We start from the raw sequence: 144,179 nt of genomic DNA, 5'->3' as shown, positions 1-144,179 counted from the left end.
GTGTATATGCTGTTTTGTTACATCATTCAATTGCATTGATTCGTTAAATGATACAATGTGCTGCAGTTTTTAAAAACATACTTTATGTGTAAAGAAATGACCCCCTTTTTAGATCTTAGCAACATTTTAATTATTTCCAAAAATATATGAGGTCAAATATACTGTTTAACCCCTGTGGGATTCTGGATTTCAAACGGAAAATCCAAAAGACCTCCCTTTTTCTCAATAGATCTTCTATACTACCTCCTATTGGGTGTATATTAACCCTTTCTATAATATTCCATGAAAAGGAACTGGTATTTCTGTTTTGACTCTCTATGAAGTGTTTGGCCAGAGGACTTTGTTTATTTAGTCTTATTTCTCGAATTTGTTGTGTGTCATCCTGTGCTGTGGCGATATTAGAGAGGTGTTCCATATTCCTCATCCTGGTTTGTCTTGTTGTTTTACCAACATACTCCAGATGACACTCTTCACATGTTATATGGTAAATGACATTTTTAGTTCTGCAGTTTACACATGAGTTTATCTCTATGTTTTCACCTGTCATTTTTGCTACATAATGTTTGCCTGTCTTAACCTGCTTGCAGTTTTACATTGGCTATAACTGCATTTATATGTGCTCCTAGATTCTAGCCAGGATGATTGTAACAGTTTCTGTGGCTTTAAAGTGGGTGAAACAATAATGCCTATTGTTCTTCCTCTCCGATATGAGAAATGGCACCCTTTTGGGATCAGGTGTCTTAATTTGTCATCCGCTGAGAGCATAGGAATATTTCTGCGAATTATGTTGTAGATTTCTTTGTAATCCGGGGAGTACTGAGTCGTAAACTGTTTTATTTTTTTTTACCCACTTGTGTATCTTTTATAAGGCTATCTCTTTCAATTCTAGCAACCTGTTTCTTTGCTGTTATAATGTTGCTTTTGGAATATCCTCTGGTTTTTAGCTGTTTTTCTGGTGCTGATGCTTCATGCAAATAGCAGTGCTCCTCTGAACAGTTTCTCATTCTCATGAACTGTCCCTTAGCTATAGCTCCAAATGTTTGTTTAGGATGGCTGCAATTCGCATAAAGCAGGGCATTCCTTATGATAGGTTTTCTGTATATTCTAGTGTATACTTTTCCCTTATTTTCATTATTTTCATTATCCACATACATTTGGAGGTCCATATAGTTAATGATTGTATTGTCTGTCTCAAAGGTGAATTTAAGATTAAGTTCATCGCAGTTTGGATACAAAATTATATTATTAAGAGTTTCTCTATCTCCTGTCCATACAAATATAAGGTCATCTATGAATCGCTTATAATGTGTAATATGTCTTTGATATATGTTTCCATCTCCAAAGATGTAGGACAGCTCCCACCACCCCATGTAGAGGTTAGCATAAGAGGGGGCAAATTTTCCCCCCATAGCTGTCCCACATCTTTGGAGATAGAAAATTCCATTGTAACTAAAAAAGTTGTGTGTCAAAAGATATTGGATGACTTCAAGTACAAAATTCAGAAAAGCATAACTCATATTGTTCTCTCGACACACTAAAAATATCTCACTGCTTTTAGACCTTTATCATGGGGTATGGTACTATATAGTGAAACTACATCCACTGTAAGCCAACTTGATACATCTGATCATGTAACGGTTTCCAAAATTTGAATTAGATGTTTTAAATCGTTCAAATAACTTGAGAGATTCAGCACCAATGATTGTAAGATCAAATAAATCCATTCAGACACCGGCTCCATGAGGGAGCCTATGCCTAAAATAATTAGTCTGCCCTTAACATTTACTGTGCTCTTGTGCACTATAGGGAACATGTTAAAAATTGGTGTCTTAGGATGTGGGTTCAATAGAAATTAAGTAAGTAGATCTATCTAAATACCCCTAACTTAGTCCTTCTTGTTAAAGGTTTTGCAATTGTATTTGGAAAGCTTTAACTGGGTTAGTACTCAATATTTCGTAACTGGTAGTGTCTGTCAATTGTCTTAATGCTTCTCTGTTATAATCCTCAATATCCCTTATTGATTCGCCTTAGTTATAAAGCCCTACAGCCCGGCAAAAGTAGAATTTAGTGACGTAACATACAATCCGCTGGTCTTAGTCTGACACAGATCGATGGTTACGTCACTACAGATGTTCCGAACGCAAGTTCGGCACAATCTGACTACTTTTGGTAGTTATCAAATACCTACCAGGTACGCTCGCCACTATTCCTGGAGGCGGCGGATTCCTATAGGAATCAATGGGAGTCTGAAAGCAGAGAAAGCTCATGTTTGCTGCTGCCCGATATCCCATTGATTTCTATGGGAACGTCTGCACCTAACACCCTAACATGTACCCCGAGTCTAAACACCCCTAATCTGCCCCCCCCTACACTGCCGCCAACTACATAATACCTATTAACCCCTAATCTGCCACCCCCTATACCGCCGCCACCTATATTAAATGTATTAACCCCTATCCTGCCCCCCCTACACTGCCGCCACTATATTAAACTTATTAACCCCTAAACCTAAGTCTAACCCTAACCCTAACACCCCCCTAACTTAAATATTATTTAAATAAATCTAAATAAAAATTACTATCATTAACTAAATTATTCCTATTTAAAACTAAATACTTATCTGTAAAATAAACCCTAAGATAGCTACAATATAACTAATAGTTATATTGTAGCTATTTTAGGATTTAATTTTATTTTACAGGCAACTTTGTATTTATTTTAACCAGATACAATAGTTATTAAATAGGTATTAACTATTTAATAACTACCTAGCTAAAAAACTTACAAAATTACCTGTAAAATAAATCCTAACCTAAGTTACAATTAAACCTGACACTACACTATCATTAAATTAATTCAATAAATTAACTACAATTACCTAAAATTAAATTCAATTAAATAAACTAAACTATAGTACCAAAAAACCCCCCACTAAATTACAAAAAAATAAAAAAAGAATTACAAGAAGTTTAAACTAATTACACCTAATCTAAGCCCCCTAATAAAATAATAAAGCCCCCCAAAATATAAAAATGCGCTACCCTATTATAAATTACAAAAGTAATCAGGTCTTTTACCAGCCCTTAAAAGGGCTTTTTGCGGGGCATTGCCCCAAAGTAATCAGCTCTTTTACCTGTAAAAAAAAATACAACCCCCCCAACATTAAAACTCACTACCCACATACCCCTACTCTAACCCACCCAAACCCCCCTTAAAAAAACTAACACTAACCCCCTGAAGATCACCCTACCTTGAGCCGTGTTCACCCAGCCGGGCCGAATTCTTCATCCAAGTGGGGCAAGAAGAGGTCCTCCATCCGGCCGAAGTCTTCATCCAAGCGGGGCAAGAAGAGGTCCTCCATCCGGCCGAAGTCTGCTGGCCCGATGACTACCCGACGAATGAAGGTTCCTTTAAGGGACGTCATCCAAGATGGCGTCCCTCAAATTCCGATTGGCTGATAGGATTCTATCAGCCAATCGGAATTAAGGTAGGGAAAATCAGATTTTTCCTACCTTAATTCCAATTGGCTGATAGAATCCTATCAGCCAATCGGAATTCGAGGGACGCCATCTTTGATGTCGTCTCTTAAAGGAACCTTCATTCGTCGGGTTGTCGTCGGGCCAGCAGGATGTTCCGTGACGGAGGTCTGCAAGATGGGGCCGCAGTTGTATGAAGATAGAAGACACCGCTTGGATGAAGACTTCTACCGGATGGAGGACCTCTTCTTGCCCCGCTTGGATGAAGACTACAACCGGATGGAGGACCTCTTCTTGCCCTGCTTGGATGAAGAATTCGGCCCCGCTGGGTGAACACGGTTCAAGGTGGGGTGATCTTCAAGGGGTTAGTGTTAGGTTTTTTTAAGGGGGCTTTGGGTGGATTAGAGTAGGGGTATGTGGGTGGTGGGTTTTAATGTTGGGGGCGGCATTGTATTTTTTTTTACAGGTAAAAGAGCTGATTACTTTGGGGCAATGCCCCGCAAAAAGCAAAAAGTGTATATGCTGTTTTGTTACATCATTCAATTGCATTGATTCGTTAAATGATACAATGTGCTGCAGTTTTTAAAAACATACTTTATGTGTAAAGAAATGACCCCCTTTTTAGATCTTAGCAACATTTTAATTATTTCCAAAAATATATGAGGTCAAATATACTGTTTAACCCCTGTGGGATTCTGGATTTCAAACGGAAAATCCAAAAGACCTCCCTTTTTCTCAATAGATCTTCTATACTACCTCCTATTGGGTGTATATTAACCCTTTCTATAATATTCCATGAAAAGGAACTGGTATTTCTGTTTTGACTCTCTATGAAGTGTTTGGCCAGAGGACTTTGTTTATTTAGTCTTATTTCTCGAATTTGTTGTGTGTCATCCTGTGCTGTGGCGATATTAGAGAGGTGTTCCATATTCCTCATCCTGGTTTGTCTTGTTGTTTTACCAACATACTCCAGATGACACTCTTCACATGTTATATGGTAAATGACATTTTTAGTTCTGCAGTTTACACATGAGTTTATCTCTATGTTTTCACCTGTCATTTTTGCTACATAATGTTTGCCTGTCTTAACCTGCTTGCAGTTTTACATTGGCTATAACTGCATTTATATGTGCTCCTAGATTCTAGCCAGGATGATTGTAACAGTTTCTGTGGCTTTAAAGTGGGTGAAACAATAATGCCTATTGTTCTTCCTCTCCGATATGAGAAATGGCACCCTTTTGGGATCAGGTGTCTTAATTTGTCATCCGCTGAGAGCATAGGAATATTTCTGCGAATTATGTTGTAGATTTCTTTGTAATCCGGGGAGTACTGAGTCGTAAACTGTTTTATTTTTTTTTACCCACTTGTGTATCTTTTATAAGGCTATCTCTTTCAATTCTAGCAACCTGTTTCTTTGCAACATTAAAACCCACCACCATGTGGGTGGTGGGTTTTAATGTTGGGGGCGGCATTGTATTTTTTTTTACAGGTAAAAGAGCTGATTACTTTGGGGCAATGCCCCGCAAAAAGCCCTTTTAAGGGCTGGTAAAAGAGCTGATTACTTTGTAATTTAGAATAGGGTAGGGCATTTTTTTATTTTGGGGGCTTTATTATTTTATTAGGGGGCTTAGATTAGGTGTAATTAGATTAAACTTCTTGTAATTCTTTTTTTATTTTTTGTAATTTAGTGTTTGTTTGTTTTTGTACTATAGTTTAGTTTACTTAATTGAATTTAATTTTAGGTAATTGTAGTTAATTAATTTAATTAATTTAATGATAGTGTAGTGTTAGGTTTAATTGTAACTTAGGTTAGGATTTATTTTACAGGTAATTTTGTAAGTATTTTAGCTAGGTAGTTATTAAATAGTTAATAACTATTTAATAACTATTGTATCTAGTTAAAATAAATACAAACTTGCCTGTAAAATAAAATAAAATAATAAAATAGCTACAATATAACTATTAGTTATATTGTAGCTAGCTTAGGGTTTATTTTACAGGTAAGTATTTAATTTTTAAATAGGAATAATTTAGTTAATAATAGTAATTTTTATTTAGATTTATTTAAATAATATTTAAGTTAGGGGGGTGTTAGGGTTAGGGTTAGACTTAGGTTTAGGGGTTAATAAGTTTAATATAGTGGTGGCGGTGTAGGGGGGGCAGGATAGGGGTTAATAAGGTTAATATAGATGGCGGTGGTATAGGGGGGCAGGATAGGGGTTAATAACTTTAAGATAGGTGGTGGCGGGGTCCGGGAGTGGCGGTTTAGGGGTTAAACAATTTATTTAGTTGCGGCGGGGTCCGGGATCCGCAGGATATGGGTTAATAACTTTATGTAGGTGGCGGCGGTATAGGGGGCGGCAGATTAGGGGTTAATAAGTATAATGTAGGTGGCGGCGGGGTCCGAGAGTGGCCGTTTAGGGGTTCATATATTTATTATAGTTGTGGCAGGGTCCAGGAGCGGCGGTTTAGGGGTTAATAACTTTATTCAGTTGCAGGGGGCTCCGGGAGCAGCGGTTTAGGGGGTAATAAGTTTATTTAGGTGCGGGGGGCTCCGGGAGCGGTGGTTTAGTGGGTAAAACTGTTTAGTTTAGTGTGGGTGCTTAGTGACAGGCTAGCAAGAAAGCTGTGAAGATGCCGATGAGCAGCGAGATCAATGAATGTCAGTTAACAACAGTCCGCTGCCTGTAAAATAAAATTAAATCCTAAAATAGCTACAATATAATTATTAGTTATATTGTAGCTAGATTAGGGTTTATTTTACAGGTATTTAGTTTTAAATAGGAATAATTTACGGCTAGATTTAGAGTTTTGTCGGTAAAGACCCGCGTATCTAACGCAGGCTTTTTTTTCCCCGCACCTTTTAAATACCGCTGGTATTTAGAGTTCACAGAAGGACTGCGTTAGGCTCCAAAAAGGGAGCATAGAGCACAATTTAATGCCACTGCAACTCTCAATACCAGCGGTGTTTACGGACGCGGCCAGCTTCAAAAACGTGCTCGTGCACGATTCCCCCATAGAAAACAATGGGGAATTTTGAGCTGAAAAAAAAATTAACACCTGCAAAAAAGCAGCGTTCAGTTCCTAACGCAGCCCCATTGTTTCCTATGGGGAAACACTTCCTATGTCTGCACCTAACACCCTAACATGTACCCCGAGTCTAAACATCCCTAACTTTACACTTATTAACCCCTAATCTGCCACCCCGCTATCGCTGACTCCTGTATATTTTTTTTAACCCCGCAACCTACATTATACCTATGTACCCCTAATCTGCCACTCCGTACACCGCCGCAACCTACATTATACCTATGTACCCCTAATCTGCTGCCCCTAACACCGCCGACCCCTATATTATATTTATTAACCCCTAATCTGCCCCCCACAACGTCGCCGCCAGCTACTATAATAAATGTATTAACTCCTAATCCGCCTCACTAACCCTATAATAAATAGTATTAACCCCTAATCTGCCCTCCCTAACATCGCTGACACCTAACTTCAAGTATTAACCCCTAATCTGCCGACTGGACCTCACCGCTACTCTAATAAATGTATTAACCCCTAAAGCTAAGTCTAACCCTAACACTAACACCCCCCTAAATTAAATATAATTTAAATCTAATGAAATAAATTAACTCTTATTAAATAAATTATTCCTATTTAAAGCTAAATACTTACCTGTAAAATAAACCCTAATATAGCTACAATATAAATTATAATTATATTGTAGCTATTTTAGGACTAATATTTATTTTACAGGCAACTTTGTAATTATTTTAACCAGGTACAATAGCTATTACATAGTTAATAACTATTTAATAGCTACCTAGATAAAATAATTACAAAATTACCTGTAAAATAAATCCTAACCTAAGTTACAATTAAACCTAACACTACACTATCAATAAATTAATTAAATAAAATACCTACAATTATCTACAATTAAATCTAACACTATACTATCAATAAATTAATGAAATAAAATACCTACAAATAAATACAAATAAATAAACTAACTAAAGTACAAAAAATAAAAAAGCTAAGTTACAAAAAATAAAAAAATAAATTACAAACATAATAAAAATATTACAACAATTTTAAGCTAATTACACCTACTCTAAGCCCCCTAATAAAATAACAAAGCCCCCAAAATAAAAAAAATGCCCTACCATATTCTAAAATTAAAATTGTAAAGCTATTTTACCTTTTACAGGCAAAAGAATTCTGCTCTTTTGCCTGTAAAAAAAAACATACAATACCCCCCCCAACATTACAACCCACCACCCACATACCCCTAATCTAACCCAAACCCCCTTAAATAAACCTAACACTAAGCCCCTGAAGATCTTCCTACCTTATCTTCACCACACCGGGTAGTATCACCGATCCGTCCAGCCTCCGAAATCTTCATCCAAGCCCAAGCGGGGGCTGAAGAGATCCATCATCCGGCTGAAGTCTTCTATCAAGCGGCAAGAAGAAGTCCAGAAAAGGCTCCAAAGTCTTCATCCTATCCGGGCAGACGAGGAGATCCGGACCGGCAACCATCTTCATCCAAGAGGCATCTTCTATCTTCATTCATCCGATGACGAGCGGCTCCATCTTCAAGACGTCCGGCGCGGATCCATCCTCTTCTTCCGACGTCCTAACACAGAATGAAGGTTCCTTTAAGGGACATCATCCAAGATGGCGTCCCTCGAATTCCGATTGGCTGATGGGATTCTATCAGCCAATCGGAATTAAGGTAGGAAAATTCTGATTGGCTGATGGAATCAGCCAATCAGATTCAAGTTCAATCCGATTGGCTGATCCAATCAGCCAATCAGATTGAGCTCGCATTCTATTGGCTGATCCTATCAGCCAATCGGAATTCAAGGGACACCATCTTGGATGACGTCCCTTAAAGGAACCTTCATTCTGTGTTAGGACGTCGGAAGAAGAGGATGGATCCGCGCCGGAGGTCTTGATGATGGAGCCGCTCGTCGATGGATGGAAGAAGATAGAAGATGCCGCTTGGATGAAGATGTCTACCGGTCCGGATCTCCTCTTCTGCCTGGATAGGATGAAGACTTCTGCCCGATGATGGACTTCTTCAGCCGCCGCTTGGATCAAGACTTCAGCTGGAGGAAGGACGTCTTCAGCCCCCGCTTGGGCTTGGATCAAGACATCGGAGCCTGGACGGATCGGTGATACCTGGTGTGGTGAAGACAAGGTAGGAAGATCTTCAGGGGCTTAGTGTTAGGTTTATTTAAGGGGGGTTTTGGTTAGATTAGGGGTATATGGGTGGTGGGTTGTAATGTTGGGGGGGTATTGTATGTTTTTTTACAGGCAAAAGAGCTGAATTCTTTGGGGCATGCCCCGCAAAAGGGCTGGTAAGGTAAAAGAGCTTTTCTATTTGTATTTTAGAATAGGGTAGGGCATTTTTTTATTTTGGGGGGATTTGTTATTTTATTAGGGGGCTTAGAGTAGGTGTAATTAGCTTAAAATTGTTATAATATTTTTCTAATTTCTGTAAATATTTTTTTTATTTTTTGTAACTTAGTTCTTTTTTATTTTTTGTACTTTAGTTAGTTTATTTAATTGTATTTATTTGTAGGTATTGTATTTAATTAATTTATTGATAGTGTAGTGTTAGGTTTAATTGTAACTTAGGTTAGGAATTATTTTACAGGTAATTTTGTAATTATTTTAACTAGGTAACTATTAAATAGTTATGAACTATTTAATATCTATTGTACCTGGTTAAAATAAATACAAAGTTGCCTGTAAATAAATCCTAAAATAGCTACAATATAATCCCATTGAAAAGATAGGATACGCAATTGGCATAGGGGGATCTGCGGTATGGAAAAGTCGCAGCTGCAAAGTGAGTGTTAGACCCTTACCTACATGACTCTAAATACCAGCGGTAGCCCAAAACCAGCGTTAAGAGCCTCTAACGCTGGTTTTGACGGCTAACGCCAAACTCTACATCTAGCCGTTAGTTAATAATAGTAATTTTTATTTAGATTTATTTAAAAAATATTTAAGTTAGGGGGGGTGTTAGGGTTAGGGTTAGACTTAGGTTTAGGGGTTAATAAGTTTAATATAGTGGCGGCGGTGTAAGGGGGGGCAGGATAGGGGTTAATAACTTTAAGATAGGTGGCGGCAGGGTCCGGGAGCGGCGGTTTAGGGGTTAAACATTTAATTTAGTTGCGGCGGGGTCCGGGTGCGGCGGTTTAGGGGTTAAACAATTTATTTAGTTGCAGCGGGTTCAGGGATCCGCAGGATAGGGGTTTATAACTTTATGTAGGTGGAGGCGGTATAGGAGGAGGCAGATTAGGGGTTAATAAGTATAATGTAGGTGGCGGCGGGGTCCGGGAGTGGCGGTTTAGGGGTTCATATATTTATTACAGTTGCGGCGGGGTCCAGGAGCAACGGTTTAAGGGTTAATAACTTTATTCAGTTGCAAGGGGCTCCGGGAGCGGTGGTTTAGGGGGTATTAAGTTTATTTAGGTGCGGGGGGCTCCGGGAGCGGCGGTTTAGGGGGTAAAACAGTTTAGTGTGGGTGCTTAGTGACAGGCTAGCAAGAAAGCTGCGAAGAAGCTGATGAGCAGAGAGATCAATGACTGTCAGTTAACAACAGTCCACTGCTCATTGCTCCGTACTTCGTGCGCGGCTTCTTGACAGATTTTTTAATAACTTTGGCGAACATATTATGGTCCGCGGCGGCGATGGTAGGCGAGGGTATTGGGCCGGCGAATGCACGAAAGTAGACAGCTTGATAACTAGAGGCCACAGTCTAAAAATGTGTGTTAATATGTATATACATGTGTATTTATGTGTTTATATGTGTAAAAATTTATATACATCCATATATATATTTATATATATATAGAATAAAATATTTTAAAATAAAAAGGACTTTTTCTTCTATGTAATGAACATTGGAATACTAAATATTCATAAGTCACTTCGGCTTTAGTGATATAGGGTTTTTTTAAAGTTGAAGAAGGTTGCGATGTCCATAGTCCTTAATTTAGCACGCATTGGGTTTTGCTCATGCACAAACTTTATACTTTCAACTTTTAAAATGTGTGCAAACCCATAGCATTAGACAATTTCTTCTAGCACAGTTTGTGCTACAGTGGAAAACATATTAGCACACCATTTGTAATCTAGCCCATAATCGGAGATTCATATATAATTTAGGATATGATCAGACTCATAACTTTTAAAAATATAAAATTTATTGTGAGATGCCTATATTAACCAATCACAGTGTGATGTGTTCATTCAACAAGATATATGACTTCACCTGAAGAATTATAGTGATCAGATATATTAGTCATAAAACCATAAAAATACAGTATAAAGTAAAAAATATATAATTTTTTTTTATAAAAAAAATATTCTTTTGAAGCAGATAAAAAAATAATAAAGGGACAGTTCATTCAAAAATAAACTTTCATGATTCAGATAGGGCATGTAATTTTAAACAACTTTCCAAATTACTTTTATCATCAATTTTTCTTTGTTCTCTTGGTATTCTTAGTTGAAAGCTAAACCTAGGTCAGCTCATATGCTAATTTCTTAGCCCTTGAAAGCAGCCTCTTATCTGAATGCATTTTGACAGTTTTTTTCATAACTAGAGGGTGTTAGTTCATGTGTGTCTAATAGATAACATTGTGCTTACGCACGAGGAGTTACCAAGGAGTCAGCACTGATTGGCTAAAATTCAAGTCTGTCAAAAGAACTGTAAAAGGGGGCAGTCTGTCGAGGCTTAGATACAAGCTAATCAGAGGTGGAAAAAGTGTATTAATATAACTGTGTTGGTTATGAAAATCTGGGGAATGGGTAATAAAGGGATTATCTATCTTTTAAAACAATAAAAAATCTGGTGTAGACTGTCCCTTTAAACATGACTTGAAAAAAAACTATTATAACAGTGACTGTGCCAATATATTATGAAAAGCAAATAAACATGTATGATAGCCAACACATAACCTATATGTGAGTACTTATTTTATTATATTTATAGTTTTATCAACCTAACAAAATCTACCTATAGCTAAGGATAACATAGACATAGTTATTAAACCTATAAGAGATGTGGTAATTACCTTACGCCTAGATTTAGAGTTTGGCGGTAGCCATCAAATCCAGCGTTAGAGGCTCCTAACGCTGGTTTTTACCGCCCGCTGGTATTTGGAGTCAGTCAGGAAAGGGTCTAACGCTCACTTTCCAGCCGCAACTTTTCCATACCGCAGATCCCCTTATGTCAATTGCGTATCCTATCTTTTCAATGGGATCTTTCTAACGCCGGTATTTAGAGTCTTGGCTGAAGTGAGCGTTAGAAATCTAACAACAAAACTCCAGCCGCAGCAAAAAGTCAGGAGTTAAGAGCTTTCTGGGCTAACGCCGGTTCATAAAGCTCTTAACTACTGTGCTCTAAAGTACACTAACACCCATAAACTACCTATGTACCCCTAAACCGAGGCCCCCCCCACATTGCCGCCACTCTATTAAAATTTTTTAACCCCTAATCTGCCGACCGCACACCGCCGCCACCTACGTTATCCCTATGTACCCCTAATCTGCTGCCCCTAATACCGCCGACACCTACATAATATTTATTAACCCTTAATCTGCCGCCCCCAACGTCGCCGCCACCTACCTACACTTATTAACCCCTAATCTGCCGACCGGACCTCACCGCTACTATAATAAATGTATTAACCCCTAATCGGCCTCACTCCTGCCTCAATAACCCTATAATAAATAGTATTAACCCCTAATCTTCCCTCCCTAACATCGCCGACACCTAACTTCAAACATTAACCCCTAATCTGCCGACCGGATTTCACCGCTACTATAATACATTTTTTAACCCCTAAAGCTAATTCTAACCCTAACCCTAACACCCCCCTAAGTTAAATATAATTTAAATCTAACAAAATAAATTAACTCTTATTAAATAAATTATTCCTATTTAAAGCTAAATACTTACCTGTAAAATAAACACTAATATAGCTACAATATAAATTATAATTATATTGTAGCTATTTAGGATTAATATTTATTTTACAGGCAACTTTGTAATTATTTTAACCAGGTACAATAGCTATTAAATAGTTAATAACTATTTAATAGCTACCTAGTTAAAATAATTACAAAATTACCTGTAAAATAAATCCTAACCTTAGTTACAATTAAACCTAACACTACACTATCAATAAATAAATTAAATAAAATACCTACAAGTATCTACAATTAAACTTAACACTACACTATCAATAAATTAATTAAAAACAATACCTACAAATAAATACAATGAAATAAACTAACTAAAGTACAAAAAAAAAGAACTAAGTTACAAAAAATAAAAAAATATTTACAAACATTAGAAAAATATTACAACAATTTTAAACTAATTACACCTACTCTAAGCCCCCTAATAAAATAACAAAGACACCCAAAATAAAAAAATGCCCTACCCTATTCTAAAATTAAAATAGAAAAGCTCTTTTACCTTACCAGCCCTGAAAAGAGCCCTTTGCGGGGCATGCCCCAAAGAATTCAGCTCTTTTGCCTGTAAAAAAAAACCATACAATACCCCCCCCCAAACATTACAACCCACCACCCACATACCCCTAATCTAACCCAAACCCCCCCTTAAATAAACCTAACACTAAGCCCATGAAGATCTCCCTACCTTGTCTTCACCACACTGGGTCCCGATCGGTCCAGAAGAGCCTCCGATGTCTTGATCCAAGCCCAAGCGGGGGCTGAAGATGTCCATGATCCGGCTGAAGTCTTCATCCAAGCGGGAGCTGAAGAGGTCCATGATCCGACTGAAGTCAAGCGGCATCTTCAATCTTCTTTTTTCCGGATCCATGTTCATCCCGCCGACGCGGAACATCCATCTTCACAGACGACTTCCCGACGAATGACGGTTCCTTTAAGGGACGTCATCCAAGATGGCGTCCCTCGAATTCCGATTGGCTGATAGGATTCTATCAGCCAATTGGAATTAAGGTAGGAAAATTCTGATTGGCTGATGGAATCAGCCAATCAGATTCAAGTTCAATCCGATTGGCTGATAGGAATCATAAAGCTCTTTTACCTTACCTTCTTTTTTCCGGATCCATGTTCATCCCGCCGACGCGGAACATCCATCTTCACAGACGACTTCCCGACGAATGACGGTTCCTTTAAGGGACGTCATCCAAGATGGCGTCCCTCGAATTCCGATTGGCTGATAGGATTCTATCAGCCAATTGGAATTAAGGTAGGAAAATTCTGATTGGCTGATGGAATCAGCCAATCAGATTCAAGTTCAATCAGATTGGCTGATCCAATCAGCCAATCAGATTGAGCTCGCATTCTATTGGCTGTTCCGATCAGCCAATAGAATGCAAGCTCAATCTGATTGGCTGATTGGATCAGCCAATCGGATTGAACTTGAATCTGATTGGCTGATTCCATCAGCCAATCAGAATTTTCCTACCTTAATTCCGATTGGCTGATAGAATCCTATCAGCCAATCGGAATTCAAGGGACGCCATCTTGGATGACGTCCCTTAAAGGAACCTTCATTCTGTGTTAGGACGTCGGAAGAAGAGGATGGATCCGCGCCGGACATCTTGAAGATGGAGCCGCTCGTCATTGGATGAATGAAGATAGAAGATGCCTCTTGGATGAAGATGGTTGCCGGTCCGGATCTCCTCTTCTGCCCGGATAGGATGAAGACTTTGGAGCCTTTTCTGGACTTCTTCTTGCCGCTTGATAGAAGACTTCAGCCGGATGATGGATCTCTTCAGCCCCCGCTTGGGCTTGGATGAAGATTTCGGAGCCTGGACGGATTGGTGATACTACCCGGTGTGGTGAAGATAAGGTAGGAAGATCTTCAGGGGCTTAGTGTTAGGTTTATTTAAGGGGGTTTGGGTTAGATTAGGGGTATGTGGGTGGTGGGTTGTAATGTTGGGGGGGGTATTGTATGTTTTTTTTTACAGGCAAAAGAGCAGAATTCTTTGGGGCATAACCTGCAAAAGGCCCTTTTAAGGGCTGGTAAGGTAAAAGAGCTTTATGATTCCTATCAGCTAATCGGAATTCGAGGGACTCCATCTTGGATGACGTCCCTTAAAGGAACTGTCATTCGTCGGGAAGTCGTCAGTGAAGATGGATGTTCCGCGTCGGCGGGATGAACATGGATCCGGAAGAAAGAAGATTGAAGATGCCGCTTGATAGAAGACTTCAGTCGGATCATGGACCTCTTCAGCTCCCGCTTGGATGAAGACTTCATCCGGATCATGGACATCTTCAGCCCCCCGCTTGGGCTTGGATCAAGACATCGGAGGCTCTTCTGGACCGATCGGGACCCGGTGTGGTGAAGACAAGGTAGGGAGATCTTCATGGGCTTAGTGTTAGGTTTATTTAAGGGGGGTTTGGGTTAGATTAGGGGTATGTGGGTGGTGGGTTGTAATGTTGGGGTGGTATTGTATGTTTTTTTTACAGGCAAAAGAGCTGAATTCTTTGGGGCATGCCCCGCAAAGGGCCCTTTTCAGGGCTGGTAAGGTAAAAGAGCTTTTCTATTTTAATTTTAGAATAGGGTAGGGCATTTTTTTATTTTGGGGGTCTTTGACATTTTATTAGGGGGCTTAGAGCAGGTGTAATTAGTTTAAAATTGTTGTAATATTTTTCTAATGTTTGTAAATATTTTTTTTATTTTTTGTAACTTAGTTCTTTTTTATTTTTTGTACTTTAGTTAGTTTATTTCATTGTATTTATTTGTAGGTATTGTATTTAATTAATTTATTGATAGTGTAGTGTTAGGTTTAATTGTTGATAATTGTAGGTATTTTATTTAATTTATTTATTGATAGTTTAGTGTTAGGTTTAATTGTAACTTAGGTTAGGATTTATTTTACAGGTAATTTTGTCATTATTTTAACTAGGATAACTATTAAATAGTTATTAACTATTTAATAGCTATTGTACCTGGTTAAAATAAATACAAAGTTACCTGTAAAATAAATATTAATCCTAAAATAGCTACAATATAATTATAATTTATATTGTAGCTATATTAGGGTTTATTTTACAGGTAAGTATTTAGCTTTAAATAGGAATAATTTATTTAATAAGAGTTCATTTATTTTGTTAGATTTAAATTATATTTAACTTAGGGGGTTGTTAGGGTTCGGGTTAGAGTTAGCTTTAGGGGTTAATACATTTATTATAGTAGCGGTGAGGTCCGGTCGGCAGATAAGGGGTTAATTATTGTATGTAGGTGGAGGCGACGTTGGGGGCGGCATATTAGGGGTTAATAAATATAATATAGGGCTCGGCGGTGTTAGGGGCAGCAGATTAGGGGTACATAGGTATAATGTAGGTTGCGGTGGTGTACGGAGCGGCAGATTAGGGGTTAAAAAAAATATGCAGGTGTCAGCGATAGCGGGGGCGGCAGATTAGGGGTTAATAAGTGTAATGCTAGGGGTGTTTAGACTCAGGGTACATGTTAGAGTGTTAGGTGCAGACTTAGGAAGTGTTTCCCTATAGGAAACAAAGGGGCTGCGTTAGGAGCTTAACGCTGCTTTTTTGCAGGTGTTAGGTTTTTTTTCAGCTCAAACTGCCCCATTGTTTCCTATGGGGGAATCGTGCACGAGCACGTTTTTGAAGCTGGCCGCGTCCGTAAGCACCGCTGGTATTGAGAGTTGCAGTGGCGGTAAATTATGCTCTACACTCCCTTTTTGGAGCCTAACTCACTGAAAACGCAGCCATTCTGTGAACTCTAAATACCAGCGGTATTTAAAAGGTGCGGGGAAAAAAAAGCATGCGTTAGCTACGCGGGTCGTTACCGACAAAACTCTAAATCTAGCCGTTTGATTTTTATCATTAATTCCTTATGTTGTTACAGTTTGCTGATACAAATTAATGTAACAAATGATTATGCTCATTTAACATCTTTGGATTTATTGACTCTAAGAGGTAAATCCATTGTGTAGATTGTTTACTGGATTCATTATATTGTCCATGACTGGCAGAATATTTGAGCATTAAATGCATAATAAGATCTTCATATGGGTAAACAAACATCAAAAGTGGTGAGACATTTTAAAAAAAGATGTCAATATGGTGAAATGTTTCAGTTTGCAAAGATATCTCTAGGTATTAGAAATTAAAAATGGAGGAAGCATAAAAAAAGAATGAAAAGGTATTTACTTTTTAGATACAGTAAATTCAAAATGGTTAAACAAACATAATAGACAACATTTAAGAAGCCCTGGGTGGACAAGGCTCACTCCCACGAACCTGTGGCCCGCTTATCGCTGGTGCAATGCTGCCCCTTGCTAGCAGGCAGCCAATCGTGCACCAGCAAAGGCTGTTAATCACCCTGGTCGGACGTGTCCAGAGTGATTTTGATCTGCAAAATCAGATTTGGCGAGTAGGTTAGGAAGCACCGTTCTAATGACTGCTGCTTCTTAACTATCGGTTGCAGGCTCACTTATGCAAGCCTGCACCGAAGATTCAAAAAGCTGCATCTCGCAGCTTTATGAATTTTCCCCAATATAGTTTCTTTATTTCTACCTGCAGAATGGAACAACATAGGATTAGACATCACTTACTTTTAAAACTTGCTCATCTAAATTTAATATCCTTACTTATAAGTATTTTATACAGATATTTGTTATTTTGATCAGCCTATCAATTGGTAAATATGATACAAAGAAGGCAAAGCACTCTATATTCATGTATACTTTATAGAATACTAGCTGTTGGCTGTGGCTTCGCTTGCGTGGATTTTGTGGTTTGTAAAAAATAGTGAAAAACCCGACCACTCACTCGCAATGACATGTGCCCTCACGTGTGTGCCATTTCAGGTAGCACACCCGCAGACATGAACTTCTTTAGTTTTCGTTAATCATCTGTGTTTTTAATAATCTATGTACCAATTTTCATGTCTGTAACATCTTTGGTTTTTGAGATATAGGTATCCTCATAAATTACCCCCCCCCCCTTTTGACCCACCTTAATTGGATTTCGGGAAATGGTAAAACATGTGTTTCTTTATTTTTTAAAGGAGAATAAAAATACCAATTTTCACGTCTGTAACATTGTCGGTTTTTGAGATATATGTATTTTCATAAATCAGCCCCCCCCTTTTGACCCCCCTTAAGTGAATTTTTGGGAAATGCTAAAACACATGCTTTTTTTATTTTTCAAGAAGAATCTAAATACCAATTTTAACATCTGTAACATCATAGGTTTTTGAGATATAGGTATCCTCATAAATCAGCACCCCCTTAAAAGAATTTTGAGGACATGGTAAAAGATGTGTTTCTTTGTTTTTCATGGACAATCTAAATACATTTTTTAACATTTGTAACATTGTTGTATTTTGATATATAGGTATCCTAATAAATCACCCCCCTTAGGTGGATTTTGGGGAAATGGTAAATCACATGTTTTTTTATTTTTAAAGAAGAATTTAAATACCAATTTCCACGTCTGTAACACTGTCAGTTTTTGAGATATAGGTATCCTCATAAATTAGCCCCCCCCTTTTGACCACCTGTAAGTGGATTTTGGGGAAATGGTAACACACATGTTTCTTTATTTTTCAAGGGGAATTTAAATACCAATTTTCACGTCTGTAACATCGTAGTGTTTTGAGCTAAATGGATCCTCATAAAAAAGTTCACCCCCTTTTTTAACCCCCTTAGGGACATCATTTTCAAAAATCCTTCCTTAGTAGGTGCCTACATCATAAAAATAACGTACCTTCCAATTTTCACGTTCCTAGGTTAAACAGTTTGAGCTGGGTGTTGGTCAGTCAGTCATTCAGTCAGTCAGGACTTCTTCTTTTATATATATATATATATATATATATATATATATATATATATATATATATATATATACAGGTGGCCCTCGTTTTACAACGGTTCAATTTACACCGTTTCAGAATAACAACCTTTTTTCCAGTCATGTGACTGCTATTGAAAAGCATTGAGAAGCAGTGCATTTATTAAAATAGCCAGTAGGTGGAGCTGTCCGCTTGTGTTGCAGGAAAGCCAAGCAAGCTGAAATTAATCAATTTAACCAGACCTGAGCTATTGAGCAGATTTCAAAGGTGCAAGATCTTCCTGTCTATAAATCAGTCCAGATTGGAATGCATAGAAAAACTGTTTGCAGAAAAATGCAAGTGAAGTCTGTGTTCTGTGATTATTTTATTAGGTTTATAATGCTGTTTAGCAAAAAAATTCCCATTTAACTTAGTTTAATTATATATTCTATGTTGTGGGATTATTTTATTAGGTTTATAATCCTGTTTAGCATTTAAAGTCTTCATTTCAAAGCTTTAAAAATAATGTATTTGGTGTTACTTATGACAAATTTGAGAGGGGCCTGGAACCTATCTCCCTCACCTCTGAGGGCTACCTGTATATATATATATATATATATATATATATATATATATTATCACCCAGTGTACAGTGTTACCCTCCTTCAGTCATCCGCCTGGGTGCAAGAATGCAATAGATATGCCATGGAAACAAATGCACTCTCAGGTCTTTTTGAAGTGGAGAAAAAAATCTCTGTTTAATGAAACGTTTTCAAGGAACTCATCCCCGTCATCAGCACAATTACAGTGTCAAACATGCAACCTTATATACAAATATGTGAAATAACAAAATAGCAAATACCTGTGTTCACTCAGTGAAAATAGCGCCAAATATTCGTTCTGGGACGCACTGCTTGCGTTCCAGAGGGTGCTAACCGGAAGTATTACACTCTACAGTACTTCCGGTGTGTTGGATCAAAGTAAAATAAAGTAAAATAAATATGCTTTTACAATCCGTTACTGCAAAATATTTAAGCCTCTCTATAATAGCTTATCCTGTGCCAAATGTGTTTCACATGAAAAATTTAGCCATCATTTGGAGGGCATCTTATTATTTAACACTACGGTGATCGTGTGAGCTGTGAATTAGAACACTCTTGTTCTACTAACATGTGTTACCTCCACGCATATCAGCTTGTCATCTACAAGCGTGCCTCTATCACACCTTTATTCTTTAATGCCACACTCAACTTTATAAATTGTTATGCTGGTTGTCATGGTGACCGTCACGGGCCGGAACTACTTAGTGGATTAATATGTGTACATAGATGTGGCTGATCATCTGGACTGCACTGTGCTCCGCTGCTATTGTACATTGCCCACAGATAAAATCCCACATGTCAACTATCATGACCAGATTTTTAGTGCAATCATTGGCTATTTGCCCAGTTAGATGACATTATATAACACAATTGCTTCCTATCACACATTAAAAGCAATAAAACATATACATTTACAGGGGGCGGAGCGAGCAGCCGACCATAATGGCCACACTTTGTTGAAGCTCTGAGTGCGGGCCGGGTATTATTGCTCCTAAGAATGGCAAAACGTATCTATAATAAGCCTTAAATAATCGTAAACTGCATCTGACATCCAAGCAGTCACTTCTGAGACTCAGTGGCTCATTTCCTTGCCGTGTGTACAACCGGAGCGGTCTCTCAGGCTTGTGGCCCTCACCGCAACAAGCGCTACTGTAATCACAGCCCTGAAGCACATAGCCTTGGATAAAACAAGACTCAAGACAAAAGCCGGGGCCGTACACGAGGGACATAAGAAAGTAATTATTGCAACTTACGACACCCGGAGCTGTCAATTTTGCTGATCAAGGAATCTTCTGGGACCAGACCATGCTCCACAATGTCCGGTAAGATACAGGCACTAAATACATCGCCTCCTACCTAGTCTTACCCCGACCGTTACCACAGGATAACAATTGAGAGACAAACTTTTAAATAAATATCCCAATACCACCACAACTCGCCCACTTTGCATCTATACATGTTTTTGCAATTGCATATAAAGCAATCTAAAAGGTGCACTTTTGAGGTAATCAGTTGCTAAAAGCAATTTGCCGCTGTGATGCTTTATGCCCTACCATGCTGAAAGACTATCCATAGACAAGGATTTTATCTAAGCTACATCTGACGAAAATATCTATGCCAAATTAAAAGACACTTCGGGCGATACACTTTCACTCACATAAACGACTTATCCTAATTTGTAACGCTGTGGATACTATTGTATGTACATCTCTTGGTGCAGTACTGTTGACAAAATTCCCTCAGATACCAACATAGTCCCATTTGTGCTGCCTTACCCTTGCAAGCAGCCGCAGCACAGTGAAAGTTTTTTGGATGCCCACATGACTGGGAATACTGCATGACTTGGTATACTGATATCTGTTTCAGTGGTGCAGCCTGGGCCTGATCTTTACTGATTTTTTAATTCTGGGCCTCATCTACAAGAACAAAAGTACAACGCCCCCAGTATTAGGAGTGCACATCATTCTGCAGGGGCTACAGGGTGGAAGATATATAATTCGGGTGCATCTGTTCCCACCTCAGTAATAGTTATGAAAAATGGGAAAAAGACGGAGTGCTCTTCACCATCTGACATCCACAGATTCTGCAACATTTTAAATATCTCCCTGCCAGATATAACCAGTCTTCAATCTTCAATCTTCCCAAAGACAGCAAAGTGGACTAAACAGCCCCAAGTCTCAGCGGAGACCAGGTCCAGATACCAACTCTAGACAGAATAAAAGAAGACAAATATCATCCACCACCATAGAAACCATGGACTCAGACTCTATCAGATGAGTAATTTTTCTTTCTCATCCTTTTTGCTCTTCTTACTTATCTAATGATGTTGGCCTCAAGCTCAACAGAAGGGCTTCCCAACATCCTTTCTATGAATGTTTCAAACCATACAAATAGGGTTAACCAACTGTTTTTTCTTCATGTGTTTTTTCTGCTAGGTTTTGTATCTCTCACCTAAGATGTTCACCATATATTATTTAATGTGCTAAAATTACATGTACTAGAGTTCAGCCCATCTACTTTCCCCTTCACGTAATCAAAAAAGTCAGGGGACCGATTTGGGCCATATAGGACCCATGCCTCTTACACTATATGAAGACACTATGTTTTTTTATTGAGTTATGTTTTTATCAAGCTAAGTTCTGCTATGTTATGCACTGAGTTTAACGTGTTGTTTATGTTATGTCAATTTACATTCACTTACAAATGTTATTGTACTGTTTATAAGTCTAAATTGTGACGCAAGGCATTATTACATTGCAGATGAGTACCTAGCTATACTGGCTGACCCAGTTCTATATTACCTAGTGACTCCCAAATAGAACCTATACATTTGGCTCCCTTGGAGGGATATATCCACACACTTTAGGAACTCTCCTTAGTACAACCAGGGATCATGCCGATGTTAATTAGTATTATACTGCATTGACCATTAGGATGACCCTGATTTCTTAACCCCTGACTTAATCCCAGTAGTCTGGGCAACATGTATAAACTCTAACTTTACCGACAATACATCCATACTAGACAACTAAATAAGAAACCTACATGATATTTTCCTCTAATTCCATCCCACTACTAGGTAAGATGCACTAAAGCCGACTGAGTTTTCAGAACTAAAACAAACCACATGGGGTACATACCCCTCACTACCAGACTAATGCCATACCAAAATAAACTACCCACACACCACCTTTCCTCACATCAATACCCGGCCTGTAACAACAGCTCCCAAGTTAAAAGTTACAAGTTACAAGTTAAAAATCTATTATATAATTATTTCTAAGTTCAAAACTTGTATTTCATATTAATGCTATTTGAATCAATACTGATATAACCATTGTTATTTGTTCTAATATTGTTTTTAAAGTCATAACTTTCCTTCTTCCCTCTCCCACTTTGACTGTCATCACCTGAACAGTAATTTCCATTAATACCTGTCCCTCCCAATACTATTAACAAGAACCCCCGTAACCCTTTCCAGTGTCCCATCTGGTTTTCCTGCACACATCAGCAGAACAGCTTTAGACACCGGACACTATGGCGACACTTATCCCAGGCCACAAGGAAGAAACTCTACACATTGCCACACAAAACGTTAAGGGCTTCCTCTCAGCGGAAAAACGCTCTATTGCGTTTCATGATTTTTAGAAACGGAGAATTGATATCATTATGACTCAGGAAACACACTTCAAGAAAAATCATGAACCTACTCTATCTAAGAGGTACTTTGACCAACACTACTGTAGCTCAGGTACACATAGGGAGAATGGGGTTAGCATCTCATTTAGACGCAGCTTCCCCTTTGAATTACTGCAGAAATACTCTGACAATGAAGGCAGGATCCTAATTTTAGTTGGCTTGTGCTATGGTGCCCCAATTACCCTGATGAATGTCTATGCTCCAAATAGACCTACCCCCAATTTTTTTAAACCCCTAATTAACACAATACTAGATCTGGCTAAAGGACCAATCATCGTTGGTGGAGATCTTAATTTTCCCATGAACCCAATATTGGACACATCCAGTGGGAAATCCTATTTACGCAATAACACCCTTAACTCTAACTGCGCAGCCTTATGAACTATTAATTTATTTGATACTTGGCGAGGGGTACACACTAATAGGAAGGACTACACCTTTTTTTCACATCCACAACACACGTACTCCAGGTTAGATTACATTCTGTGCGATCAAACTCTGCTGTCCACTCTTGTTCACTCGAAAATCACACATACCTCCTGGTCAGACCACAGTATGGTCTCTACTGAATTTAAATGGGCCAACAAACCTTGCGCTACATTCAATTGGAGACTCAATGACCACATACTGACTAACCAGGAAACAGTTGATGACATTAAAAAACACTTGGGACAAATTCTTTACCTTAAATAAACCTGAAGACACGTCGTCCGCAAATAACTGGGAGGCTTATAAATGTTTTATAAGGGGGGTCATAATAAAGCATACTGCCACACAACGCAAGATACATACTGCTCAATTCACCTCCCTGACTAAAGATCTAGCTACCTGTGAAGCTACGCTTAAAACAGACCCATCTTCTGCTACTAAGCTCACCAAATTGACTGACGCTAGAGAAGCCCTTAATAGATTTCTGGTCCAAAAAGCCCATATGAGGGTGCTGACCACTAAATCCAAGTTTTTTGTAGAAAGCAACAAGGCAGGTCGCCTACTGGCCAGATCTCTTAGAAAACAAAGACTCTCCAATTTCATTATGACAATTTGACAACCCTCTGGCGAGGTCGCTCACAAGAATGAAGAAATTATCAACTCATTTGTTACCTATTATACGAAATTATACAATTTAGAAGACACCTTGCCACAGGATAAGAAAAGAAAATTAGAATCATACTTAGCTAACATTGACACGCCCTCTATTACAGAAGATAACAAACAATTCTTAGATACCCCCATTACCCTTCAAGACATTAATCTAGTTATAAAATCCCTGCCAAATGGCAAATCCCCGGGCCCAGACGGTCTCACGACAAAATTTTACCAACTTCTACAGCAACACATAAACTCCCAGCTTCTATCACTTTACACGGACATAGACCATGGTGTTATCTTTCCTGGTTCCCTCTTAGAAGCAGTGATCACAGTTATCCCTAAACCGTGCAAGGCTACAGACTTGGTCAGCAACTATAGACCAATTTCGCTTATAAATATCGATATGAAAATATACGTCAAAATATTAGCCAACCGTATGAATATGATACAACCCAACATAATCCACCATGATCAGGTGGGCTTCATTAAGGGAGGAGAGGTAAGAGATAACACCACCAGACTGCTCCACTCACTGCAACAAGCACAACTTAATCTCTCACCTCTCGCCCTACTTTCGACAGATGCTGAGAAAGCATTTGACAGGGTGGACTGGCAATTTATGTGGTCCACTCTGTCAAAATGTGGCTTCTCTGAGCTATTCATTACCAGAATAAAGGCCCTTTATCATAATCCAAGCGCAAAGATTAAAGTAAACAATAACATATCCAAACCTTTCCCCATTTCCAATGGCACGCGTGAAGGGTGCCCGCTCTCACCCCTATTATTTGCTATTACAGTTGAAATATTGGCATTGCAAATTAGGCACTGCCAACATATTCAAGGCCTAAATTTCGGAGACATCACTCAAAAATGCCTCTTGCTTGCGGACGACATGATCTTTACTTTACGGTCCCCAACTACCTCCCTACCTGCCCTCATACAAACCTTAGAAGAATATAAGCAAGTCTCCAACTTCTCCAATAATATGGAGAAGTCGGGGTTAATGCCAATTAATTTAACTCCCCAAGAAACGCTGACTATATCGCAGCAAACAAAATTTATACTATCGGATAGGCTTAAATACTTAGGCTTAATAATCTCCAAAGATATACACACACTCTTCCCCGACAACTTTACCAGCCTCCAAAATAACGTCAAGACCTCATTAGAGAACTGGCACAGACAGGGACATCTGTCTTGGCTGGGGCGGATCAACACAGTAAAAATGATGATAGTCCCTAGATACCTATATTTATTTCAAACCTCACCCATGACCATACCGAAACCTTTCCTCCAAACACAACAAAAAATGATTAATTATTTTATTTGGTCGTATAAGCGTCCGAGAATAGCCCAACACACTATGTACCTGAGCAAGGAAGATGGAGGCCTTGGTGTCCCCAATCTTACTAATTACTATAAAGCTGCACTTCTGGCTAGAGTTGTTGCATGGAATCACGCCAATCCCTCGAAGATATGGATACAAATGGAGGGTTACCTATCACGGGTTGACCACATGAGAGATTTACCTTGGATCCCTGAAGAGTCCAGACCACATATCATACAGGACAACGATTATATTAAAACCACTCTAGCTGTATGGGATGACATACTCACCCATACAAAAGGAGTCTCAACAATAATATCTCCCTTAACTCCTCTTCTCCGTAACCAACTTTTTCTCAAGCACAATCTCTTCACTCATAATCCCGCTAATAAGCTTCTTATGGCCTTACCAATCTACTTAGTGACCAACACCTCAGGTGTTAAAGACAGACTTACGCTTAATGAAGAACTAGGACCACCCTTTCACTGCTGGTACTTCTACCTACAGATTAGACACGCGATCAACCACAGCCCTCACAAGGAAATGATACTGAGACCCTTAACCGCTTTTGAGCAGTTATGCACCATCCCTAACATAGATAGAGCACATCTATCCCTGGCCTACAAAATCCTCAGGAGTTCCAGACCGACCTAGACACAGAGACTTGGAGGCGATGTTTCCGTCATACACACTCCTCCTCCTTATCCTTGACTATATCTGAACTGAACTATAAAATACTAGCCGGGTGGTATTTAACCCCACAATGCTTGAGGGTTATATACCCTACCGCCTCCTCCAGTTGCTGGAGGAGATGTGGGGAGGAAGGTACCCTTGTCCATATATGGTGGTCTTGCCCACACTTAAACAATTTTTGGATCCAAGTAGAGAGACACATAGCCAGTGTCTTGGGCGTAAATATTATACTTTCCCCACAAATCATACTTCTTAATCTCATCCCTAAACTCGCTTGTGTTTATCGCAAGAAACTGCTTCTCTTAATGCTTTCTTGTGCTAAACGATTAATCCCCCGAAAATGGAAGACGCGTGAGATACCCACCATTGCCCAATGGAAATCTGAAGTAAATCACGTCCTAGCGTTGGAAAATATGCATTACTGCTATCTAGGTAAACAAGACATGATATCTAACATTCAATTTATATGGGAACAGGTGTAACTGCTTATCCAACATCCTTTACATGAAACTATAAACATTATACCTCTCTCTTCCTGGGGCTTTAGAGACATGATTACGATCCTCTACACCTATGTTTCATTGGACCAGATGGGTTACTATTCCCCCTTTTAAACCCTATCATCCCAATCCCTATCCCACTCCCCCAACCAAACCCTTCTGTATCTTTTCCTGATCCCCTATAACAAGATATGTCCTGTTATGACTCATTTTCACTTTTAATTAATCTTGAAAATACTTATGAAAATTTGGTCACTGATTGTTGATGACTATCATTATAGTGAACTGCCGTTATGTTATTTCTAAAAGAACTGTAACTGTGTCACTTGTTTTTCACTGTACCGATTTTCAATAAAAATCATTTAAAAAAAAAAACATATACATTTACATAACATTATTTCTAATAATTAACATTAGAAAAAAGAATAGCTTTCAAGTGGTTCTTAGCCATCTTCAATCAACTCTTCTCAAACATATTAAATCACTGTAACTAATTACATCTTATTCTATTGTGCACTTCCATCACTAGTAAGTATATAGATGTACAACATATTACTGGTATCCCCTTATTTCATTATTTGAGATCCAGTCCATATACTTAATATTCAATGTCCTCATTAACATTCTTAATATGTAGCAGATCCCTCCTTTATGACTTAGCCAGGCATATATTGATGTTATACTCCAGGCCACCTAGTGCTTCCACTTCTCTATGGGCTCTGGATTTAAGGTATACAGTTCATGTATTTCAACCTTATGTATATCGTCCCAGCTGTATCCATGTAATGTATTCGGGGGTTCAGACTAGGCAGCCCACTGTATAGATGCTGGAGAAAGTGTAAATCGGTAACTTGCCTGGTGAGTGTCTTATCCTCTGAGCGGCGGTGGTCATTCTCGTGTCCCCCGCTCACTCACATCTTTGGAATATGTTAAAGATCTACCCCATATGAGGCCTGGTTCCCAACATGCCCATTAGACTGGTGCACTACACTTTAAGCCGTACCCTGAGATGTTTCTCCAATCTAAATGAGCGCCTTAAAGTCTGGTGGTGAATTAAGGCCCCCTTGGGACACTGTGCCCAACCTGTACATCCATTCTGCCTCCTTCCTGAGTAAGGCTTTGTTGTGATCTCCTCCCCTATCCAAGGGGGGGGGGTATAATCTATCAGGATGTATCTGATGGATGATACCTGATGGGACATCTGTGCACAGTGTCTGGCCACAGGTTGATCAGACTCTCCAGTGCTGAGTGCCAGTTGTATGGCCCGTCTGTGGTTAGCCATCCTCTCCCGGAGTGTGCCAATGGTCTTACCCACATAGAACCGGGCACATGGGCAGAAAAGCAGGTATATTACAAACGTAGTATTGCAGGAAAGGGAGTGTTTGATGTTATACACCTTATTTGTATGAGGGTGATGGAAGGTTTTGGTGGCCATTGCACGTAGTGCAGCCTAAACATCGGTATTAGCCTTTGATGTTAACATGAGTGGCCTTAGTGTAGCTTTTTTTGGGGTCAGTCTTTACCAAAATGTCTCGGAGGTAAAGACTGACCCCAAAAAAATTGTGACGTTTCGAGGACAAAATTTCCCCTTCCTCATACACAGTGTAATGGCATCTCACACAATATATAGAGCAAACAAACATACTGCTAGATTACGAGTTTTGCGTTATGAGGAAAAAAGCAGCATTAAGACTCATAACGCTGCTTTTTCACTAATGCTGCTATTACGAGTCTTGTAGGTACAGCTGTCCCGCACACTTTTTTGGCCGTATCGCAAATTAACTTACGCAATTTGCGTAAAGTCTTTTTTCAATGGGACTTCCATAGCGGCGGTATTTTTAGGGGCCAAAAAGTGAGCGGTACAGCCTATAATGCAAGATTTGTAATGCATTCTAAAGTCAGTAGTTATGAGTTTTACACTACAAAGCTGTAGCCTAAAACTTATAACTAAGTGTTAAAAAGTACACTAACACCCATAAACTACCTATTAACCCCAAAACCGAGGCCCTCCCGCATTGCAAACACTAAAATAAAATTATTGACCCCTAATCTGACGCTCCCGACATATCTGCCACTAGAATAAACATATTAACCCCTAAACCACCGCACTCTCGCCTCGCAAACACTAGTTAAATATTATTAACCTCTAATCTGCCGCCCCTAACATCGCCGCCACCTACCTACATTTATTAACCCCTAAATCTGCCGCACCCAACGTCGCCGCCACTATACTAAATTTATTAACCCCTAAACCTAAGTCTAGCCCTAACCCTAACACCCCCTAACTTAAATATAATTCAAATAAATCTAAATAAAAATTACTATCATTAACTAAATAATTCCTCTTTAAAACTAAATACTTACCTGTAAAATAAACCCTAAGATAGCTACAATATAACAAATAGTTACATTGTATCTAGCTTAGGGTTTATTTTTATTTTACAGGCAAGTTTGTATTTATTTTAGCTAGGTGTATTTATTTATTTTAGCTAGGTGGAATAGTTAATAGTTACTATTTACTAACTACCTAACTAAAATAAATACAAATTTACCTGTAAAATAAAACCTAACCTGAGTTACACTAACACCTAACCTTACACAACAATTAAATACATTTCATAAATTAAATACAATTACCTAAATTACAAAAAAAAAAACCCACTAAATTACACAAAATAAAAAATAAATGATCAGATATTTAAACTAATTACGCCTAATCTAATAGCCCTATCAAAATAACCCCCCTCCCAAAAAAAATAAAAAAACCCTAGCCTAAACTAAACTACCAATAGCCCTTAAAAGGGCCTTTTGTGGGGCATTGCTCTTTTACCTGTAAAAAAAAAATACAAACAACCCCCCCAACAGTAAAACCCACCACCCACACAACCAACCCCCCAAATAAAATCCTAACTAAAAAAATCTAAGCTCCCCATTGCCCTGAAAAGGGCATTTGGATGGGCATTGCCCTTAAAAGGGCATTTAGGTCTATTGCTGCCCAAACCCTAACCTAAAAATAAAATCCACGCAATAAACCCTTAAAAAAAACTAACACTAACCCCTGAAGATCCACTTACAGTTTTGAAGAGCCGACATCCATCCTCAACGAAGCCGGCAAAAGTCCTCAGCGAAGCGGCAAGAAATCCTCAACGAAGCCGGGAGAAGTCTTCATCCAAGCCGGCAGAAGAGTCTTCATCCAGATGGCATCTTCTATCTTCATCAATCCGGCGCGGAGTGGCTCCATCTTCAAGACATCCGACGCGGAGCATCCTCTTCTTTCCGACGACTAACGCCGAAATAAGGTTCCTTTAAATGACATCATCCAAGTTGGCATCTATTGAATTCCGATTGGCTGATGAAATTCTATCAGCCAATCGGAATTAAAAGTGAAAAATTCCTATTGGCTGATGCAATCAGCCAATAGGATTGAGCTTCAATCCTATTGGCTGATCCAATCAGCGAATAGGATTGAGCTTGCATTCTATTGGCTGTTTGCCCAGCACGCTACAGCACGCTACATTGAGACATAAAGGGGAAAAATTACCTTATATGTTGGACCACACAGAGACACTAATAGTAGCGGCAGATAGCCATGGGGACTACCGGAAGGCATCATATAAATACATTTACATACAAATAGCACCAACAAGATGGCATAGGGGCTAAAAGGTGTTAGTTCTAGATCTTGGGTGCCATCAGTATGACAAAATATGCCATCAGTGTAATGAGGTAATTGGGCATGTCTCGAGCACACTATAGCAGGGAATGGCTAATCCGGAAAATTAGCTTATATTACTCCTGAAAAAGGCAACCAACTCCTGGTAATCATAGAGCACCTGTGCAAAAGATTTATACAACATATCAATGGTCCAATTAGAACCCAAAGGTTACACAAAACTTAAGACAAGCTAAACTACACTGAGAGACCTGTCAGGGTGAGAGATTTGCCAGAACTAGTTTTCTAGACGGAGAACAAGTAAGAGTGTCCGATGGGGTAATAACCTACAAAGTACCAACATAAGGGATAAACAACCACATTAGCCGACCTATATAACAAACTAAAGGTGGCAAAATGCTAAACCGCACCTAACATACTACCGTGGAGGGCCCAGATCACTCACAACCGGTGGAAAACCTACAGCTAATCCAATGTCAATGGGCATAGGTGTCCTAAATAATAACTATACATTTATAAGATGACAAGCTTTCGGAAGAATGTATTCCTTTTTCAAGTCTGAAGCAATACTGAGTATTGTTTCAGACTTGAAAAAGGAAGACATTCTTCCGAAAGCTTGTCATCTTATAAATGTATAGTTAGTCCAATAAAAAAGTATCATTGCTCAATACAATACTGTTATTTTGATATCTAAATCTCTGGACTAACACGGCTACTCCAATCAACGTGACTATATATATATATATATATATATATATATTCTTCAACAAACTACAAGAGGAGAACAAGGACCATCAAAAATTTCTTAAGGCCCTGTATAGATAGGGATTTAAGCACTCTTTTTTTTATAAAAAATAGCTCAAAAGTGTAGCTAAATTAAACAATTGGAATGAATCTCTGACCAGTACAATCACTGAGAACAAAAAATAATTTATTAATAGTACAGAAAGAAGTAAATCCTAACTGTCTAAACATAGCAATAGGCCAGTTGTGCACTGGCCTTGGGTATATGTTAGCAACACAAAGTACAGTATGTTGAACAAACAATATAGTACATGTGGCCAATAAAAAACCCTGAAGATGTGCACATCATAGTCATAATATTGGCAAAAATACAATCCAAAGACACCTAGTACACTGCTACACCCAAGCTGTACACGGTACCCAAGTCAATACAAGGGATAATTACCGGACAGGTACATTTTTAGGGATCTAAGAAGTGATAGGTGCTTTGTAAAGATTTCAGGAACAACAATAATGGCAGTATAGCAACAATTACAAAGAATCCGCCCTGAGGAAGCCCCGCCTATCATTTGGCATTGTGGGTGAAACGATCAGGATCGTAGGCATTGGATCACAGACGCACATGTGACCAACCAGGAAGTAAGCACACAGTCCTACCACGCTACAGTCTCAGCGTGCAGCATTCAACTGGCTCAGCAAACTGTTTCATGGGACTCAATTACAAGGCAGTATTTCAGGAGGCAACCGGTAACAAACAGCGGACCTCAATTGTGGACACCTCCAGAATCAGATAAGTGCATGCTTATGGTTTAACACAGGAATATAGCTGCTTTCACTTGATGGGGGGTTAGCCTGGACTGACTCCCACTGCTCATTTGGCTTGTTTGCTGCTTTCACACAACATCTTCAGCAATAAGAAGTACTATGCTTTACTAACACACATGCAGCTTTGGCAGCACTTATCCCATTTTGCTTAAGTCTGGCTGAAGACAATACTGCTATATGTGGAAAATCATCCTGGTGTGATGTGGTTGTTTTCTTCAGCAATACACTCTTGTGAGAATTTGATCTCAATATATGCAGGCATCTCTATGTAAACTGCTGTGTCTCTATGTAACTGCTGTACTGAGGCAATTCATTATGGAGGATGTATTACTATGTTCCACTATCTATCTTATTGCTAATAACCATTGCAATAGCTATTCTTCATACTTGTATGTAATTCTTTGTAATTGTTGCTATACTGCCATTATTGTTGTTCCTGAAATCTTTACAAAGCACCTATCACTACTTAGATCCCTAAAAATGTACCTGTCCGGTAATTATCCCTTGTATTGACTTGGGTACCGTGTACAGCTTGGGTGTAGCAGTGTACTAGGTGTCTTTGGATTGTATTTTTGCCAATATTATGACTATGATGTGCACATCTTCAGGGTTTTAATTGGCCACATGTACTATATTGTTTGTCCAACATACTTTACTTTGTGTTGCTAACATATACCCAAGGCCAGCGCACAACTGGCCTATTGCTATGTTTAGACAGTTAGGATTTACTTCTTTCTGTACTATTAATAAATTATTTTTTGTTCTCAGTGATTGTACTGGTCAGAGATTCATTCCAATTGTTTAATTTAGCTACACTTTTGAGCTATGTTTTATAAAAAAAAGAGTGCTTGATTCCCTATCTATACAGGGCCTTAAGAAATTTTTGATGGTCCTTGTTCTCCTCTTGTAGTTTGTTGAAGAATATTTTTTTATAGGGTCTGCACCACATTAAAATTATAATCTAGCATAACATTAATGTTTTCTAAAGTTTGATAAAATTGTTTTTGGAAAAAGACACATTTATAGTAGCCATTTGTCCTGTACCCTTTTTGGTTTTATATATATATATATATATATATATATATATATATCAGCCAAAGAAAGGTGCACTCACAGGACTTTCACAACAAAAGTGGAGTTACTTTATTTGTAACGTTTTCGGGGATCAGGTCCCCTTCATATACATATATATATATATATATATATGTGTGTGTGTGCGTTTATATCTATACCAATATACAGAATATATCTATATAGATTGATAGATGATAGATAGATAGATAGATAGATAGATAGATAGATAGATAGATAGATAGATAGATCAAAAAACAAAAGAATCATGAAATATATTTAGACATATTTATTTATGAATAAACAGAACATCAGCTTCTATGTGAAGAACATTGGAATGTTAAACATTTATATTTCATGTCTGGTTAGCGCACTTAAGAAAACAAGATTGGGTTTGCATGCTCCATTTAAGACTATGGGAGAATACGTTAACGAGATCACTATATTGTAACGTCGCATGCGAAAAGCCATAACATTTTTTACTTTCAACTTGAAATACGCAATATATGACGCACGCAAAAATCTGCTCCATTTAAGTCTATGGGGCAATACGTTAAGGAGATCGCTATATTGTAACGTTGCATGCGAAAAGCCATAAAACTTTCAACTTGAAATACGCAATATATGACGCACCCAAAAATCCAAAGTCGAGCAGAGTTAACGTGTGAGTCTGAGTGATAATAAGCACTAAGATGGATGATTGTGCATTATTATTAGCATGAGGTCATGCAAAAGATAACCCAACCTATGTTATGGATTGTGCTGCACTTACAATCTAACCCTGTCTTTTAAGTGGAATTTTAGTAAAAGCAAACTAGTGAAAATTAACCCACTATGGGCTCCATGTACTAAGCTGTCTGCGAGGTCTTCGTGACTATTTCCGTCTAAATTTCTGCGTGCGGATCAATAACCGTATGTACTATGCCACGAATCCATTGAAAACCTTACATTAACAAATGTCGAGCGAACTTGTCCGCAACTCTTGAATTCTCGTCTTTTTTTAGCTAGAAAATACTCGCTCGACATAAATCTCGCACAAAACAGTAATTACTAAACTATCTATTTATACGCTCGTGAATTTCTCCGCACCTACCTCGTTAAAAATCCCTCGCCAGCTAATAGGTGGCGAGCACCATAATAAACAATAGGGTCTATCAGATCAACGCCTACAACTGATTTAAAAGAGGTGTACAATTGAATCGTTACTCACTTTTGATCCTGTTAGCCATGGAGACACTTCTTCAACTTTATATTATTCGTCTGATGCAAATGAGGGGTAGAAGGCAAATTCGTCAACCTGATGCCCCAAATCCAGTTCGAAGAAGGAGATTACGAGTACAGCGGGTATTCCTTCCTTGGGTTCCTTCGCACGACAACCAAATAAATAGTCATACGAGTCTAGAACCATATCGACAAGAACCAGGTTCTGCTGATGTGAAAAGTGTGGATTCTTCGATTTGGACTGTGAATCAGATCGAGAAGTAGCCATACTTAATTTATCGATAAGAATAACAGTCAGTAAAGCTTCAAGTTCGGGAACTATGCAGTCTGAAAAAAATTATAAAATCGACTTTATATAGTGCTGCAATATGTTCCCGCGACAAAGCTGACGTTTCTGACACCTTACAGTCACGTGGGACAAACATGACTGACAGGTTGTAAGCGATTAATAGTACATTCGCAAATAGCGAGGCGTCATATGTATGAATCATTAGCCAGTGCTCGATGCGGATTAGACGCGCCTTTTTTTGGGATAGTTTTTAGTACATATGGCGGGCGGGCAACATCTCGCTAGCTGCGAGTTCAAACGAGTCGAGAAGACACGTTGTCGGCGAGAAAATTGACGCTTTAGTACATGGAGCCCTATGAGCAGAAATAAGCAGAAATCTGGTTGTGATATAAGTAAATGTGAAGTGATTGTCAAGTCTGTTACATACTAAACTGATTATAACATGATGTAAATACAATACGGCATTAAAGAGCCCCAGCAGAAAATAAGGTTTTGATAGTTCCTTCAAACTACACTGAATATCAAATCAAAAAGTAGTAAAGCAAGGGCAACATCTTAATTTGATAAGCAAGATGTAAGATATAACAGTATAAAAATTGAATGTGATAAAGTGCTGCAAAGTGAAGCTTATTAATTAACTGATAAGTGTTTTTTTTTCTTTTTTACTCACCCACTATATTTAACTGAAATGTGAAAAACTGTTACAAAATTTAAGTTTATGTTGACTTGTTAAATGTCTTAGCTTGCCAATTATATTTAATAAAGTTAACATCTGTTTTATAAAAAAATGTGAAATATATAGTCGTAGAACATTTTTTTTTATTGTAACAATGCCTGTAATCTACTTTTGTAAATTAAAATAAGATTATTTTTTTTAAAACTAAAACTTTTAAAAACATGTCTGCATTTTTCCTGAAATACTAAAAATATTAAAACACTAAAAATAAATAAATGCAAAGTTTTTGAAAGGGATAGTAAACCCAATTTTTTTCTTTCATGATTCCGATAGAGCACGCAATATTAAGCAACTTTCTAATCTACTCCTATTATCAATTTTCATTTGTTCTCTTGCTAGTATTGTTTAAAAAAGAAGGAATGAAAACTAAGGAGCCCACCAATAAGCAAGTTTAACCCAGGTTCTGAACCAAAAATGAGCTTTACATTCCTGCTTTTTAAATAAAGAAACTAACGGCTAAGGTAAAGATCGTAGTTTGCGGCGCAAGTGAGGGAACCCCCTCCGCCCGCAGTTTCAGCTCGCAACTCGAGCTATCCTATATATGGCACCGTCAGAGGCTAAAGTGCCGTAAGTCTGACAAACCAGCGATGTCCAGAAATCTGCGTAAGTACAAATTTCTGGAGTCGCCAGTGACTTACGGCACTTTAGAAACTGCCGGCGCATACAAAACCTGACTAAAGTTATAAAATCACCCGTACTGTCTAACACGCCTCCCAAACATAGCCCGACACATCAAACCCTCTATCCGCTATCCCCCCCTCACTATCCTAACAATAAAAAATGTATTAACCCCTAAACCGCCGCTCCCGGACCCTGCCGCCAGCTATATTAAATCTATAACCAACCAGCTATATTAAATCTATAACCAACTAATGTGAGCCCCTACCCCGCCGCCATCTACCTTACCTACCCCCTAAAGTGAGACCCTACCCCGCCGCCATCTACCTTACCTACCCCCTAATGTGAGCCATACCCCGCCGCCATCTACCTTACCTACCCCCTAATGTGAGCCCCTACCCCGCCGCCATCTACCTTACCTACCCCCTAAAGTGAGCCCCTTACACCGCTGCCATCTATTTTAAAAATATTAACCCCTAATTTAATCCACCTACACCGCTGCCAGCTATATTAACTATATTAACCCTAATTATATTAGGGTTAATATAGTTAATATAGTTATTATATTATATATATTAACTATATTAACCCTAATTATATTAGGGTTAATATAGTTAATATCGTTATTATATATATATATATATATATATATATATATATATATATATATATATATATATATTAAGTATAATAACCCTATCTAACTCTAACATCCCTAACTAAATTCTTATTAAAATAGATCTAATTAATATTAATATTATTAATTAAAATATTCCTATTTAAATCTAAATACCTATAAAATAAACCCTAAGATAGCTACAATGTAATTAATAATTACATTGTAGCTATTTTAGGGTTTATATTTATTTTACAGGTAACTTGGCATTTATTTTAACTAGGTACAATAGCTATTAAATAGTTAATAACTATTTAATAGCTACCTAGTTAAAATAATTACCAATTTACCTGTAAAATAAATCCTAACCTAAGTTACAAATACACCTACACTATCAGTAAATTAAATAAACTACAAATATCTAAAATAAAATTCAATACAATAAACTAAACTAAATTACAAAGAAAAACAAACACTAAATTACAAAAAATAAAAAAAAATTACAAGATTTTTAAGCTAATTACACCTATTCTAAGCCCCCTAATAAAATAATAAAGCCCCCCAAAATGAAAAAAAATTCCCTTCCCTAGTCTAAATTAAAAAAGTTCACAGTTCTTTTACCTTACCAGCCCTTAAAAGGGCCTTTTGCGGGGCATGCCCCAAAGAAAACAGCTCTTTTGCCTGTAAAAAAAAACACACAATACCACCCCCCAACATTACAACCCACATACCCCTATTCTAAACCCACCCAAACCCCCCTTAAAAAAAACCTAACACTACCCCCCTGAAGATCTCCCTACCTTGTCTTCACCCAGCCGGGCAGAACTCTTCATCCGATCCAGGCAATGTCCAATCAAGCGGCAGTGAAGTCTTCATCCATCCGGCGATGTCTTCAATCAAGCGGCAGTGAAGTCTTCTTCCATCCGGGCGATGTATTCAAGCAAAACGGCATCTTCAATCTTCTTTCTTCGCTCCTCCGCCGCGGAGCATCCATCCTGCACGAAGACTGAACTAGGAATGAGGTACCTTTAAATGACGTCATCCAAGATGGCGTCCGTTGAATGCCGATTGGCTGATAGGATTCTATCAGCCAATCGGAATTAAGGTAGAAAAATCTGATTGGCTGATTGCATCAGCCAATCCGATTCAAGTTCAATCCGATTGGCTGAACCAATTTTATTTAATTGTATTTAATTGTATTTAATTGTATTTAATTTAGGGAATTAATTTAATTATAGTGTAGTGTTAGGTGTAATTGTAACTTAGGTTAGGTTTTATTTTACAAGTAAATTTGTCTTTATTTTAACTAGGTAGTTATTAAATATTTAATAACTATTTAATAACTATTCTACCAAGTTAAAATAAACACAAACTTGCCTGTAAAATAAAAATAAACCCTAAGCTAGCTACAATGTAACTATTAGTTATATTGTAGCTAGCTTAGGGTTTATTTTATAGGTAAATTTTTAGTTTTAAATAGGAATAATTTAGTTAATAATAGGAATATTTATTTTGATTTCTTTTAATTATATTTAAGTTAGGGGGTGTTAGGTTTAGGGTTAGATTTAGGTTTAGGGGTTAATAACTTTAATATAGTGGCAGCGACGTTGGGGGCGGCATATTAGGGGTTAATAAATGTAGTTAGGTGGTAACGATGTTAGGGCCGGCAGATAATGGGGTTAATAATATTTAACTAATGTTTGCGAGGCGGGAGTGTGGCAGATTAGGGTTTAATATGTTTACTATAGTGGCGGCGATGTTGGGGGATGGCAGATTAGGGGTTAATAAGTGTAGGTAGGTGGCGGCGACATTGGGGGCGGCAGAGTAGGGGTTAATAAATATAATATAGGTGTTGGCGATGTTGGGGGCAGCAGATTAGGGGTTCATAAGTATAATGTAGGTGGCGGCGGTGTCCAAAGCGGCAGATTAGGGGTTAATAGTTATAATGTAGGTGTCTGCGATGTCGGGGGCTGCAGATTAGGTTTTAATAAGTGTAATATTAGGGGTGTTTAGACTCAGGGTTCATGTTAGGGTGTTAGGTGTAGACATAAAATGTATTTCCCCATAGGAATCAATGGGGATGCGTTAAGGAGTTTTACGCTGCTTTTTTGTAGGTGTTAGAATTTTTTCAGCCAGCTCTCCCCGTTGATTTGCATGAGCATGTTACACCAGCCCACCGCCAACGTAAGCAGCGCTGGTATTGGAGTGCGGTAATGAGCAAAAGTTTGATCAACGCTCACTCCTTGGGGCCTAGTTATCAAGCCGTCAACCTCAAATACGCTGGAATTCCACAGCATATTTGTGGCGAAGCTGATTCGCCTTAGTTATCAAAGGCTCGAGACCGGCAAAAGTAGAATTTTGTGACGTAAACTTCGATCCGCCGGACTCAGTCCGACACAGATCGATTCTTACGTCACTCCAGATGTTCCGCACACAAGTGGGGCACAATCTCACTACTTTTGCTAGTTATCAAAAAACTAGCAGGTACGCTCGGCACTTTTACGGCCCAGCGTACCTGGTTTTAAAAGCGCCAGCCTGGAGGCGGCGGATCCCATAGGAATCAATGGGAGTCTGACCATAGCGAAAGTACAAGTTCGCTGCTGCCAGACATCCCATTGATTTCTATGGGAGCTGTCTACACCTAACACCCTAACACGTACCCCGAGTCTAAACACCACTAATCTGCCCCCCTACACCGCCGCAACTAAATAAAGTTATTACCCCCTAAACCGCCGCTCCCGGAGCCCACCACAAGCTACTCTATTCCTATTAACCCCTAAACCGCTGCTCCCGGAGCCCACCGCAACTATAATAAATGTCTTAACCCCTAAACCGCCGCTCCCGGAGCCCACCGCAACTATAATAAATGTATTAACCCCTAAACCACCGCTCCCGGAGCCCACCGCCACCTACATTATACCTATTAACCCCTATCCTGCCCCCCTATACCGCCGCCCTCTATAATAACGTTATTAACCCCTAAACCTAAGTCTAACACTAACCCTAATGCCCCCTTTACTTAAATATTAATTAAATAAATCTAAATAATATTTATATTATTAACTAAATTAATCCTATTTAAAACTAAATGCTTACCTGTAAAATAAACCCTAATATAGCTACAATATAAATAATAATTATATTGTAGCTATCTTAGGATTTATTTTTATTTTACAGGCAACTTTCAATTTATTTTAACTAGGTCCAATAGCTATTAAATAGTTATTAACTATTTAATAGCTTACCTAGCTAAAATAAAGAGAAATTTACCTGTAAAATAAAAACTAACCTAAGTTACAATTACACCTAACACTACACTATACTTTAATATATTATTCCTATTTAAAACTAAATACTTACCTATAAAATAAACCCTAAGATAGCTGCAATATAATTAATAATTACATTGTAGCTATCTTAAGATTTATATTTATTTTACAGGTAACTTTGTATTTATTTTAGCTAGTTAGAATAGTTATTAAATAGTTATTAACTATTTAATAACTACCTAGCTAAAAGAAATACAAAATTACCTGTAAAATAAATCCTAACCTAAGTTACAATTAAACCTAATACTACACTATCATTAAATTAATTAAATAAACTACCTACAAATAACTACAATTAAATACAATTACATAAACTAACTAAAGTACAAAAAATAAAAAAAGCTAAGTTACAGAAAATAAAAAAATAAGTTACAAACATTTTACAAATATTACAACAATTTTAAGCTACTTACACCTAATCTAAGCCCCCTAATAAAATAACAAACCCCCCCAAAATAAAAAAATGCCCTATCCTATTCTAAATTAAATAAAGTTCAAAGCTCTTTTACCTTACCAGCCCTTAAAAGGGCCATTTGTGGGGGCATGCCCCCAAAAGTTCAGCTCTTTTGCCTGTAAATGAAAAATACAACCCCCCCAACATTAAAACCCACCACCCACATACCCCTAATCTAACCCAAACCCCCCTTACAAAAACCTAACACTAATCCCCTGAAGATCATCCTACCTTGAGTCGTCTTCACTCAGCCGAGCAGCGATGGAACCCAAGTGGACATCCGGACCGGCAGAAGTGATCATCCAAGGGGCGCTGAAGAAATCTTCCATCCGATGAAGTCATCATCCAGGCAGCGCTGAAGAAGTCTTCGATTCGGGCGATGTCATCTTCCAAGCCGGGTCTTGAATCTTCCTTCCGCCGATGCGGAACCTCCTTCTTCACCGACGGACTACGACGAATGAAGGCTCCTTTAAGGGACGTCATCCAAGATGGCGTCCCCTCAATTCCGATTGGCTGATAGGAGTCTATCAGCCAATCGGAATTAAGGTAGGAAAAATCTGATTGGCTGATGGAATCAGCCAATCAGATTGAGCTCGCATTCTATTGGCTGTTCGGATCAGCCAATAGAATGCGAGCTCAATCTGATTGGCTGATTGGATCAGCCAATCGGATTGAACTTGAATCTGATTGGCTGATTCCATCAGCCAATCAGATTTTTCATTCCTTAATTCCGATTGGCTGATAGAATCCTATCAGCCAATCGGAATTGAGGGGACGCCATCTTGGATGACGTCCCTTAAAGGAGCCTTCATTCGTCGTAGTCCGTCGGCATTTAACATTTCACATGAATTTCTGGTGAAATGGTTCTGCAATGCCGCCCCCTGCACATTCGCGGCCAATCTACTGTTAGCAGGGGGTGTTAATCATTCTGATCGTATCCAATTGGGATGATTGCTGTCCGCCACCTCAGAGGGGGCGGGGGCGAGTTAAGGAGCAGCTGCGAGGAAACAGCTGCATTCGTAGCTTAGTAAATCTAGGCCATGGAATACAAATCTTGATTTTAACAGATTTCACTTGCATCTAAAACAGAGAAAACAAGTTATCTTGTCCATAATTAAATACATACAATATATATAGGTTGCATAACTCTAATGATTATTGTTCAGGTTTCAAGTTAACTTAAAATTGTTTGACCTTATCTATTACTTTAATAATAATCCACCAGAATTCATACTGAGCTGTCTTAAAACTTGTACACTATGCACAGCTGAGGTAGCATTAGAGGATAAACTATCTGCATAATGTTGACATGGTTCTAAGTTGTATTTTTCCACATGAAATAGGTCCAGGGCAGTAACATTTTTGGCAATTACAATACACTTTTGAGTCACTTTCAACAGTTTTTCAAGGCCAGTTTTGGATCTTTGAATTTAACACCTCTAGGCATTTGATAAGTCCACAATAGGATATTCTAATCTGGACAACTTTAACACTATGGGCTCCATGTACGAAGCAGCGAAAGCTGCTCCGGAGCCTTTGCGGGGCAGGTTCGCATATGCGAGCCTGCTTCCCGCAATGTAAGAAGCAGCGGTCATTAGACCGCTGCTTCCTACACCCTACGCCACCTCTTAGGTGGCGAAGCAAAATCACAGAGAGCACGCTCGCTCTCTGTGATTGACAGCCCCTTCAGTCGCGTGATTGGTCGCGCGATTGAAGGGGCGGGCATTACACACTCCGATGAGTGTGTAATGGTACATATGGGCAAGCAGATCAATAGATCCGCTGCCCGTGTGTAGCGGAGGCGGGCGGACAGCTTCGCGAGTTAAGAAGCTGTCCGCCCGCCTCTTAGTACATGGCGCCCTATGTCACAGCCATTCTAGAAATGTATTAACATACATGATATCAATGAATTAAACATCCAATTATTGCTATTGGAGACACTATATACAGGGAACATGGCAAACATTTATGTATTTATAGGCACATATACACATGTATATCTGTTGACTACATGATATCCTGAACAACTAAGGGGATCTGTAGGAAAACTCACTTCATGACAACAACATCTACAAATGGTGTATTTTTATAATTCATTTTAAAATTTCATTTTAGGCTTCACTTGTCATGATTGTCACTAACATTACTGGCATTATTAAAATTGTGTTATTAAAGTAGATCACTTAATCGCAAATTTCATAGTTAACTATTGTAATCCATTTCCTTCCGCACCACTATAACCCATCTGAATGCATCTTTTAGGCTGCATGTTTAAGGGTTAAGAGACTGAAACGTTGCTACTTGTTGGACATTCTGCAATAAAGTGAGATATACTTCATGTGCTGTGGAGCTTTGTGTTTTTTATGCATCTTTTAGGCTGTCAGGATGGACAGATAGTGCATTTATGACTATTTAGTAATTTTGCAATTTTCACAAGTATTATTTTAAGAAATATTTTTTTTCTACGCGTTTCTATGCAAATGACTTAGAATATCTTGTTTTACTGGATTTTCACCATTTTTAAATTGTCATAACCCAGCAGCCTTGCTACATGATTTTACCTTCATAAGAGACCCTTAAAGAGATTGTGCCGTTCTGTCCTGGTTACATAGGGGTTACATAAATAGAGCTTTCCTGTAACCTTGAAGGGACACTAAACCCAATTTTTTTATTTCGTGATTCAGATAGAGCATACAATTTTAAAAAATGTATTTGAAAAAGAAGGCATTTAAACTAAGGAGCCAGAACATTTTTGGTTCAAAACGCTGGACAGCATATTTGTTTATTGGTGGGTGAATTTATCCACCAATCAGCAAGAACAAGCTAGGTTGTTCACAAAAATGGGCCGGCATCTAAACTTAAATTCTTGCTTTTTTAATAAAGATACCAAGAGAATGAAGAAAATTTGATAATAGGAGTACATCAGAAAGTTGCTTAAAATTGCATGCATCTAAATCACAAAAGAAAAAAAATTGGGTTCAGTGTCCCTTTAAGAGGTGTCAATGATCTATTGTATGTGTGAGTTTAAAGATACCTTCTAGTTTCTATTTTGAATATATATATATATATTCCTATATATGTATATATATATATATATATATATATATATATATATATATATATATATAGATAGATAGATAGATAGATAGATAGATAGATAGATAGATAGATAGATAGATATATATATATATATATATATATATATATATATATATATATATATATATATATATATATATATATATATATATATAGGAATATCTATCTTCTAGTTTCTATTTTGAATATATATATATATATATATATATATATATATATGAATATCTATCTATAAATACTTAGAACATATTCTGCTATGTGCAGAACATTGGAATGTGAAATATTGACAGTAAATACACAGTATATCACTATTAAATATGATAGTGAAGAAATGTTTTTACTTGTTTTCATGTACTTGACTACAAAGGGCTCCAATGCACTAACATATTCTTTGGTTAGTGAGAGTGCTTTACTTTCTTATATATTCCTTCTTTGAGGTGAGTTTTTTTATTTTGAAGAATAGGCTTTTTATTTTAAATTAAATTTTTTAAGATAGGATTTTAAGGTAGACTTTATCATTTTGGGGAGTCAGGGGTTACCTGTATTGTATAGGGTCTTGTAATTGTTCTTTTTTTAAAAGCTGCATTATCTTTAGGGAAATGCCACACAAAAGGCTTTTTTAAGCTCTATTGTAATTTATTTTACTGTTATTGTTTAGTTTTTGTTTTGTTTTTGTTTTGTATAGACTGCTTGCAGCTCAAGAACAGCAGTCTTGGCTGGAGCTTCCTGAAGCTGTGACGTATATATATATATATATATGTTATGCGTACGATGGGTAATGTACTGCATGACATATATATATTTTTATATATATATATATATATATATATATATATATATATATATACATTGGATTGGGTTAAGGGGTTAAATATATATATCTTGTATAGAGAACCAAAGAATAATTCATATTTTTAGTTTTGGGATTTAATGATTCAAACAATAGTAGAAAATCATTTGTTGAAAGTAACTCTAAAAGTGAAAACAAAAAAGCAAGGACATGGGCTAGATAAAAAGTGGCGCCCAATCAATAGAGCAGGGCACACACTATTTATATTGCAATCTTTCTCTAAGAATAGTGTATAATCTACAAGCGAATTGTAAAAAAAGATTTACCAGAGAATCTATCATCTCTATCATCTCTCATATTATAAGTGGCGAGTTATGTGTTGCACTCGAGCGCAATACATTTTAGCGCTGAAAAATTTTGCATGCTTAGAGACCTGAAGTAAAGTGTTAAGGCATGAATGTTTGTTTAACAAAATACATTTATAACATCTTAACCTTTTCGCTGCTAAGCCTTTTTTCACTCCAGTGCTGAACCAATTTTGAGCTTTTTTGCTACCTATTGTAAGTCAAATTTCAGTGAGGGACTCACAAAAAATATATAGTTTTTTTTAAGCAGGCCAAGCAGATTCACATATACCATTTTTAAATGTATAATTCATTGTATATTAGATAGCTGTGGTAAAAAAAACTGTAAAAAAAATATATAATTTTTCCTTAGATTTTAGTAAATAATACAAAATGGCCAAGTGACCACTGCTGTTACTGTGATCACCTTATTAAATTGTCTTCATGGGAGGCCACATGTGAAATAGGGGCCCATACGGGCTTCTGGGGGTTATAATGTAGATTAGAGAGACCCCATTGTTTAGAACATAGATAAAAGCACTTTTTTGTAAGGTGTTCACTGTGTTTATTCAGACAGAATTCATATATATTTTTGAGAGAGGGACTTGTCTACTAGAAAATAAACTTGAAGCCACCAACTAGGCCACCAACTAGTGCCACCAACTAGGCCACCAATGATCCTTGGTCTGTAATGAGGGGGATTGCTGAAAACATTGCTTGATCGGCAATACCCCTGCATGACAAGAAGGGCTCATCATGCGCCTACCGATAGTGATGTGCATGACGAGAACACCTCCTCATGCATAGCAAAGGGGTTAAAATGTATTTCACTTATATTCACACATATTAAATGTAAAATAGAGGCCCAGAATACAAGTGGCACACTAATTATAGCACAGGAAATTATATGCAGTATCGATGGCTTGCGTAACTTGATAATGCAAGTCTATGGTTTCACATTTACCAGAAAAGGGTTAACGAGGCCAACATTGCTATGCCGCAACCTATACTTTCAATGGCTATCACAACCGTGCAAAATAGTACTGATATTTAAAGTTATAAGTTAGAGTTATCGCTTGGCTTGAGTGAAGGCCTAATCTGAGCTAGACTATTTAGTGCATCTTGAGACCTGAAGTAAAGTGTAAGGATTACATAAAAAAACATATTAAACATATTAAAGTCTTCTCTACTTTTCTTAATCTGAAGTAATACATTGGGCAAGATATTCTCTTCTTTTTTTGATCCTGAGTAATCCAAATGGCCAAAAGGGTCATCTTCTTTTCTTGATCCAAAGAAATCTGCATTTCAATGGGGTTGTCTTCTGATTTTTGGCTGCCAGTTTCCCTCTTTTATAGGGGTATCCTGGCAGTTCTATTGTTTGGCTTTAAATTAAATTTCAAATCAGATAATAGAAGGATTTTATTTTATTTTTCAGCCAAAAAGTTAATCCTATTTTCTGATTTTAATTATGAATTGATGCAAGGGTATGTATACCTTAAAATATACTAAAGAGTTTATATATTTATTTCTATACTGTAATCTATTAGTGGCAATTCAACATTGTATTATCCATTTATTTTTACTTTATACTTTTATTTAATCTACATTAAAGTCTCTTTTCTACTAATGCCAACAAAAGAGCAGTATTAAAAAAAAAAATCCATTCTTTTTCATACCACTCTAATGTTCTTATTTATTTCTGAAGTAAGTTATTTATTTCCTTACACCCACAGAAAGAGACAAGAAAATTGAAGTTGAATTGTGTTTATTTTAAAGTGTATTTAAATATTGTATGGTTTTTTTTTTGCTTATTTGCTTTTTGTATATGCAAGGATCGGTCATGGGCTATTTGTATTTAAGGCATTTGGACAATACAGGATATTGGAATGAGCTGGAAATTAGATTTTGTGAATAGTTTGTAAAGCGGAAATGAATAATTATGCCTCAAAGGGACTTTATTGTTTTCATCTTTTTTTATATATATATATATATATATATATATATATATATATATATATATATATATATATATATATATATATAGATTTTGAAGCATGCAATTATAAGAGGTCTGATTTCTATCAGCATGTATGTTTTCCTTACAAGAATTCTAATATAAACAGAAAAATAAACCAATGTTCTCTAAAAGATTGTGTCAAGCATTGACGGAGTTCCATCAGCACTTCTTTCATGCAGAAAATATAAAATCCATATGTCACTTATCAAAGAACTATAGATTTTTATTTTTCATTTTGCACATCCTAACAAGTTACAACTTCAAAGATATGTGTTTTCAGTTTTGTGACTTTGCTTTGAAAATGGAAAAATGCAAATATTATGTATTTGAATAATAATGTTGCTACGAAAGGGATCAATAGCACCAAGCGAGTTTGAAGATGTCAAACCAAATTATTGCAAATTCCCATTCAGCTCTTTTAGGGATATTCTGATTAATATTTGCATGAACTTATTTGTCAAAGCATCTATTTTTACTTTACTGATCCAAGTGACTTATATGTTTATTTGACCCATGGAAAAGGGTTAACCACAAAGGTAAAGTCAGGAACAGGAGCTACTGTACATGCATTATAGTTCACAAGCAGAACATGGCTAATGATTGGCCCATCATGCAACTGTTTATTGGGTCACCAGTGGTTTCTTTATAAAGGAGCTGCAATGTAAGTTTGACTTAAACAGGAAAAAAACTAATGGAAACTCTTTTAAAGGAAATATGTGTTTTACATATAGTCTAACAAATGACAGCATCAAAGGTCACAAAGTTGTGCTGTCAAGTTAATCTAGCTGGTTTATTTGGGTGTGCAATTAAAGTGAAAAAGTGCAATAAAAACAATAAATGTTTGCATTTAAATATTTAATAACTTTATAAACTACATTGTATAAGTAATAATGGTAACGGGTTTCAAAATATTTGTATTTTTTAACCCCTTAACAACCAGTGCCGTACACGGTATGACGCTGCTGTCCTGGGCCTCTTTCTGCCGAAATCTCACTAACAATGGTGAGATTGCACTATTTCTGCATGCCCTACGAGTGGTGAAGTGAAGAAATAGCAGTGCAGAAAGACTGATGCAGAGAAAGACACTCTGTGTCCCTCTCTGCGTTGGGTAGCAGTGGTGTTGATCGTTGGTGGTGTGGGAGAGTCAGGAGGGAGGCGTTTGGGGGCCCATCACTGGAGGGGGGAGGGAATGAGCTGGAAGGGGCAGGAAAGGGTTGGATTACTACACTGCAGAAAGAAAAACTGAGAAAGGGAAAACATTGTAATGAGGGGAGAGGGGAGAGAAAGACCCTATAAAAAGATTGCTTGGAGGGGATAGGTGGGGAAGGTAACAGGGAGCAGCTACACTACAGACACATGTATTGTTTGTTTGCTTTTAAAATGAAGGAACCCCCCCGCCCCATAAATTTGAATAAACTGGGTACTGGCAAATCAGTGCAAATCAGTACAAATAAGCCAATAGGATGTAAGCAGCTCTCATTCTATTAGCTGATTAGAATTTTTCAGCCAATAGGAATGCACGGGTACCCCTATATAAAAGGAGTACCTTCAATTCAATCTTCAGTGTGCGGTAGCCAATCGCATGAAGAGGACCTCTGTGTCGCAGACCGATCCGCCTCCGGCGACTACTCTGCCTCCGGCGACTGCTCTGAATTCACGCCACGATGGATGAAGATGGAGCCACCTGGATCAACTTCTTTTGCCACCTGGTTGAAAATGTTTGGCCAGACTTCGTCAATAGTGAATACCGATTATGGGGTTAGTGTTAGGTTTTGTTTTTTTGGGGTGTTTTTTTTTTTTTAAGATTATGGCTTTTTTATTTTTTGGGACTTAAAAAAAGCTGATTGCTTTTTATTTGCAAAGGAGCTGTTCATTTTAGGGCAATGCCCTAAAAAAGGCAATTTTAACGGCTATAGGTAGTTTATTTAGAGATTAGGGTTTTTTGGGGGTGGGTTTTTTTTGGGTGGAAGTACTTTGCGCAAACACTTATTTATAAAAAATGTGCTTGCTTCATGGATTAGTCAGCAAAGAAAAGTCTAGGTTATGCACAAGGTTATCCTAAACATTAGGTGAATTTATACTTCAGAAGGGAACATGAAGAGACTCCATGGACCATCTGGTTTTAATCTGCCATCAATATTTGTATTTCTTTCTTATGGTAGTGAGAGTCCACAATTCATTACTGTTTGGAATTCATCACCTGGCCATCAGGAGGAGGCAGAGACACCCTACAACAAAAGCTTTAATATCCCTCATACTTCCCTGACCCTACCAGTATTTCTATGCATCGCTCAGGAGCAGGTGTAGATAGAGGTGCTCAGAATTTCATTCAAGATTTATAGGGATTTTAATCCCATAATTCCCTCATAAGGTTACATTTGGAAGAGAGTGACATAGTAGAGTACTGGCTGTGCAATGTAAATCTCCTTGCAGGAGTGGTGGTCACATGCCTGCATGTGTGTCACTGGGACAGTTCCTTTAGCCTCCTCCTGCTTAGCCGTGAATAAGAACTCCCTCAGTATATCCTCTACCGTATGTTACAGTACTGGATGAGCTCTCTACTGCATCCTATTATTGTTTTAGGGTAAGAACATTGGAGTGGGCAGCTACTGGGAGAGTATCTGCATCCATGCACAGCCCATAGGTTATTATTAAATACATTAATCAGTATAAACCATAGACAGCATGCTGCAGACCATTTTCACAGGCTTAAAATCTCATAGGTCAGGACAAGCTCATATATGTTTATATGTAGTTGGCTGAATGCTTTACCAGTAAGTATTTAATTGATATGCTTTTAAGACACTGCCTTATGGGTCAGGACAAGTTTAGATACTTGCATATACATACTTGACTTAATTCCTTATAACCTTATCCAGCATTTAAAGTAATAATTGTTTACTTTTGCACTGTGTTTATCTGTGGTTCCTAGCTTTTGGATTTCCCTTTTAAGATTGTGTATGGACAAAGTTAGTGCAGAGCTCATTGCAGGAGTAAATTTGTTCCAGCAAGGAGAGCATTAACAGGTTTTCCGGTTCTCAGGATGTCGGTTTTCTTTCTGTCAGATTCTGCTTCACTCTAACATATCTTGCAGTAACGCTGGTCTCTCTGGAGTGTTTCTTCAGCAGGGGGTAGGATACCTTATGCCATGATCAATGGGGCTTATCTTTGACAGAATTTAACCTGGTTATTGTACCTTAGACAATGTTTTGGAACCTTTAGCTTTTGTTATAGCTTAGAGATCATGCACATTCAGAAGTGGTTTTCGGCCTTGCCCTTTACGCACCAAGATTTGACCGGGTTCCTTGAATCTTTTAATTACATTGTGCACTGTAGAAGGTGAAATGCCCAAAATCCTACCGATTTGTCTTTGGGGAATGTTGTTCAGAAAGCGTTGGATTATTCACTGATGCATCTGTTGGCAGATTGGCGAGCCTCGACCCATACTTGCTCTTGAAGGACTAGGCTTTTTTTGGAGGATCTTTATATACTATGATTACATGATTGCCTCAAGTGTTTCACATCACCTTCTTATTTCAAACTTGTCACATTGCTATTAGTCCTAAATTTCCCATGTTCCAACTTTTTTGGAATGTATTCCAGTAATCAGATTTGAAATAAGTGTATATTTTCAAAAATACATTCAATTCACAAAGTAAAACATCAAATTATGTGTTAATAATGTGTTTCAATATAGTACAGGGTGAATTAAATTTTCAAATGACTCTTTTTGTTTATTTTTTGCATTTTCCGTACTTTTTCGGAATTGTGGTTGTAGATGCTCTAGCAGTTCAGTTGTCTTTTCCTCTTATTTATCAGTTCCCTCCAATTGTACTTTTTTTTACGGTTAATTGCTTGGATCAAGTAGGAACGAATTTCAGAAATCTTGCTTGGACCTGCAGAATGTGGTATGCTGATCTGGTTCATATGTGCAACTTTCTTCCATGGTGTCTCCCTCAGCACCCAGATCTGTTATCTCAAGGACCTTTCCTTTATAAAATGTTCAATATCTCAATTTGACTGCTTTGAGATTTAACACTTAATTCTTTCTCAGAAAGTTTTATTTGATTCTGTTATGGATACTTTGATTCAGGCTCGTAATCCAGTCCCTAGGAAAAATTAGCACAATGTGTGGAAGGGATATCTTTCTTGGTTCTAATTTAGGGCAATACATGGAATTCTGATCATATTCCAAGCATCCTACAATTTCTTTAGGATGGCTTAGACAAGGGTCTAAACGGTCACTGCACTTTCAGATATTCAAACATTTGTTCAAGCCTTGGTTACAATCAGACCTGTCAAGTCATTCATGGAAATCGAACTTGGTTCAAAAAGTTTTACAATCTCCTTCCTTTGAACCTAGGCATACATTGGACATACAGTTGTTATCCTGCAAGGTTTTCTTTCTATTTGCTATTTCTTTGGCCAGGAGAGTTTCTGAGTTGTCTGCTTTTTCTTGTGAGCCTTCATATTTGAGATTTTATCAAGACAAAGCAGTTTTACATACTGTATGTATCTTCTTACCTAAGGTGGTTTCTTCAGATAAAATTTAGCAGTAAATTATAGATAATTTCCTATGTCCTAATTCGATATCTCCAAAGGAGAGATTATGGGGCATATTTATTAAAGGCCTGTCCGACAGACCTCACTGAATGCGGAGAGCAATACACTCTACATATTCTTGTGAGCTGCTGGTGCAACGCTGCTCCCTGCAGATTTGCGAACAATCGGCCGCCAGCAGGGGGTTGTAAATCAACCCGATCGTACTCGATCGGGTTGATTTGTGGCGATGTCTGTACGCCTCCTCAGAGCAGGTGGACAGGTTATGGAGCAGCGTTCTTCAGACCGCTGCTCCATAACTTGTGTTTTTGGCGAGTCTGAAGGCTCACCTTAAACACGGGACTTCAAGCTCCATACGTAGCTTGATAGATATGCCCCTATTAACGACTTCCGGCAGTATCCCAGATAAGCTGTTTTGTTTTCAGGTAAAAGTAAGGGTCAGAATTATATATTAATTAGAATTAATATATTTTTAAATATATATGTATATGAATATATACATATATATTTTTGTGTTAATATCTGTATATACACATAAATATACATGTATATAATCATATACATATATATTTACATTGCGGTCTATGGAAACACACAGTTCCCTTAGATCACAATGTAAACTCACTTTTCAGTGCCATTGTTTTCTAACACCCCACTCCCACCAACTTTAAAGCCCCAAAATTGACTACTGCAGTTATTTTTTATTTTTAAAAAAAATGCTACTTATCCTTTAGTGCATGCCCTGGGAGCTGCTGCACTAAGCCTCCTGTCAGCACTGCTAGGGCTCTGTAAAGAAGAGAAGCGGGTCAGTGTGTCTCTCCAGCAAACTTAGCTTAGTATTTAAACTATTTAAAGGAAACTAATGAATACTGTCAAAATCTGCAGTATTGCTTTGTTTTTTTAAAAATTGTATGATGCATTCTTTCAGATATTACCTCATTAAAATAAAATGAATATCCATGTTTAGTTAATGAATGTGCATTCATTATTAAATAAATGCATATGTCTAGTAAAATTCTATTTAAAGTACCTGACTTCTGCCTAATATTCTCTTGTTTCAAACATTTGACCCCTTGACAGCAACATTAAAAATGGTTAATCAGATTTATAATAATTCTACTTCTTAGAAGAAAAAAAAAATTCAATAACAATCATGTTTGTTAATAGTAGAGTTAAAGTTTTCATAGAAAATATGATAGTAAAGAAATTTTGATGTTTGATTTTTTCTACTATGTTAAATTTTTATGATTCAAATAACGTGTGCAAATTTAAACAACTTTCCTATTAACTTCTATGATCAAATTTACTTAGTTCTCTTGTTATCCTGTGTTAAAGAGCATATCATATTTGCAAACACTGCTGTCATCTAGTGCTCAATAATATATAACAATGGTAAAAACATTGTTGCAAACACTGCAGCCATATAGTGTTCAGGATGCATACATGCTACTGAATAGAGATGTGCATTTCGGCTTCTAATGAATTCAAATTTGTCCAGATTTTGTTAATTTGTCGGAGTTGTTTGAAATACAAAAAGCTGAAAACTTTATTAGATAAAACAGACGAAAAACAAATGATTGTTTCACAAAATCATTTTGTTCATTTATTCATGCCATTTGGCACCAAAAAAGGTGCAAGAATAGGGAGTTATATTGCTTGGAAAATAAGCTCCTTTGCATGACACTATTCTTTGTTTCAGTTACTCTTGCATGTTGTACACTGATTGGTTGAAATGTGCTGGAACTCATTTATATCCATTCCTAATTGGCCACAACAAATGAGGGAAAATAAACAACATTTAAGAGGCTGTTTCCATGGACTTAAGACCAATGCACAATTTGATAAAAAATATATATATCTTTGGTAATGCAGCAAAATATTTCTGGTTCATAAATAAAATTCAGTCTTAATATCCCTTTAATTTGGTTGAAATATCAGCATCAATAGAGCATTAAACATCTGACTTCAGAAATGACAACCAATATATTACAATAAAAATGCATTTAGGTCCTTCTAGAAGTCTTGGTGTTGAGGTCAGTAGATTATTTTTCTTGCTTTCTATAATACAATAATGAATTAAGAAGATATATTTTCTTCCCTTCCGGAAAATGATGAAGGACTTCTGCAGCTCCTATAAATATATAGGGGTAGATTTATCAAGCAGCGGATGCTGCAATCTACCCCTGTAGTTTCAGGTCCCCCTGAAACTGAAGTTAAGAAGCAGCAGTCTTAAGACCGCTGCTCCTTAACTCGTCCGCCACCTTTGAGGTGACAGACAGCTGAGCTGGCTGAGAAAAAACCTAACACCTGCAAAAAAGCAGCGTTCAGCTCCTAACGCAGCCCCATTGTTTCCTATAGGAAAATAAAAGTTATGCCTACACCTAACACCCTAACATGAACCCCAAGTCTAAACACCCCTAATCTTACACTTATTAACCCATAATCTGCCGCCCCCGACATCGTCGCCACCTGCATTATACTATTAACCCCTAATCTGCCACTCCGGACACCGCCGCCACCTACATTATACTTATAAACCCCTCATATGCTGCCCCCAACATCGCCGACACCTATATTATATTTATTAACCCCTAATCTGCCCCCCCCCAATGTCGCTGCAACTATATTAAATTAATTAACCCCTAATATGCCGCTGCCAACGTCGCCGCCACTATAATAAAGTTATTAACTCCTAAACCTAAGTCGAACCCTAACACGGTACACCCCCCTAATTTAAATAAATCTAAATAAAATAACTACAATTAAATAAATTATTCCTATTTAAAACTAAATACTTACCTATAAAATAAACCATAAGATAGCTACAATATAACTAATAGTTACATTGTAGCTAGCTTATGATTTATTTTTATTTTACAGGCAACTTTGTATTTATTTTAACTAGGTACAATAGTTATTAAATAGTTATTAACTATTTAATAACTACCTAGCTAAAATAAGTACAAAATTACCTGTAAAATAAATCCTAACCTAAATTACAATTACACCTAACACTACACTATCATTAAACTAATTACCTAAACTACCTACAATTAATTACAATTAAATTCAATAAACTAAATTACGAATAAAAAACAACAGTAAATTACAGAAAATAAAAAAAAGAATTACAAGAATTTTAATCTAATTAAACCTAATCTAATCCCCCCTAATAAAATAAAAAAGCCCCCAAAATAATAAAATTTCTCTACCCTATACTAAATTACAAATAGCCCTTAAAAGGGCCTTTTTGCGGGGCATTGCCCCAAAGTAATGAGCTCTTTTACCTGTAAAAGAAAAATACAATACCCCCCCCCAACATTAAAACCCATTTTATTAAGGAAATTAGATTAGGTGTAATTAGTTTAAAATTCTTGTAATTCGTTTTTTATCTTCTGTAAGTTAATGGTTTTTTTTTCATAATTTAGTTTATTGAATTTAATTGTAATTAATTGTAGTTAGTTTAGGTAATTAGTTTAATGATAGTGTAGTGTTAGGTATAATTATAACTTAGGTTAGGATTTATTTTACAGGTAATTTTGTACTTATTTTAGCTAGGTAGTTATTAAATAGTTAATAACTATTTAATAACTATTGTACCTAGTTAAAATAAATACAAAGTTGCCTGTAAAATAAATATAAATCCTAAACTAGCTACAAATATAACTATTAGTTATATTGTAGCTAGCTTAGGGTTTATTTTATCGGTAAGTATTTAGTTTTAAATAGGATGAATTTATTTAATTATCTTAAATTAATTTCCTTTCATTTAAATTATATTTAAGTTAGGGGGGTTAAGGTTAGACTTAGGTTTAGGAGTTAATAAATTTATTATAGTAGTGATGACGTTGGGGTCGGAAGATTAGGGGTTAATAAATGTAGGTAGGTGTCGGCGATGTTGGGGGGCAGATTAGGGGTTAATAAAATTTAACTAGTGTTTGCGAGGCGGGAGTGCAGCGGTTTAGGGGTTAATACATTTATTAAAGTGGTGGAGATGTCCGGTCGGCAGATTAGGGATTAATAATTGTAGGTAGGTGGCGGCGACGTTGGCGGTGGCAGATTAGGGGTTAATAAATATAATGTAGGTGTCGGTGATGTTAGGGGCAGCAGATTAGGGGTTCATAGGTATAATGTAGGTGGCGGCGATGTCCGGTCGGCAGATTAGGGGTTAAACATTTTTATTTTAGTGTTTGCGATGTGGGGGGCCTCGATTTAGGGGTTAATAGGGATTAATAGGTAGTTTATGGGTGTTAGTGTACTTTTTAGCACTTTTGTTAAGAGCTTAATGTTCCGGCGTTAGCCCATAAAACTCTTAACTACTGACTTTTAAATGCGGTAGGAGTCTTGACTGGAGAGGGTGCACTTTTTCCAAGACTCGTAATACCGGCGTTAGGCAAATCCCATTAAAAAGATAGGATACGCAATTGACGTAAGGGGATTTGCGGTAGCCTCGAGTCGCGGAAGAAAAGTGAGCGGTACACCTGTACCTGTCAGACTCGTAATACCAGCGGGCGTTAAAAAGCTGCATTGGGACCTCTCAATGCTGCTTTTTAAGGATAACGCCAAACTCGTGATCTAGGCGATAGTTTGTTCTATCCAATGATTCTACGTTGTCATAACAAACAGACATGCAAATATTCAACAAATACACCCATTTACAGAAACCCTTTTGCAAAAGTGTTGCCTAAGTGTTCCTGTTCTAATCATGCCTTTTATGTATTGCTAGTGGTTTTCATTTGATGTGCAAGATATCATTTATTGGGGAACTTAAAGGGACAGTCTACACCAGAATTGTTATTGTGTTAAAAGATTGTTTAACCATTCCCCAGTTTTGCATAACCAACACAGTTATATTAATATATTTTTTACCTCTGTGATTATCTTGTATCTAAGCCTCTGCAAACTGCCCCTTTATTTCAGTTATTTTGACAGACTTGCAGTTTAGCCAATCAGTGATAGCTCCCAGGTAACTTCACGTGCATGAGCACAGTGTTATCTATATGAAAAACATGAACTAACACCCTCTAGTGGTGAAAAACCTGTTAAAATGCATTCTTAAGAGGGGGCCTTCAAGGTCTAAGAAATTAGCATATGAACCTCCTAGGTTAGAAAATGGATTAATATTACATGCCCTATCTGAATAAAGGAAATTTTGTTTTGGACTAGACTGTCCCTTTAACACAACAATATATACTAATAGAAAAAACATCTACTGGCAATCAAAAAATTGATTTCAAATATGATTTCACCTGAACGAGTCCCCATGTATCTTGGTCAATCAGTTCATGCACAGATACACAATACAGTAAATTATTACAACCTGTAGTCACCGGTCAGTATTTCTTTAAGGAAGATTTTTTTTTGTTCAAGACATACCGATTCCCTCTTCACTAATTTAATAATAATCTCAAGGCAATTCTTATGCAAGTGACCATAAAGGATAAAGCAACGCTGCACAATCAAAATAAACTGAGAATGCATTTTTGTTGTTGTTTTGGAAAATCAAAGGCTTTGAATTATTATTGAGTGAAAACATTGTGAGAAAAGATTTACTTTTTTTACACAACACAAAACCCAGCCGCAATGTTAAACAATTTAATATAAAAAAAAAAAGAAATCAAAGAATAAAAGAAGAGAATCCAATACACTTGAAGTCCTTTCTGTCAGCTCAGAACATTGAGACAAAGTCTGTTACAAGATTGACAGAAAATAATAAGCAGTCTTACTTTGTTCTCTATGTTCTCTACCTCTCTGTACTGTAATCCAGTTACCTGGTAAATGTTTTTAAAAGCATTAATTGAGCTTTCAAATATAATTATTCAGCAAAAGGTCTGTGGTTCACTGGTGCATGTATTATTACTGCATGACAGTGAAACAGTGGTATACGTGTCATCAGAATTTCCATTGTAATGCAAATAAACACAGTTAAAACCCTGTAACTTGCGTAACCCCACTGCAAAATATATTATCCCTCCTGCTATTAACTCCTAAACTACTAATCACCCCAAACATAAGACCATTGCACATTAACCAATGCCTACCCTAAGCCCCCCAACATGGACCCCCCAAAGAAAGAACCCCATATACTTGCTTCTATCTTTAGACCCAGAAATCTGTATTATGTTTTTGTTTAGTTACATGGGTTAGGTTGAATCTGGGTAACATTAGTCGTATCTAAAAAAAAAATGCTCAGTTAGTTTGTGTAGTTTAATTTTATGTTTGTTTGTTTTTTGGGGGAGGGGGAGTGGCAATGAAAACAAACATATTTAAATATAATGTAGATGTATAAGCAGAACTAAAATTAATTTTATTTACTTTTTATTTTTGAGCATAAACAACCAACTAGATCAGTTGAAACTTAAGCTAATAAAGTGATTGTAAAGTTGAATAATTTAAACCCCAGTATTTAAAAATACTCTTAAAAACAGGGACATTTTAATTCTCTAAACTTTACAATTACACTTCTTTTTTAAATTACCTACTGTAAACACTCCGATGATCCTCCACCCGCATCTCCTTCAGTATTGCGCAGATCAATGACGAATCCGACTTCCTCCAATCGTTGTGTGACCCCTTTGGCAACCAGGTCATCAGGCACACAACCATTGGAGGAAGCCAGATCATCATCGATAGGCTAAATGCTAAAGGAGATGTGGGCGGTAGATTGGCTTTAAGTTTACAGTAACCAAAAGGAAAGTATTTTTTAAAAAGAAGCGTATTCACTTAAAGTGCCCATGATTTTAATAGTATTTTTAAATACTAGGCATTAAATCATTAAACTTTACAATCACTTTAAGTAAATTAATATCACCATTATAAGTCATCTTGTGGCTCACTATTTATGTGCATTAAAAATTTTTTTATGAAGAGCAGATATAAAAAAGAAAAATATCTCAATAGCTGTGCATGTGTTTTAGATTCAATTCTGTCTGGAGACCCCTTTTTAAGACATCACAGTTTATACTGAAATGTCCAAAATATCAATACACATGCATATGTAATGTAAAATGTAGACATGGGCACTGGTGAAATTTTTTAATCGGCCAAATCATTAGAACATTTTTTATTTTTTTTTCGTTAAACAAATGTACATGTTCCACTGCTACATTCACCTGGATTGACTACAATTAAACACCCGAAATAATACATCACAAAATTTAAAGAAAACTAAGGAATAATGCCAAATTCATCAATATTCATTGGTTTCCTTTAAATTGTTACAAATACTTACCTAAATGTGGTTAAGAGCAGAGCAAACCCACACCTCTTCTTCACAGAGCCCCAGCTAAGCTAAAAGGAGGCTTAGGGGTCGAATTATGAAGAAGCAGATGCTGCTTCCGACCCACTCCACTTCAGTTCTGCCTGAAGCGGAAGTTAAAAAGCAGCGCCACCTCTGATAAAATATGATCGGGTTGATTGACACCCCCTACTAGTGGTCGATTGGCTGCAAATTTGCAGGGGGCGGTATTGAACCAGCAATTCACAAGAACTGCTGGTGGAATGATAAATACCAACAGCGTATGCAGTGGAGATTTATCGATGTGCGGCGGACATGATTCGCTATAGCGGATCAAGTCTGTCCGCACCATGATAAATTTACCCCTTAGCCTTCTCCTTTAGTGCAGGCCCTGGGAGCTCCTGCACTAAGCTCCTGTTAGCACAGCTGCGGCTTTGTGAAGAAGAGAAGCGGGTCAGGGGGTCTCCGCAGCAAACTTAGGTAAGTATTTATAACTATTTAAAGGCGACAAATAAATACTGCTGAAATCTGCATTATTATTTTGTGTTGCATTCCTTTGGATATTAGTCTTGTTAAAATGAGGTGAATATTTATGTTTAGTTAAGGAACTTGCATACATTAAGAAACAAATTCATATGTCTAGTAAAATGTTATTTAAAGTTTGTTTAAAGTACTTGACTTCTGCCAAATATTCTCTGGCTTCAAACATTTGACCCCTTGACAAAAACATTGAAAAGTTGTTAAGCAGATTTCTTATAATTCTACTTATTAGAAAAAAACAAGAAATTCAGTGGCAATCACGTTTGTTAATATTAGAGTTAAAGTTTTTACAGAAAATATTATATAAAATACATTTTGATATTTGATTTTAAATTTAGTTTCTGCAAAATATAGGCCGCTAAATCCTTTTGATCCTGGATGTTAAAAATAAAGTAGTCTTGGTGAATAAGCATGATGCATGCAGCCCTGAGATGTGCACAAGAATAGTTTCTAATTTCTAATACGTACATTTTTTATGATTCAAATAAAGTGTGCATGATCAAATTCATGCACACTTTATTTATTAGTTCTCTTGTTACCCTGTATTAAAGAGCATACCATATTTGCAAAAATTGCTGCCATCTTGGGCTCGATATTATATAACAATGTTAAAAACATTGTTGCAAACACTCCTGCCATATAGTGCTCAGGATCCAAACATACTACTGAGTCGCGATGTTCAGTCGGGCTTCTGATTAATTAAAATGTGTCCAAAGGTTGTTGATTTGCATAGTTTTTTGATATATGAAAAGTTGAATTCATTATTGGAACAAAACAGACAAAAAAATTAATGATTGCTTGACAAAATCAATTTGTTCATTTGAGCTTGCTGTTTGGCACCAAAAAAAGGAGCAGGAATGGGGGCAGGAGTTATATTGCTAGTTTGTAATTATATACAGGGGGTCTTATCATTAATTTATCCATTGTCTCCTGTCCAATCCTATTAAAGTTTTACTAACGACTGATGTAAAGGTCAGGCATTAAATTCTAGATTTTAGTCATACAGAAGTTGTATTTTCTTTTAATTGAAAGATAGGTTATTTTAATTGTTTGAATCCTATAATGTAAGCTGAATCAGATTTATCTGAATCAAATGCCTGCATGGACAAAATTACCAAATGCATGCATGGACTAAATTCAGCCGAAGCAAAAGTTTTAAAAAATCTGAAAACAAATCTTTCGGATGAATTTTTTTTTTGCTCTTGTACATGCCTACTACTGAGCCTACATTTCTCTTATATTATGTGTTTATCTTAAAATGTTAACACAGAAATTGTCATGATGTAAACACTGAATTCCACACATTGGCCTCTATTTATCAAGCCGTCAACCGCAAATACGCTGGAATTCCGCAGCGTATTTGTGGCGAGCCTGATTCACCTTAGTTATCAAAAGCTAGTGACCGGCAAAAGTAGAATTTAGTGACATAACATACGATCCGCCGGACTCAGTCCGACACATATCGATGCTTACGTCACTCCAGATGTTACGAACGCAAGTTCGGCACACAATCTATCTACTTTTGCTAGTTATCAAAGAACTAGCAGGTACACTCGCCACTTCTCCGGCCCAGCGTTCAAGGTTTTCAATCCGCCGCCCTGGAGGCGGAGGATGCCATAGGAATCAATGGGAGTTTGACAGCAGCGAAAGCTCATGTTCACTGCTGCCCAATATTTCATTGATTCCTATGGGAAATGTCTACACCTAACACCCTAACATGTACCCCGAGTCTAAACACCCCTAATCTGCCCCCCCTACACTGCCGCCACCTACATTATACTTATTAACCCCTAATCTGCTGCCCTGACTGCGCCGACACCTATATTATACTTATTAATCCCTAAACCGCCGCTCCCGGACCCCACCACAACTAAATAAAGTTATTAACCCTTAAACCGCCACTCCCAGACCCCACCGCAACTAAATAAAGTGTTTAACCCCTAAACCGCCACTCCCGGAGCCCACGCCACCTACATTATATTTATTAACCCCTAATCTGCCCCCGCTACACCACCGCCACTATATTAATTTTATTAACCCTTAAACCTAAGTCTAACCCTAACCCTAACACCCCCCCTAACTTAAATACAGGGAGTGCAGAATTATTAGGCAAATGAGTATTTTGACCACATCATCCTCTTTATGCATGTTGTCTTACTCCAAGCTGCATAGGCTCGAAAGCCTACTACCAATTAAGCATATTAGGTGATGTGCATCTCTGTAATGAGAAGGGGTGTGGTCTAATGACATCAACACCCTATATCAGGTGTGCATAATTATTAGGCAACTTCCTTTCCTTTGGCAAAATGGGTCAAAAGAAGGACTTGACAGGCTCAGAAAAGTCAAAAATAGTGAGATATCTTGCAGAGGGATGCAGCACTCTTAAAATTGCAAAGCTTCTGAAGCGTGATCATCGAACAATCAAGCGTTTCATTCAAAATAGTCAACAGGGTCGCAAGAAGCGTGTGGAAAAACCAAGGCGCAAAATAACTGCCCATGAACTGAGAAAAGTCAAGCGTGCAGCTGCCAAGATGCCACTTGCCACCAGTTTGGCCATATTTCAGAGCTGCAACATCACTGGAGTGCCCAAAAGCACAAGGTGTGCAATAATCAGAGACATGGCCAAGGTAAGAAAGGCTGAAAGACGACCACCACTGAACAAGACACACAAGCTGAAACGTCAAGACTGGGCCAAGAAATATCTCAAGACTGATTTTTCTAAGGTTTTATGGACTGATGAAATGAGAGTGAGTCTTGATGGGCCAGATGGATGGGCCCGTGGCTGGATTGGTAAAGGGCAGAGAGCTCCAGTCCGACTCAGACGCCAGCAAGGTGGAGGTGGAGTACTGGTTTGGGCTGGTATCATCAAAGATGAGCTTGTGGGGCCTTTTCGGGTTGAGGATGGAGTCAAGCTCAACTCCCAGTCCTACTGCCAGTTTCTGGAAGACACCTTCTTCAAGCAGTGGTACAGGAAGAAGTCTGCATCCTTCAAGAAAAACATGATTTTCATGCAGGACAATGCTCCATCACAAGCGTCCAAGTACTCCACAGCGTGGCTGGCAAGAAAGGGTATAAAAGAAGAAAATCTAATGACATGGCCTCCTTGTTCACCTGATCTGAACCCCATTGAGAACCTGTGGTCCATCATCAAATGTGAGATTTACAAGGAGGGAAAACAGTACACCTCTCTTAACAGTGTCTGGGAGGCTGTGGTTGCTGCTGCACGCAATGTTGATGGTGAACAGATCAAAACACTGACAGAATCCATGGATGGCAGGCTTTTGAGTGTCCTTGCAAAGAAAGGTGGCTATATTGGTCACTGATTTGTTTTTGTTTTGTTTTTGAATGTCAGAAATGTATATTTGTGAATGTTGAGATGTTATATTGGTTTCACTGGTAAAAATAAATAATTGAAATGGGTATATATTTGTTTTTTGTTAAGTTGCCTAATAATTATGCACAGTAATAGTCACCTGCACACACAGATATCCCCCTAAAATAGCTATAACTAAAAACAAACTAAAAACTACTTCCAAAACTATTCAGCTTTGATATTAATGAGTTTTTTGGGTTCATTGAGAACATGGTTGTTGTTCAATAATAAAATTAATCCTCAAAAATACAACTTGCCTAATAATTCTGCACTCCCTGTATTATTTAAATGAATCTAAATAAATATTCCTATAATTAAATAAATTATTCCTATTTAAAACTAAATACTTACCTTTAAAATAAACCCTAACGGCTAGATTTAGAGTTTTGTTGGTAAGGACCCGCGTAGCTAACGCTGGCTTTTTTCTGTCCACACCATAAAAATAACTCTGGTATTGAGAGTCCACATAAAGGCTGCATTAGGCTCCAAAAAAGGAGTGTAGAGCATATTTAACGCAGCTTCAACTCTCGATACCAGAGTTGCTTACGGACGCGGCCAGCCTCAAAAACGTGCTCGTGCATGAATCCCCCATAGGAAACAATGGGGCTGTTTGAGCTGAAAAAAAACCTAACACCTGCAAAAAAGCCGCGTTCAGCTCCTAACGCAGCCCCATTGTTTGCTATGGGGAAACAGTTCCTACGTCTGCACCTAACACCCTAACATGTACCCCGAGTCTAAACAACCCTAGCCTTACACTTATTAACCCCTAATCTGCCGCCCCCACTATCGCTGTCCCCTGCATATTATTTTTAACCCCTAAACTGCCGCTCCGTAAACCGCTGCTACTTACATTATCCCTATATACCCCTAATCTGCTGCCCCTAACACCGCCGACCATTATATTATATTTATTAACCCCTAATCTGCCCCCCACAACGTCGCTTCCACCTGTCTACACTTATTAACCCCTAATCTGCCGAGCGGACCGCAACGCTATCATAATAAAGTTATTAACCCCTAATCCGCTTCACTAACACTATAATAAATAGTATTAACCCCTAATCTGCCCTCCCTAACATCGCCAACACCTAACTTCAATTATTAACCCCTAATCTGCCGACCGGAGCTCACCGCTATTCTAATAAATGTATTAACCCCTAAAGCTAAAGTCTAACCCTAACACTAACACCCCCCTAACTTAAATATAATTTAAATCTAACGAAATTAATTAACTCTTATTAAATAAATTATTCCTATTTAAAGCTAAATACTTACCTGTAAAATAAATCCTCATATAGCTATAATATAAATTATATTTATATTATAGCTATTTTAGGATTAATATTTATTTTACAGGTAACTTTGTATTTATTTTAACCAGGTACAATAGCTATTAAATACAGGGAGTGCAGAATTATTAGGCAAGTTGTATTTTTGAGGATTAATTTTATTATTAAACAACAACCATGTTCTCAATGAACCCAAAAAACTCATTAATATCAAAGCTGAATAGTTTTGGAAGTAGTTTTTAGTTTGTTTTTAGTTATAGCTATTTTAGGGGGATATCTGTGTGTGCAGGTGACTATTACTGTGCATAATTATTAGGCAACTTAACAAAAAACAAATATATACCCATTTCAATTATTTATTTTTACCAGTGAAACCAATATAACATCTCAACATTCACAAATATACATTTCTGACATTCAAAAACAAAACAAAAACAAATCAGTGACCAATATAGCCACCTTTCTTTGCAAGGACACTCAAAACCTGCCATCCATGGATTCTGTCAGTGTTTTGATCTGTTCACCATCAACATTGCGTGCAGCAGCAACCACAGCCTCCCAGACACTGTTCAGAGAGGTGTACTGTTTTCCCTCCTTGTAAATCTCACATTTGATGATGGACCACAGGTTCTCAATGGGGTTCAGATCAGGTGAACAAGGAGGCCATGTCATTAGATTTTCTTCTTTTATACCCTTTCTTGCCAGCCGCGCTGTGGAGTACTTGGACGCGTGTGATGGAGCATTGTCCTGCATGAAAATCATGTTTTTCTTGAAGGATGCAGACTTCTTCCTGTACCACTGCTTGAAGAAGGTGTCTTCCAGAAACTGGCAGTAGGACTGGGAGTTGAGCTTGACTCCATCCTCAACCCGAAAAGGCCCCACAAGCTCATCTTTGATGATACCAGCCCAAACCAGTACTCCACCTCCACCTTGCTGACGTCTGAGTCGGACTGGAGCTCTCTGCCCTTTACCAATCCAGCCACGGGCCCCTCCATCTGGCCCATCAAGACACACTCTCATTTCATCAGTCCATAAAACCTTAGAAAAATCAGTCTTGAGATATTTCTTGGCCCAGTCTTGACGTTTCAGCTTGTGTGTCTTGTTCAGTGGTGGTCATCTTTCAGCCTTTCTTACCTTGGCCATGTCTCTGAGTATTGCACACCTTGTGCTTTTGGGCACTCCAGTGATGTTGCAGCTCTGAAATATGGCCAAACTGGTGGCAAGTGGCATCTTGGCAGTTGCATGCTTGACTTTTCTCAGTTCATGGGCAGTTATTTTGCGCCTTGGTTTTTCCACACGCTTCTTGCGACCCTGTTGACTATTTTGAATGAAACGCTTGATTGTTCGATGATCACGCTTCAGAAGCTTTGCAATTTTAAGAGTGCTGCATCCCTCTGCAAGATATCTCACTATTTTTGACTTTTCTGAGCCTGTCAAGTCCTTCTTTTGACCCATTTTGCCAAAGGAAAGGAAGTTGCCTAATAATTATGCACACCTGATATAGGGTGTTGATGTCATTAGACCACACCCCTTCTCATTACAGAGATGCACATCACCTAATATGCTTAATTGGTAGTAGGCTTTCGAGCCTATAAAGCTTGGAGTAAGACAACATGCATAAAGAGGATGATGTGGTCAAAATACTCATTTACCTAATAATTCTACACTCCCTGTAGATAAGAACTATTTAATAGCTAAAATAGTTAAAATAATTACAAAATTACCTGTAAAATAAATCCTAACCTAAGTTACAATTTAACCTAACACTATACTATCATTAAATTAATGAAATAAAATACCTACAATTACCTACAATTAAACCTAACACTACACTATCAATACATTAATTAAATACAACACCTACAAATAACTACAATGAAATAAACTAACTAAAGTACAAAAAATAAAAAAGAACTAAGTTACAAAGAATAAAAAAATATTTACAAACATACGAAAAATATTACAACAATTTTAAACTAATTACACCTACTCTAAGCCCCCTAATAAAATAACAAAGACCCCCAAAATAAAAAATGCCCTACCCTATTCTAAATTACTAAAGTTCAAAGCTCTTTTACCTTACCAGCCCTGAACAGGGCCCTTTGCGGGGCTTGCCCCAAGAAATTCAGCTCTTTTGCCTGTAAATAAAAACATACAATACCCCCCCCCAACATTACAACCCACCACCCACATACCCCTAATCTAACCCAAACCCCCCTTAAATAAACCTAACACTAAGCCCCTGAAGATCATCCTACCTTGTCTTCACATCACCGGGTATCACCGATCGGTCCTGGCTCCAAAATCTTCATCCAACCCAAGCGGGGGCTGGCGATCCATCATCCACTGGCTGAAGAGGTCCAGAAGAGGCTCCAAAGTCTTCATCCTATCTGGGAAGAAGAGTAGATCCGGACCGGCAACCATCATCTTCCAAGCGGCATCTTCTATCTTCATCCGATGAGGACCGGCTCCATCTTGAAGACCTCCACCGCGGACCCATCTTCATCCGGCGACGTCCAACTGAAGAATGACGGTTCCTTTAAGGGACGTCATCCAAGATGGCGTCCCTCGAATTCCGATTGGCTGATAGGATTATATCAGCCAATCGGAATTAAGGTAGGAATATTCTGATTGGCTGATTCCATCAGCCAATCAGAATCAAGATCAATCCGATTGGCTGATCCAATCAGCCAATCAGATTGAGCTTGCATTCTATTGGCTGATCGGAACAGCCAATAGAATGCGAGCTCAATCTGATTGGCTGATTGGATCAGCCAATCGGATTGATCTTGATTCTGATTGGCTGATTCCATCAGCCAATCAGAATATTCCTACCTTAATTCCGATTGGCTGATAGAATCCTATCAGCCAATCGGAATTCGAGGGACGCCATCTAGGATGATCTTCAGGGGCTTACATAAGGATAACTTAAGTAGCGGCGCTTTGCGGTCGGCAGATTAGGGGTTAATTATTGTAGGTAGCTGGCTGCGACGTTGTGGGGGGCAGGTTAGGGGTTAATAAATATAATATAGGGGTCGGCGGTGTTAGGGGCAGCAGATTAGGGGTACATAAGGATAACGTAGGTGGCGGTCGGCAGATTAGGGGTTAAAAAAATTTAATCGAGTGGCGGCGATGTGGGGGGGCCTCGGTTTAGGGGTACATAGGTAGTTTATGGGTGTTAGTGTACTTTAGAGTACAGTAGTTAAGAGCTTTATGAACCGGCGTTAGCCCAGAAAGCTCTTAACTACTGACTTTTTTTCTGCGGCTGGAGTTTTGTCGTTAGAATTCTAACGCTCACTTCAGACATGACTCTAAACACCGGAGTTAGAAAAATCCCATTGAAAAGATAGGATACGCAATTGACGTAAGGGGATCTGCAGTATGGAAAAGTCGCGGCTGAAAAGTGAGCGTTAGACCCTTTTTTGAGTGACTCCAAATACCGGAGGTAGCCTAAAACCAGCGTTAGGAGCCTCTAACGCTGGTTTTCACGGCTACCGCCAAACTCCAAATCTAGGCCTTAGATAGCTACAATATAACTAATAATTACATTGAACCTATTTTAAGATTTATTTTTATTTTACAGTCAAGTTTGTATTTATTTTAACTAGGTACAATAGTTACTAAATAGTTATTAACTATTTACTAACTACGTAGCTAAAATAAATACAAAAGTACCTGTAAAATAAATCCTAACCTAAGTTACAATTATACCTAACACTACACTACAATTAAATAAATTAAATTAATTAACTACAATTACCTACAATTAAATTAAATAAAATTAAATAAAGTACAAAAAAACAAACACTAAATTACAGAAAAAAAAAAAAAATTACAAATATTTTAATCTAATTACACCTAATCTAAGACCCTTAATAAAATAAAAAATCCCCCCAAAATAATAAAAAGCCCTACCCTATACTAAATTACAAATAGCCCTTAAAAGGGCTTTTTGCGGGGCATTGCCCCAAAGTAATCAGCTCTTTTACCTGTAAAAAAAAAATACAACCCCCCAACATTAAAACCCACCACCCACACACCCAACCCTACTCTAAAACCCACCCAATACCCCCTTAAAAAACCTAACACTAACCCCTTGAAGATCACCTTACCTTGAGACGTCTTCACCCAGCCGAGCCGAAGTCCTCCAAGAAGCCGGGCCGAAGTGGTCCTCCAGACAGCAGAAGTCTTCATCCGATCGGGGCAGAAGAGGTCCTCCAGATGGCAGAAGTCTTAATCCAGGCGGCATCTTCTATCTTCAACCTTCTGGCATGGAGCAGGTCCAACTTCAATCCAGCCGACACGGAGCATCCTCTTCCATCGACGTCCTAATGAAGAATGAAGGTTCCTTTAAATGATGTCATCCAAGATGGTGTCCCTTGAATTCTGATTGGCTGATAGAATTCTATCAGCCAATCGGAATTAAGGAAGGATTTTTCCTACCTTAATTCCAATTGGCTGATAGAATTCTGAAGAAAAATACACAGGTAGCACTCTGAATGGAACAACAGCACCTTTATTGAGAAACATTTCAGGGCTCCTGCCCCTTTATCAAGCTTGATAAAGGGGCAGGAGCCCCAAAATGTTGCTAAATAAAGGTGCTGTCGCTCCATTCAGAGTGCTACCTGTGTATTTTTCTTCATACTATATGCTGGGACTTTGGAAAGGGTGGTCCCCCAGGTGTGCACCTACATCTACTTTAAATTGATTTAAAGGGACATTCCTAAGGAGTGTGTGCTGGTCCTGTGATTTTTATTCTATCAGCCAATCGGAATTCAAGGGACGCCCTCTTGGATGACGTCATTTAAAGGAACCGTCATTCGTCGGGTAGTCGTCGGTCTGGATGGATGCTCTGCGTCGGATGTCTTCAAGATGAAGCCGCTCCTTGCCGGATGGAAGAAGATAGAAGATGCCGCCTGGATGAAGATTTCTGCTCGTCTGGAGGACCTCTTCTGCCCGGATTCGATGAAGACTTTGAACCGTCTGGAGGACCACTTCTGCCCGGTTGGGTGAAGACGGCTCAAGGTAGGGTGATCTTCAGGGGGTTAGTGTTAATTTTTTTAAGGGGGGTTTGGGTGGGTTTTAGAGTAAGGTTGGGTGTGTGGGTGGTGGGTTTTAATGTTGTTTTTTTTTTTTTTTACAGGTAAAAGAGCTGATTACTTTGGGGCAATGCCCCGCAAAAGGCCCTTTTAAGGGCTATTTGTAATTTAGTATAGGGTAGGGATTTTTATTATTTTGGGGGGCTTTTTTATTTTATTAGGTGGCTTAGATTAGGTGTAATTAGTTTAACATTATTGTAATTATTTTTTAATTTTCTCTGATTTAGTTTTTTTTTATACTTCAGTTAAATTTATTCAATTGTATTTAATTGTAGGTAATTGTAGTTAAATAATTTAATTTATTTAATTGTAGTGTAGTGTTAGGTGTAATTGTAACTTAGGTTAGGATTTATTTTACAGGTAATTGTGTCTTTATTTTAGCTAGGTAGCCATTAAATAGTTAATAACTATTTAATAACTATTGTACCTGGTTAAAATAAATACAAACTTGCCTGTAAAATAAAAATAAAACCTAAGCTAGCTACAATGTAACTTTTAGTTATATTGTAGCTAGCTTGGGGTTTATTTTATAGGTAAGCATTTAGTTTTAAATAGGAATAATGTAGTTAATGATAGTAATTTAATTTATATTTATTTAAATTATATTTAAGTTAGGGGGTTAGGGTTAGACTTAGGTTTGGGGGTTAATACATTTAATATAGTAGCGGCGACGTTGGGTGCGTCAGATTAGGGGTTAATAATTGTAGGTAGGTGTTGGCGATGTTAGGGACAGCAGATTAGGGGTTAATAAAATTTGACTAGTGTTTGCGAGGCAGGAGTGCAGCGGTTTAGGGGTTAATACATTTATTAAAGTGGCGGCGATGTCCGGTCGTCAGATTAGAGGTTAAAAAATGTATTTTAGTGTTTACAATGTGGGGGGGGGGCTCGGTTTAGGGGTTAATAGGTAATTTATGCGTGTTAGTGTACCTTTTGGCACTTTAGTTAAGTGTTTTATGTTCCGGCGTTAGCCCATAAAACTCTTAACTACGGACTTTCAAATGCGGTAGGAGTCTTGACCGGAGAGGGTGTACCGCTCACTTCTTCCAAGACTCGTAATACCAGCATTAGGCAAATCCTATTAAAAAGATAGGATACGCAATTGACGTAAGGGGATTTGCGGTAGCCTTGAGTCGCGGAAGAAAAGTGAGGGGTACACCTGTACTTTCCTGACTCGTAATACCAGCGGGCGTTTAAAAGCAGCGTTGGGACCTCTCAACGCTGCTTTTTAAGGCTAACGCAGAACTCGTGATCTAGACATTAGTTAATAATAGTAAATTTATTTAGATTTATTTAAATAATATTTGTTAGGGGGTGTTAGGGTTAGACTTAGGTTTAGATTTTATTTAGTTGCGGCGGGGTCCGGGAGCGACAGGATAGCGGTTAATAACTTTATGTAGGTGGCGGCAGTATAGGGGGCGGCAAATTAGTGGTTAATATGTATAATGTAGGTGGCGGTGGGCTCCAGGAGCAGCGGTTTAGGGGTTAATAATTTTATTTAGTTGCGGGGGGCTCCGGGAGTGGCAGTTTAGGGGTTAATAACTTTATTTAGTTGCGGGGGCTCCGGGATCGGCGGTTTAGGGGGTAAACAGTTTAGTATAGTGTGGGTGCTTAGTGACAGTATAGCAAGAAATCTGTAGAAAAGCCAAAGAGCAGCGAGATCGATGACTTAGTCAACAACAGTCCACTGCTCATCGCTCCGTACTTGGTGCGCGGCTTTTTGACAGCTTTCTTGATAATTTTAGAGAACGTATTCAGGTCCGCGGAGGCGATGTTAGGCGATCTTAGGCGAGCTTATTGGGGCCGTCGAATGCAAGAAAGTCGACGGCTTGATAAATAGAGGCCTTTATAATCTTCATTTAAGAAAAATACTGATATATTGTTATCAAGTCTGATAGAAATGATTCCCAAAACCACATTTCACAGTCACTGATCTCTTGATGTAAAGCCAGAAAAAAGGGTAGTTTTCAATCTTTTCAATTCTTTTTATCAGTGTTTTTATTGGCTCTCTATCCATGTTTTCAAGTTTTAAGTGACTAAAATACAAGCGATAACACCATTTCCATACTTGGATTCGAGTAGAAAAATCACACATACGATGCAAGGACAATTCTCTCTACCATGGGCATTATTTCTGCAAAAATGGACACATCAAATTAAGCAGACAAAGGGTGTTGATAAAGTGCGACTATCCTTTTCAACATGTTTGATAGTATTCTAAGACAAATTATATTATGTTGTGAATGTGCAACACACTCTGAAATGGTCACAGGCACCATTTTAGATGTATATAAATAGATTCATTAAACCTATATTCACCATGTTGCGTAGACTCTCGGTAGTGGGCAGGACAGACATTTACCTAGTTACATGGGCTAGATTACAAGTGAGGCACTGGCCCCTAGTTATCAAGCTGTCAACCTCAAATACGCTTGAATTCCGCAGCGTATTTGTGGCGAGGCTGATTCGCCTTAGTTATCAAGCCCTGCTGCCCAACAAAAGTAGAATATAGTGAAGTAAGCTTCGATCTGCCGGACACAGTCGGACACAGATCGATTCATACGTCACTCCAGATGTTCCGAACACAAGTTCTGCACAATCTGACTACTTTTGCTAGTTATCAAATGACTAGCAGGTACGCTCGGCACTTTTCCGGCCCAGCGTACCTGGTTTTCAATCCGCCGCCCTGGAGGCGGAGGATCCCATAGAAATCAATGGGAGTCTGACCATAGCGAAAGTTCATGTTCGCTGCTGCCCGATATCCCATTGATTCCTATGGGAGATGTCTGCACCTAACACCCTAACATGTATCCAGAGTCTAAACACCCCTAATCTGCCCCCCCCCCCCTACACCGCCGCAACTAAATAAATCTATTACCCCCTAAACCGCCGCTCCCGGAGCCCACTGCCACTCTAATAAACTGTTTAACCCCTAAACTGCCGCTCCCGGACCCCGCCGCCACTATAATAAATATGTTAACCCCTAAACCGCCGCTCCCGGACCCCACCGCAACTATAATAAATATGTTAACCCCTAAACCGCCGCTCCCGGACCCCGCTGCAACTATAATAAATATGTTAACCCCTAAACCGCTGCTCCCAGACCCCGCCGCAACTATAATAAAATTATTAACCCCTAAACCTAAGTCTAACCCTAACCCTAACACCCACCTAACTTAAATATTAATTAAATACATCTAAATAAATATTATTCTTATTAACTAAATTAATCCTATTTAAAACTAAATACTTACCTATAAAATAAACCCTAATATAGCTGCAATATAACTAATAATTATATTGTAGCTATTTTAGGATTTATTTTTATTTCACAGGCAAATTTCAATTTATTTTAACTAGGTACAATAGCTATTAAATAGTTATTAACTATTTAATAGCTACCTAGTTAAAATAAAGACAAATTTACCTGTAAAATAAAAACTAACCTAAGTTTCAATTACACCTAACACTACTCTATCATTAAATAAATTATTCCTATTTAAAACTAAATACTTACCTGTAAAATAAACCCTAAGATAGCTACAATGTAATTAATAATTACATTGTAGCTATTTTAGGATTTATATTTATTTTACAGGTAACTTTGTATTTATTTTAGCTAGTTAGAATAGTTATTAAATAGTTATTAACTATTTAATAACTACCTAGTTAAAAAAAATTACAAAATTACCTGTAAAATAAATCCTAACCTAAGTTACAATTAAACCTAACACTACACTATCATTAAATTAATTAAATAAATTAGCTACAAATAACTACAATTAAATACAATTAAATAAACTAACTAAACTACAAAAAATAAAAAAACTAAGTTACAAAAAAAAAGTTACAAACATTTAAAAAAAATATTACAACAATGTTAAGCTACTTACACCTAATCTAAGCCCCCTAATAAAATAACAAAGCCCCCAAAATAAAAAAATGCCCTACCCTATTCTAAATTACGAAAGTTAACAGCTCTATTACCTTACCAGCCCTTAAAAGGGCCTTTTGCAGGGCATGCCCCAAAGTATTCAGCTCTTTTGCCTGTAAAAAAAAATACAACCCCCCCAACATTAAAACCCACCACCCACATACCCCTACTCTAACCCAAACCCCCATTAAATAAACCTAACACTACCCCCCTGAAGATCATCCTACCTTTAGCCGTCTTCAGCCAGCCGACCACCGATGGAACAGAAGAGGACATCCGCAGCGGCCGAAGTTATCATCCAAGGGGCGCTGAAGAAGTCTTCCGTCCGATTGAAGTCATCATCCAAGGGGCGCAGAAGAAGTCTTCCATCCGATTGAAGTCATCATCCAAGGGGTGCTGAAGAGGTCTTCCATCCGATTGAAGTCTTTATCCAGGCGGCGTCTTTAATCTTCATCCATCCGGAGCTGAGCCATCTTCAGACGAGCAGACGCGGAGCCATCTTCCTCCATCGACGACTTCCCGACGAATGACGTTCCTTTAAGTGACGTCATCCAAGATGGCGTCCCTCGAATTCCGATTGGCTGATAGGATTCTATCAGCCAATCGGAATTAAGGTAGGAAAAATCTGATTGGCTGATTGAATCCTATCAGCCAATCGGAATTCGAGGGACGCCATCTCCACTCATAATTTAGCCTTTTGTGTATTAAATAGACATAAAGTACTGTTCAAAAGTCTTAGGCCATCATTAGATTTTTTGTATTAGCAAAGTTTTAATGAACATCTATATTTATTTGTAGGTCTCTTTATTAAGATACAAACAGAAAATACAGGAAATATTTACACAAAATATAAAAAAACAACACAATTTTCAGAACAAAATCGCTTCTTCAGGCAAAAGTCAGTATTTTATGTTACCTCCCTTAGCACTAAGCACATTTTGAACTCTTTTGAGGAGACTATACTGAAGTTTTCTGAAGTAATCTTCTGGTATATTATACCCGTTTTTTTTCAACACTTCCCAGCGTTCTTCTTTAGATTTAGGTTGTCTTTTATTTCTTTCTCTGTCCAGGTGATCCCATACTGCCTCTATAATATTCAGGTCTGGACTCTGTTGAGGTCAGTCCATGACTATCAGTGTTTTATCAGCTGTTATTCTTTCCAAATATGATTTCACTGCATTATCATTGTGCTTTGGATCGTTATCATGCTGAAAAATAAAACCATTCCCAATCAAGCACTTTCCAGAAGGAATGGCATGATGAATTAAAACCTGTCTGTACTTTTCAGCATTCATGATGTCATCAATTCGGACAATATAACCTACACCACTGGCAGAAATGCAGCCCAAAACCAGGACAGACCTTCCTCCATGTTTGACTGAAGACCGCAAACACTCATTCTTCCATCTCTCTCCAACAATTCTTCTCACATAGTGAACGATTGGACACAAACATTTCAAACTTGGATTTGTCACTCCATAATACTCTTTCCCATTGATCTTCAATCCAATCTTTGTGAGCTTTAGCATATCTTAGCCTTTTCACCCTGTTTGACTTCCGAAAAAGTAGTTTCTTGTCGGCTATCCTTCCACTAAGACCATTCCTAATCAAGCTTCTTCGGACTGTAGAAGAGTCATCTTGGCATGTCTATGAAGATGCCTGATGCTGAGCCAGGACCTTGCTTCTGGTCTCTCAAAGAAGAAACTCTGAGAAACTTCTCATCAGATTTTAAAAGTATTCTTGCCTTCCAGTCCTTTTTTGTCCTTGACCTCTCCTGATTCTTCAAATTTCTTTATAACAGCTTGAATACCACATCTTGAGTATCCAGTTGGTTTGAAGATGTCCCTTCCAGAAAGGCCTTGCTGATACAATTCTGTGATCGTTGGCAATTTTAATAGAATTATGTGATTGAAGGTTGGTCTTATTAGCAGTGAATTAAACGCATACCACATGTGTATGTAATACTCAAGTATGTCCTGCAAAAAAATAGGACAAATATAGGTGTTAGCACATTAATTAGGGTTCCATTCCATTTAGGTTTTTGACAGCCAGGCTTTTGCTCAGTGGCGTCACTAGGGTTGGTGTCACCCGGGGTGGTAAGTCATGGTGTCACCCCCCCCAGAAAGCAGATACACTCAAAAACACAGGCAAACACACATACAAACACTCAAACACACTTAAAAACATACTCAGATGCACACACAAACACTCGGAAACACACTCAGACACACACACAAAAACACACACACAAAAACACTGAGACACACAAAAACTCAGACACACACATACAAAATATGTAAACTGCACTGCATTAATTATGAAGCTCATGCCTAGAGCTGCTCCCTGGCTCAGCAGAACATCAAATGAAAGATAAACAGAGCACTCTAAAATAAATCACTGAAGAAAAGATTTAGGCGCGCAAACTATGAAAATTCTGCTCTCTGACTCTGTTCCAAGTCTGTCAGTGCACAGCCCTGGGCCGCATGTAACTGAGCAGTGAGCACAGATAGGCAGGCAGGTTTAGGCTAGCAGCACAACTTTGCAAGACCCACGGCACACCCACAACATTCATAGTGAAATTGGGCAGGGGAGGAGCAAAGTACAAACAAGCAAAAGCAGCCAGGAAAACTATTTGTTGAAATTGCAGCACTGGCTCAAGGGGCAAAAAGATTGTGTGTCTACAACTTCCCCATTCCCACTAATGTTCACAAATGCCAGCCTCTAATAAAATAATCTATGCATCTCAACATTGTATTTCTTTGAATTTCAATAAAATGTAAAAAAAAAAAAAAAAAAAAAAAAAAAAATTTTTTGGTGTCACCCCCTGGAGGGTGTCACCCTGGTGCGGCCCGCACCCCCCGCACCCCCTAGTGACGCCACTGCTTTTGCTATTGCTCAAGTTTAAGGGGAAGGTCACACTAAATACCAGCCACTTTAGCCTATGGAAACAGGTTTTTTTTCAGTTTTTTTTAAATACTGCATACAAATATCCAGTATTTTCTGGCTGTATTCTAATAAATAGACTGAGAATTAATTATATATAGTTTATAAATGGGAAACAAGGCAAAAAATTCAAGTCATCAAGATTCATACACAGACTTAACTCAAGGATAGCGCTTTAATTACTGAGCACTGAGTTCACCGAACAGCAGGGCTTTATAGAGTTGCTAAATGAGTGACAGCTGGTAAGGGGGGAGTGTTGGCTTTAAATCTTTCAAATCTCCTGTGCAATACTGTTTGTCCAATATTGCATTGCTGTCACTAGGTGGAGTGTTTTTGCAACCTCTGCAGTAGTCTAGGTACTCATCACTGTTGCTGCAGTCTGTAGGGAAAAAAAATGTTGCACCAATATGGATTCCAGCAGCAGCAGGACATGGAGGGACAGCTGGCTTTGCACTGCTGAGTCCGGACACCAATGGAGAACCAGCAGTACCCTTGGCAGAATTAGTACAGGTAAGTGCATTTACAGTGTGTGACCTGGTAATGTCCAGTTTTAGAAGTTGAGATAAGTTGCAGCAACTTTCTGGAAATTAGTTTGCTGCAGATTTTTTCATTAATTTTAGATAAAAAAGTATTGCCAAATCGCAAAAACAAGGATTTCTTAATGAACTTAATATTAATTAAAAAATACTTATAGGGGGGGGGGCGGAGCTAACTGCCATACAGGAAAGCTGCACTTTGTCAGAGCTCCTCTGCAAACTCTGCTAAAAACCTTATTAAAACCTCAAATTAGCCTATATCAACTGAGGTAAACAACAGATCACTCTAGCAGGACAAGAAATCAATCGATCTGGGACCAAAATTGAGCTTTTACAGCAAAAACGAAACCATCCAATTCAGACTTCCATGGCCCATTCAGGAAAGTCCCCGGCTGCGGCCTACACTGGATCCGGAGGTAGGAGTTTAACAACACAAAATAACTTCATTAGCTTGGGGAAAATAGAGAAACATACCCCAGATACTAAACTACTTAAAATAAAAGGGTTTTTTACATGCTACAAGTGGAAATAGCTTAACCCTGAGGAGAAAGGGAAGTGGGAAAATCGCCATTTTTAGCAACATTCTGCAAAGTTTATTGGCCCCTCTGCACCCCACAACTGTGTCCTTTTAAGAAGTACCAAGACCCCCAACCCTAGTCAGGAAAGTCAGAGAGACACTGAAGGGACAAAGGTTGGGAAAGCTTATAAACAACATTGATTATAAATATCTCCCTTTATTTAAACAGAAAGGGTTTTATTTTTACAGTAAAGAATACACATCAATACAGAGTTGGGATTTCACTCCTGAACATTATACTGCAGCATAAAATAGCACCTTGCACTGCATATGAGTAGTATGGGCTGCAGCTGCACAGTGACAGAGCTACAAGCAACATAATCTCACATCTTAATGATTTCTTAATACATCCATGCTAAATATAAGCTAACAAAGCATCTTTAGAGGACATCATACAGTAGCTGACATCTTTGCATTGCCTGTACATAACAGCCAGAGCCGCAAACATACCATTGCAACATGAAAAACAAATCACAAACGGTCAAAGATTGTCTATCACGAGCACAATTAAAGCAAAGAAATCTGGAAAATTCTCTAACACCAACAATAAGCAATTCGCCCTCATCACAATCAGACATGACGGAACCAGCCCCGTCAGTGCCCGCAAATAAAGAGTTACTAAATCAAATAAAGGTGCTATTTCAGGAAGAAATGAAAATGGCTATATCTGAACTTAGACAAGACATACAAGAAATTGGAGGGCGTACAGCGGAGCTGGAGGAGAAACTTGATGAAGTGGTTGTTGAAATACCACAAATACACAATGCCATTCAGGAGCAGTCATCACATATCAAAAGGCTGGAAGATCAAATAGAAGACCTTGAAAACAGGTCGAGAAGGTCGAATCTCAGGATCCGAAACCTCCCAGAAACCTACACTAATCTTCCAGACACAGTCAAGAAGATATTCCGCCAACTTCTACCAGAAATGGACACCGCCATGCTACTCATGGATAGAGTGCATAGGGCTCTCTCCAGACCGCCACAGACCTCCATGGCCAGAGACATTATTTTAAAAATGCATTACTTCCATATCAAAGATCAAATACTTACGGCAGCCAGGAATGCACAAACACTCTCGTATGAAGGACACTCTTTGCAAATCTTTGCAGATTTAGCTCCGATCACCCTACGCAGAAGGCGAGAGCACAAGCCTATTTTATCCATATTAAATAACATGCAAATAAGATATAGATGGAACTTTCCGTTCAAACTATCATTTACCTATCAAAACAACCCCTACGCCTGTACGACAGTTGAAGAGGTACAGGAAATTCTTAGGAAGCTACATCTTCTAACAGACATACAAAGCAAGGATCAGCCACCTAAACCTCAGACACAATCCTTTCAAAGGGAATGGACACCTGCAAGGAAACAGAAAAACCCCCGAAAAGGGCTCAAAAACTCAAAGACCCCAAGCAGGACTGATCAGAGTTCAGAATCCGAGGACGAAGAAACCTGAACTTACAAACAAACTCTTCAGGCCTGCTATCTATCGCTGTTTAACTACCTGAATAGGCAATCCACTGTTCTGTAAAGGTATTATGGTTACTTAAAAAATGCATATTAATTTTTAGTACCTATTCCAATAACAAACAAAAGGTAAGGTTGTGAGTTGGATAGATCAGCATTTTACTGACCCTACATAATATTTCCAGACATTACACTCTTGTCTAAATCGTTGAGACGTTCCTCATAATTCATACCCTATCCCTTTCAAACCAACACCCATATCCTTGTTTACCCAGCACCCTCCCACCCCCTACCAGATTACTCACTTATCTTTTCCTCCCTTCCTTCCCTCCCCATGCCCCCCCATTTATAGCATGGTTATCATATTCTAAACATTAAGATACATGTTGATTTTGTTTTTGCACTATTGTGAAAATGAATAATGTCACTGTTTTATTGCTCTACTCATTTGACTTGACATGTTTATGTTTGTTATGTTTGTTATAATTATAATGTTCTTAATAGTTGACGACTCATTGTACATTACAATGCACACTTTATCACAGATAGCATCACTCCTAAAGTTCACAAGGAAAGCTAGAAAACCTATAATACAAGCTCCTACCACCATAGGCAATTCTCTACTTCTAACCTATCACATAAGATATATCAAACAAAAGTTTTCATCTCCACTATTGATATCTGCAGTGCTCCGCATGAATACAAAAATTAGACGAGCCAACAGAAATATACATATCAGCACATACACAACTTCTACCCAAATATGGCTCCAATCACGGTAATCACACACAACATTGGAGGTTTGCACTCTAACGTCAAACGAAAAAAGGCACTTCAGGAATATAAAAATCTGCAAGCACACCCAACACAAAACACATTTCACAAAAGCAAGCACACCCAAATACTGGAATAAAGCATATTCACAACAATACCATATAACTACACATAAGAAGCATAGAGGAGTGTCAATTCTAATTCACAGTTCCTTAAACTTTAAAGAGGAAGAAATCATAACCGACAAAGAGGGAAGATACCTGATAATTAGGGGATACATACACAATACCCCTATCATGATAGGCAATATCTATGCCCCAAACGACCACCAAGCTCAATTCCTAACTAAAGTTAGCAAACTACTAACCATGTGGAATAAATATAAAATAATCATGGGAGGAGATTTTAATCTCACATTAGATAATCTAATAGACAGATCCCAACATATAAAAGGGTAGAAGGAAGCAGCACTCTTAATCCATTGTCCATTAAAATCCAAAAACATGTATTTCATGTAGTTAAAACCAAAACAGACAGCACAGCACAGTACAGGCTTCACAAGTGGAGGGGGAGCAAATCCTTACATGTTTCGTGCTATGCAGCACTTAATCATAGGATGCAGATCCCAACATATAACCCGTACGCAACAGAAAAGAGAACCTAAACATAAAATCCTGGGTGATTTCCTGCTTGATCACAATTTTATTGATGGTTGGAGGACCTTAAACAAAGGTGTGAGAGAGTACACATATTACTCACCAGTTCACGACTCTCATTCGAGAATCAACTACATTTTATTGAGCCAGATTCTGGTTCCATTACTCATGCAGAAAATACATAATTGCACATGGTCAGATCACTCTATAGTTGAGATCACACTACAGGGGATAACAAATCATAATAGAACCAAAGCATGGGCATTTAACCCTAAAATAATAGGGGACCCACTTGTTAAACAAAAATTATTACATGAACTTACCCACTTTATAGCAGCAAATAATGGATCTACACTTAACCCATTACACCAATGGGGAGCACTCAAGGCTTTCGTTAGAGGTTACCTAATGACTGAATCAGCAAGGCAGCATAGACTCCACCAATCACATATAGGAAAACTGAGAACAGAGATTTCAAACCTGAAAAGTGAAGTGATAGCACACCCAAGCAATGCTAATAACAAACAACTGAAACAGAAAAACAAAGAACTAGACAATCTCCTCTCAGATGAAGCTAACAAATACATAAAACTACTAGATACACACTATTTTATCCACTCCAACAAACCGCATAGAATGTTAGCAAACAAATTAAAGGAAATCACTAGAGCTACAGTGGTACCACAGATACATACACCGACAGGAAAGGTAACAAATGACCCCCTAGAAATTGCAAACTCCTTTGCTGACTATTATAATGCACTCTATAATCTCCCAACTCCCAAAGCGAATCAAGGAAGCGGCTGAAAAACTAAATAAGTTCCTAGCAGACAGTACAATGCCTCAATTGTCTCAATCTGACGTTACAATGCTAAACAACCCTATTTCAGTAACAGAGGTTTTGCTTGCCATAAAAGATCTTAAGCCAAACAAAGCTCCAGGACCAGATGGTTATTCTGGAATATTTTATAAAACCTTCAAAAATATATTAGCCCCACAATTAGTCACTATCTTTAATTCTATAGTGAAAGGAAGTGAAACCCCAAAAGAAATGCTCCTGGCCAGAATATCAGTTATCCCTAAACCGGGGAAATATAAGCAGTTATGCCAAAATTATAGGCCCATCTCCCTTATAAACCAAGACATAAAACTGTTCACGAAAATCCTGGCAAATATACTAAACGATCCCCTAACTAAATTGATACATTCAGATCAAGTCGGTTTCATTAAATCCAGGGAAGCGCCAGACAATACCCGTAAATTCATCAATTTAATACATTATGCTGCGGTACATGGAGTGCCTTCTCTGCTCCTTTCGTTGGATGCAGAGAAGGCATTCAATAGAGTAAGCTGGAGCTACATGACCGCCTTATTGACTAAAGTAGGAATACGAGGAGAATTCTTAAACGCTATCTCATTACTGTACTCAACTCCTGAAGCATATATTAGACTAGCAGGATATAACTCTAAATCAATACCAATCCGAAATGGAACAAGACAAGGATGCCCCCTCTCCCCACTGTTGTTCGCCTTGTGCATATAACCCCTAGCACTTAAAATTAGGGAATGTACAGATATCTCAGGAATTAAAGTAACTAATACATTATATAAACTTGCATTATTTGCAGATGATGTCATTTTAACCCTTACAAAACCCACACTTTCTTTACCACCCTTATATAATATCCTACAACAGTTTGGAGCGGTGTCAGGATATAAAATAAATGAAGATAAATGCGAAGCCATAGGAATCCATCTACTATTGCATACAAAAAAATTGTTAGAGGCTAATTTCTCCTTTAAATGGGCAAGCAAAACTATAAAATACTTGGGAATTCACATCACGACTGATGTCTATGCACTTTTTAAATATAGTTACAAACCGCTATTCGCACAAATACGGCAACTTATGTCCAAATGGACGAAATACAAAATATCATTACTGGGAAGGATTATAGTATCTAAAATGATAATCCTACCAAAACTTCTTTACCTGTTCAGATCTTTACCTATATCCATCCCAATAAGGGAATTACATAGTTTACGAAACGATATTCTCTCTTTTATTTGGCAAAATAAAAAAGCGAGGATTAACAAGCATATTATGACCAGACATAGAGATGGGGGAGGAATGGGTATACCCCATCTGATATCATATTACAACGCCGCCAGAATGGCACAAACAGCTTTATGGTGTACAAGAGATAAAAACATACAATGGGTGCAATTAGAAGCTAACATAATAGGAGTTAATAATATAGCCAAACTTCTATGGTCCACAAAACAAAGCAGGCCCCAGCAGGGGAAGCGATTCATATCCATTACACACACATTATATATCTGGGACAAATTAACACATTATTATCAAATCACAAACACCAAATCCCCGATAACCCCTCTAATTGATCTCAACTCCTCCATAGATAAGATAATACAGGATAAATGGGCTAACAGAGGACTGTACAGGATAGCAGACACCCTCATTAATGGGACATTCATGACACATAACCAATACAATGAACTAGACCCTTTAGACATACATACGTGGTACCACTACTTCCAGTTACTCTCTAGAGTACATGAAATTATGGGTACATCAATCACATGCGTTACCACCCCCTTTGAATCCATATGTCTTTCTAAAACTAGGCCAAAAGGCTCCATAACTGAATTATACCTAATATTCAATATAAATAATAACACAAACAAAACATCAACAATGGACAAATGGGAAGCTGATTTAGGAAAGGAATGGGCAATTACAGACTGGATTCAGACACTCAGACAGGGTACAAAGTTCACGATTAACTCTGCATTACAGGAAAATTACCTAAAATCAGCCTATAGATGGTATTTATACCCCACTAGACTACATAAGATAGGAAACCAAAATAGTAATTTATGTTTCAGAGGATGCGGAGCGATTGGCACCTATATGCATATGTGGTGGCACTGTGAAAAAATACAACACTTATGGCAAGAAACAAACAAATTATTGCAAGACATATATGACAGAGAAGTAACATTATTACCGGAACATGCTTTGCTACACCTCCCAATGAGAGGATTCCTACCAAAACAAAATAAATTAATTACTCAATTATGTACAGCCACAAGATTATGCCTTGCTAGATACTGGAAAAAAGAACCACCAGGGTTCTACATAATTCAACAAAAAATAGAGTATTTATATAAAATGTCTAGTTCAGTAGCAGATTTAATGGCAACTAAAGACACATTCATAGAAATATGGGAACCTTGGATAATGTACACAGAAGCAAAACACAGAGAGCAAGCCAACACCATAACAACTGTCAGGCCCCATATCAATTCTGGTGTACAAGCTAAATAGCCAAAGACAAGCTAATAGTATACCAACACAGACCATATCAGGAGAGTTACTGATTTAGGAGAGATGTTGAAGTTTTGAATGTACAAGTCAACTATTCTTAGTTTATATCTATCTGTTGTCCTTTTATATCTGATAATAATTCATACAAAGTTTTCAGGAAAACAAGAATAGACCACAGACTTTACTGTTTAAATTTATTATTTTTAGTTTTAGTTTTTTTTTTGCATTGTATAATTTATCTTTCTGTTATGATGTGCAAAATATGCAAGCACAATATGTTATGTTACATATGATAATAAAAGCAATTTCTGAAAAAAAAAATACTTATAACATATTAAAAGTTTCAAAAACATCATTGATCAAACATGCCCAGTATACCCCTCATGCACATAATGTCACACCGCTCCGTCTTGGCAGCAGCTCTGCCTTCCCTTAACACCAACTCAAGAATTGTGATATACTATCAGGAAAAGCCAACACTTAGAGGATAACAGTGTGGTACCTCTATACCTGGCCACTACTACTTCCCCTCACTCTTCTCGGATCCTGGTATATGTTACCCTTACCTTTCTTAAGAATTCTGTCCACGCTCAAGTCTTTATTGATTCAGGGGCAGCTGGAAAATTTCTAGATCTCCGTTTCATGATTCACCCAGGAATGCCTCTTCTTTAGAAAAAACAATGTCTTAAAATAACTATTTCATGGCACTCCCCTTGGATCAGGTTTAATCCACTTCGAATCAGCACCCCTAACCATGACTGTGGGAGTCCTACATACTGAACAGTTGCAGTTCAATGTCATTCATTCTACTGCACAACCAGTTATACTTGGTCTTCCTTGGCTACATAACACAATCCTCAATTCAACTGGACTGAGTGACAGTTGGCCTCCTGGGGTAAATGCAGCTTTCACTCCTGCCTGGCTAAGGTTACTCCGCTGCATCACATTCCTATAGCCAGCCTTCTTACCCCTTCTAATCTTCCCTCAGTATATGCATTTATGGATGTCTTTGAAGAGAAAGCAGCTGATGTGCTGCCACCTCACCGTCCTTACAACTGCAAAATTGACTCTTTCCTGGAGCCCCACTTCCTAAATGGAGGACTTATCCGCTCTCCAAAGCTGAAACCAAGGCCATGGAGGAATATATCGAAGAGAACCTCGCTAATGGCTTTATTCTCCCTTCCTCCTCTCCTGCTGGGGCTGGCTTATTTTTTGTCAGTCAAAAGGATGGTGGTCTCAGACCCTGTATCGACTAAAGAGCCCTAAACAACATTACAATCAATAACCTTTATCCTATTCCTTTGATCACTGAATAATATGATTCACTCCAAAATGCTTTCTACTTTAAAAAGTTTGATCTACGTGGGGTGTACAATCTAATTTGTAACTTCCTGGGGCATGAGTGGAATACTGCCTTCAACACGAGATCAGGGCATTACAAATACCTCATAATGCCTTTTGGTTTGTGCAATGCCCCTGCTGGCTTCCAATCATTCATCAATGATGTCGCAGTTCTGGAATGGCCTTAACACCTCATTAAAGGGACCACAGAGATTCTTGGGGTTTTCCAAATATTATCGCAAGTTTATAAAGAACTTCTTTCAAATCGTTGCTCCACTCACTGAGCTGACTAAACAAAACAGAGAATTAAAGAATTGGCCTCCTATAACTGTGGATACTTTCTCTCATCTGAAAAAGGTATTTTGTTCTGCTCCAGTGCTCCGCCATACTGATCCTGACCTACAGTTCCCTCTAGAGGTTGATGTCTCTGAGCTAGGAGCTAGTGCAGTCTTAACCCAAAGGGACCCTTTAACCTCCAAGTTGAACCCTGTAGCTTTTTTTTTCCAAACGTTTACTCCTGCAGAGAGGAATTATGATGTGGGTAATCGTGAACTCTTAGCCATTAAGATGGCCCTGACTAAATGGCGTCATTGGCTAGAGGGTACTGCCAACCCCATTCAGATTCTCACTGACCACAAGAATCCAACATACCTAGAGACTGCTCATGGACTCAATCCTCGACAGGCCAGGTGGGCCTTGTTCTTTTCTCATTTTAACTTCGGAGTCTCTTATCTTCCTAGGACCAAGAATAAAAAGGCTAATGCTCTTTCCCGTCAGTTTCCTCAGTCAAATGACTCTTCTGAAGCACCTATCGAACACATCATTCCTCTGCCCTGTGTGCTTGTTCACCTTAACACCTCTCTTTTTCAAAGACTGCAACCTCCTGAAGCCCCTCCGGCTCCTGATATCTTCTTTGTAACTCCCGTGCTATCCTGGGCTCATGACAGCAATCTATCAGAACATCCTGGTATGACAAGAATCTTTAAACTTCTTTCCTGATATGTATGGTGGCCTACTATGAAGTCTGACTCTCAGGACTATGTTAAGGCCTGTCAGACTTGCGCTGCTAATAAGACCTTGCTCCATGGCCTACTCCAACCATTGTCTACTCCCAAATAACCCTAAATACACATAGCAATGGATTATGTTGTGGACTTCCCTCCTTCTGACCATCATACGATAATCTGGGTTGTGATGGATCGATTTCCCTGACTTGCTCATTTCATACCCTTGACCAAGTTGCCATCTGCCCAAGAATGATCTACCCTTTTTCTGTTACATCTGGTGTGACTTCATTGGATTTCTGTGAATATTGTTTCTGACAGAGGTCCTCAATGTATCTCTGCCTTTTGGAGAGCTTTTCGCAAGTTGATTGGAACCACTGTTTCCTTGTCCTCTGGTTACCATCCCCAAACTAATGGGCTAACAGAGAGAACGAATCAAGATCTCAAGACTTATCTCAGAACCTATGTCAATTTTCTACATACCAATTGGTCTAAATTGTTGCCCCTGGCCGAGCTGGCAAAAACCCTCACTGGCACTACTCTCTAAGATATTCTCCATTTCAAGCCGCTGTAGGCTATCAACCTTGTGTCTTTCCTCTTTCTGCTCAGCATACAGAGTGTACTCCTGCAGAACATCACTTTACTGACCTCACTACTCATTGGCAACATATTCGCTCTCAGTAACTTTCAGCTGTCTCCAGATACAAGAGGTTTGCCGATCATCATTGAGCTACTGTTCTTGCCTTTTCAGTAGGTGAATGCGCCTGGGTCTCTACCTGACATTTTTGTTTACGTCAACCCTGTCATAAATTAGGGCCTAGGTATATGGGTCCATACAAGGTCCTTAAAAGACTTTCTCCTGTTGCCTACAGAGTGGCTTTGCCCAGAACCCTGTGCATACACCCAGTCTTCTATATATCCCTGCTCAAGCCTTACATCACAAACATATATACTACTCCTCCAATCTTGCTTCATGGTGAACCAGAATATGAAGTCAACTTCCACCCCGTGATCTGCGTGCTCCATCTTGGGTCTCCAGGTTTCATTTTGCTCATACCTCCAAGCCACGTTAGGGTCCTAGGGGTACCCTTTGAGAAGGGAGCTGTGTCATACTGCTCCATCTTGGCAGCGGCTCTGCCTTCCCTAACACGGCCGTTGCCATGGTTGCGGTGGTTGTTGTAGCAATGACATCACTGCCGCACGCCGCTTCTGACCTCTGATGCCGCTTTCCTATTTGATGTTCTTGGTGCGAACCTTCACCTATGTAAGTACCTCTTGCTTAATGCACTTTGCCAAGTATATGTGTTACTGTGTGTGCTGCTGGGTGCTTATATGTTGCTTAAACCTGAACTGCTGTTTGCCTTATCATTACTGAACTTTGCCTGTTTTAAGACTACTCTATTGCTTAACCCCTAAGATGCTGATTACCTTTTTGTTTCTGACCTCTGCCTGTTCCTGATAATTCTACTGGTTTACCCCATAACTGCTGGTTTTACCTTATTGTTGCTAACCTCTGCCTGTTCCTGACCATTCTACTGGTTTACCCCTGAACTGCTGAACTGCTGGTTTAACCTTATTGTTCCTGACCTCTGCCTGTTCCTGACCATTCTACTGGTTTACCCCTGAACTGCTGAACTGCTGGATTGCCTTATTGTTGCTGACCTCTGCCTGTCTCTGACCGTTCTACTGGTTAACCCCTGAACTGCTGGATTGCCTTTCTGTTGCAGAACACTGCCTGTCTATGACCATTCTCTGCCTTACCCTTATTGCCGTGAAGGACAACCCTGTCTACCGTGAGTACTGCTTACCTCATTTCTTAAACTCACTTTGTTCTGGGATAATTCCTTATCCTTCCAAATGACGCCGGGATAAGAAGACTACTGGCCAAGTTTGGTCTGATAGGGAAATATCCCATGAGCATTAAACTAAACAAATGGAATTCATATTGTTTAAAACCACAATCCAATTGCAAAAGACAGACACAGACTCAAATAACCTCATTAACACATTAAGGATTTAAATGTTTTACATCCATTATCAGCAGTCCCAAGTGCTGTTGCAGGAAATGGAAATCAAATCTTGAGTGAGTTGATCATGCTGGATATGTTTGAATAAGAAAGAATGTGATTACTTTCACCTAGATTAAGAGTTTTGAGCGCTATAGGGAAAGTAAAGAACTAAACAAAAGTTGCGTCATTTAACCCCCTAATAGCGCTGCCATTACAAGGTTAAAAAAAACGGCTTGTGCGGGCTATATGGAAATTTTGAGCTCCATACCACACCAAAAACAAGCAGTATTTTGACGTGCTTTTGCACGCTTTCCCCACAGACATAGAATGAGGAGAGCCGGAAAAAGAAAAAACTCTAACACCTGCGATCGCGGAAACAAAATCTCTGTAAAGCAGTCCCATTGATGTCTATGGGGAAAAAGAAAATACAGTTTAAACCTAACACCCTAACATAAACCCAACGTCTAAACACCCCTAATCTGCTGCACCTGACATCGCTGATGCCTGCCTACAGTTGTTAACCCCTAATCTGCAGCTCCCGATATTTCTGAAACCTAATAAAATCTTCCTAGAAACAGATTTATGAGCCTGTAACATAGTATCAATCACTGAGTCAGAGAAACCTCTATGACTAAGCACTAAGCGTTCAATTTCCATACCTTCAAATTTAATTATTTGAAATCCTGATGGAAAAATGGTCCTTAAGACAGAAGATCTGGTCTTAAAGGAAGTGGCCAAGGTTGACAACTGGACATCTGAACAATGTCTGCATACCAGAACCTGTGAGGCCATGCTGGTGCTATCAGAAACACAAACAAATGTTCCATGAAGATCTTGGAGATCACTTTTGGAAGAAGAACTAGAGGCAGGAAGATATAAGCAGGTTGGTAAAACCAAGGAACTGCTAACACATCCAACCACTCCGCCTGAGGATCCCTGGACCTGGACAGGTACCTGGGAAGTTTTTTTGTACAGATGGGAAGCCATCAGATCTATTTTTGGAAGACCCCACATCTGAACAATCTGAAAAAAACACATCTGGATGGAGTGAACACTCCCCCGGATGTAAAGTCTGACGGTTGAGATAATCCGCTTCCCAATTTACTACACTTGGGATATGTGCCACATAAATTAGACAAGAGCTGGATTCCGCCCAAGCAAGTATCTGGGATAATTTTTTCATAGCTAGGGGACTGCGAGTCCCACCCTGATGATTGACATATGCCACAGTTGTGACATTGTCTGTCTTAAAACAAATTAATGGTTTTCTCTTCAAAAGAGGTCAATCCTGAAGAGCCCTGAAAATAGCATGGAGTTCTAAAATATTGATTGGTAACCTCGCCTCTTGAGATTTCCAAACCCCTTGTGCTGTCAGAGATCCCCAGATAGCTCCCCAACCTAAAAGACTTGCATCTGTTGTGATTACAGTCCAGGTTGGATGATCAAAGGAGGCCCCTTGAACTATACAATGGTGGTCTAACCACCAAGTCAGAGAGAGTCGAACATTGGGATTTAAGGACATTAATTGTGATATCTTTGTATAATCCTTGCACCATTGATTCAGCATACAAAGATGAAGAGGTTTCATATGAAAACGAGCAAAGGGGAACACGTCCGATGCTGCAGTCATGAGACCTAAAACTTCCATGCACAAAGCCACTGAAGGTAATGACTGAGACTGAAGGTTCTGACAAGCTGAAACCAATTGTATTTGTCTCTTGTCTGTTAGAAACAGAGTCATGGACACTGAATCTATCTGTAAACCTAAAAAAGGTGACCCTTGTCTGAGGAATCAAGGAACTTTTTGGTAAATTTATCCTCCAACCATGTCTTTGAAGAAACAACACTAGTTGTTTTTTTGTGAGATTCTGCAGAATGTAAAAACTGAGCTAGTACCAAGATATCATCCAAATAAGGAAACACCGCAATATTCTGTTCTCTGATTGCAGAGAGTAGGGCATTGAGAACCTTTGAAAAAATTCATGGAGCTGTCGCTAGGCCAAATGGAAGAGTGACAAATTGGTAATGCTTGTCTAGAAAAGAGAATCTCAGAAACCGATAGTGATCTGGATTAATCAGAATGTGAAGATATGCATCCTTTAAGTCTATCGTGGATATATAATGACCTTGCGGAACAAAAGGCAGAATAGTCCTTATAGTCACCATTTTGAAAGTTGGCACAAAGTGGTTCAAAATTTTCAGATCCAGAACTGGCCTGAATGAATTTTCTTTCTTTGGGACAATGAAAATATTTTGAATAAAACCCCAGACCCTGTTCCTGAAACAGAACTGGTATAATTACCCCTGAAAGCTCTAGATCTAAAACACACTTCAGAAAAGCCTGAGCCTTTACTGGATTTGCTGGAATGCGTGAGAGAACAAATCTTCTCACAGGAGGTCTTATTCTGAATCCTATTCGATACCTTTGTGAGACAATGCTCTGAATCCAATGATTTTGGACGGAATCTGCCCAAATGTTCTGGAAAATTTGAATCTGCCCCCCACTAGCTTAACTGGAATGAGGGCTGCACCATCATGCAGACTTGGGGGCTGGCTTTGGTTTCTTAGAAGGCTTGGATTTATTCCAACATGAAGAAGGATTCCAATTGGAACCAGATTCCTTGGGGGAAGGATTTGGTTTCAGTTCCTTATTCTGTCGAAAAGAACGAAAACGATTAGAAGCTTTAGATTTACCTTTAGATATTTTATCCTGAGGTAAAAAAAACTCCCTTCCCCCAGTGACAGTTGAAATAATGGAATCCAACTCAGAACCAAATGAAATGCTACCTTGGAAAGAAAGAGATAGTAATCTAGACTTAGATACCATGTCAGCATTCCAATATTTGAGCCACAAAGCTCTTCTAGCTAAAATAGCTAAAGACATAGATTTAACATCAATTTTGATGATATCAAAATAGCATCACAGATAAAATGATTAGCATGTTGAAGCAAGATGAACAATGCTAGAAAAATCAGAATCTGTTTCCTGTTGTGCTAAGCTTTCCAACCAGAATGTTTGTGCAGCTGCAACATCAGCTATAGAAATTGCTGGCCTGTGAAGATAGCCAGAAAATAAATAAGCTTTCCTTAGATAAGATTCAATTTTCCTATCTAAAGGATCCTTAAAGGAAGTACTATCTTCTATAGGGATAGTAGTACGTTTGGCAAGACTAGAAATAGCCCCATCAACTTTAGAGATTTTTTCCCAAAACTCCAAACTGGCTGCTGGCAATAATCAAATTAATATCAAGAGGACTAGTTTCCTCAATATCCAAAGTAATTAACACTTCTTTCAACAAGGAAGAAATATACTCCATCTTAAAGAGATAAGCAGATTTGTCAGTGTCAATATCTGAGGTAGGATCTTCTAATACAGCTAGATCCTCATTAAAGGAGCATAATTCAGTATGTTTTTCGTCATTTGAAAATTCATCATCTTTATGAGAAGTTTTAAAAGACCTTTTACATTTATTAGATGGCGGAATGGAAGACAAAGCCTTCTGAATTGCATCAGCAATACAATCTTTTATATTCACAGGGATATCATGTACATTAGATGTTGAAGGAACAACAGGCATTGTACTAGTACTGATGGATACATTCTCTGCATGTAAAAGTTTATCATGACAACTGTTACATACTACAGCTGGAGATATAATCTCCACTAACTTACAACAGATACACGTATCTTTGGTAGAACTGTTATCAGGCAGCAGGAATCCAACAGTGGTTTCTGAGACAGGATCAGATTGAGACATCTTGCAAATGTAAGAGAAAAAAACAACATATAAAGCAAAATTATCAATTTCCTTATATGGCAGTTTCAGGAATGGGAAAAAATGCAAACAACATAGCTCTCTGAGCATAGAAAAAAGCAAGAGGCATATAGGAAGTGGGGTTTAGATAATAAAATTATTTGGCGCCAAGTATGACGCAACTCGCATCATGGCAGAGGCAACCTTGTACAAGGAAACCTGGCATCAACTAAGACGCCAGAAATGGTGAATTTGCATCACCGAATGTACCTTTGCGCCAAAAATATTCTTGCGCCAAAAATGAAGCAATAAATATCAGCATTTTGTGGCCTCGCAAGCCGAAAATTTTGCCCACGAAAATTCATGAAAACAGTCAATTTTGAAGAAAAGACTATACCCCAGGTAAGAAAAAATAACTTCCTAAATATGTTTTTCCCGATTCTGAAACTGAAAATCTGCAAAAGGAAATATACATAAACCTGACTCATGGCAAATATAAGTACAATACATATATTTAGAACTTTACATTAATACATAAAGTGCCAAACCATAGCTGAGAGTCGATCTGAAAAGGTTGAGAGTATATCGTCGATCTGAAAAGGGAGGTAGGAGATGAATCTCTACGACCAATAACAGAGAACCTATGAAAGATTTCCCGTGAGGAAAACCATAGAATTCAATAGGTGATACTCCCTTCACGCCCCTCTGAAATTCACTGTACTCTGAAAGGAATCAGGCTTCAAAATGCTGAGAAGGCAAAGTTTGTAAAACTGAATTGTGGGTGTGGTGAGGGATGAGGTTTGGGAAACCTCTGGTCTGATTGTATATGCCATATGCAATACGTCACTAGCTCATGGACTCTTGCCAATTACATGAAAGAAATATACATTACACAAAATAACAATCAAATTATGAAAAATAAAAAAAAATATTCCTATTCTAATACCCATAAAAAAGCCACCCCAAAATAAAAAACTTAATCTAGAATAAGCTACCAATGGCCCATAAAATGGCCTTTTGTAGGGCATTGCCCTAAATAAATAAGCTCTGTTTATGAAAAAAATTACAAACACTCACTAACATTACAAACCCACAAAATAAAAAAAACTATCTAAAAAACCTAAGCTACCCATTGGCCTTAAAAGGGCATTTGTATGGGCATTGCCCCTAAAAGGGCATTTATCTATTTTACTGCCCAGACCCTAAACTAAAACAAAAATACACCCCCAAAAAAACCTTTAAAAAGCCTAACACTAACCCCCTGATGATCCACTTACAGTTTGTGAAGTCCCGCTTGAACGATTTTCATCCCGGAGTTGAAGTCCTGATCCAATCGGTGAGAAGTCTTCAGCCAGGCGGCCTCTTCAATCTTCATCCAGGCAGCATCTTCTATCTTGATCCCGGAGGCACGGAGTAGGTCCATCCTGAAGACATCCGGTGCGGAGCATCCTCTTCATATCGTTGTCGTTGTACACTGAATCTTCAATGCAAGGAACACAATTCAAGATGGCGTCCCTTGCATTCCTATTGGTTGAAAAATTTGAATCAGCCAATAGGAATTAGGGCTGCTAAAACCCTGGCCCTGCAGCAATCACCACACCTTTACACTCAAGGTCACGCAATCCCAACAATCTCATCTCCATTAACCCACAGCACTTATCCCCTCTCTTTTCTTGTGCCGTCTGGAATGCACGCTCTGTCCTTAACAAACTTGCAACTGTTCATGACCTATTTGTTTCTAACGCTTTCAATCTTCTAGCAATTGCTGAAACCTGGCTATCTTCCTCTGACACTGCTTCCATTGTTGCTCTAACGCACGGCGGTCTCCACTTTAGCCACACACCTAGGCCAGGTAAGAGACATGCTGGCGGTGTTGGAATCTAACTATCCCCCTCCTGTTCCTATCTGCACCTGCATCCTCATCCATCTTTCTCCTTCTCCTCCATTGAAGTCCACTGCATCTGCATTTTCTCCCCCCTCTCCCTCAAGGTGACAGTTATCTATCACCCCCCTGGACCAACATCCCAATTCCTTGACAACTTTGCTGCCTGGCTTTCTCACTTTCTCTCTACAAATACACCTGCTCTATCTAGTCTTCAAGACTTGGCAGACTACTTTTTCAACAAAACACTTACCATCCGAAGTAAAATCCCACCACAAGACTGCAACCTTCCATCTCCGTCCCCGGTCACCCCCCTCCAACACTCTCAGTACCTTCCCCCCAACCACTGAGAATGAAGTGAGTTCCCTAATATCTTCTTCACACCTCACTACCTGCCCACTTGACCATATCCCTTCACATCTAATACCTTCTCTGTCCTCTACCCTCACCCCAGCTCTTACTCACATATTCAACCGATCCTTTACTACTGGTTAATTTCCATCATCCTTCAAACATGCAAAGGTCACCCTATCCTCAAAAAACCCTCCTTCAACCCCAATTCTCCTGCAAACTACTGCCCCATATCACTACTAGCTAGCTTCTAAAGTCCTAGAAAAACTAGTTTTTGATCACCTAACACACTTCCTATCCTCCAACTCATTGCTTGACCCCCTGCAATCTTGTTTCCATCCCCAACACTCAACTCAGACTACCCTCACCAAGGTTACTAACGATCTAATTTCTGCTAAAAACAATGGCAACTATTCTATACTTATCTTACTTAACCTGTCTGTTGTCTTTGACACTGTTGACCATCCCCCCCCCCCTACGGACTATCAGATCTCTTGGGCTCTGTGACATTGTCCTCTCCTGGATCCACTCTTATCTCTCTAATAGGTCTTATCCTGTCTCATTTGCTGGCGACTCCTCCTCTCCATTGCCTCTGTCTGTTGGAGTAACTTATCAATAGCTATGGCTTCAACTATCGCCTCTATGCTTATGATACAAAGATCTACCTATCCACCCCTGCACTCTCTCCTTCTGTCCTTTCCCACATCAGCGATGGCTTATCTGGCATTTCTTCCTGGATGGTCTCTCACCTCCTAAAAATCAACATGTCCAAGACTGAGCTTCTTCTAATCCCCCCATCTAATCCTACTCCAGTTTCTAACTTTACTATCACTGTTGGTTACACTTGACTCCAATCTGTCCTTCATACCCCAGATCCTATTGCTCTCTTCATCCTGTCACAACCACCTACGCAATATCTCCAAAATGTGTCCTTTTCTGAGTGCTGAACTACTAAACAGCTAATCCATTCCCTAGTAATTTCCCGGCTTGACTACTGTAACAACCTACTAACTGGCCTTCCTCTCTCCCGCCTCTCCCCCCTTCAATCCATCATAAATGCCTCTGCTAGGCTAATCCACCTGTCCCGATGCTCTGTATCCGCTGCACCCCATGTGAGTCCCTTCACTCGCTCCCCATCCACAGCAGAATTAAATAAAAAATTCTCACTCTGACCTACAATGCCCTTACCAATGCAGCCCCCCCATACCTGTCCTCACTTATCAACAAATATACTCCAGCCCGTCCCCTAAGATCCAACAATGAGCTACTCCTTGCCTCTTCTACCATCACTTCCTCTCATACTAGACTACAGGACTTCTCTCGTGTGGCACCAACCCTCTGGAACGCACTTCCTCAAGCTGTCAGACCTCTCCTCCTTTAAACGCTCCCTAAAGACCTTCTTGTTCAGGGAAGCCTATCACCAAATCAGTAACTAATGAATTCCACTTGCCTAATAGTTGCCCTCATCTAACTCCACACTAACATCATTCCAACCTTTGCAGTCCCCACCTCCTGTTGCTCAGACTCCTACCCATTTAGATTGTAAGTTCCCCTGGGAACAGGGCTCCCAATTCCCCCTGTATTTGTTTGTTAAATTTTGTCTGGTGTCTCATATTGTACTGTGCTTTTATCTTTGTTACCCATGGACAGCGCTGCGGAATCTGTTGGTGCTTTATAAATAAAGAATAATAATAATAATAATAAAAAAATATTGGCTGATTTGAACAGCCAATAGGATTTTAGCAGCCCTAATTCATATTGGCTAATTAAAAATGTTCAGCCAATCGGAATGCAAGGGATGCTATCTTGAATCTTGTCCCTTGCATTGAAGTGTATGGCGGCGACTTTATGAAGAGGATGCTCCACGCCGGATGTCTTCAGGATGGACCCACTCCGCACCTCCGGCATCAAGATAGAAGATGTGGCCTGGATGAAGATTGAAGAGGCCACCTGGATGAAGACTTCTTGCCGCTTGGATCAGGACTTTGCCATTGGGATAAAGATAGAAGAGGCCGCCTGGATGAAGACTTCTCACCGCCTGGAACATGACTTCAACTCCGGGATGAAGATTGTTCAATCGGGACTTCAAAAACTGTAAGTGGATTGTCAGGGGGTTAGTGTTAGACTTTTTTAAGGATTTTTTGAATGAGTTTGTTTTTAGTTTAGGGTCAGGGCAGTAAAAGAGCTAAATGCCCTTTTAAGGGCAATGCCCATACAAATGACCTTTTCAGGGCAATGGGTAGCTTAGTTGTTTTTTTTTTAAAATTAGTTTTTTTATTTTGGGGGTTGGTTGGGGGGGGTCTTTGTGTTTTGTTTTTAAAGGTAAAAGAGCTGATATCTTTGGGGCAATGCCCCACAAAAGGCCCTTTTAAGGGCCATTTGGTAGTTTATTGTAGGCTAGTTTTTTGTTTGTTTTATTGATAGTGCTATTAGATTAGGTGTAATTCTTTTTTATTTTGGATAATTTTGTTTGTTAGTTTCCGTAATTTAGTGTTTGTTATTTTTTGTTTTTGTATTTAGATACTTTGTCATTTTTAGAATAGTGTTAGGATTTTTTTAATGTGTAGTTTAGTTTAATTTAATTGGTAGTTACAGTAGTTTAATTTTAGTTTAATTATTATATTAGTTTAGTTTAATTAATTTTTAATTTGACAGATAAGTTTTAATTTAATTTAAGGTAGGGAAATTGTAGTTTTAATGTAAAGTTAGGGGGTTATTAGGTTTAGGGGTAAATAGTTTTATTTAGTTTATTTCAATGTGGGGGCTTTCGGTTTAGGGATTAATAGTTTAGTTTAGTATATTTCATTGTGGAGGGCTTGCAGTTTAGGGGTTAATAGGTTTATTATAGTGGCAGCGGTGTAGGGTTTAATAATTTTAGTATAGTGGGGGCGATGTGGGCGGACGGCAGATTAGGGGTTAATAATATTCAATTAGTGTTTGCGATGCGGGAAGGCGGCGGTTTAGGGGTTAATAACTTTAGTATAGTGGTGAGGATGTCAGGGAGCAGCAGAATAGGAGTTAATATTTTTTTAAAGTGGCGGCGATATCGGGAGCAGCAGATTAGGGGTTTAGGAATGTATTATAGTATTTGCGAAGCAGGAGGGACTCGGTTTAGGGGTTAATAGGTAGTTTATGGGGTTAGTGTACTTTTTAACACATTAGTTATGAGTTTTATGTTACAGCTTTGTAGCGTAAAACTCATAACTACTGACTTTAGATGGTGTTACAGAGCTTGTCGTTTTAGGCTGTAACGCTCACTTTTTAGCCAGAACGCAAAACTCATAATACCGGATCTATGGTAATCCCATTGCGGTACAGCTATTTCCCGACAAGACTTGTAATGGCTGCGTTAGGGAAAATTATGCGTTATGGGCCACAACGCTTCTATTTGACTCATAAAGCACAACTTGTAATATAGGTGCTAGTTAATTAAAGAATAAAACAAAATGGCCATTCCTGTTTGCTACCATCAGAAAAAAAAATATTACATCATCATTACGTAGAAGCAACTAAAACCTTGGAATTTTAATTATTAACTAATAACATCCTTTTTACCAAATAACAATAATCAATTTCTAATAATGCTAAATTAATTACAAACGTAATAGTAGGTTATAGCAATAGCTCTTGATTGTCTGTACCAGCAACCAGAGATTATCTATTGAGACATAGAACACCGATTTATCTCATGCAACATTTGCCTAGGGTCGTCCACAGTAGAATCTTTTGACTGCATGCTATTTCTTACAGGGACAGTCAAGTCAAAATAAAATTTTCATGATTCAGATAGGGCATTCAATTTAAAAAAAAAAACATTCCAATTTACTTTTATCACAAAATTTGCTTTGTATGCTATTTTTTGCTGAAAGCTAAACCTAGGTAGGCTCATAGGCTGATTTATAAGCCCTTGAAGGCTGCCTCTTATCTAAAATGCAAGTCTGTCAAAAGATCTGAAATGAGAGGCCAATTATAATTGGAAATCACAGAGGTAAAAAGTATATTAATAGAATGGTGTTAGTTGTACAAACCTGGGGAATAGGTTATATCTTTCTTATCTATCTTTTCAAACAATAAAAACTCTGGAGTAGACTGTTCCTTTAACCTGTAATGTTAAACCAACATTTCCACATATGTGGCATGATGGTCAAATATTCCAAACTTTCCCTGGCAGATTTATTTATTTTTTCTCTTTCCCTCTAGGGTCCCAATCTGTTCTCTGTTATCTGTAATTGGTTTGCCTGGAAAATTCACAATAGACATCACTGAATTCAGTCACCCGATAAATCAATATTACATTAACTCTTACATATCTTTGCTCTTGAAATAATTTTAGATTTGCTTTATTATTAATATTATAGTTCTATTACTAAAATTCTGCCATTAATTTAGTATGAGGTGTTCCAATTATTTATGTCTGGCTAATGTATGACTAATAGAAAACAGTGAAAATGATTATAATAGACAAAATATTATAAAATAGACTTTCACTTGCTACACATATTTACAAGATTTTCAGCAGCCTCTTAAAATTAAATGTATTGCCTTACTTAGCGGGAATCCTCTATAGCCTCAGCAGATATTTTTAATAAATTAAAATTCCTCTTAAAAAATAACAGGGAGCCTGTGCTACTCACTGCCTTTCATTGGCTTGGCCATCTGTCAACTGATAATAGACAGCTACTGTAAATATCACACGGAATCAAACGTCAAAGCTTAGTTTTTGGTTAACTAAGATTAAAAGATCATTATAATAGGGTCAAACTTCTTCTGTTGAATGCAAAAACAGAAATAAGCAAGACATTTTGTTTTTTTCCTATATAACACTATTTTTTTATTCATATACTGCTGTAAAAACATATACTGTATATATTTTTTATTTTTTTAAAAAAGGTAAAAAAAAAAAAACATGCATTTTAAAAGTTGTGCAGTATTGAAAATATTTAATGTAATACAGTATAGCACTTTTGTTTATCACATATCTCATCACGACACTATTCCAATCCATTAATTGCTTGTTTATAGAAGCTTACAAACCAATTATTATTTTTATTTTTTTAACTATTATTTCAAACTGTAAAAACATGCAGTGAAGGTAAATAAGGTGTTGTGTTTCATTTTGGACCAAGCCATTTACTTCATCAGAAGTCATTTGAATTATAACATAAAAATCTAGTTTTATCATATCACCAATAATAAGTTAGAATACGAGTGGTCCCGATCGCATTCTATCAGTGCTCAACTTCCACTCTAAAGCGCACATTACAAGTTAAAAGTAAAGAGTCGACCTTGTTAACAAACTCCCTCATAGACTTCAATGGGGTGCGAAAAGCAGAAATAAACCCAAAGCCCTCTACTCTAATAACCCTTAAACCACCACATAGTCTACCACAAAGTACCCCACTACACAAATAAACCCTAAACCACCACACCCTTATGTCACAAACTACCACAATACACTATAAACACCTAAACTGCCACATAGCCCACTGCAAAGTACCCAACTATGCTATTAACCCCTAGACTAACACAACCTCTATCGCAAAATAGCCCTCTACACTATTAACCCCTAAACCCCTACACCCCACATCACAAAATACCCCTGTACACTCTTAACTCCTATATATTACATGACAAAAATATATATTATTATTATTTATTTGTACTCACAACCCTTAACAGGCCATATTTTTAATTATATCTTAACTAGAGCACAGGTAAAATAATCATCTGAAGGGTAAGAGAAGGTTAGTAACCATGGTTACTATTCAGCTGATTATATCACCTGTGCTCTAGTTAAAGGGCCACTAAACCCAAACGGCTAGATTTGGAGTTTTGTCTGTAACGACCCGAAAAACTAACGCCGGCTTTTTTCTGGCCGCACCATAAAAATAACTCTGGTATTGAGAGTCCACAAAAGGCTGCGTTAGGCTCCAAAAAAGGAGCGTAGAGCATTTTTAACGCAGCTTCAACTCTCAATACCAGAGTTGCTTACGCAAGCGGCCAGCCTCAAAAACGTGCTCGTGCACGATTCCCCCATAGGAAACAATGGGGCTGTTTGAGCTGAAAAAAACCTAACACCTGCAAAAAAGCCGCGTTCAGCTCTTAACGCAGCCCCATTGTTTGCTATGGGGAAACACTTCTACGTCTGCACCTAACACCCTAACATGTACCCCGAGTCTAAACACCCTTAGCCTTACACTTATTAACCCCTAATCTGCCGCCCCAGCTATCGCTGACCCCTGCATATTATTATTAACCCCTAATCTGCCGCTCCGTAAACCGCCGCTACTTACATTATCCCTATGTACCCCTAATCTGCTGCCCTAACATCGCCGACCCCTATATTATATTTATTAACCCCTAATCTGCCCCCCACAACGTCGCCTCCACCTGCCTACAATTATTAACCCCTAATCTGCCGACCGGACCGCACCGCTACTATAATAAAGTTATTAACCCCTAATCCGCCTCACTAACCCTATAATAAATAGTATTAACCCCTAATCTGCCCTCCCTAACATCGCCGACACCTAACTTCAATTATTAACCCCTAATCTGCCGACCCAATCTCGCCGCTATTCTAATAAATGTATTAACCCCTAAAGCTAAGTCTAACCCTAACACTAACACCCCCCTAAATTAAATATAATTTAAATCTAACGAAATTAATTATCTCTTATTAAATAAATTATTCCTATTTAAAGCTAAATACTTACCTGTAAAATAAATCCTAATGTAGCTACAATATAAATTATAATTATATTATAGCTATTTTAGGATTAATATTTATTCAAGTTCAATCCGATTGGCTGATTCAATCAGCCAATCGGATTGAGCTCGCAATCTATTGGCTGTTCCGATCAGCCAATAGAATGCGAGCTCAATCTGATTGGCTGATTGGATCAGCCAATCGGATTGAACTTGATTCTGATTGGCTGATTCCATCAGCCAATCAGAATATTCCTACCTTAATTCCGATTGGCTGATAGAATCCTATCAGCCAATCGGAATTCGAGGGACACCATCTTGGATGACGTCCCTTAAAGGAACCGTCATTCGTCGTTAGTCCGTCGGGCCAGCAGGATGTTCCGCGTCGGAGGTCTGCAAGATGGATCCGGAAGAAAGAAGATTGAAGATGCCATTGATAGAAGACTTCATCCGGATCATGGACCTCTTCAGCTCCCGCTTGGATGAAGACTTCATCCGGATCATGGACCTCTTCAGCCCCCCGCTTGGGCTTGGATCAAGACATCGGAGGAGCTCTTCTGGACAGATCGTTGAACCCGGTGAGGTGAAGATAAGGTAGGAAGATCTTCAGGGGCTTAGTGTTAGGTTTATTTAAGGGGGGTTTGGGTTAGATTAGGGGTATGTGGGTGGTGGGTTGTAATGTTGGGGGGCTTGGGTATTGTATTTTTTCTTTTACAGGCAAAAGAGCTGAACTTCTTGGGGCATGCCCCGCAAAGGGCCCTGTTCAGGGCTGGTAAGGTAAAAAAGCTTTGAACTTTAGTTATTTAGAATAGGGTAGGGCATTTTTTTATTTTGGGGGGCTTTGTTATTTTATTAGGGGGCTTAGAGTAGGTGTAATTAGTTTAAAATTGTTGTAATATTTTTCTTATGTTTGTAAATATTTTTTTATTTTTTGTAACTTAGTTCTTTTTTATTTTTTGTACTTTAGCTAGTTTATTTAATTGTATTTATTTGTAGCAATTGTATTTAATTAATTTATTGATAGTGTAGTGTTAGGTTAATTGTAGGTAATTGTAGGTAGTTTATTTAATTAATTTATTGATAGTATAGTGTTAGGTTTAATTGTAACTTAGGTTAGGATTTCTTTTACAGGTAAATTTGTAATTATTTTAACTATTTTAGCTATTAAATAGTTCTTAACTATTTAATAGCTATTGTACCTGGTTAAAATAAATACAAAGTTACCTGTAAAATAAATATTAATCCTAAAATAGCTATAATATAATTATAATTTATATTGTAGCTATATTACGATTTATATTACAGGTAAGTATTTAGCTTTAAATAGGAATAATTTATTTAATAAGAGATAATTAATTTCGTTAGATTTAAATTATATTTAAATTAGGGGGGTGTTAGTGTTAGGGTTAGACTTAGCTTTAGGGGTTAATACATTTATTAGAATAGCGGTGAGCTCCGGTCGGCAGATTAGGGGTTAATAATTGAAGTTAGGTGTCGGCGATGTTAGGGAGGGCAGATTAGGGGTTAATACTATTTATTATAGGGTTAGTGAGGCGGATTAGGGGTTAATAACTTTATTATAGTAGCGCTCAGGTCCGCTCGGCAGATTAGGGGTTAATAAGTGTAGGCAGGTGGAGGCGACGTTGAGGGGGGCAGATTAGGGGTTAATAAATATAATACAGGGGTCGACGGTGTTAGGGGCAACAGATTAGGGGTACATAAGGATAACGTAGGTGGCGGTCGGCAGATTAGGGGTTAAAAAAAATTATTCGAGTGTCGGCGATGTGGGGGGACCTCGGTTTAGGGGTACATAGGTAGTTTATGGGTGTTAGTGTACTTTAGAGTACAGTAGTTAAGAGCTTTAGAAACCGGCGTTAGACCAGAAAGCTCTTAACTACTGACTTTTTTCCTGCGGCTGGAGTTTTGTCGTTAGACGTCTAACGCTCACTTCAGAAACGACTCGAAATACCGGAGTTAGAAAGATCCCATTGAAAAGATAGGATACGCAATTTACGTATGACCCTATTTTGAGTGACTCCAAATACCGGCGGTAGCCTAAAACCAGCGTTAGGAGCCTCTAACGCTGGTTTTCACGGCTAACGCCAAACTCCAAATCTAGGTCAAAATCTTTCTTTCATGATTCAGATAGAGAATAGAAAATTAAACAACATTACAATTTAATTCCATTATTTATTTTGCTTCATTTTTTAGATATCCTTAGTTGAAGAAAAAGCAATGCACATGGTGAGCCAATCACACAAGGCCTCTATGTGCAGCAACCAATCAGCAGCTACTGAGCATATCTAGATATGCTTTCCAGCAAAGAATATCAAGAGAATAAAACAAATTAGATAATATAAGTAAATTAGAAAGATGTTTAAAATTGCATTATCTTTCTTAATCATAAAAGAAAAAATGTGGGTGTCATGTCCCTTTAAGATATACTGAATATCTGGCCTGTTAAGGGTCCTGAGGACTGGAGTTGAGAAACACTGATTTAGAGCATTTATTTGCAGAAAATGACAACCGGTCAAAATAACAAAAAAGACGCTGTGTTTTCAGACCTCATATAATGCAAATAAAACAAGTTCATATTCATTTTAAAACAACACAATACAAATGTTTTTAATTAGCAAGAGTTCAGAAATCAATATTTGGTGTAATAAACCTGATTTCCTTCCATAAGGCAGGGAGAGTCCACGACTTCAACCCAGTCAAAGTCTTAAATATCCCTCCCACTTCCCCTATCCCCCAGCCATTCTTTGCCTTTCATCACTATAGGAGGTGGCAGTGAAGTGTCAAAAGATTTTGATAGTCCTGTATCGGTATGTTCCTTTCGTGAAAGGACTGGAGTTTTAAGTAATCATGTCAACCTCTCAGTAAGAGTATTGATGAAAGTTAGAGTCTGGAGATGCAGGGAAAGTTTTTCTGCAAACCCATCTAGACTGTCGCTAACAGCTCCTGAGCACTCAGTGTTGACGAGTTTCACTGCTTGCTGCTACACACTCAAGTCCATGTCAGAAGCGCAGCTGCAAGACTGTCACACTTGAGAGGCTGTGCCTGTTCCACAGCATGGATCCTGGAAGGTAAGACCGTTTTTATATATACATTTTAAAACACTATACAGGGTCACGGTGTGGCTCCTTTATACCTCAATAGGATTAAGGGTTAATACATCCTTCAGGGAGATTATTTGCACAGTTTGGGGATTTATATCTGCTTAATGTGAGAGTTTTTTAGGCTCATAGGCTGTGTGTTTTTGGCTTGAAACAAACAGGTTTCGCTTTAGTTTTTGAAGTGTTGAGCAGCTCATAATAGCTTGGCACCATTTTTTATAGCAGGGGAAGTCCTGTCTTGTGTATCACGGGGTCAGGTGCAGTTTCTTTCATTTCCTATGATCCTGCTGCAGACATCACTCCTGAGAGTGCGTTTTCACTGTTAGCTGTTTTTTAAGTAGAAGCGTTTCTTTTTGACTGTTCCTCCTATATACAAAGCTATGGAGGACTCTGATACTGCATTAGAAGATTCCGCTCCTTCTGTACTGATTAATAATTTCTGTTCATATTGTGAGGTGGCTGTGGTTTGCCTGCCTGCTCATTTTTTTCCATTTGCCTGCCCTAAACAGTGTTCTAAAGTCTAAGAAGGGAGACAAGCCTGCTAATACTCATAGCACTATTAGCCCTTCTGAGACGTCTACTTCTCAGGAATCTGGGTCCAGAGAAATAACTCTTCTTTCTACATTACCCACTCCACATGCAGATCCCTGCGTCTCAACTAATCCTCCATCTGGAGGGGGCTTTTTTCCAGTGGACTATACCATGCAGTTACAATCTGCGGTGTCTGCGGCCCTTAGTGCCGTACCTCGCTCTAACAAATGCAAGAGAAAGGTTAAACATAGTTCTTCTGATCTAGAGTCATCTAAATACAGTGGGGCAAAAAAGTATTTAGTCAGCCACCAATTGTGCAAGTTCTCCCACTTAAGAAGATGAGAGAGGCCTGTCATTTTCATCATAGGTATACCTCAACTATGAGAGACAAAATGTGGAAACAAATCCAGAAAATCACATTGTCTGATTTGGAAATAATTTATTTGCAAATTATGGTGGAAAATAAGTATTTGGTCAATATCAAAAGTTCATCTCAATACTTTGTTATATATCCTTTGTTGGCAATGACAGAGGTCAAACATTTTCTGTAAGTCTTCACAAGGTTGTCACACACTGTTGCTGGTATGTTGGCCCATTCCTGTATGCAGATCTCCTATAGAGCAGTGATGTTTTGGGGGCTGTCGCTGGGCAACACAGACTTTCAACTCCCTCCAAAGGTTTTCTATGGGGTTGAGATCTGGAGACTGGCTAGGCCACTCCAGGACCTTGAAATGCTTCTTACGAAGCCACTCCTTCGTTGCCCGGGTGGTGTGTTTGGGATCATTATCATGATGAAAGACCCAGCCACGTTTCATTTTCAATGTCCTTGCTGATGGAAGGAGGTTTGCACTCAAAATCTTTGTTACATTAGTCCCAGATCTCTGCAGGTCATTCACTAGGACCCCCGTGTGGTTCTGCGATGTTCGCTCACCGTTCTTGTGATCATTTTGACCCCACAGGGTGAGATCTTGCATGGAGCCCCAGATCAAGGGAAATTATCAGTGGTCTTGTATGTCTTCCATTTTCTAATTATTGCTCCCACAGTTGATTTCTTCACACCAAGCTGCTTGCCTATTGCAGATTCAGTCTTCCCAGCCTGGTGCAGGTCTACAATTTTGTTTCTGGTGTCCTTCAACAGCTTTTTGGTCTTCACCATAGTGGAGTTTGGAGTGTGACTGTTTGAGGTTGTGGACAGGTGTCTTTTATACTGATAACAAGTTCAAACAGGTGCCATTAATACAGGTAATAAGTGGAGGACAGAGGAGCCTCCTAAAAAGAAGAAGATACATGTCTGTGAGAGCCAGAAATCTTACTTGTTTGTAGGTGACCAAATACTTATTTTCCACCATAATATGCAAATAAATTCTTTCCAAATCAGACAATGTGATTGTCTGGATTTGTTTCCACATTTTGTCTCTCATAGTTGAGGTATACCTATGATGAAAATTACAGGCCTCTCTCATCTTCTTAAGTAGGAGAACTTGCACAATTGGTGGTTGACTAAATACTTTTTTGCCCCACTGTATTTAGCTACTATATCCCAGATATCCAAGGTTGAGTTAACCTCTGTAGCTTCAGAGGGTGAACTTTCTGAGCCTTCCGGGCTCTCTGGTTGAAGTCTTGGTCTGCGGATTTGACTTCTAAATACTGTCTCCTTTCTCTTCCCTTCACGATGAAGATTTTTGTCGGTCCAGGGCTGGACTCTATTATCTCTAAAGTTACCGCAAGATAAGAAGAAGAGGCCTAAGTGACAGCAACTGTCTAATTTCCATTCCTTTTGTGCTGACAAGTCACAATGACAGCAGTCCTCTTCCAAGTCTGAGCATCCCAAGAGTCTTGGAAACCCACTCATTCCTGGAAAAAGTCCAACCAGACTAAGAAGCCAGCCGAGAACAAATTGGCATAAAGGGCTGGCCCCCGATCCTGTATTCGATCGAGTAGGGGGCAGACTGTCTCTTTTTTTCAGATGCATGGTTCCAGGATGTACAGGATCCTTGGGTCCTGGAGGTTGTATCTAAAGAATACAGGATAGTCTCATACGCCCAGGGGCAGATTCCTACTCTCCAGTCTTTTGACAAGACCAGAAATGTGGGCTGCCTTCTTAGGTTGCATATGGGATCTCTCCTCTCTAGGAGTAATTGTCCCGGTACCTACAGCAGAAAAAGGTTTGGGGTTTTATTCAAACCTTTTCGTGGTTCCAAAGAAGGAGGGAACTTTTCGTCCAATTCTGGACCTAAAGTGCCTAAACAAGTTTCTGAGCATTCCCTCTTTCAATATGGATCAATCCTTCCTCTGGTTAAGGAAGGACAGTTTATGACCACAATAGACCTGAAGGATGCATACCTTCATGTTCCAATTCACAATGAACATTTTCAGTTCCTGAGGTTTGCTTTTCTTGTTCAGCACTTCCAGTTCATAGCTTTATGGCCTAGTTACTGCTCCAAGGATATTTACAAAGGTTCTGGGGGCTCTTCTAGCCATTGCCAAAACACAAGGTATTGCAGTAGCACCTTACCTGGACGATATCTTGGTACAGACACCATCTTTTTGTCTAGCGGAAGAACATTCAGAGTACCTTCTCAGTCTTCTTCGATCACATGGATGGAAGATACATTTGGAAAAGAGTTCTCTTACTCCAAGTACAAGGGTAAATTTCCTGGGAACTAGACTCCATATCCATGAGAATATTCCTCACAGATTAGAGATGTTGCAAGCTAACTTCTGCATGTTTTGCCCTCAAGGCCTCCTCAAGACCCTTAGTGGCTCAGTATATGTAGGTAATTGGACTCATGGTGTCCTGCATGGACATTATTCCTTTTGCCAGATTCCATCTCAGACCCTTACAATTATGCATGCTGAGACAATGGAACAGTGACCATTCAGATCTGTCTCAAAAGATTGTGCTGGACTTTCTGGTGGCTCTGTCCAGATCATATGTCCCAAGGCACATGCTTTTTGAGACCGTCCTGGGAAATTGTGACTAGGGACGCAAGCCTTTCTGGCTGGGGAGCCGTTTGTGGTGCCAATTAGGCACAAGGTCTGTGGACTCAGGAGGAGTCCTCCCTTCCGATAAATATTTTGGGACTCCAGGCAATCTTCAATGCCTTGAAGGCTTGGCCCCTTCTGGGTTCATCCCAGTTTATCAGATTCCAATCAGACAATATAACCTCAGTTGCCTATATCAACCATCAAGGGGGAACAATAAGTTCCTTGGCAATGAGGGAAGTATCTCAGATACTAGAGTGGGTGGAGACTCACAAATGTAAGCTGTCAGTGATCCACATTCCAGGTGTGGACAACTGGGAAGCGGGCTTCCTAAGCAGGCAATCTTTTCACCCAGGGGAGTGGTCTTTTCACCCTGAGGTGCTTGCAGAGATATGCAGTGAGTGGGAGATGCCAGAGATAGATCTCATGGCATCCCGCCTTAAATACCAACCTACCCAGGTATGGGTCGAGGTCGAGGGATTGATAGATGCCCTCTCAGTACAATGGAGGTTCAGACTCATATATTTTTCTACATTAATGCTTCTTCCTTGTGTGGTGGCTCGCATCAAGCAGGAGTCAGAATCTGTGATTCTGATTGCTCCATTGTGGCCATGAGAGATGTGGTTTGCGGATCTGGTGGGGATGTCCTAATCTCTTCAGTGGAGGTTACCTTGTCGCAGAGATCTGCTGATACAGGGTCCCTTCATTCATCAAAATCTAGATTCTCTGAGGCTGACTGCGTGGAGATTGAATGCTTAGTCTTAGCCAAGAGAGGGTTTTCTGATAGTGTTATCAACACTCTGGTTCAAGCTCATAAGCCAGTTACTTGTCTTATCTACCATAAAGTATGAAGGACTTACTTGTACTGGTGTGAAGAGCATGGCTTTTCCTGGCATAAGGTTAAGGTTTCCAGAATTTTATCTTTTCCCCAAGATGGACTGGAGAAGGACCTATCTGCTAGTTCCCTGAAGGGACATATATAGGCCCTGTCGATGTTACTGCACAAAAGATTGGCTGAGCTTACGGATGTGCAGTCCTTTGTTAAGACTCTGGCTAGGATCAGACCCGTGTTTAGATCTGGGGCTCTGCCTTGGAGCCTCAATCTTGTTCTTAGTGTTTTGCAGCAGGCTCCGTTTGAGCATATACATACTGTTGATATTAAATTGTTATCTTGGGAGGTTCTTTTTTTTTTGTTGGCTATTGCCCCAGAGTTTCTGAAATTTCTGCTTTGCAATGTGATCCCCCTTATCTGGTTTTTCATGCTGATAAGGCGGTTTTACGCACTAAACTAGGGTTCCTCCCTAAGGTGGTGTTGAATTGTAACATTAATCAATACATTTAAATCCTATATATAAATATATAGATATCTAAACATATATATAGATATATTTACATACACATATATAGAGATACATAACATAGTAGATGAGGTTAAAAAAAAAAAAAGACTGAAGTCCATCGAGTTCAACCTAGTTGATCTTAAATTAATCCTATTAAAAGGTGACCCATTTAACATAGTAACATAGTAGTAGTATATATATATATATATATATATATATATATATATATATATATATATATATATATACAGTCCAGATAAAGGACAGCACAATCTCACACCAATTCAACCGCCAAGGTGCACTGCAAGCCAATTCGTATCCTCTCCAAGAACACAGGCACTCACTGGTCTTTATAAAAGGTAATCCTTTATTCAATCCATTAAAACGATAATAATACCATTTATTATATTACCATTTATTTATGGTATTATTATCGTTTTAATGGATTGAATAAAGGATTACCTTTTATAAAGACCAGTGAGTGCCTGTGTTCTTGGAGAGGATATATATATATATATATATATATATATATATATATATATATATATATATATATATATATATATATATATATAGATATATAGATATAGATATATATATATATTTATATTTGATTTCCCCTACAATCAAATTCAATTTATACTGAGAAATTTAGGAGGATTCCATAACCCTCTCATTCTAGTGATTGAAGGGTGATTATTCGATTATTAACTAAAACTATATGCATCTTTCTGACACAATTTGCATTCTCATATGAAATTCTGAAATGACATATGTATTTACTGATGCAAGCAGAACTTAAAGAGTCACTAACAAAAACAAGTGGTTCAGACAATGCAGATATTGAGGAACAAAACGTTTTTTCGTTTTTTAAGTAATATAGAAATAATTTAACTAGACAGATCAAAATAAGAGCTGATAACTCAAGTTTAACTAATTATATCAATAATGAGATGATAACTAGGGGAACTAGGTTACACTTAGACCCGGGGCCTAGTACAAAGGAAGATGAGGATGTAGACACCTTTATTGGTGAATGGAATGAAAAACTATCTAAGTACACTTTAGACTTGATGGGGATGTTAAATAAAAGAAATGACAAAAGGTTAGTGAAACTTAAAAGGGACACTAAACCCAAATCGTTTATTTCATGATTCAGATAGAGCATGACATTTTAATAACAGGAAACCAACGGATAAAAATGGCTTCCTAAATGCCAAGAGTGGGCATCTACCCAGATGGAAGACCAATATACCGTTAGGGCAATATCAGAGGGTCAGGAGTAATTGTACGTATATGAGTGATTATGAAAATGAAGCGAACCTATTAGATCAAAGGTTCATAGATAAAGGATATGACCTCTATTTAGTATATAGTGTTAAACAAAGGGTTTCACACATTAGTAGAAATGAGATGCTTAATCCTAAGGGCAGGGAAAGTGCAAAAGAATTAGAAGATGTCAGATTTATTACTACTTTTAGCCAAGGGAGCAAAGACATTGAAAGGATCCTTAAAAGACACTGGTCTGTTATAACCAGTGACCCGATTTTAGGGAAAATACTCCCACCCAAACCATTAATTACATTTAAGAAGAAGAAGGATCTTAAACGTATTTTAGCTCCATCAAAACTTAGGTCACACACTACCAATAAGACCATTCCTGAATCTAATTGGCTTAGTAGGAGCAATGGAACCTGTCCATGTAATGTTAATAAATGTGTGATGTGTAAACACATTAAAAAAGGGGATTCATTTAATGACGTTTATAACACCAAAACATACAAGGTGAAAAACAAATGTACATGTAAATCTATGTACATAGTCTACCTTCTCACTTGTGAATGCAATTGTTTCTATGTTGGGAGAATGAAACGCATGATTAGAACTAGGTTTAATGAACATTGGAATAACATTAAGAATAAGGTCGAGGGCCATAGTGTTCCAGAGCACTTTATAAGTGCTCATAATTCAGACCCAAAAAGTCTAAAAATTAGTGTTTTAGACTGGATTGCTCCAAATGTTTGTAACAATAGGTTGAAGGCACTGCGCCAACGAGAAACATATTGGATACATGAGCTAAGGACTCTCAATACCACTAGCAGGTTGGGACTTAATATAGACTTGGACCTACAGGCTTTCATGTAATCCCATAGAGATAGGAGATCAGCAATTTAGAATTAGACATATTATCAACTACATCTTAGATTTGAGTAGCATGTTCCCTCATCAAATAGTTATAAGGATCTATTAGCAAATATATTCCAATTCTTTTGTAATATATGTAATATATTCTAATTCTTTTCTAATTCTTTTTAACCCTAGTGTTACTTGGAAGGTAAAATTGCCTATTACATAGGTCTGTCACACCTTAGATTTAGAAATATCCAGTATTATTACTTCCTTAACCTAGGTAATAAGACTTGTCCATATAATATTCATTTTTATTAGGAATTCATTAGAAACTATTTCAGGGTATTGGTATTTGTTAACCAAAATTTTTTAAATCATTTAGTTGCCTACAATGTTTTTATTGATATTAGTTATGTGTTCCCATTTCAATTTGTAATCTTTATATATCAAATTTCCAAAGCAATTTAGATTTGGATAATATTTGAATTTTAGTATATGCATTGAATGTGATCATTGTTATATCGAATTTATATTGTATGTACATAATAGTTGTTTGTTGTATTAGCCATGTTTTTGCACATAGTGTGTATATTTTTTTAACCTTAATAGTGCCCAATATGGCTCTTATGGGGTTAAGTAACATAAGGTGTTCAGTGGGTGTGAGTCTTAAAGCGTACCTGTATTCTACAGGTGCTCTGATTGACATTCCCCTCATCCAATCCGGTTCTAACATCTTTACCGGTTATGTGCAAACTAGCCTATTTAAACTAGCTTAGTAGGCTCATATGTAATTTACCCTCTTGAAAAAGTCTGGTGGAGACCAGAGGAAATGCGTTGAGGCTTTGTACTGCTCTCCCCTCGCACAAGCTGTGATCAAGCGGACCGGCTGCGGCTGTGATTTGACTATACGCTGAAGGCTCAGAAACAGCTGACAAGCTGCAGGACTAACCGAACACACACTGCAATACTTTGACGAATCTGGTTGCTATTGTTCCAACTGAGACGTGGGGGAGCCTCTTACGGTGATATTAATTCACAAAACTGCATACTTTGTTTTTTTATCCTGTACGTTTTATTATGTATTTTTTGCGCCTTGAATAGCCAGTAAAAACTTTTACTCTTAGAGTGTGTGGTGCGCTCTTTTTTTTTTCTGTTTCAGTTTTACAGAGTGAAGGAGTCACCAGAGACCCTTTGATACATACAGCAGCACCCACGTTTAATTATCCACGGCACTCCAGTGACATCACAGAGATCCGCAATTTTCTGGGATTATCAACAAGCCTGTTGTTGTACTATCCGAGACTACTATCTTTACTTGGATCATTCACATTTAAGGTCAGGGACATCCACTCTGTAATCGTGCTGGAACTTATGTTGGGATCCTGAGGGATCTTAATGGCTGTGAACTAATTTTTATTTCCTACAAAAAAGGATATTGAGAATTTGATTGCCATATCCATTTCGGACATTACTGTTGAATAACTTTCATTTTATTTTATTTTATTTGTTTATTCATGTCCCAGGTTCTCTGAATATTTGTATCTATGGGAAGTGCTTTTGTTTGTTTCTCTTTTTATGACATTTTAATCAACTTTCTAATTTACTCCTATTATCAAATTTTCTTCATTCTCTTGGTATCTTTATTTGAAATACAAGAATGTAAGTTTAGATGCCGGACCATTTTTGGTGAACAACCTGGGTATATATATATTCACCCACCAATAAAAAAGTGTTGTCCAGAGTGCTGAACCAAAATAAAAGCTTAGATGCTTTCTTTTTCAAATAAAGATAGCAAGAGAATGAAGAAAAATTGATAATAGGAGTAAATTAGAAAGTTGCTTAAAATTGCATGCTCTATCTGAATCATGAAAAAAAAATTGGGTTCAGTGTTCCTTTAAGGAAGATATAGATAAAACAGTTTTGGGTGTTAATACATGTGAAAGTGACCCTAATTTCAGTAAACTAAATGATGAAACAAAAACTATTATTGCAAAATTACAAGCTGAGATAAAAACAAGAAAAGTTTGCAAGTTACACAGAGATCAGGAGGACTATAAGCAACAATAGATTTGAAATTGTTTATTTCTTAGATAATGGGTAAATCTCTTGATGAAAGTAAAGAAATGAATAGGAAGATAAAGAAACATTGGAAGTCTTGGAGACACTTTTAAGGGAGGGAATAGAACAAGATCCAGAAAGTAAGATATCTCAGACAATCAATTCTCCTTTTACATTAAAGTCTTCTTTTATGCCAATTTTGTCCCAGGTACCGGTGGTAATTATGGCCTAGATTTGGAGTTTGGCGTTAGCCGTGAAAACCAGCGTTAGAGGCTCCTAACGCTGGTTTTAGGCTACCGCCGGTATTTGGAGTCAGTGATTAAAGGGTCTAACGCTCACTTTTCAGCCGCGACTTTTCCATACCGCAGATCCCCTTACGTCAATTGCGTATCCTATCTTTTCAATGGGATCTTTCTAACGCTGGTATTTAGAGTCATTTCTGAAGTGAGCGTTAGAGCTCTAACGACAAAACTCCAGCCGCCGGAAAATAGCAGGAGTTAAGAGCTTTCTGGGCTAACGCCGGTTCATACAGCTCTTAACTACTGTACCCTAAAGTACACTAACACCCATAAACTACCTATGTACCCCTAAACCGAGGTCCCCCCACATCGCCGCCACTCGATTTAAATTTTTTAACCCCTAATCTGCCGACCGCCACCTACGTTATACTTATGTACCCCTAATCTGCTGCCCCTAACCCCGCCGACCCCTGTATTACATTTATTAACCCCTAACCTGCCCCCCACAACGTCGCCGCCAGCTACTTACAATAATTAACCCCTAATCTCCCGACCGCAAAGCGCCGCCACCTACGTTATCCCTATGTACCCCTAATCTGCTGCCCCTAACACCGCCGACCCCTATATTATATTTATTAACCCCTAATCTGCCCCCCTCAACGTCGCCGACACCTGCCTACACTTATTAACCCCTAATCTGCCGAGCGGACCTGAGCGCTACTATAATAAAGTTATTAACCCCTAATCCGCCTCACTAACCCTATCATAAATAGTATTAACCCCTAATCTGCCCTCCCTAACATCGCCAACACCTACCTTCAATTATTAACCCCTAATCTGACGACCGGAGCTCATCGCTACTATAATAAATGGATTAACCCCTAAAGCTAAGTCTAACCCTAACACTAACACCCCCCTAACTTAAATATAATTTACATCTAACGAAATGAATTAACTCTTATTAAATAACTTATTCCTATTTAAAGCTAAATACTTACCTGTAAAATAAATCCTAATATAGCTACAATATAAATTATAATTATATTATAGCTATTTTAGGATTAATATTTATTTTACAGGCAACTTTGTAATTATTTTAACCAGGTACAATAGCTATTAAATAGTTAAGAACTATTTAATAGTTACCTAGTTAAAATAATAACAAATTTACCTGTAAAATAAATCCTAACCTAAGATATAATTAAACCTAACACTACCCTATCAATAAATTAATTAAATAAACTACCTACAATTACCTACAATTAACCTAACACTACACTATCAATAAATTAATTAAACACAATTCCTACAAATAAATACAATTAAATAAACTAGCTAAAGTACAAAAAATAAAAAAGAACTAAGTTACAAAAAAATAAAAAAATATTTACAAACATCAGAAAATTATTACAACAATTTTAAACTAATTACACCTACTCTAAGCCCCCTAATAAAATAACAAAGACCCCCAAAATAAAAAATTCCCTACCCTATTCTAAATTAAAAAAGTTAAAAGCTCTTTTACCTTACCAGCCCTGAACAGGGCCCTTTGCGGGGCATGCCCCAAGAATTTCAGCTCTTTTGCCTGTAAAAAAAACACATACAATACCCCCCCCAACATTACAACCCACCACCCACATACCCCTAATCTAACCCAAACCCCCCTTAAATAAACCTAACACTAAGCCCCTGAAGATCTTCCTACCTTGTCTTCACCATCCAGGTATCACCGATCCGTCCTGGCTCCAACATCTTCATCCAACCCAAGCGGGGGTTGGCGATCCATCATCCGGTGGCTGAAGAGGTCCAGAAGAGGCTCCAAAGTCTTCCTCCTATCCGGCAAGAAGAGGACATCCGGACCGGCAAACATCTTCTCCAAGCGGCATCTTCGATCTTCTTGCATCCGGTGCGGAGCGGGTCCATCTTGAAGCAGGCGACGCGGATCCATCCTCTTCTTCCGTTGTCTACCGACGAATGATGGTTCTTTTAAGGGACGTCATCCAAGATGGCGTCCCTTGAATTCCGATTGGCTGATAGGATTCTATCAGCCAATCGGAATTAAGGTAGGAATATTCTGATTGGCTGATGGAATCAGCCAATCAGAATCAAGTTCAATCCTATTGGCTGATCCAATCAGCCAATCAGATTGAGCTCGCATTCTATTGGCTGATCGGAACAGCCAATAGAATGCGAGCTCAATCTGATTGGCTGATTGGATCAGCCAATCGGATTGAACTTGATTCTGATTGGCTGATTCCATCAGCCAATCAGAATATTCCTACCTTAATTCCGATTGGCTGATAGAATCCTATCAGCCAATCGGAATTCAAGGGACGCCATCTTGGATGACGTCCCTTAAAGGAACCGTCATTCGTCGGGAGACAACGGAAGAAGAGGATGGATCCGCGTCGCCTGCTTCAAGATGGACCCGCTCCGCACCGGATGCAAGAAGATCGAAGATGCCGCTTGGAGAAGATGTTTGCCGGTCCGGATGTCCTCTTCTTGCCAGATAGGAGGAAGACTTTGGAGCCTCTTCTGGACCTCTTCAGCCACCGGATGATGGATCGCCAACCCCCGCTTGGGTTGGATGAAGATGTTGGAGCCAGGACGGATCGGTGATACCTGGATGGTGAAGACAAGGTAGGAAGATCTTTAGGGGCTTAGTGTTAGGTTTATTTAAGGGGGGTTTGGGTTAGATTAGGGGTATGTGGGTGGTGGGTTGTAATGTTGGGGGGGTATTGTATGTGTTTTTTTTACAGGCAAAAGAGCTGAAATTCTTGGGGCATGCCCCGCAAAGGGCCCTGTTCAGGGCTGGTAAGGTAAAAGAGCTTTTAACTTTTTTAATTTAGAATAGGGTAGGGAATTTTTTATTTTGGGGGTCTTTGTTATTTTATTAGGGGGCTTAGAGTAGGTGTAATTAGTTTAAAATTGTTGTAATAATTTTCTGATGTTTGTAAATATTTTTTTATTTTTTGTAACTTAGTTCTTTTTTATTTTTTTAGTACTTTAGCTAGTTTATTTAATTGTATTTATTTGTAGGAATTGTGTTTAATTAATTTATTGATAGTGTAGTGTTAGGTTAATTGTAGGTAATTGTAGGTAGTTTATTTAATTAATTTATTGATAGGGTAGTGTTAGGTTTAATTATATCTTAGGTTAGGATTTATTTTACAGGTAAATTTGTTATTATTTTAACTAGGTAACTATTAAATAGTTCTTAACTATTTAATAGCTATTGTACCTGGTTAAAATAATTACAAAGTTGCCTGTAAAATAAATATAAATCCTAAAATAGCTACAATATAATTATTCGTTATATTGTAGCTATATTAGGATTTATTTTACAGGTAAGTATTTAGCTTTAAATAGGAATAATTTATTTAATAAGAGTTAATTAATTTCGTTAGATGTAAATTATATTTAAGTTAGGGGGGTGTTAGTGTTAGGGTTAGACTTAGCTTTAGGGGTTAATCCATTTATTATAGTAGCGATGAGCTCCGGTCGTCAGATTAGGGGTTAATAATTGAAGTTAGGTGTCGGCGATGTTAGGGAGGGCAGATTAGGGGTTAATACTATTTATGATAGGGTTAGTGAGGCGGGTTAGGGGTTAATAACTTTATTATAGTAGCGGTGCGGTCCGCTCGGCAGATTAGGGGTTAATAAGTGTAGGCAGGTGTCGGCGACATTGTGGGGGGCAGATTAGGGGTTAATAAATATAATATAGGGGTCGGCGATGTTAGGGCAGCAGATTAGGGGTACATAGGGATAACGTAGGTTGCGGCGGTTTACGGAGCGGCAGATTAGGGGTTAAAAAAATATGCAGGGGTCAGCGATAGTGGGAGCGGCAGATTAGGGGTTAATAAGTGTAAGGTTAGGGGTGTTTAGACTCGGGGTACATGTTAGAGTGTTAGGTGCAGACGTAGGAAGTGTTTCCCCATAGGAAACAATGGGGCTGCGTTAGGAGCTGAACGCTGCTTTTTTGCAGGTGTTAGGTTTTTTTTCAGCTCAAACAGCCCCATTGTTTCCTATGGGGATATCGTGCACGAGCACGTTTTTGAGGCTGGCCGCGTCCGTAAGCAACTCTGGTATCGAGAGTTGCATTTGCGGTAAAAATGCTCTACGCTCCTTTTTTGGAGCCTAACGCAGCATTTGTTTGAACTCTCGATACCAGAGTTAAATTTATGGTGCGGCCAGAAAAAAGCCTGCGGAGCGTTAACAGCCCATCTACCGCCAAACTCCAAATCTAGGCCTATGTTTGTCAAAGCAACTGAGAAAGAAATAGAAATGTTACAGATTGACACTGCTACCAAGGACAACTTGACAAAAAGTGAAAGAAGGACCCTTAATGAGCTCTCAAGGGCCACAAATCTGATAATTAAGCCAGCGAACAAGGGTGGAAACCTAGTGCTATTGGATGAAACATAATATATTATGGAAGTGATATGCCAGTTAGGCATGAGAGATCAATATGAAAAACGGACAAGTAATCCTCTAACAAAAATTCATAATGATTATTCAAGATTTTGAATGAAGCTTGGAGAGAAGGGTTATTATCTAATCAAGAATTTGTCTATCTGTGTCCTAAATTTCCTGTTTTACCAGTTTTCTACATAATATAGAAATTACACAAAAACCTGAAAACTCCCCCTGGGAGGCCCATTGTCTCAGGTATAGGGAGTGCCACGGAAAAAATAGGTCAATATGTGGACTTTATATTATGCCCCTTTTTGTCCAGCCTCCCCTCTTACATCAAGGACACCGCAGATTTGCTAAAAAAAATTAGATGGAATAAGAGTTTCAGATAGTACCATCCTAGCATCCCTAGACGTTGAAAGTCTTTATTCCTCGATTCCCCAGGTAGGCATTGAAACAATAAAGTCCCTTTTTAGATACCAGAGACAAAAAGCTTGATACACACACTGACTTTGTAATCCTAATATTTAAATTTATACTTGAAAATAATGATTTTTCTTTTGACAATAATATATAGGCTGATCAGAGGTACTGCTATGGGGGTGGTTTCTTATGCCTGTCTCCATTTATGGAAAATGTGTGATGTATATGAGTCACATAGCAGCACCTTTGATCAGCATGTTTTGTTGTGGGTCAGAGATGTTGACGATATCCTGGTACTCTGGGATGGTCCAGAAGAAGAACTAAGAAAGTTTGTCTCTGACCTCAACAAAAAGAAAATAAATATTTTCTGACTCTAGAAACAAGCCTAACAGATTTGCCATTTTTGAAAATAAGAATCAGGGAGGAGTGATTATGACTGAAAACTATAGAAAACAAACAGCAACAAATAGTATTCTGGAGGCCTCAAGTTCACATCCACCAACATTGATAAAGGGCATTCCTGTAGGCCAGTTCCTAAGACTTAGGAGAGATTGTTCCTTTACTGCAAAATTTGATAAGCATGAAACGAGTATGAAAGACAGGTTTCATACAAGAGGTTATTAAAAAAAAATTGTAAATAAAGCTCTGATTAAAGCAAGAAACACAAACAGAGGTTACCTGCTGTATAATGAAAAGGTGAAAGAAGAACAGCATGCAATAAGGTTTATCATTATATACAATAATAAATGGGAAGATCGGAATTAAGGTAGGGAAATTCTGATTGGCTGATGGAATCAGCCAATCAGATTGAGCTCACATTCTATTGGCTGTTCCGATCAGCCAATAGAATGCGAGCTCAATCTGATTGGCTGATTGGATCAGCCAATCGGATTGAACTTGAATCTGATTGGCTGATTCCATCAGCCAATCAGAATTTTCCTACCTTAATTCCGATTGGCTGATAGAATCCTATCAGCCAATCGGAATTCTAGGGACGCCATCTTGGATGACGTCATTTAAAGGAACCGTCATTCATCGGGAAGTCGTCGGCCAGGATGGATGTTCCGCGTCAGCGGGATGAAGATGGATCCGGAAGAAAGAAGATTGAAGATGCCGATTGATAGAAGACTTCAGCCGAATGATGGATCTCTTCAGCCCGATGATGGACCTCTTCAGCCGCTGCTTGGATCAAGACTTCAGCCCGATGATGGACCTCTTCAGCTGCCGCTTGGATCAAGACTTCAGCCTGATGATGGACCTCTTCAGACCTCTTCAGCCCTCTGGACGGATCGGTGATACCTGGCGTGGTGAAGACAAAGTAGGAAGATCTTCAGGGGCTTAGTGTTAGGTTTATTTAAGGGGGGTTTGGGTTAGATTAGGGGTATGTGGGTGGTGGGTTGTAATGTTGGGGGGGTATTGTATGTTTTTTTTTACAGGCAAAAGAGCAGAATTATTTGGGGCATGCCCCGCAAAAGGCCCTTTTAAGGGCTGGTAAGGTAAAAGAGCTTTTCTATTTTTATTTTAGAATAGGGTAGGGCATTTTTTTTATTTTGGGGGGCTGTGTTATTTTATTAGGGGGCTTAGAGGAGGTGTAATTAGCTTAAAATTGTTGTAATATTTTTATAATGTTTGTAAATATTTTTTTATTTTTTGTAACTTAGTTCTTTTTTTATTTTTTGTAACTTAGTTCTTTTTTTATTTTTTGTACTTTAGTTAGTGTATTTATTTGTATTTAATTTATTTATTGATACTGTAGTGTTAGGTTTAATTGTAGATAATTGTAGGTATTTTATTTAATTAATTTATTGATAGTGTAGTGTTAGGTTTAATTGTAACTTAGATTAGGATTTATTTTACAGGTAATTTTGTAATTATTTTAACTAGGTAGCTATTAAATAGTTATTAACTATTTAATAGCTATTGTACCTGGTTAAAATAAATACAAAGTTGCCTGTAAAATAAATATAAATCCTAAAATATCTACAATATAATTATTATTTATATTGTAGCTATATTAGGGTTTATTTTACAGGTAAGTATTTAGCTTTAAATAGGAATAATTTATTTAACAAGAAATAATTTATTTTGTTAGATAAAAATTATATTTAATTTAGGGGGTGTTAGTGTTAGGGTTAGAATTTGCTTTAGGGGTTAATAAATTTATTATAGTAGCGGTGAGGTCCGGTCGGCAGATTAGGGGTTAATACTTGAAGTTAGGTGTCGGTGATGTTAGGGAGGGCAGATTAGGGGTTAATACTATTTATTATAGGGTTATTGAGGCGGGAGCGAGGCGGATTAGGGGTTAATAATTTTATTATAGTAGCGGTGAGGTCCGGTCTGCAGATTAGGGGTTAATAAGTGTAGTTAGGTAGCGGCGACGTTGGGGGCAGATTAGGGGTTAATAAATATAATATAGGTGTCGGCGGTGTTAGGGGCAGCAGATTAGGGGTACATAGGGATAATGTAGGTTGCGGCGGTGTACGGAGCGGCAGATTAGGGGTTAATAATAATATGCAGGGGTCAGCGATAGCGGGGACGGCAGATTATGGGTTAATAAGTGTAATGTTAGGGGTGTTTACACTCGGGGTACATGTTAGGGTGTTAGGTGCAGACATAGGACGTGTTTTCCCATAGGAAACAATGGGGCTGCGTTAGGAGCTGAACGCTGCTTTTTTGCAGGTGTTAGACTTTTTTCAGCTCAAACGGCCCCATTGTTTCCTATGGGGGAATCGTGCACGAGCACATTTTTGAAGCTGGCCGCGCCCATAAGCACCGCTGGTATTGAGAGTTGCAGTGGCGGTAAATTATGCAGTATTTAAAAGGTGCGGAGGAAAAAAAGCATGCGTAGCTAACGCACCCCTTTGGCCGCAGAACTCTAAATCTAGCGGTTTATGAATTGTGATTCAACAAGGGTGGTTTATTTCTTGCAATACTCCTGTCCCAGATTCTATATCAGAAAAACAAAAATGTTTCTGAAGGACAGAATACAGGAACTAGATTATGTAACAAATAAAAAGGATACAAATGTTGCAAAACACTTTGCCTCTTTTCATAACAGAGACATAACAAGCCTAAAATATGTGGCTATTATTAAAGGTGAGCCCCATGGCAGGGGAGGAAATATATAAAATTCTGTTACAAAAAGAGGCAAGGTGGATTTATAGGTTAAGAACAAGACGCCCATTGGGCCTGAATGATAAAATGGCCAGTTTTGTATAATGATTTAGAAAAAATGTCTATGTTAAAAATGTATTTCTAAAATAAATGTAAAGAAAAAACCTATTTGTATATAACTGTATGTAGTAAGGTTGAATTACTATTAAGGTATTGACATATTGATATGATGAAAAGTGGGGTATGTACCTATGCATTTCAGAACCAAATAGAATTAGGCTAGTAATGGCTTCTCAATATTTAAATGTGTAAATATATTGCTAGTATATGTACCTTTAAGAGGGAGAAAAAGTGATGCCTGAGGGTTGGGCTTAAGTTGTATAAAGGAAGGCATACAGGTATCTAGCAATACAGCCCTGATGAGGCCCCAGCTTGATGACTTCAATGGGGTGAAACGTACATGATGTGTTTTTGGTGAAAACTTATATGCTATTTTAATGGCACTTTGAAACACAGCATCTATCTATCTATCTATCTATCTGTCTATTGGGTTCTTGTAAAGCGCAGCTATTCTTCACCCGTAAGGGTCTCAAGGTGCTGAGGGTTGCAGTTCAGTCGAAGAGCCAGGTCTTGAGGTCCTTTCTGAACTTAGTTAGGGTGGTAGCTTGTCTGAGGTGCAGCGGGAGGGTGTTCCAAGTCTTGGCTGCCAGGCGAGAGAAGGATCTGCCTCCTGCTGTGGTTTTCCTGATGCGGGGGTTGACAGCGAGGGCTTGGTCGGCATTATCCTATTTAGGAAGGCAGCCCCCATGTGCTAAAATAGCCTTAAAAGCAAAGATAAATTGGGCTTTGTATCACTATTGAAACTCCCATAAACTGTATCATATGCCTGCTTGGAAACACTACACCTGGTTGCAGTGAGCAGAGGGCAGAGACATCAGACCTAAGAGCACGCTGGAAAGGCCTGTATGACCTGCATGTGTGAGAAGCAGGGAGACTGTTTATCATGAGAGCGGAGCTTTTTGGAAATCTAAGCTACTGATGGTCTGAGTAACCGCTGATCCGGTAAGAGGAGGAAGGCTAGCAGGTGCAGCTTGACCTTAAGAGCAGATGTGTACTGCGGTCACTGGCTGTACTTTGTAAGCCTGCAAGCAAAGTTTGTAACAACCGATTGGAAGCAACATGTCAGAGAGTGTTAAACAGCTCTGATTAATGATAAAGCATTTAAGGGAGCTGTGGAATTGGCTCAATACAGTTTGAATATAACTGCTATGTTTTGTTAAAACACACAAGATGGACAATCCCAAATTCCAATATACTTTATAAATGTTATCTTTTTGGATGACGAACTAACCTTGCTAAAGAACTGATGTTAACAATCCGGTAGGAGCAATGGATGATAAGTGCCTATTTAAATATGCTATAAGGTCTTAAAAGCACATGTTTAATATTGCACTTATGTGTAAAGTGTTTAAGTAAATGGTTTAAATAAGCACGTATATATACCTATATGTATAGATATATTGGTTCTAATTTCACTTAGGAATTCACTTGTGTCTGGGAGATGCATGTATATGAACAATAAAAGAACTTATGGTTTAATGCTAAAAGATTGCTGATCCCCTTACTTTAGGAAAGAGGTTTAATCATACCTCTTTCATTTATCTCTCTTTTTTAAAGGTTAAAAAAATTATATATATATATATATATATATATATATATATATATACACAGTATATGTGTGTGTGCAATTTTAGAGCTGGACTAAAAAGTATCATTGTAGGTAGTTGTCAGACACACCAGTAAGTATTTGTATTAATTCTTCTAATACATTACATAGATGCTTTTATGGAAGAAGTCAAAATAATTATAACACAATTAAATATAGTTATTTAATCTGGCAAGTGAAAAATGATAATCTCTCTTGAAAATAATGTGAAAACACGATGGGACCTTCAGACACAATAAGGTGCCTATATACTATGTCCCATTGTCAGCTTTATTCCTTTGAACAGTCAACTCATTGAAATGCACAGTTACTGGTTTCATTATCTGTGGTCTGCTAGAGTTCAGCTAGGGTCTTTCTCTTGTCAGAAGTGCTCAGCTAAAATGCTCTTTGTTGAAATGATAAACTGAATTATTTTAGCCTCATACAGGTTTGAATTTCTTTTTCTTCTTTGTCTTTTCCAAAGCCAATAAAACAGCTGAGTTCCAGTAATAGGAGGGATAGGGTAGCGATCCTCTCTCACAGGTAATGCATCTGCAGTAGAATCTCAAAAGGAAGTACAACAGCACAATAGTATGATACATACACAACAGGAGTCTGATACTAATGGAAAGTACTCACAGGATATTTAAAGGTATTCATGTTTTTTTATTTAATTTTCTGACTGCAGTTTATACAGCATTGAAGATAAAGACTCACATATTGTGAGATAATAAAAAGTGATTTTAATATCAAGATAAAAAACAGCTTTACTGTTTAGTGTTCAACGCATTTCACTAGTAACAACTGCCTTTTTTTCAAGAGCAAGTAATATGTTTAAAAAGAGCTGTATAGTCTGCTTGAACAACATCAATCCTTTTATACCACTCCCTCTCCAATTGCTAAACAACAGATGAGAGGAGGTGGTTTACAATTGTCATACAGTCTTCTTCTGTGAAGGGAAACACCCAAATCAAAAATGAATATATATAATTAAGAATAAATGAGTAAAAAAAGAATCAAAGAAATTAAACAAATTATTAATACTCAGTATGTATTTCCATTCATAGGCGTTAACAAACTAGTATCAAGTTACAAGAAAATGTTTAAAATGTTAAAAACATATTTAGAAAGCAACGTTTCTTTCAGACTATCAGGCAATTTTGCATTATAAGTCCTCAATTAAGTAGTTCAGTGTTAAGTTGCTAAACACGTAGGTATATATATATATATATATATATATATATATATATATATATATATATATATATATATATATATATATAAATGAATAAGTCAATCATCCATGTTAGACAAATTTTAAAACAGTTCCAGACTTTTAGAATCAGTTTTCAAATAAGTTCTCAAACAAGTGCAGATACCAGACGATGAACATGAACAGACTTGTCAATGTTAACGCTTGACCAACAGAAGAGCATGATTTATGGTTTATTGAAAGTGAATTATTTTGTACAGAAAAGAAAAATCCAAAAGGCGATGGGTTAGATTACAAGTGAGGCACAACAGGCTTTGGGCTAGCCCAATGGTGATTTCTCAATTAATTTTTCTCCCGCTAATATTACAAGTCGGGAGAAATCGCCATGGTGCTAGCGCATTAGTCTTTTCCACTTCAGTTCATACTGCGATCTAAGAGCTCTGGTAAACTGTGTCCCAAAATAAAAAAGTTGCACAAAACACAACAAAAATACACCCAACAACGCAAACTATATAAATAAACTGTTAACCTCTAAACCGACATCCCCCACAATGCAAAGTAAAAAACTAACAACTAAACCCACTTACCTAACAACCCCTAACTTAACCCCATACATTAATTAAAAACGAACCTAACTACCTTAAAAAAAAAAAAAAAGTTATTGTAAAATTAAATTAAAACCTAAGTTTACCCTAAAAAAACAACATTAATTTTAAAAAAAAACTAACATTACTTAAAAAAACTTACATAACCAAAAATAAAAAACTACATTACAAAAAAAACAAAAAACTAGCATTTACAAAAAAACTACCATTACAAAAATAACAAAACCTACCCTTACAAAAAATAACAAATAAAATTACCAAAAAAGAAAAAAATATTTGTTTTCTAATACCCCCCCAAAAAACACCCTAAAATAAAAAAAACCTAAAGCGCCCTAAAGCAAACAGCTATTTTGCCTAAAAAATGTTTTTACCCCCAACTGCCCAAAATAAAAAAATCCTAACTAAAAAAAAGTAAACTACCAAGTGCCCCAAAAAGGGCATGTAGATGGTCATTCAGCTCTATTTCTGCCCCCAAAAAACCCTAATCTGAAAAAAATTCACCCTAAAAATCTCCAACTAAGTCTAACCACAAATTGGAACTCACTAATGATAATAATAGACAGGGCTAACTTATTTTTTAGATTCTCTGTTTTTCTGTAGATAATTTTAGGTTTGTCTATGTAATGCTCATGGGATATTTCCCTATCAGACCAAATTTGGCCAGTAGTCTTCTTATCCCGGCGTCAAATTGAAGGATTAGGAATATCCCAGATCAAGAGAACTGGTAAGTAAATAAGGTAAGCAGTACTCACAGCAGAGTGGGCAATCCTTCACGGCACTACAGAGGATAACTGGAGAGTAGCCAGGCAAGCAGAGTTCGGCAACAATAAGGCAATCCAGAATACCAGCAGCAGTACAGATGTTAAACAGTAGAGAGGTCTGGGGCAGGCAGAGTTCAGCAACAATAAGACAGTCAACAGTTCAGGAGTTAATCAGTAAAGTGGTCTTGAGACAGGCAGAGTTCAGCAATGATAAGGCAATCAGCAGCTCAGAGGTTAATCAATAGCTAGTCTTGAGACAGGCAGAGTTCAGCAACAATAAGGCAACCAGCAGTTCAGGGTTTAATCAGCAGAATAGTCTTGAGACAGGCAGAGTTCAGCAACAATAAGGCAATCAGCAGTTTAGGGGTTAATCAGCAGAGTTGTCTTGAGACAGGCAGAGTTCAGCAACAATAAGGCAATCAGCAGTTCAGGGGTTAATCAGAAAATAAGCACACATGAGCACAAACAGTAACACCTATACTTGGGCAATGTAAGTAAGGGAGAAAGTACTTACATAGACTCAGGTTCACGCCAAGGGAAAAGCCCAGGAGTGGTGGTGACATCAGATCCAATGCGCCAGAGCACCGCAGAATCCATGTAAATGGCCATGGTGACAGGAAGGAGATTCCTGCGTCCATGGCAACGGCCACAACGGAGTGGGCGGAGTGACAGTCTGGAATTATGGTTTTCAAAAATTGTATTTATTTTTGAGAACATGCCAATGCTCAGATAAAACTTTATTAATCCTATGGCTTTTCCATTAATGATGTGTTTCTTTCTAGATCACAAACGACTGTTAAAGCTTGTTCTAAATAATTTGAATTGTAAACTCTTTCTTTAAATATATTTTTTTAAAAAGAAGATTGTTGGTCACAGTCTGAAATATTACTACAATTTCTATGGATCCTGTAAAATTAGCCTTTGGGTATCATCTTTAACCCGTTTGGATGGTGACAGCTATTATGATAAACATATTTGTGTCACATGATTTAAAATCGGTGGATGTATAGATCTAATAATCATCCACTCAGATATTTATAGTCATCTGATAGTGTACGTAATTGTGAGGTTTTGTTAAAAAGGAATACAACTGCAGATTTGTTTTGGAGCGTTATCTCTTTAAATTACTGGTTGTATCACTATTTGCTTACATAAATACTACAATAAGTAAATATCATAGTATAGTGATTAGAATATTATTTATATATATTTGAGTTCTCAATCATTGAGAGTCTTATAATAGCAGATGCATTTAAATACAGTTCTATTGAGTTCTTATTCTCTGATTAACCCCATACGAGAGCTGTATAGAAAGTAATCACTGCAAAGCATATGTGATAGCAAATAGTCTGAATATGACATGTGATAGTAACTGTTTCAGCGAGTAAGAACAACTATGAGCAGACATAAGTTGAAATGAATTTGAAGTAAGGTGAGTAAAAACAAACAGGTTTGTCCTGGAGTGGGAGGAGCCAAGATCCAATTTCAGATATAAAGTATTACATAAACAGAGCAAGGTATCAAAACAGTCAATATGATTCATGTAATTACTTGAAATACAGACTTAGCAGATGTAAATAATACTAGAGTACCTTAGTATTTGTAGATGAGGAGCTGCAGTGCTTAAGAGAGAGAGGATGTAATATTCAGCTGATTTGAGCTGACAGGAACTGCTGTATAGCATTCTGTAGTGCTGAAAAGGCTACAAAACAATGCTTAGGCTTCTGCTTTGAGTAAGTAAATAAATGCATCCATCTGGAAAAGTAGGAGAATCAGCAAAAGAAAACTTGTAGTGACTGACAGATTTATTAGGAAATCTGATAGTAAAGATATTTGTAATCCATTTTAGGGAGAGCTCAGGAACAGACAAGTGTTTCAGCAAACACAAATCAATACTAAGCACCTGGTAGTGGGTGTGTACTCAATTTAAAGGGAAAGTAAAAGAGTAATGTCTCCAAGGTAAGAGAGAAGATTTAAAGGGAAAGTACTTAAAGAAATGAAAATGAGTCCTGACAGGACCCCCTCTTCAAGCAAGCTGTTCCACAGCTTTAGGGCGAGGACGATCAGGATTTCTCCTATGAAAAAGAGTAACAAGTCTGGAAGCTTTCAAATTGGATGTTGGTTCCCAGGTGTCATCCTCCGAAGAGTAGCCCTTACAACGAACTAAATATTGCAACTGGCCTCTGTAGTATCGTGAATCGATTATGGAGTCAACTTCAAATTCTTCAGAGTCAACAGTGGCCAAGGGCGGTAACACGGTCTGAGTCTGTCTCATAGAGTTATAAGGCTTGACTAAGGAGACATGGAAAGTAGGATGAATTTTCATACTAAAAGGGCAGATCTAGTGTGAGTGCATTTTCATTAACAACTCGAAGAATAGGAACGGGTCTGATGAAAAGTCTTGCTACCTTCTTTGAAGGTATTTGGAGTCTCAGATTTTTAGTGGAAAGCCAAACTTTATCTCCTTGTTTGTAATTAGGCAGAGCTCTCCTCCAGAGATTGTAATAATGTTTTTGAGAAACTTGGGCATCCTCAATATTCCTTTGTATCATCTTGAAATTATCTAGTAGAGAATTGGTAATTTCGTCTACTAATGTTGAATCCATGGTATTAGAGGGTGACAAGTTAAAGATTGGGTGATATCCATAATTTGCGTAGAAAGGTGTCATTTTGGTTGATGAATTCACTGAATTGTTGTAAGCATATTCGGCCATGTGTAGGAACTGTGTCAAATCTTCTTGATGATAAGAGCAATAGCATCTAAGATACTGCTCCAACCATTGATTAAGTCTTTCTGCTTGACCATTAGTTTTTGGGTGAAATGAGGTAGAAAAGTGATGATTTATTACTGTGTTCTTGCATACATTCTTCCAAAATCATGAGGTAAACTGAGTACCTCTGTCCGTGGTGAGTATAGGAGGTATACCATGCAAGCGAACAATATGTTTCAAGAAGAGAGTTGCAGTTTCAGCTGAAGTGGGGAGTTTGTGGTAAGCAATTAAATGAACCATCTTTGTGAATATGTCAATTACTACAAGAATGGTATTATGATTTTTAGAGTTTGGTAGTTCTACTATGAAATCCATGGCAACATGTTGCCAAGGCTTGTTTGGATAGGTAAAGGCATTAGTAATTCATATGTTGGCCTTTTTTCAGATTTCGATGTTGTACAGATTACACATGATTATATATAGTCTTAAATTGTTTTTGTCATCTTAGGTTACCAAAACTCTCTTGAGAGTTGTTCATAGGTTTGGTGAATTCCTGGATTTTCATACATTGGAAAATCATGATAATCTTTTAAAAGTTTTGTTCCTGATTCAGATGGTATATATAATTTTTTCCCAAAATAATAAAGTCCATCTGCATCTTTTACTACAGAAGAATGTGGTAAGTTCTGATCATTATTCAAGTTGGTCTTTAATTCTCTGATAAATTGGCATGATAATCCAATGAACCTTTCAACAGGAATGATTGAAGTTACGTCTGGTGGTACTTTAGGTTTCAAATCTTTCCTGGAAAGGGCATCAGCTTTCCTTTTTTGAAGCTGGTCGATAAATGATATTGAAATTGAATCTTGAGAAATACAAACTCCAACGCACTTGACGAGAAGAAAGGGTTTTGTTGGTTTGAAGAAACTGGAGATTATTGTGATCAGTATAGATTATTATAGGTAATTCAGCACCCTCCAGTAAATGGCTCCAGTGTTCAAGAGATTTTCTTATGGCTAAGAGCTCTTTATCCCCAATTGCATAGTACATCTCAGCGGTATTCATCATAGTTGAATAATATGCAACAGGATGTAGAGGTTCTGTCTGGGATCTCCTTTGTGATAACACTGCTCCTATGGCATAGTCTGAAGAATCAACTTTTAAAATGTACTGGAGTTTGGGGTCTGGGAATTTTAGTATGGGTACAGTAGTAAAACAGGTTTTTAACTGCTCAAATGCATGGGTTGCTTCTGGGGTCCTATGATAAGGAGTAGTAGTGCTAGTTAATCTGGTGAGTGGTTTGACTATTCTAGAAAAACCCTTGATAAATTTTTGGTAGTAATTAGAAAAGCCTAAGAAACATTGTAATTCCTTCTTATTGTTCGGGGTAGTCCATTCTTTTATGGTGTCAACTTTATCGTCTTGCATTTTAATGCCAGAGGGAGATATGGTATAACCAAGGAAAGAAATTTCCTTTGTGTAGAAAACACATTTCTCTGGTTTTGCATACAAGCTATGGGTACAAGGTCTGGATAACACCCAGCGAACGTGTTTGACGTGGTCTTGTATGTTGTTGGAATAAATAAGAATGTCATTGAGATATATAAACATACAGATATCAAGTAGATCGCGGAAAACATCATTAATGAAGTATTGGAAAGTGGCAGGTGCGTTGCACAATCCAAAGGGCATAACCAGATATTAGTAAAGTCTGTATCTGATCCTGAAGGCGGTTAACCCCTCATCTCCCTCTCTTATGCGTATTAAATTATAGGGTCCCCTTAAATCAAGTTTGGGAAAGATGGTGTCCTGATGTAGTCATTCTATGAGCTCTTGAATCAAAGGCAAGGGATATCTATTTTTAATAGTTCTCTTGTTGAGCTATGGACTGAGAGTGGTGTCCTTATTCTTCACAAAAAACATTACAACTCCAGCTGGTGATGAAAATGGTCTAATAAAGCCTTTCCGTAGATTTTCTTCTAATTACTGATTTAAGTGTTCTAGTTCTGGCTGACTAAGAGAATAAAAGTACCCATAAGGAACTGTTGCTCCAGGCTGTAAGTCAATTGGGCAATCATATATGCGATGGGGTGGAAGACTTTCTGCCTGTTTTTTGCTGAAGACATCTGCGAAGTCTGCATATTCATCTGGAAGAATCTGGTCATCTTTTACTGTTTGTAAAAGCATATGATGAGGGAAACATGTTTTGACACAATAAGCAGAATTTAAAGTTACATCAAGAGTTTACTAGTTTATAAGTGGTTGATGTAATTGCAGCCATTGCAAACCTAGAACTATAGGGAATATTGGAGAAGGTAATACATCAAAAGTTAGAAATTCAGTATGTCCAGATATAATTTTAACATGTTAGAAATGAAAAAGAGGGCGCCACTAAATAATTTTAACATGTATTGGTATAGTATGATGGGTGATTGGTCCTGTGGTGATGCTTGACCCATCAATAACTACGACAAACAAAGGGTTTTGTTTTTTAACCAAGGGGATTTTGTTTCTTTTTACAAGGGTAAGATCAATGAAGTTTCCAGAGGCACCGGAATCAATTATAGCCCAAGACTTCAGGTGGCTTTGGTCCCAGTGTAAATGAAAAGAGAGGGAACAGTAAGATCTTTTTATCATTAATTTGAGAAGTATGTATAGATATTGTCACAGTTCAATCAGAATCTGCTTAATAAAAGGACCAAATGTGCAGATTAACAATTTGTACTTTTCATGCTTCTTAAGTAAATAAAGTTTATTTGTTCCTAGATGAATCATTAAACTAAAAATACTGTTTAGTGATATGATTCAACTTAGAATTTAATTTACCACCTTGTAGTTGTATGTTGTTTATCTTCTACAAACACAGAACTACTGTGTGGATTTAAATATAATTTATTAGGTAAGGTATGGAATGTCATTAAAGATATGAGGATTGGCAAAATATGACTATTTAGGAAACTCTTTGGGGTGATAGAAACTTTCCTATAGATAATATTATCATATGCGAATGCCCAGCATCAGCTAGCGAAGAGTATAAGTACAATTGAATAACTTGGTAAAACTTCCGGTAGAAATTGATAACTTCTTATCCTTATGAAAGTTTATGTACAATATTGCAACAAAAGTACTTTAGGCAGAACAAGTTAAATAGTTGTATATCCAAAGCGGTAAGTACTTACACGCTGTGAAGAGAGGGAGAGGAGCCTCAGGCTGCAGCAGCGGCACTAGTGTATTTGAGTGCGAAGTCCGTTCACAGAGGGAGGCGGTACTGAGGCGGAGCAATCCAGAGACAGCGTAAGCTGTCAGAATACTGTATCACAGGAAGAACCAGTAGGAGGAGGCTTGTTAGAATCCCAAACAGTAAGGAAACTCAATTACAAGCAATGAAGGAAAGAACTAAAGCTCCTTATAAAGGAAGCTAGGCAACCACAATTAAATGTACAGTGCAAGAGGTTCACTATATGACAGATATGGACTTACTTCATTTTGTTTTTAGTAGTAAAGAACAGTCCTTGACTGCATGAGTGGAACTGGCACAATACATTCAGAGAATTGCTTTTCCTTTGTATCCTTTCTTCTTGTGAGAGGGGACCTCTGGTAACGCCAATCTCCATGCTAGTGGTTGTTTTGAAGATGTGTTGGGAAGAGGTAAATAACTGACAGTTTGATTCTTGTTTGGTGCCTCAGATCCAAACCGTTCTGATCTCCTCTCACGGAGCCTCCGGTCAATTTGTGTGACTAATTTCATAAGAGATTCCAATGTCTTTGGTAATTCAATTCTAGCTAATTCGTCCTTAATATTTTCTGCTAGACTCAACTGAAATTGGTTTCTTAAGGCGATTGGATTCCACTGAGAGTCAGTGGTACATAGCTTGAATTGTGTTATATATTCTTCCACATGCCTTTTTCCCTGTTTTAGGTTTCTCATGGTAGTTTCCGAAGTTGTGTATTTATGTCTTGATATAAAGCCATTGCAGAGAAAAAATCCTCTAGTGAACCTAGTAAGGGGTCTTCGGCCTCATATAAACAATCAGCCCATACCCTTGGTTCTCCTCTTAAAAAGGATATGGTAGTTAATACTTTTACCCTCTCTGTTACATATGTTCTTGGTCTCAAGGGGAAAAAAAGAAGAGAAGCATTTTTAAATTGTCTATAAAATCTCCTGTTCCCAGAGAATGTCTCTGGAAGAGATATTTGGGGTTCAGGAGTAAATTCAGCTTGGTTAGACTTTAATGCTATTGAATCCTTTATTACATTCCTGAGTTTTTGGTTTTCAACCTGTAAATCTCACAAACCTTGTGCTAATTGGTCAACCTTTTGTTATAAGTTGTAAACAACATGTTGCAAATATGCTGTTTCCATTTTTTTAAGGCTTAGTATTATGTGAGGTTTGGTTAAAAATAAATACAACTGGAGATTTGTTTGGGAGCGGTATCTCTTTAAATTACAGGTTGTATCACTATTTGCTTAGATAAATACTACAATAAGTAAATATCATAGTATAGTGACTAGAATATTATTTATATACAGGGAGTGCAGAATTATTAGGCAAGTTGTATTTTTGAGGATTAATTTTATTATTGAACAACAACCATGTTCTCAATGAACCCAAAAAACTCATTAATATCAAAGCTGAATAGTTTTGGAAGTAGTTTTTAGTTTGTTTTTAGTTATAGCTATTTTAGGGGGATATCTGTGTGTGCAGGTGACTATTACTGTGCATAATTATTAGGCAACTTAACAAAAAACAAATATATACCCATTTCAATTATTTATTTTTACCAGTGAAACCAATATAACATCTCAACATTCACAAATATACATTTCTGACATTCAAAAACAAAACAAAAACAAATCAGTGACCAATATAGCCACCTTTCTTTGCAAGGACACTGAAAAGCCTGCCATACATGGATTCTGTCAGTGTTTTGATCTGTTCACCATCAACATTGCGTGCAGCAGCAACCACAGCCTCCCAGACACTGTTCAGAGAGGTGTACTGTTTTCCCTCCTTGTAAATCTCACATTTGATGATGGACCACAGGTTCTCAATGGGGTTTAGATCAGGTGAACAAGGAGGCCATGTCATTAGATTTTCTTCTTTTATACCCTTTCTTGCCAGCCACGCTGTGGAGTACTTGGACGCGTGTGATGGAGCATTGTCCTGCATAAAAATCATGTTTTTCTTGAAGGATGCAGACTTCTTCCTGTACCACTGCTAGAAGGTGTCTTCCAGAAACTGGCAGTAGGACTGGGAGTTGAGCTTGACTCCATCCTCAACCCAAAAAGGCCCCACAAGCTCATCTTTGATGATACCAGCCCAAACCAGTACTCCACCTCCACCTTGCTGGCGTCTGAGTCGGACTGGAGCTCTCTGCCCTTTACCAATCCAGCCACGGGCCCATCCATCTGGCCCATCAAGACTCACTCTCATTTCATCAGTCCATAAAACCTTAGAAAAATCAGTCTTGAGATATTTCTTGGCCCAGTCTTGACGTTTCAGCTTGTGTGTCTTGTTCAGTGGTGGTCGTCTTTCAGCCTTTCTTACCTTGGCCATGTCTCTGAGTATTGCACACCTTGTGCTTTTGGGCACTCCAGTGATGTTGCAGCTCTGAAATATGGCCAAACTGGTGGCAAGTGGCATCTTGGCAGCTGGACGCTTGACTTTTCTCAGTTCATGGGCAGTTATTTTGCGCCTTGGTTTTTCCACACGCTTCTTGCAACCCTGTTGACTATTTTGAATGAAACTCTTGATTGTTCGATGATCACGCTTCAGAAGCTTTGCAATTTTAAGAGTGCTGCATCCCTCTGCAAGATATCTCACTATTTTTGACTTTTCTGAGCCTGTCAAGTCCTTCTTTTGACCCATTTTGCCAAAGGAAAGGAAGTTGCCTAATAATTATGCACTCCTGATATAGGGTGTTGATGTCATTAGACCACACCCCTTCTCATTACAGAGATGTGCATCACCTAATATGCTTAATTGGTAGTAGGCTTTCAAGCCTATACAGCTTGGAGTAAGACAACATGCATAAAGAGGATGATGTGGTCAAAATACTCATTTGCCTAATAATTCTGCACTCCCTGTATATTTGAGTTCTCAATCATTGAGACTCTTATAATAGCAGATGCATTTAAATAAAGTTCTGTTGAGTTCTGATTCTCTGATTAACCCCATACGAGAGCTGTATAGAAAGTAATCACTGCAAAGCATATGTGATAGCAGATAGTCTGAATATGACATGTGATTGAACATGTAACTGTTTCAGCGAGTAAGAACAACTATGAGCAGACATAAGTTGAAATGAATTTGAAGTAAGGTGAGTAAAAACAAACAGGTTTGGCCTGGAGTGGGAGGAGCCAAGATCTGATTTCAGATAAAAATAAAGTATTACATAAACAGAGCAACGTATCAAAACAGTCAGTATGATTCATGTAATGTCTTGAAATACAGACTTAGCAGATGTAAATAATACTAGAGTACCTTAGTATTTGTTGATGAGGAGCTGCAGTGCTTCAGAGAGAGAGGACGTAATATTCAGCTGAGCTGACAGGAACTGCTGTATAGCATTCTGTAGTGCTGAAAAGGCTGCAAAACGACGTTTAGGCTTCTGCTTTGAGTAAGTAAATAAATGCATCCATCTGGAAATGTAGGAGAATATGCAAAAGAAAACTTTATTAGGAAATCTGATAGTAAAGATATTTGTAATCCGTTTTAGGGAGAGCTCAGGAACAGACAAGTGTTTCAGCAAACACAAATCAATACTAAGCACCTGGTAGTGGGTGTGTACTCTATTTAAACGGAAAGTAAGAGAGTAATGTCTCCAAGGTAAGAGAGAAGATTTAAAGGGGAAGTACTTAAAGAAATGAAAATGAGTCCTGACAGTAATAGAGTGCCCATTATGTAATAAAACATACATCTCTAATCAGTGATGTCATAGGTGATACCTGAAAATATTTTGTGGTGTCTTAATAGAGTGCAAGAGTGTATTGTGTGATTGACTAATGTAATTTGTGCAATAGGGTAATTATCAGGATCTGTTCATCCTCTATTGCAAGCAGTTTTATGTGGAAGTACTTTGCGATGTGGATGGCTTTGAATTGACTACTTGTTACCTGTCAACAAAGATTTTTTTGATATGCCTCTGAATTATGCTTTTTAGCCCACTGGTATGCCATTACTAAATAAGGTTTAAGGACTTGATATGCCCTTATGAAGTGAACACCTTCCCCTATATGTCTGAACAGATTACCTATTTGCAGGTATCTGCTATATACTTTGTTGTGCAAATGATTACATGTAATAGAGGATGAACATAGATCCTGATAAGGTTCCATGTTAACAGATAGCCACCTAGAATTGCGGTGTTATCCTCTGGTGTAAGTCCTATAAGTCCATCACCTTTTGTATATATATTCTTATACTGAAGTATACAATATGTTCACAATGTATCACTGCATAGATCCTCTTTTGGATTAATAAGGTCGCAGATACCTACTATCTTGTGGGTACACACACTGGTAGAGCGGTTACGGCTGCAATACAAGAAATCTGTTTATTTTCTTGTCATTAGTGAGCTGACCATGTTTTTATTCTGTGTGACTTATGATTTTATTTGTCATTGATAACACTGTATAGTTGTTGTTCACTTGTGGGGATGACACTGGTGTGGTGGTCCACATATCTGATATTACTATATAATTAAAGAAATATACCAATATATTTATGTGGTGTTTCTGTCTCTAATGAGGTGATGTGCTGAAATCTCTCTCTCTATCTCTCCTGGATTCTGATTCTATGGGATATTTTTTCTATAAAGGAAGTGAACTCAAATGCAGAGGAACAGAGATATAGATAGACTGAGGAATTTAATACAGAATTGCGTATTTCTCCAAACAAGAAAGACTGAGAGAGTTATAAGCCAAAATTCTTGAATTATTAAATGAAGGATTTGTGGTGAAAGCACCAGTTCACACGCTTGGCATGCTACAATCCTCCGCATTATTCCACACTATGAGGCCGATTTATCAAGTGTCTAGCGAATCATGTTCGCAAGACATCAATAAATGCCGACAGCATACGCTGTCTGCATTTATCATTGCACAAGCAGTTCTGGTGAACTGCTTGTGCAGTGCCGCCCCCTGCAGATTCGCGGCCACTAGCATGGGGTGTAAATCAACCCAATTGTATCAGATCGGGCAGATTGATACACTGCCTCAGAGGAGGTGTACGAGTTAAGAGGAGCAGTCCTAAGACCACTGCTTCTTAACTCCTGTTTCCAGCGAGCCTGAAGGCTTGCATGGAAACAGCTGCATTACGCAGTGTGACAGGGTCAGAGATCATATATATGTTAGCAGGAGAATGGAGCTCCAGAATGAAAACAGTTACATTTCAGGTGCTCTCTGCTGGTGTAATTAGCTAGCTAACAAAAGGATGCTCTGAGAGTAAAGCTCTCTCTCTTCCTTCTGTGAGGAGGAAATCACCTGACAGACTGCCTGCAAGTACAGAGACACAGAGGGAGAAAAAGCAGGTACTCTAAACTATTGTTTTTCCTATAAATCAGTTGTTTACTGGGGACAGTTTAGATGCCCCAGTAATATAGTTAGGAATCCTTTAATGTTTAGTTAGTAGTAGGTGTTTGTTTTAGTTAGTTTTGTTTTTATGAAACCTGCTGTGAAACAAATAAATATTTTATTCCTGAATCAAATGAACTGTTACTAAAGCCAAAAGCTTGGCCACCTTACCACAGTGGAGGCTGCAGTGGGATTGTCTAGTACTGGGAGATTAAAAGTACAGAGCCCACAACAAGTTAGTGACTTATCTTTACAAAACACATTCTCAAATGTTGTAGAAGTTAATGGAGTTGGGGTAGAAGGAAAGACTAAACATGTATATCCACATTACATTCTAATAGATGATCTATTGTATAGAGTAACCAAAGAGGAAGGGCAAGATATAGAGCAACTGTTGGTACCTCAGCCTTTTAGGAGTTAGAGTTAGCGCATGCCCATATTTTTGGGGGACAATGAAAAGGTAAAAAATTTCTATTCCTTATGCCCAGATTGTCAGTTAACAGCCCCAAAGCCTCATTTACGGGCTCCTCTTATTCCCCTTCCCATAATTGACACCCCTTTTGAAAGAATTACCATGGACTTGGTGGGGCCTTTTGGAGAAAACTGCTGAAGGTAACCAGTATATTCTGGTCATATACTGGTACAGGTTTTTTCAAGAGTAAGAATACCAAAAGAAATTATTTCCGACCAGGGTACCCCTTTTGTTTCACATTTAATGAAAGACCTATGTCAGTTACTACAGATAAGGTCTCTGAGAATTTCAGTGTACCATTCCCAAACAGATGGGTTGGTGGAGAGGTTTAACAGGACACTGAAACATATGTTACGCAAGGTTGTAAGTAGGGTTGGGAAAAACTGGGATACACTTCTACCGTATTTAATGTTTGCAATACGGGACGTACCCCAAGCGTCAATAGGGTTTTCTCCCTTTGAGCTCCTTTATGGGAGACACCCGAGAAGCTTATTGGATATAGCTATTAATATAGAAGAATGGGAAGAACAAAGGGTGCCTGGGAGGAATATCATTACCTATGTGGAACAAATGCAAGAAAGCATAAAACAGATAACTCCTGTAGTTAAACAGTATTTGGAAGAGGCTCAACAGAGACAGCAAGTACTTTATAACAGACAATCCTCTGTACGAACTTTCCAGTCAGGTGACCAGGTCAAGATTCTTGTTCCCATGGCTGAAAGTAAACTGTTATCTCGGTGGCAAGGTCCATATGAGATTATTAGCCAAGAAGGGCTTGTAAATTACAAGGTGAGGCAGCCTGAAAGAAGAAAGGTAGAGCAAGTGTACCACATAAATTTGTTAAAGCCTTGGAAGGCTAGAGAGGCCTTTGTGTTGGTTGGAGTACAGGGATTAACAGTGACACCCACTCTTGTCCCTGAGGTGCAAGTGTCTATTGACCTTACATCAGAACAACAAAAAGAAGTTAAAGAAATGTTAAAAAGAAATGCTGATATATTTTCTAATACACCAGGTAGAACCAGGGACGTAGTCCATGATATTTTTACGGAGCCAGGAGTAATTGTAAAAGGTAAACCCTACAGGGTACCGGAAGCAAAAAGAGAGGCAATACAGGCAGAAGTGGTAAAAATGTTACAACTAGGGGTTATTGAAGAATCTAATAGTCAGTGGTCAAGTCCTATTGTCCAAGTGCCAAAGCCAGATGGGTCTCTGTGGTTCTGTAATGATTTCAGAAAACTCAATGAGTGTTCTAAATTTGATGCATACCCTATGTGTAGGATAGATGAGCTTATTGCAAATTTTACACCAGCCAGATTTCTAACTTGTCTTGACCTCACAAAAGGCTATTGGCAAATACCTCTGTCTAAGGAAGCTAAAGTAAAGACAGCATTTGCAACCCCTGGGGGCCTTTACCAATATACCATTTTGCCCTTTGGGTTACATGGGGCCCCAGCAACATTCCCACAGTTGATGAATAAGTTGTTGAAGCCACATGCCCAGTATGCCTCAGCTTATCTAGATGATCTGGTTATTCATAGCCAGGACTGGGAGTTCCATTTGCAAAGAGTAGAAGCTGTTTTAGACACTCTGAAAGAAGCTGGTCTCACAGTCAATCCTACTAAAATTATAATAGGCTGCTTAGAGGCCAAATATTTGGGCTATACTGTAGGAAGAGGTATGGTAAAACCCCAAGTTAGTAAGATAACGGCCATTGAAAGCTGGCCCAGGCCCTTAAGGAAAAAGCAAGTAAGAACTTTTCTTGGAATAGTAGGGTATTATAGAAGGTTTATACCCCATTTTGCCATCAGGGCTTCTACGCTAACAGATTTGACAAAAGCAAGGGCGCCTGATGTTGTGAAATGGACTGAGGTGGCAGACCGTTCATTTGCTGACTTGAAAACGGCTTTATGCTGTCATCCAGTCTTAATAGCTCCTGATGTCTCCAAGCAGTTATTTCTGCAGACAGATGCTTCCGAAGTTGGCCTGGGAGCGGTACTGTCTCAATATATAGCAAGTGAAGAACACCATGTGCTCTACTTGAGTCATAAATTACTGCCAAGAGAGCAAAACTATCCTGTAGTAGAGAAAGAATGCTTAGCTATCAAGTGGGCTATTAAGACCTTAAGGTACTATTTGTTAGGCCGGTCCTTTATGCTAGTGACTGACCATGCTCCTTTGCAATGGATGCACAAATGAAAAGAAACAAATGCCAAAGTAACAAGGTGGTTCCTCTCTTTACAGCCCTATAAGTTTGATGTGGCCCATAGAGCTGGGCTTCTGCATGCTAATGCAGATACTTTGTGTAGAGTGCATAGTTTTTTTTCAGCAGCTGCTCCACCCTACTGTGTTCCGCTGGAGGGGAGGATATGTGACATGGTCAGAGATCATATATACTTTATGTTAGCAGGAGAATGGAGCTCTCTGTTTATCCAGAATGAAAACAGTTACATTTCAGGTGCTCTCAGCTGGTGCAATTAGCTAGCTAGCAAAAGGCTGCTCTGAGAACAAAGCTCTCTCTCTCTCTTCCTCCTGTGAGGAGAAAATCACCTGACAGACTGCCTTTAAGTACAGAGACACAGAGGGAGAAAAAGCAGGTATTCTAAACTATTGTTTTTCCTATAAATCAGTTGTATACTGGGGACAGTTTAGATGCCCCAGTAATATACAGCTAGATTACGAGTTTTGCGGTATGGGTAAATAAGCAGCGTTAAGGCTCATAACGCTGTTTTTTCACTACCGCTGGTATTACGAGTCTTGCAGGTTTAGGGGCACCGCACACTTTTTTGGCCGTAACCCAACGTAATTACCGCAGCTTTCAAAAAGTCCTTTTTCAATGGGACTTCCATAGCGCCGGTATTACGAGTCTGCCTGGGAGGCCAAAAAGTGAGCGGTACAGCCAATACCGTCAAGATCCATACCATAAACTGAAAGTCAGTAGTTATGAGTTTTACGCTACAAAGCTGTAGAATAAAACTCATAACTAAAGTGCTAAAAAGTACACTAAAACCCATAAACTACCTATTAACCCCTAAACCAAGGCCCTCCCGCATCCAAACACTAAAATAAATGTATTAACCCCTAATCTGCCGCTCCCTACATAGCCGCCACTATAATAAACATATTAACCCCTAAACCAACACACTCTTGCAACACTAGTTAAAGCAGCTCCATCTTCAAGACAATCGGGGTGGAGCATCCTCTTCAATCGACGTCTTCTTGCAGAATGAAGGTTCCTTTAAATGACATCATCCAAGATGGCATCCCTTGAATTCCGATTGCCTAATAGAATTCTATCAGCCAATCGGAATTAAAGGTGAAAAAATCCTATTGGCTGATGCAATCAGCCAATAGGATTGAGCTCACATTCTATTGGCTGATTGGAACAGCCAATAGAATGCAAGCTCATTCCTGTTGGCTGATTGGATCAGTCAATATGATTTTTTCACCTTTAATTCCGATTAGCTGATAGAATTCTATCAGCCAATCAGAAATCAAGGGACGCCATCTTGGATGACGTCATTTAAAGGAGCCTTCATTCTGCAAGAAGACATTGATTGAAGAGGATGCTCCGCGCCGGATGTATTGAAGATGGAGCTGCTCCGCGCCGGATGGATGAAGATACAAGATGCCGTCTGGATGAAGACTTCTGCCTGTCTGGAGGACCACTTCTGCCGGCTTGGATGAAGACTTCTCCTGGCTTCGTTAAGGACTTCTTGCCGCTTGGATGAAGACTTCTCCCGGCTTCGTTGAGGATGGATATCCTGTCTTCAAAACTGTAAGTGGATCTTCGGAGGTTAGTGTTAGGTTTTTTTAATGGGTTTATTGGGTGGGTTTTATTTTTAGATTAGGGTTTGGGCACTTGAAAAAGAGCTAAATGCCCTTTTAACGGCAATGTCCATCCAAATGCCCTTTTCAGGGCAATGGGGAACTTAGGATGTTTTAGTTAGAATTTTATTTGGGGGTTGGTTGGTGGGTTTTACTGTTGGGGGTTGTTTGTATTATTTTTTTTACAGGTAAAAGAGCTGATTTCTTTGGGGCAATGCCCAGCAAAAGGCACTTTAAGGGCTATTGGTAGTTTAGTTTAGGCTAGGGTTTTTTTTTATTTTTTTTATTTTGATAGGGCTTTTAGATTAGGTGTAATTAGTTTAAATATCTAATCATTTCTTTTTTATTTTGTGTAATTTAGTGTTTTTTTTTGTAATTTAGGTAATTGTATTTAATTTAGGTAATTTATTTAATTGTAGTTTAAAGGGACACTGTACTCAAATTTTTTCTTTTGTGATTAAGATTTAGCATGAAATTTTAAGCAACTTTCTAATTTACTCCTATTATCAAATTTTCTTCATTCTCTTGGTATCTTTATTTGAAATGCAAGAATGTAAGTTTAGATGCCGGCCCATTTTTTGTGAACAACCGGGGTTGTCCTTGCTGATTGGTGGATAAATTAATCCACCAATCAAAAACTGCTGTCCAGAGTACTGAACCCAAAAAAAGCTTAGATGCCTTCTTTTTCAAATAAAGATAGCAAGAGAAAGAAGAAAAATTGATAATAGGAGTAAATTAGAAAGTTGCTTAAAATTGCATTCTCAATCTGAATCACAAAAGAAAAAAATTTGAGTACAGTGTCCCTTTAAGGTTAGATGTTAGTGTAAGACAAGTTAGGTTTTATTTTACAGGTAAATTTGTATTTATTTTAGATAGGTAGTTAGTAAATAGTTAATAACTATTTAGTAACTATTCTACCTAGTTAAAATAAATACAAACTTGCCTGTAAAATAAAAATAAACCCTAAGCTAGATATGTAACTATTAGTTATATTGTAGCTAGCTTAGAGTTTATTTTATAGGTAAGTATTTAGTTTTAAATAGGAATTATTTAGGTTTTATTTAGATTTATTTTAATTATATTTGTTAGGGGGTGTTAGGGTTAGGGTTAGAATTAGTTTTAAGGGTAAATCAATTTAGTATAGTGGCGTCGACGTTGGGGCAGAAGATTAGGGGTTAATAAATGTAGATAGGTGGCGGCGATGTTTAGGGTGGCAGATTAGGGGTTAATACTATTTAACTAGTGTTTGTGATGCGGGAGTGCAGCAGTTTAGGGGTTAATATGTTTATTATAGTAGTAGCAATGTCCGGAGTGGCAGATTAGGGGTTAATAAGTATAATGTAGGTGTCAGCGATGTTGGGGGCGGCAGATTAGGGGTTAATAAGTGTAAGATTAGGGGTGTTTAGATTCGGGGTTTATGTTAGGGTGTTAGGTGTAAACATAAATTTTGTTTCCCCATAGGAATCAATGGGGCTGCATAACGGAGCTTTATGCTGCTTTTTTGCAGGTGTTAGACTTTTTTTAGCTCTCCCCATTGATGTCTATGGGGAAATCGTGCACGAGCTTGTAAAACCAGCTCACCGCAGCTTTCAGCAGCGGTGGTATTGGAGTGTTGTATGGAGCTCAATTTTGCTCTATGCTCACTTTTTGCCTGCTAACGTCGTGTTTTTGTAAACCTGTAATACCAGCGCTGTAGGGAAGTGAGCGGTGACAATAACTTGCAAGTTAGCACCACACCCCTCATAACGCAAAACTCACAATCTAGCCGATAGGAATCCATTAAAGTTTAGTTAGCCTCCTGAGTTAGGAGTAGCTGTTTGTTTTGGATTGTTTTGTTTGTATGAAACCTGCTGTGAAACAAATAAATAGTTTGTTCCTGAATCAAATGAACTGTTCCTTCTTACTAAAGCCAAAAGCTCGGCCACCTTACCACAGCAGATTACGGGGCATAATAAATCGACCCCCCTGCATTAAACGTTAGGGATTCTCTAATTTGCAAAACATAGTGTGATCTACTTTTGTCACCATAGTATAACTATTTTCTACTCAGGTTTATAATGATGATGCAGAATATGTAGATAATGCTATGACGTTTGCCTACGGGTATAGGAAATTATATAAATATGTTGGAATGTATAAATTAGCACTTAAAGATCTAACAGTAAAATATTCTAGTCTAATTTTGGGACATTTGCAACTGAAGAGAAACATTAGTCATAAAGAACAAGCACATTATACATTTATTATTATTATTATTATTATTATTATTATTATTATTTTACAAAGAGCTCCTCAATAAAACAAAACATTCAGTCAATCACTGCTACTATTTAATGAAATATAATTAATTATAAATGCAATAATGCAGCCAAAAGACCTCAATTATAATGAGAATAAAAGGACAAAATTGAGAATAATAAGCTGTTACAACAGAAAGATAGCTTAATTTTTCAAGAACTCTCAAAATAGCGGATGTCTCTATTCCCTGTTTCCTACATATAACAGACTTTGGGCCAGGTTACATGCGAGCAATATCGGGTTTATCATGGTCGCATTTGATGTAGGGCCCATATTATAAGTTAAAAGTAAACATGATCGCTTGAGGACAATTGAAGTTAATGCACATCAGGATAGTGCAACCTCAGAGCTCTTTTTAACTGTTTTGCGAAAACACATAAAAAATACATTACAAATTATAGTTACACTCATAATAACACTATCTCATACAATTATTTTTAAAAAAAGTATTGCACAAAAAAGTTATAAGGGATCAAAGATATGAGGTCTTAGGTGTTAGAAAAAAGGCAGGTAAAGTGCTCTAACATAGACATACATATACCTCTTTAAAATGTATTTGCATGTATATATATATATATATATATATATATATATGAAACTATATATATATATATATATATATATATATATATATATAAACAGATTAAGCACTCACTGGACTTCAGCCGTCTGTGTAATAATCAATTTTTATTAGTGACGTTTCGGGACACAAAAACAGTCCCTTCCTCTGACAAACAACAATACAAAATGGCAAACTTATAAAGGTAAGTAAAACCCTCCCCTGTGCTCTACTAAGCCAATATGGGCAATCTGCGTGTTAAGACAGGAGAAACAAGCCTCCTGATAGGACAAAAACATGTGCAATTACATATACCCATTAGTGAGAGTGAACAGAAATATATGGAAAAAGTATATAAAAATGTGTAAAAAAGGCAACCTCCTTGGTCAGCAAATGATAAACTACCTTATAAAAACGTCCATGGGTGTAAAAAAATAATATAGTATAAGGCTTGTGTGACTTAAAATACAAAACTAAAATAACCAATGGCGTTTTTGTTAACACAAAACACACTGCCGGATCAACCAATCCAACAAGCTGTCTAACGAGTTGTCTGATGTGTCATAGCTCTATCAACTCCACCTCCCTAATGCCAGTGACTGTCAGTGTCACGATACGTAAATAAATATTACAAATCTGTTGTCAAGATCATGATATGTGCCAACCATACACCTCTATGTGTCCTAATGCGGTATAATCCCTCACTGTGCTTTATCCAGACCACTGTGAATATATATGAACAAATAAACTTATAAACATATAAACATATAAAGATCATCATCACCGCCGATCACTTAACGGGGTGGCTCATCTAACTTAACACAAAGTGATCGCCTGTCACTGTGTGCAACTATCTGCAATAATGTGTAAAAACAGCGTTCCCAACCCGTGTATTATTCACATAGCTCATCACTTGTCCAATTGTGCGTTAGTATAGGGCCACACACCACTACTGCACCAATCAGATCCTTTGTTGTCAAAAATAGGACACGTTATACACGCCTATGCTCGTTGTTAGGCTAAATAGACTGCGCGTGTAGCAATGAAATCGCCGTACAATCGGCTGTATGATATAACAATGTAAGGATACTATTGATATGTAAAAAACACTATTGATATGTGATAAACATAATACTCATATTCAAGCACTATTGATAGTTAGAAAACAACTAAAGAGCTCAGCCATCGCTGATCGTATAATGAAGCAGCCCATCTACCAAAGCACTACATATAGTGGAATACAATAGTGTACTGTAATCCATGCAATCCATCATTGTCCAATCCCCAGTAAATACATTGCAGTGTATAATGCCCGCCCCTTCAATTGCATGACTGATTGGGCTGTCAATCACAGAGAGCGAGTGAGCTCTCAACGATTTTCCCTAGCCACCTCAGAGGTGGCCTAGGGTGTAAGAAGCAGCGGTCTAATGAACGCTGCTTGTTACATTGCGGGAAGCAGGTTTGCATATGCGAATCTGTCCCGCAAGGGCTCTGGAGCACCTCCCACTGCTTCGTACATGGAGCCCTATTGGCCAGATTACAAGTGGCGGGATAATTAATGATCCCGCTAAAGCGGTTATTGTGCTAGATGTAAGCTTTTTGCGCTAGTTGACTTGCGCTTGCATTATGAGTTGAAATTACATTTTTTTCACTTGATTGCTAACAAGACAACCGCAAAA

The sequence above is a fragment of the Bombina bombina genome, chromosome 1 (genome assembly GCF_027579735.1).
Source record: "Bombina bombina isolate aBomBom1 chromosome 1, aBomBom1.pri, whole genome shotgun sequence".
Taxonomy (NCBI): domain Eukaryota; kingdom Metazoa; phylum Chordata; class Amphibia; order Anura; family Bombinatoridae; genus Bombina; species Bombina bombina.
The sequence above is the reverse complement of the archived record's forward strand: the minus strand, read 5'-3'. Positions refer to the sequence as shown.